Raw genomic sequence first — 144,179 nt, 5'->3', positions numbered from 1 at the left:
TCTAGTACTCAGGCCCCCTTTTGTGCATTCATATTGTAACTAGACCCCTGTATGCCCCCATACAGTAGTTAGGTCTCTCTGTCCTCCCATATAGTAGTTAGACCCTTCTGTTCCTCCATATATGGAAGGTGCTCTCTTTGCTCCCATATAATAGGTCCTATTTGTGCTCCCATAAAGAAGTTAGACCGCACTGTCTCAGTATAGTAGTTACACCCCTCTGTGTATCAATAAAGTGGTTAGGGCACCATGTAGGTAGTTTCACTTGTAGGTATCCTCCTGTAAGTAACTCTCTAGTAAAGAGCTCCCCAGTATGTAGGTTTCTCCTTATGGACATCCCCTCTAGGTAATCCCCTCTGCCAATTACCCTCATGGGACTGTATGTTAGGAGGGGAGTGGGGGTCATCCAGAGTCATATTGATCACTAGTTACATACTGCCTGCGACAAGTCATGTTTTAATTTTTTTTATTTTCACTGTGTGCTTGGTTTTTTTTTAGGATTTTTCACTCCACAGTGTCTGTGATGAAGCAGCATACAAGAAATCTGATAAATCTGCATGAGAAAAGATCAGAGTGAGGGGGAGTATGGTCTATACTGAGGACAGAATGTGGGAATAGGGTCTATACTGGGGGCAGGATGGGGGAGTAGGTTCTATATACATATAGCTATTATACACCTGCCACCACTAGGGGGTGCTCACTGCATCCTGCTCTACAGTCATGGCCAAAAGTTTTGAGAATGATACAAATATTAATTTTTACAAAGTCTACTGCTTCAGTTTTTAAAATGGCAATTTGCATATACTCCAGAATGTTATAAAGAGTGATCAGCTTAACAGCAATTACTTGCAAAGTTAATATTTGCCTAGAAAATGAACTTTATTTGCCAAAACACATTTCAACTAGAGACGAGCGAACCAGCCGGATTTCTGGTTCGTATGAATCAGAAATCTCGGCGGCTGACTCCTGCTGTCCGTTCCCTCCATGCAGCGGGTGGATACATCGTAACCAGAAATCCGGCGGGTTCGCTTATCTCTAATTTCAACATCATTGCAGCCCTGCCTTAAAAGGACCAGCTAACATCGTTTCAGTGATTGCTCCATTAACACAGGTGTTGGTGTTGATGAAGACAGGGCTGAAAATCAATTTGTCATGATTAAGTAAGAATGACACCACTGGACACTTTAAAAGGAGGCTGGTGCTTGGCATAATTGTTTCTCTTCTCTTAACCATGGTTCTCTTTAAAGAAACATGTGCAGTCATCATTGCACTGCACAAAAATGGCCTAACAGGGAAGAGTATCGCAGCTAGAAAGATTGCACCTCAGTCAACAATCTATCACATCATCGAGAATTTCAAGGAGAGAGGTTCCATCGTTGCCAAAAAAGCTCCAGGGCACCCAAGAAAGACGAGCAAGCGCCAGGACCGTCTCTTAAAAGTGTTTCAACTGTGGGATCGGGCTACCAGCAGTGCAGAGCTTGCTCAGGAATGGCAGCAGGCAGGTGTAACTGCATCTGCACGCACTGTGAGGCGGAGACTCTTGGAGCAAGGCCTGGTCTCAAGGAGGGCAGCAAAGAAGCCACTTATCTCCAGAAAAAACATCAGGGACAGACTGATGTTCTGCAAAAGGTACAGGGAGTGAACTGCTGAGGACTGGGGTAAAGTCATTTTATCTGATGAATCCCCTTTATGATTGTTTGGGACATTTGGAAAACAGCTCATTCAGAGAAGACGAGGTGAGCACTACCACCAGTCTTGTCTCATGCCAACTATAAAGCATCCTGAAAGCATTCATGTGTGGGGTTGCTTCTCAGCCAAGGGAATTGGCTCTCTCACAGTCTTGCCTAAAAACACAGCCATGAATAAAGAATGGTACCAGAATGTCCTCCAAGAGCAACTTCTCCCAACCGTCCAAGAGCAGTTTGGCGATCAACAAGGCCTTTTCCAGCATGATGGAGCACCCTGCCATAAAGCAAAGGTGATAACTAAATGGCTCAGGGAACAAAACATAGAGATTTTGGGTTTCATGGCCTGGAAACTCCCCAGATCTTAATCCAAATGATAACTTGGGGTCAATCATCAAGAGACGGGTGGACAAACAAAAAACAACTTCTGACAAAATGCAAGCATTGATTGTGTAAAAATGGACTGCTATCAGTGAGGATTTGGTCCAGAAGTTGATTGAGAGCATGCCAGGGAGAATTGCAGAGGTCCTAAGGAAGAACACTGCAAATATTGACTTGCTGCATTAACTCATTCAACTGGCAATATAAGCTTTTGTTACTCATAAAATGATTGCAATTATATTTCTCCCTGCATCTGATGAAGGGAGATGCAACTCCCGAAACGCGTAATTGCTTATTTTATGTACATTTTTACTAATTTTATCCAATAAATCAGCCATTTTATGTTTTATATTCTACTCGTTGTGAAGGAATTTTTGGCAGCGCCAGGATACCTACCAGGGTACTTTTTTCTTCTCTCTACTGCATGAAAGCACGGGTCCCGACACTGGGAGAGTCCCGTTTCCTGGATCCTTCAGTCGGCAGCCATCATCCGACACTACAAGTTACCCCATAGTGGGGTGATACGCACAAAGCCCAAGGGGCTAAAAGGTGATAGTCCACCTATACTTTTAATTCATACATTTTCATGTAACAGGATTACACGAGGTGCCATTCCTCCCGGCTCCTTTTTCCTTGTTTTATTCATACAGATCAGTAGGCACTGTAGAAATCACTGTGCAGTGAGCTCCCTTTAGTGGTCGTGCCATCAGGTAAACTATCACTCACTTGTTCCTCTTCCTCCTCAGACACTTGGGGATCCACTTGGGTATCTTTGTCTGCGCCTAAAGAAAAGAGGCAGATAGGATCAGCATCATGTTATGATCCCAGTACAGTCTATAGGGACATATACATTGAGAGGAGAGATGAATGCACAAAAAGTATGTGACCCCCTGGGCTTCTCCTGTAGTGTTTTATGTACTTACTGGGCCTCCTGGATCCCCACTGATTCCTCGGTTAAGGACTTCTTTTCTTGCTATATGTAGTGGCCTTTGTCCCTGCTCCGACTTTCATGGAATTTCCTGTGTATGAAAGAAAAGGACGGGCATAGATGAATAAATGGCCATGTCCGTTACAATCCAACCTAAAGTGATTGGTGGATCGCTTACCTCACCATGATCACTCAATGACATCTATCATGGCCTGATTCCATGTGGGACATATTGTAGTGCCGCTTTCCTGGCAGAAAGATGTCCATCTGTTACACAGGTATCGTAGCCTATCTTCTCTATCACTATAATAGAAAGCACAGAGATCAATGCCATCATTCTACTCGTACTATAATGTCTGTCTGTCTATAATGTCTGTACTCACCTCCTCCATCCTTCCTCTCTGTCCTTCCTCTGTCTCCAGCTTTGTCGTCCACACTTTGGATGCTCAATACCTTCATTGTTCTTATCCTATAAAAGAAAACACAATTCACATAACTGGAGCTGCCCCAAATGTGCCCATATACCATCTATATGGGCACGTGACTATGTGACTGGCGTCCCCGGGTGGTGATGATGACGTCATTCAGCAGTGTTACTTCTATGGTATACTTACAGAACTGGTCTCTTGGAGCATCGCACTTTCTCTTTCTATCTGTGGGGAGAAACAGGACGTATCCCGGTTAGGATTATTCTATGAAGAGTAGAGATCCAAACCCGAACTTTCGGCATTTGATTAGCTGCTGAAGTTGGATAAAGCCCTAAGGCTATGTGGAAATCATGGATATAGTCATTGGCTGTATCCATGTTTTCCAGACAACCTTAGAGCTTTATCCAAGTTCAGCAGCCACCGCTAATCAAATGCCAAACGTTCGGGTTCGGATCGACCCAAACCTGGTTCGCTCATCTCTAATGGAGAGTTGTCCATGGCAACCACAACACTTTATTTACTGTAAGCTTTATAAACCTATAAAATCAATGCCACCTATAATTAAAAAAAAACTTTACAGTGATATACGTACTTTTCATGTGTGTAGTCCCCCTCCACATCGCTCTTCATCTTTAGCACCTGATCCTTCTCCACATATCTTCTGCCTTCTCCTGTCTAATTATCCTGTGGTGAACTCACATTATCTGAGCACCAGGTGGAGCAAATCGGGAATCAGTTCTTTCAGTGCTCCCACACGTCTGCCAGCTCTGAAGTCCATACTGTCAAGATCAGTGGAACGGGAGACCACTGTGTCATGTGCTCGTCTATCCCTAAGGGCGTTGTCTAAGCGTATCCTCTGTTCTTCACGAGATACTCCTGATGGTGGAGACAGACTTTCCCAGATGATATGTCAGGTCCCTACCTCTTGAGACAAAGCACGTGATAGCTGGTTCGGGCAGACAAGATGGCATGGGAGGAAGCACCTGTGTTGCAAAACTGACAGTACAGACAAATATGTACACGCAAGACACACCGGATAAAAATACAGGTGACAGATGCTGGGGACGAAGACACAGGTGCTGGTCACACGGTGCAGTTCACACTAACTTGATGCAGGAACGATAGCAGGTGCAAACACAGGTTACGACAGGTTCACACTCAGGACAGAAACTGAGAGCCACTGGGAGAGTAGGTTCAGACAGCAGGAAGCAACAGGACACCACAGCGGGAACACTGTAAGAGGAGAGTTTTTGTGCAAGAAGCCTCCTTAACTACCCAAGCCACAGGTGCGGAATAATTAAGGCACTTTTTTTATGTGTTGTTTGTTCTGTGATTTTTAAAATAAACTTTTATTTTGTCAATTAACATCTGATGTTATTTTTGATCAATTGGGGTTCCCCATATGAGTTGTTTGGTGTAGTTTAATTAAAGAGGATGTACCACCTGGTACATCCTCTTTAACCTGAACCCACCTATCGAACGGCGCCAGAACTGGGAAGCAGGTGCTGCGGTCCGTTTTTCGGACTGAGGCCCCGTTCCCGAGCACGGCGCCGTGTAGGGACAGTTCTGCTTTATGGCACCACTGCTGCCAAGGGAGGGGATGTCTGGACCAGCTACCCTAAGTAAATGGTTAAAGCTACCCTTAGTTTCCTGGTTAAAGGGCCGTGATTTGCATCGGGCCTCCCCGATTTGTGTTTTTATTGTTTAAATAAAGCACAGCGTATGCTGCAATTTCCGCCAAAGATGCGTGTTTATTGTGTTTTGTGGAGTGTAAAATGGTATGGGTTTTTGTGAGAATGGGGTTAGCAGGTTCCCCCCTTATGTAATTCTCTCTACTCTAGTGATAAGATTGTGCTTTCTAATTTAGAACACCTACGGGCACTAACCACTCCCTCAACTGAGGAAACAGTGGGGATCCAGGAGGCCCAGTAAGTACGTAAAACACTGCAGGAGGAGCCCAGTGGGTCACATACTTTTTATGCATTTATCTCTTCCTCACTGAGACTCCTCTTAATGTATAGATCCCTATAGACTGATCTTGGGATCATCACATGATGCTGATCCTATCCAGATACTCCTGGATCCCCAAGTGTCTGAGGAGGAATAGAAACAAGTGAGTGATAGTTTACCTGATGTCACTACCACTAGAGGGAGCTCACTGCACAGGGATTTCTACAGCTTCTACTGATCTGTATAGTAGAGCAGTATGCAGTGAGTGCCCCATAGTGGTGGCCGGGATATAATAGCTATATATAGACCCTACTCCCCCATCCTGCCCCCAGTATATAATTCTTTATACTATAATGATAAGATTGTGTTTTCTAATTTAGAACACCTACAAGCACTCACCACCCTTCCTCCACCACCCTCCCCTCTTCATCCACTGTCGCCTCTCAATGTATAGACTCCTATAGACGCATCCTGGGATCATCAGGTGATGCTGATCCTATCTGTCCCTTTCTTTAGGCGCACATAGATATACTCCTGGATCCCCAAGTGTCTGACTAGGAAGAGAAACAAGTAAGTGATAGTTTACCTGATGTCGCTACCACTACCTCCTCCACCCCCCCCCCCACCTCATCCTACACCTCATTTATCACCACCATCCCCTACTCCTCAACACCCACTCCTCCAGCACCTCATCCACCACCTGCACACCCTCCTCCACCACCCCCTCCCCATCATCTCCTCCTCCTCCTACACCTCATCCACCCCTAGCACCTCCTCCTCCAGCACCTCATCCACCATCTCCTCCTCCAGCACCTCATCTACCACCACTTCCTCCTCCACCAACTCCTCCTCTCCCACTTCCTCCTTCACCACCTCCTCCTCTCCCACCTCACCCTCCACAACCACCACCTCCTCCTCCACGACGACCACCACCTCCTCCTCCACAACCACCACATCTTCCAGCACTACCCCCTCCTCCACCACCTCACCCATTACAACCACCAACTCACGCACCACCATGTCATCAACTACCATCACCACTACCTCCACCAACACCACCATCACCTCCTGCACCACTCTCACCAACACTCCTCCCACCACAAATTCCTCCATCACCATCAACCCCTTCCTTCATCAACACCATCACATCCTCCACCACCACCGCCATCTCCTCCTCCACCAACACCACCAACTCCGCCTCTGCTCCTCGCTTTTCTCTCTCCTACAAGTAAAGAAGAACAGTCAGGACTTACTCAATGAGCTTTATAGATGAAAAAATGAACATCAAACAGTAGTGAATATGGGAGCAATGGGAACTTTTAATGTATCGGACCTGTCCTTAACCCCTTAACGACCAAGGGCATAAATGTACACCCTTGCGTCGTTAAGGGCGTTCAGAGGGGGAGCGCGCAACGACCCCGCTCTGAACTGTCGCGATCCCGGGTGCTTTCTGTTTTTTTTAAAAGGTTTTAATTTTTTATAAGTCATCAAATAAAATAAAAGTTATACAAGTTACATATCGTTGTAATCGTAACGACTTGAGGAACATATATAACAAGTCAGTTTTACCCTATGGCAAACGTGTGTAGTCACGAAACCTCCCCAAATAAAAAAAAGTGTTGTTTTTTTTTTTCAATTTCACCACACATTTTATTTTTTTCTGGTTTCGCAGTGTACTTTATGCAAAAATTAAGCCTTTCGTTGCAAAATACAATTAGCGGTTCAAAAAATAAGGGGTCATGTGGGTCTGTAGGTGAAAAAATGCAAGTGCTATGGCCTTTTAAGCACAAGGAGGAAAAGATAAAAGCAAAAAAATGGAAATTGGCCCGGTCCTTAAGGGGTTATCCAGTGTTAGAAAAACATGGCCGCTTTCTTCCAGAGACAACACCACTCTTGTCTCAGGTTTAAGGGCAGGTTTTGCAGCTTGGTTCCATTGAAGTTAATAGATTAATTGCAAACCACATCCGAACTAGAGACAAGAGTGGTGCTGTCTCTTGAAGTGGCCATATTTTTCTAATGCTGGATAACCACTTTAAGGCTATGTTCTCACACTGTGAGAGACCGGCCGTTCCGTGACCACTGCAGTACCGGTGATCTTTTGGCCGCAGGGTTCTGATGCAGGCGCATTAGTGCGCCCCCACATCAGAACCTCCCACAGCCGGAGCCACTTGCTTCATTGTGTGAACTGACAGGGGTTTCCTACGGCCGCAATTCACTGTCAGTTCTTTGCGGAGCCGCACGGGATACGATGTCTATACGCTCCGGCCGGGATCCCATAGCAGAACAGGCTATGTTCAACTCCGCACAAAGTATGGCTGTTGTTGCCGATGCCCTGGTCTGGTATGTTGGTGTTATCCAGTCACAGTATGGTGGTATTGTTTAGGTCTGGTAGAGCGGTGGCATCTAGTCACAGTATGGTGGTATTGTTCAGGTCTGGTATGGTAAAGTTATACAGTCACAATATGGTGGTATTGTTCAGGTCTGTTATGTTGGTGTTATCCAGTCACAGTATGGTGGTATTGTTTAGGTCTGGTATAGCAGTGGCATCTAGTCACAGTATGGTGGTATTGTTCAGGTCTGGTATGGTAATGTTATACAGTCACAGTATGGCGGTATTGTTTAGGTCGGGTATGGTAGTATTACACAGTCACAGTATGGCGGTATTGGTCAGGTTTGGTATGGTAGTATTACACAGTCACAGTACGACGGTATTTTTCAGGTCTGGTATGGTAATGTTATACAGTCACAGTGTGGTGGTATTGGTCAGGTCTGGTAATGTTATACAGTCACAGTACGGCGGTATTGTTCCGGTCAGGTATGGTAATGTTATACAGTCACAGTATGGCGGTATTGTTCAGGTCGGGTATGGTAATATTACACAGTCACAGTACGGCGGTATTGTTCAGGTCAGGTATAGTAATGTTATATACAGTCACAGTAAGGCGGTATTGTTCAGGTCAGGTATAGTAATGTTATACAGTCACAGTATGGCGGTATTGTTCAGGTCTGGTATGGTATGGTAATGTTATACAGTCACAGTACGGCAGTATTGTTCAGGTCAGGTATAGTAATGTTATATACAGTCACAGTACGGCGGTATTGTTCAGGTCTGGTATGGTAATGTTATACAGTCACAGTATGGCGGTATTGTTCAGGTCTGGTATGACTGTGTGCTTTAAATGTGCATTGTTTGAAGTTGTTGCCTACCAATGCTGTGACGAGATTTGCTACAGACAATATGCAGATCATTTAGGGTACAAACCCACTTGACGTATTTGCTGCGTGAATCAGTCTTAAAAATAAGCAGGCAAAACGCAGGTTGGCTTTATACAATTGTTCTGCGTTAAAATACGCAATTGCGTATTTTTGAAGCGTGAAGCTACATGCGTTTTTCACACAGGTTGTTAACAACTGATGCTTTGCTAACAACAAGCTTCACGCTTCAAAAATACGCAATTGCGTATTTTAAAGCAGAAAAATCGTATAAAGCCAACCTGCGTTTTGCCTGCTTATTTTTAAGACTGATTCACGCAGCAAATACGTCAAGTGGGTTTGTACCCTTAATGTGCAAACTTGTATATATTTTAAGCAGTTAAAAACCATGTAAAAAAAATTGCAGACAATGCATGTGGCTGAAACCATGGGGAAGATTTACCAAAGGGGTGTAGAGTAGAAGTGACCCAGTCGCCCCTAGCAACCAATCAGATTCAACTTTTCATTATTCACAAACTCTTTGGAAAATGAAAGGTGGAATCTGATTGGTTGCTAGGGGCAATTGGGCCAATTCTACTTTACACCAGTTTGATAAATCTCCCCCCATGTGTCCATTTCTTTCCCAGTAGCATGGAGGGGTGGCCCCATTGGAAAGTTTGCTATGGGGCACCGCCATTTCTAGTTATGCCCCTGCCTGTAGGCATCAGGATAGAGGGGTAATCACATCATATATAATATAATATATACCTGTAGGGATCAGGATAGAGGGGTAATCCTATCATATATAATATATTATATGCCTGTAGGCATCAGGATAGAGGGGTAATCACATCATATATATTATAGTATATACCTGTAGGGATCAGGATAGAGGGGTAATCCTATCATATATAATATATTATATACCTGTAGGGATCAGGATAGAGGGGTAATCCTATCATATATGTGGCGGTGTTATCCAGTCACAGTGTGTCGGTATTGGTCAGGTCTGGTATGGCGGTGTTATCCAGTCACAGTATGGCGGTATTGGTCAGGTGTGGTATGGCAGTGTTATCCAGTCACAGTATGGCGGTATTGGTCAGGTGTGGTATGGCAGTGTTATCCAGTCACAGTGTGGCCGTATTGGTCAGGTGTGGTATGGCAGTGTTATCCAGTCACAGTGTGGCCGTATTGGTCAGGTCTGGTGTGGCGGTGTTAAATGTGACGTGTGGAGCTATTACCTACCAGTCCTGATGCTAATTGGTGAGTAAAGATGGGGCGTCCTCAGGTTTAGTGCTTAGGGCAGCAGCTGGTAATACTGCCCTGTATACCTGTATAGATGTAGTAGGGGGTCCTGTATACATGTACTGTATAGATGGAGTAGGGGGTCCTGTATATACATGTACTGTATAGATGGAGTAGGGGGTCCTGTATACATGTACTGTATAGATGGAGTAGGGGGTCTACCAGCTATTACTGTGGATGTTGTGAGGCAGCTTCCCTAGCAACCACAACTCCCTGTTAAAATGAAAGCAGTAATCCTATTGGTTGCTAAGACTCCCAACTGCCGTGTCTGCTGCAGCTAATTACACTCACCAGCCACTTTATTAGGTACACCATGCTAGTAACGGGTTGGACCCCCTTTTGCCTTCAGAACTGCCTCAATTCTTCGTGGCATAGATACAACAAGGTGCTGGAAGCATTCCTCAGAGATTTTGGTCCATATTGACATGATGGCATCACACAGTTGCCGCAGATTTGTCGGCTGCACATCCATGATGCGAATCTCCCGTTCCACCACATCCCAAAGATGCTCTATTGGATTGAGATCTGGTGACTGTGGAGGCCATTTGAGTACAGTGAACTCATTGTCATGTTCAAGCAGAAATCGAGACTCATCAGACCAGGCAACGTTTTTCCGAACTTCTACTGTCCAATTTCGATGAGCTTGTGCAAATTGTAGCCTCAGTTTCCTGTTCTTAGCTGAAAGGAGTGGCACCCGGTGTGGTCTTCTGCTGCTGTAGCCCATCTGCCTCAAAGTTCGACGTACTGTGCATTCAGGGATGCTCTTCTGCCTACCTTGGTTGTAACGGTTGGCTATTTGAGTCACTGTTGCCTTTCTATCAGCTCGAACCAATCTGCCCATTCTCCTCTGACCTCTGGCATCAACAAGGCATTTCCGCCCACAGAACTGCCGCTCACTGGATGTTTTTTATTTTTCGGACCATTCTCTGTAAACCCTAGAGATGGTTGTGCGTGAAAATCCCAGTAGATCAGCAGTTTCTGAAATACTCAGACCAGCCCTTCTGGCACCAACAACCATGCCACGTTCAAAGGCCCTCAAATCACCTTTCTTCCCCATACTGATGCTCGGTTTGAACTGCAGGAGATTGTCTTGACCATGTCTACATGCCTAAATGCACTGAGTTGCCGCCATGGGATTGGCTGATTAGAAATTAAGTGGTAACGTGCAGTTGGACAGGTGTACCTAATAAAGTGGCCAGTGAGTGTATATCTCCTGTGTGCAGTGAGGAGATTTTCCCATTCATCTCTATGGGGCGCTCTTTCCCCTCCCCCTCCCCTCCTGTACATCTGGCGGGGACGGGACCTTCGCTAAAACCTTCCCGGGCACCCAATGTACCTGTGTGCCAAATTTGGGGTCAAACGGTTCAGGCGTTTGGAAGTCTATTTGGGACAGATGGACAGACAGACAGACTTTCATTTTTATGATATAGATTATATGCCTGTAGGCATCAGGATAGAGGGGTAATCCTATCATATATAATATATTATATACCTGTAGGGAACAGGATATTCTAGCAGTAATTTCATCCTATTATTAGGCCTCGTTCACACGTACAAAACATTAACTGCAAAAAGTTCATGATGTGTATCAATCTAAAACATAACTTTTACTACTTATTTTAAAATTCATGGACATACACAACAAACATAGATTAAGAAACTCTGCCACATTACACTCAATGACCACAGATTTTTGATAATGCAGAGTAAGGATAGGGACAGTATGACTTACGGTTCTGAAGTTTTCAAGGTCAGCCGACCCCAAAATTAATGATGGTCTGGGAAACAAAAAAAATCCCACAGTGAGTCACATTGATTACTGTACCTCAAAAATTAAAAGAACCTTGATAGATGGGAAGATGCCCTAGTCAACCCTTAATATAGACCAGGCTCTCCCTAATCTGTCCCTGTCCCAAACCACAAGGCCATTAAAAAATCCTAATAGGGCTACATTGGATAGGGATCACATCACCGTATATTGATAAGCTGTGACCTCATCCAGAGCCCGTCTTACACCTCTACGCGTTTCCCTCCCCAGCAATTATATCTCAGAGAGTTCATCAGGAGGCTAATCAAAAGGATATAGGAAATACGTCCCTGGGTAAAGATACGGATAGCGATCCACACCGGGACCTGGCACCATAGATGGAAGGCAGCACCAGACTGAGTGAAAGAGTCTACTATTTATAGCAGTCCATATAGTTTGCATCACCTCCTCACCTGAATTACCGATACATATAGTAAACATAATTAGCATAAGACAGTCCATAATCAAACTACTCACATCAATACAGTGGCGGCTGCGATGGTATCCACCGCTGTTTGACACGTGCAAACAGTGCACGCTCAGTTTGTGTTCATTCAGAGCGCCGTCCGCGTCACTTCCGGTAAGTGACACGCATACCTCGCGTCACATCCGGTACCTGGAACGCACGGCACTCCTGGAATGCACGGCACCCATATTGCTACGTATGATGGAACGCATCACATACTATGCAGTGCGTCTGATACCTACAAGATTCAGCTCACTATATGGAATCATCGCTTTGCGTTCATCTTATTAACTAGTTTGAAACAAATATATTAAAGTGACTCTCAGCATAGATAGTCTTTAGATCAAACAAATTTCATACATAATAAATGAACAATTAAAATTAATCCATGATCATAATGGTCACTGAATCATATGGTGATGTCATAAAAACTATATTAATATAAGATCTATAACCGGCAATAAAAATCAAACCCAAATTAGGAGGTGTTCTCAAAAACAAACTCAATTAATACGTATTTAAAAGGCACAATACATAACACAATATAAAGCTCTACAATATTAAATTATTATAAACATAAGTACATTGGCGGCGGGTGATATTTAACGTTCCCCTATATCAATACTTCGCCACTTAGGAATGCTAGTTTCTCAAGATAGGACCTAAATAAAAACATTATAATTTAATGCTTCATTTAATCCCCGAGGGTATATGGGTGTCATCCCTTACTCAAAATGCCAGCGTTTACTTGGATCAGGTACTGAGGGAATTTGTTCTCTCTCTTCTATCCTATACGAGAGATACATCTGATCTGTTACGAAAATTAGAGGATATGACAATAGAAGGAGACGTGCTTTTGGCCTCCATTGATGTGGAGGCCCTATATAGTAGTATCCCCCATGATTGGGGTGAGAAAGCGGTACTCCATTTCCTTGATTCGCGTGGCATACAATGTAGGGCTCATAATCATTTTGTGATTGATTTGTTACATTTTGTTTTGCATCATAACTATTTTTTGTTTGACTCCCGTTTCTTCCACCAGCTCAGGGGCACCGCCATGGGCAGCCCATGTGCGCCCACCTATGCCAACTTGCTCCTGGGCTGGTGGAAGAAATTTTTGTTTTTGGGGATGGTCAGGATGCCTTGACCCAGAACATTTTGTATGTATATTGATGATATTTTTCTTCTGTGGAAGGGGGAGTCGGCTGACTTTCTAAGGTTCGTGAACCACTTACAAGATAACCCTATAGGTTTGTGATTTACCTGTGAGATACAATCAGAGACGTTGCCATTTCTTGATGTGTGTATACGTAAGAACTCACAAGGGGGCCTGGACACGACGATTTATTGTAAACCCACTTCCACGAACAATCTACTGAGATGGGAAAGCCATCACCCATATGCATTAAAACGGCGGATCCCAAAGGGCCAATACATCAGGGCCCGCAGAAGCTGTTCCCAGACTTCTGATTATTTTCTGCAGGCCAATGACTTGCGTGGTCGTTTTAGAGAAAGAGGCTACCCCGAGACGGCCTTGCGGGAAGCCCACAAGCATGCTCTGACCTGCAGAAGGACAGAATTATTGGTCACCAGGCAACAACCTAGGGATGAGTTGGTTAATCCCGTTATGAGAATAGTGGGAACATATGATGAAAGAGCCCAAGAGGTAACCGGGGTATTGAAAAAATACTGGCGGATATTACAACTAGATGAAGATGTAGGTGACGTAGTGGGGAATTTCCCAAAGGTCACCTATAGGAGAGGGAGGTCACTACGTGACCGACTGGTGCACAGCCATTTTGTACCCCCGAGACCACCGGATACTTGGTTAGACCGAAAACCGGTGGGTATGTACAGGTGTGGGAAAGACTGTGTAGCCTGTCCGTATATTGCAAAGGGTAAGACTGTTACTAGCCATACGACAGGAAAGACCTATGATATAAGAGATTTCGGGAATTGTGCAACAGCCGGAGTAGTATAGGTATGTACCTGTTCGTGCCCTCTTAACTACGTGGGCAAGACGAGACGCCAACTAAGACGTAGGATTGGTGACCATTTGGGTGACATTAGACATCGCAGAGACAAACCAATTGCTAGACATGTGTGGGAATACCACAATGGAGACCCAAAATCCTTAAAGTTTTCTATTTTGGAGTTAGTGAGACAGAGTGTACGGAGAGGTGACTGGGATCGAAGAATCTTACAAAAAGAAAGCCAGTGGATTTGATTTAAATCTATATACCCTCGGGGATTAAATGAAGCATTAAATTATAATGTTTTTATTTAGGTCCTATCTTGAAAAACTAGCATTCCTAAGTGGCGAAGTATTGATATAGGGGAACGTTAAATATCACCCGCCGCCAATGTACTTATGTTTATAATAATTTAATATTTTAGAGCTTTGTATTGTGTTATGTATTGTGCCTTTTAAATAGGTATTAATTGAGTTTGTTTTTGAGGACACCTCCTAATTTGGGTTTGATTTTTATTGCCGGTTATAGATCTTATATTAATATAGTTTTTATGACATCACCATATGATTCAGTGACCATTATGATCATGGATTAATTTTAATTGTTGATTTATTATGTATGAAATTTGTTTCATCTAAAGACTATCTATGCTGAGAGTCACTTTAATATATTTGTTTCAAACTAGTTAATAAGATGAACACAAAGCGATGATTCCATATAGTGAGCTGAATCTTGTAGGTATCAGACGCACTACATAGTATGTGATGCGTTTCATCATACGTAGCAATATGGGTGCCGTGCGTTCCAGGAGTGCCGTGCGTTCCAGGTACCGGATGTCACGCGAGGTATGCGTGTCACTTACCGGAAGTGACGCGGACGGCGCTCTGAATGAACACAAACTGAGTGTGCACTGTTTGCACGTGTCAAACAGCGGTGGATACCATCGCAGCCGCCACTGTATTGATGTGAGATTTGATTATGGACTGTCTTATGCTAATTATGTTTACTATATGTATCGGTAATTCAGGTGAGGAGGTGATGCAAACTATATGGACTGCTATAAATAGTAGACTCTTTCACTCAGTCTGGTGCTGCCTTCCATCTATGGTGCCAGGTCCCGGTGTGGATCGCTATCCGTATGTTTACCCAGGGACGTATTTCCTATATCCTTTTGATTAGCCTCCTGATGAACTCTCTGAGATATAATTGCTGGGGAGGGAAACGCGTAGAGGTGTAAGACGGGCTCTGGATGAGGTCACAGCTTATCAATATACGGTGATGTGATCCCTATCCAATGTAGCCCTATTAGGATTTTTTAATGTCCTTGTGTTTTGGGACAGGGACAGATTAGGGAGAGCCTGGTCTATATTGAGGGTTGACTAGGGCATCTTCCCATCTATCAAGGTTCTTTTAATTTTTGAGGTACAGTAATCAATGTGACTCACTGTGGGATTTTTTTGTTTCCCAGACCATCATTAATTTTGGGGTCGGCTGACCTTCAAAACTTCAGAGCCGTAAGTCATACTGTCCCTATCCTTACTCTGCATTATCAAAAATCTGTGGTCATTGAGTGTAATGTGGCAGAGTTTCTTAATCTATGTTTGTTGTGTATGTCCATGAATTTTAAAATAAGTAGTAAAAGTTATGTTTTAGATTGATACACACCATGAACTTTTTGCAGTTAATGTTTTGGACTTATAAGTGGTGAGATCCGACCATTACTTTTTTGCTGTGATCTCGTTCACACGTAGCAAAACTAGCGGAATTCAGCGGCGGACAACGGCGGAATGCTGTTAGCCTCCCTTATATAATGGAAGTCTATAGGAGGCGTGCGCTGCTGTTCTCACATCGTCTCTGCGCTGAAGCATGTACATGTTCATTCTTCAGCACGGGGAGCGCAGCAGTGCACGCCTCCCATAGACTCCCATTATGAGAGGGAGGCTAACGCCATTCCGCGGTTGTCCGCTAGTTTTGCTACGTGTGAATGTAAGAATTTTATCAATTGGTCAAACTAGGACCGATATTCTGTTAATACATGTCTACAGTCTTATTTCTAATTAGTAGAAAATATATAGAGAACAAGCTGTATGACTACACTTCTCAAGTGCAGAAGATTTATTACACAAAAATTATTATGTGACAAACACCATTACAGACATACAGAAACTATTTACAAGTATAGTTGCAAGATATGGCTACTATGTTCCTGCCTATGCTATTGTAAGAACCCCCTGGTATGGGCGTCCCCAAACTTGAGGTGCAGAGAACTGTCCCTGCACTCCAGCAATGTAATACATGAACATATATTGAGATACAACGTATATCTGTCTGATGAAGCTGGAAAGTTGCATATATTATAGTTTATGATAACGTATGTATCCACACAACAATATGCTATGGCAGAAACAAAGAAATATGCACTGACTGGCACTTGTGTCTATTGTCCCTTCGCCACTCTGTGCCAATGTTTATACGATTGAACCAGACCTAATAGTCATTAGTAGGTTTTAAATCAGAGGTCACACTTCTTCCAACGCGTTTCCCCCTGCTGTTGTAAATTAGGCGGGTTCATCAGGGAAATGTGTGGGTCCCATGTAGTGATGACTATATTGCTTGGTCGGTTGGAATATGATGTATAGCTTGATAGGAGGTACTCCTCACCGGTAGTGTCTAGTCTGCAGAGCCTTGAGGTCTAGGTAGATGGAGGGTGTTCTAAAAAGTTTGCACACCTAGATCCTGGTTAGTCTGGATAGTTTGCACACCTAGATCTCGGTTACTCTGGATATCTAGATTATGGTCCCCCGAGGTCTAGTTTGTGCCCCTCCTTATGATGCGTAGATTCAGATTGTGAGTTAATTCTTATGATATTTGTTGTACACAGGATGTCGGTGTCCGTGATGTCAGGAAAGCTGCGGTGCATGCGTCCATGATGTGGAAGGCTTCCACATCATGGATGCATGCACCGCGGCTTTCCTGACATCACGGACGCCGACATCCTGTGTACAACAAATATCATAAGAATTAACTCACAATCTGAATATGGAATATTCCGCCTAATTTACAACAGCAGGGGGAAACGCGTTGGAAGAAGTGTGACGTCTGATTTAAAACCTACTAATGACTATTAGGTCTGGTTCAGTCGTATAAACATTGGCACAGAGTGGCGAAGGGACAATAGACACAAGTGCCAGTCAGTGCATATTTCTTTGTTTCTGCCATAGCATGTTGTTGCGTGGATACATACGTTATCATAAACTATAATATATGCAACTTACCAGCTTCATCAGACATATATACGTTGTATCTCAATATATGTTCATGTATTACATTGCAGGAGTGCAGGGACAGTTCCCCTGCACCTGAAGTTTGGGGACGCCCATACCAGGGGGTTCTTACAATAGCATAGGCAGGAACATAGTAGCCATATCTTGCAACTATACTTGTAAATAGCTTCTGTATGTCTGTAATGGTGTTTGTCACATAATCATTTTTGTGTAATAAATCTTCTGCACTTGAGAAGTGTAGTCATACAGCTTGTTCTCTATATATTTTCTACGTGTGAACGTAGCCTTATAGAAGAAAAGGAAGGACACAGCAGACTTACCTCTACCAACCACTCCAGCCCTAAAGGGTAAATTCTAGAGCTCTGCAGCTGCTTATATACTGTGTGTGATGTCATCATGAGCAGTACAGGAGCCATGCGTGATGTCATCATGTGCAGGGGAGGGGCCACAATAACTTGTAAAGTAAAGCTGGCTCGGTTGCACCTAGCAACCAATTCAATTCCACCTTTCATTTTCCAAGAAATCTGTGAAAAATGAAGTTGAATCTGATTGGTTGCTAGGGGCAACTGAGCCAGCTCTACTTTAGAGCTGCTACTGAATTAAAAGGGATTTTATTTTCTTTCAAATTAACTGGTGTCATTATGGTATATAGATTCTAAAATCACTTCCAGTACTTATCAGCTGCTGTATGTCCTGCAGGAAGTGGTGTATTCTCTCCAGCCTGACACAGCGCTCTCTGCTGCCATCTCTGTCCATGTCAGGAACTGTCCAAAGCAGGAAAGGTTTCCTATGGGGAATTGATCCTGCTCTGGACAGTTCCTGACATGGACAGAGGTGGCAGCACAGAGCACTGTGTCAGACTGGAAAGAATACACCACTTCCTGCAGGACATACAGCAGCTGATAAGTACTGGAAGTGATTTTCAAATCTATATAACATTATGACACCAGTTAATTTAAAAGAAAATAAAATCCCTTTTAATTCAGTAGCAGCTCTAAAGTAGAGCTGGCTCAGTTGCCCCTAGCAACCAATCAGATTCAACTTCATTTTTCACAGATTTCTTGTGTGGTAGCGCCCTCTACAGGAACCCGCTGACTGCCAAAGAATCCAGCACACATCGAATTCCCTTTCCCTGAAGAAAAGATTATCATCAGGCTTTTCACTTCTAAAGACATAGCTTGAAAAACGCGTATCTTTACTGTAAAAGCTCTAAATAGAACCCTGTCGCTTTAAGAAGATGGAACGCACGTCGTGCGTCGCCGTGACACGCACGTAGAAGCTTTAGTGACGTTTACTTACGCAAATTCGTTCCGCGCCTTAGATTGACATTCCGAGGCTTCCGTTGGTCAGACATATTGTCCCTGAGGAGCCGGGAGAGGCCCTGACACACCGGGGGCAGCATGGGTGAGCTGTGGGGACGGGATAGTAGTGGGTGAATGGACACGTGACGGTGATATGATGGTATATAGTGTGGCACTTCCCGGGCTACATATCTCCGCTCGGGAAGGAGTCTCAGTGGGCCAGCATCTCTATGGTGGAGCTGGACGCTGCTTTCCTAGTACTCGGGCGTTCAGCTACGTCTGTATGTGCTGTACCGCTGCGTCTTATCCCTGGTGTGAATACCGTCTGAGGGGGCAGCTCCTGTCTGTGTGGGTCAGCTGAAATGTGAATCCTCCCTTATAGAGCTGAGAGCCCCCCATGGTACATTACAGGCCCTGGGCCACATACAGCTCTATAAATACTCTGCCATAGTGAACTGACCTAGTATTCTGTACAGCAGGGGGAGGGAACCTTGGCTCTCCAGCTGCTGCAAAACTACAACTCCCATAAAGCTTTGGCTGGCCAGGCATGATGGGAGTTGTAGTTTTGCAACAGCTGGAGAGCCAAGGTTCCCTCTCCCTGCTGTACACGGACAGGGATTGTACTGTACACAGGAGACTGTTAGAAACCTGTGATCCCTATCAGACAACTAACATTAGCTGCAGCCTACACTGTTGTAGCAACCTAGACTAGAGTTGTAGGGACGGTTGAGTGACAATAGATAAACTTATTTAAAGGAGAAGGCCGGCGAAAATCATTATTTAATTATTGTGTTGCCCCCCAAAAGTTATGCAAATCCCCAACATACACTTATTACGGGAAATGCTTATAAAGAGTTTTTTTCCCTGCACTTACTGCTGCATCAAGGCTTCACTTCCTGGATAAGATGGTGATGTCACGACCTGACTCCCAGAACTGTCCGGGCTGTGGCTGCTGGAGAGGATGATGGCAGAGGGATGCTCAGTGTTCCTCCAGCGCCCTGTGTTCCCCTGCCATGATCCTCTCCAGCAGCCACAGCCCGCACAGCTCTGGGAGTCGGGTCGTGACATCACTATGTTATCCAGGAAGTGAAGCCTTGATGCAGTAGTAAGTGCAGGGAGAAAAGCAATTTATATACATTTCCCGTAATAAGTGTATATTGGGGATTTGTATAACTTTTGGGGGGCAATACAATACTTTAATAAAAATTTTCATCGGACTTTTCCTTTAAAAGAGCTGTCCGTATCCGATAGGTCAGGGAGGTCACTACCTAAAGCAGTGGAATGGTGTTCTCTAGGGTTCGGCAAGCCCGTTCAGCTTTCAACATTTTTAAGTTTGTGGCTTAGTAGGTATAAATGTTTAAGGGTGCCTTAACAAACACAGATTTATCTGACAGATAATTGAAGCCAAAGCCAGGAACAGACTATAAACAGAGAACAGGTCATAAAGGAAAGACTGAGAGCACTCCTTTTTTCAAAACCATTCCTGGCTTTGGCTTTAATAATCTGTCAGATAATTTGCTCTGTGTAAAGGCAGCCTAAAGTCCCTATTACACGGGGCGATGCGGAGAGGAAGCGAGTGCCGTCCTGTCAGGTCAGCGCTCGCTTGCTCCTCGTTCCCCTGCCCCCCTCTGCTGGCGCTATTACACACGCCGACATAGAGCTAGAAGGAGCTGGTAAGAGAGGGGAGGGGGGGGGCGGCCTGGGCTATTATCAGCCCATAGAAGATAGTAGCACTCTGTTCCTATTGCACGGAGCGATGGCAGCAGATCGTTGGCGTTTCAGCATCTCGGCTGATCGTTGTCTTCTATTACACAAAACGATTATTGGCCGATAATTGCTTCATATAATAAGGTCTTATGAGGGGGCAGAATGGGAACATGATTGTTCATGGAATGAATGGAGTGCGGAACTTGTGCACGACGACTTCTCTGTGGAGCCGCTGATCATTTCAGTGTTTGGCGGTCCCATAGAGAATGAATGGCGAGGTGGCTGGGCACACACGGTGCACTACATTCACAACACAAGAGTCACTGAGATCAGTAAAAAAATTATTACAGAAACTGTTGGGGTTCTGTTGGTCGGACCCCCACCAATCAGCTTATTGTTGCCTATCTTATGGATAGGGGAAGACCTTTTAATGGAGACAGTGAAAGATTAAAATAACTCACACAGACTACACTGACACAGTCCTCACCGCAGCATTGCTGAGCACTGTGTGTGGTTAGTGGAGCAGCCCTAACCAGGAAGTGTCTGCTCAGTGCCTGCACACGTCAGTCGCTTCACCCAGCACTATGTGGGGACCGGACAGGTCGGCTTGTGCATGACCCTGCCCTGCTAGTGGAAGCTACCGCTCACAACTGAATGCCAAGGGGTTGCTTTAAAAAAAAAAAAAATCAGAATGCACTTTATTGAAACATTGTTCCCAGCAGGACAGTGTACATTCTTCTGGAGTGCATAGTCATGACATGTCACATTATCATCCAAGAATATCTAGTACATACATGCCACAAAGATTTATTATAGAAGGGATTGCTTTTACATACCAGTATTTCCTAAAGCCAAATAAAATAAGACCGGTGAATTAGTTGTGATTATATCTTGTGACAGTGGGAATTTTGTGGATTAAGAGTGTAGTTCAGCAAAAAAAAAAAAAATCCTCAAATCAACTGGTGGCAGAAAGTGCCAGAGATTTGTAATTTATAGTATTCTTTCCAGTCTGGAGAGCAGAAGAGGTTTTCTAGGGGGGGTTGCTACTGCTCTGGACAGTTCCTGGAGAGAGCACTGTGTCAGATTTGAAAGAATACAGTACTTCCTGCAGGACTTATAGCCGCTGATAAGTACTGGAAGACTTGATATTCTTTTAATAGAAGTGAATTACAAATTGATTTCAAAGATTTTTTTTTTTTTTTGCTGAACTACCCCTTTAATTCTCACCCATATTTGTATAGAATTTGTGTTATATATGTTTAGCAAAACGGCTAGCTATAAGTAACTGTGATTAAAAAATGGTTCATATGTAAAATAAATTGTATTGTAAAATGTTAATATATATGGCTTCTTTCTTCCAGATTCCATAGCGAGCCCCGGGAAGGACACTTGTCGCATGAAGAGCTACAAGAACAAGGCTCTAAACCCTGAGGAGATGCGCAGACGGCGTGAAGAGGAAGGGATCCAGCTCCGCAAGCAGAAGCGGGAACAGCAGGTTAGAAGTTTCCTGTATTTTCATTGTAAAATGTATTCTATATTTTTGATCTTGCATAGAGCTGTATGAAGTGTCCCCTTATTGAAGTAATTACTTCTGGTGCCAGAGGTTGGTCCTCCACCATGATTGACATTTATAGCCCATAAAAGCTACACTGTGTAACCTGTAACTGGAGCGCAGCCCCTATTCACTTGAACAGGATGCAGTTACAGTTCGTCACCGCTACACAGTGAACGGAGACGAACTCTGTGTAGTGCGGGCGCCAAACAGATGATTGGTGTCGGGTGTTTGCACCCCACCGATAAGTGCCTGATGTTATAGATTGCCTACAAGTGTACCTGTCATCACATGTAGAAAAAAAAAACCTCAGCAAACATAAAAAGGGTGTGTTCACATGTTCTCTGCAGACTGTCCGTAGTATGTCCTGCGGGGTAAATCTCGGAGCTCCTCTCTTCATGATTATATGCCGTCGGGAGCTCCGATACTATTTGCAAGTTCACACTGGTGTACTGACAGCCGCGCAAAGCCTCAACTTCAGTTTTCTAGTAAGTGAGACACCTAGTGGCCAGATGTATAGCATTGTATTTCATATAGTAAACAGGCAAACCTATAAAAAAGTAAATAGCAAATATGCAGCCTATGACCTCCCCTGCTTATTTATTAGACCCTTATGATCGGATATTGTAATCCTGTTCTGTAGAGAGGCCACCAATAAAAAAAAAAAATCTCTATGTTTGGAAGCCCATAGACAATAATTAAAGCAGTGGTTGATCACTTCATTCACCCAGAGGACATTTGATCTCCATTATTATCATCCGTGCCTGTGTGCGCGTGGGGGGCAGCTAATTATAAGGAATAAAGCAGATGTCTCACCTGAAGAAAACCTCATTTTAAGAAGTTGTCTAATCACATGAATTGTAGATCATGTAACTCATGGATGGGCTTGGTTTACCAGAATAGAAGCTGTTCTTACAGCGGCGCACTCGGGTAAAGTACCATCCCAAGTGCACCAACCAGGCTATCTAGCCCAAATAAAATGGTAACTATAAAAACAGAGCGCCATAGTAAAGGTAGCATATTCCTTTTTGTAATGTTGCCTCTTACCTATGTTGCCTATTACAGTGAAATCGGTGCATATGGCTATGCATAGTGTATGCATAGACGTAAAAACATCCAGTGACCGTGACCTAAAGAAACAAAGCTTTAATATAATAGTAATTTTTTTTTCTTCATGTAGCTTTTCAAGCGTCGTAATGTGGAACTGGTTTCTGAAGATGCATCCATGTTTGATGGGCCTGTGATGGACTCTTATGTCAGCTCTACCAATTCTGGGGTATGTTCAGTACAGGAGACCGTTCCTTATAAAATGCTGTGAAAGTAAATTAATCTTAAGCAAGTTAGGCTGGGTTCCCACTGTGTTTTTGCAATTCGTTTAATGCAAAAAAAAAAAGAAAGGGATCTTGATCTGTTTTTTCATTGACTTCCATTATGATAAACTGATTCAAACACATCAGTTTTTTTAGCATACACAAATCTGGTCAACCAGTTTTTTGTGTCCACTAAAAAAAAAAGGTTAATCTAGAAATTCTGCTTAGGCTGGGTTCACACTGTTTTTGCAATCCGTTTTTTGCAAAAAACCGATGCATTTGTGTGCATCCGTTTTGATCCGTTTTTCCATTGACTTCTATTATGAAAAAAAAAGTATCTGTTTTTTTTCTTTTTAATGGACACAAAAGTAGTGTCAACACAAATTTTGTGTCCGTTAAAAAAAACGGATCCGTTTTGATCAGTTTCTTTTATAATAGAAATCAATGGAAAAACGGATGCACACAAATGCATCCGTTTTTTTTCATCCGTTTGCAAACGGATGAAAGAAACGGATTGCAAAAACAGTGTGAACCCAGCCTAATCAGATTTCCAACACAGCTCTGCTACTTAACAACCTAAAATCCTGCAAGGCTGTTAGCCAGATAGTCTACATTTCTAGAATGTATTAGTTCAGCACCTGTTAAGTTGTTTTATACAGTAGTTTGTGTTGTCCATTGAATTTTATTCTGCTTCCTCATAGGATGGAGTGATTACCCGGGAAATGGTTGAACTACTGCTGTCCGATGACCCTGACATGCAGTTGGCTACAACTCAGAAATTTCGAAAGTTGCTATCTAAAGGTGTGAACACATTGGACTAGTTGTGAGATGCTTATGTTAATATATGTTAAATTAGAGATGAGCCAATTTACAGTAGGAACGAAGCCAAGCTCCTCATTGGGATCGCCCGGCAGCTTGTCAGGCTGCTGGCTTTGAAGTCTGTGCAGCTCAGGGTGCTGGGAAAAGGAAGTTTCCCAGGACTGGATCCAGCTTTTCATGGCATCCGCGGAGGAGGAGTGGCACAGACTTCAAAGCCAGCAGCCAGACAAGCTGCCGGCCAATCCTAATGAAGCAATTCACTTTGTTTCTACTGTAAATTTGCTCATTCCTAGGTATCAATAACTACAAAAAGGAAGTTTACCTATTCTTTTATCACTTTGTTGTAGAACCGAATCCCCCTATAGATGAAGTGATCAATGCCCCTGGGGTGGTAGAGCGATTTGTGGACTTCCTCAAAAGGAGTGACAACTATACATTACAGGTATGTGCATTAAGTAGAGACAAGCAGATTGTTAGATATTGAGCCACACAGAAGTATTAATTGTCATCTCGTGTAACAGTTTGAAGCGGCCTGGGCCTTGACGAACATCGCTTCGGGCACTTCACAACAGACAAAGATTGTGATAGAAGCAGGAGCTGTGCCAATCTTTATCCAGTTGCTAAACTCTGACTATGAGGACGTCCAGGAGCAGGTTTGGATAACATCTTTGTCTCTTCTCCTTGTTTTATGTCTCTCTTCTGGTGAGTTTTCCAGAAATAAGTGTAACTTACTGTGCGTTTCCACCACAGGCGGTGTGGGCCCTGGGCAATATCGCTGGTGACAGCTCAGTGTGCCGAGACTATGTGTTGAGCTGTGACATCCTGCCTCCACTTCTTAAGTAAGTACATTATACAGGTCAGTCAGGCTAAACTGAGTATATAAGATTGTGGTTACGTGATATATTTTACAATTTTTATGTCATTTATTACTCTAGTTTGCTCACCAAATCAAGCCGTCTTACTATGATCAGAAATGCTGTATGGGCCTTGTCTAACCTGTGTCGAGGAAAGAGCCCAGCTCCAGACTTTGATAAGGTTTTTATATATATTTTTTTGTATTGAGGACATATCCTGACACATCTCCCTGGAATTTTACTACATGTTTCATTCTGCTCATTCTAGGTGTCTCAGTGTCTTCCTGTATTATCACGTCTCGTGTTCACCAGTGACTCGGACTTATTGGCAGATGCTTGCTGGGCACTCTCATACCTTTCTGATGGTCCTAATGAGAAGATCCAAGCAGTGATTGATTCAGGTGTTTGCCGCAGGCTGGTGGAGCTCTTAATGTGAGTGTAGAATACTCTGTAGTAACACTTGGCTGTTGACTTAATATGCACAACATTTGCATCTGTGTTTAATACTGTGTTTATAAATACAGTTAAATATCTAGCATATAATATGAAGACTTCTGGCATAAGTTTTCTGGAATAAAAAGGCCCCTCCATTGATCAGCTGTTCAGCGCTCACACTACAGTGAGAACTGATCCAGAACCACACTCTGTGTACTGCAGCCTTGACCCCTGTTCTCTTCAATAGGGACTGAGGCTGCTATACCCTTGTGCCACCGCTACACCGCGTATAGAGCCAACTGCTTCTAGTTCTTTTTACACTGTAGTGTGGGTACTGAACAGCTGATTGGTGGCAATTGTTAATAGCCCATAGAGTGGATAAGCTAGCCGTTGTTTGATACTGGCATAAGGGTATGTTTACACTGAGCAAATACAGTGGAATTCCGCGGCGGAGAATCCAGATGAGAGGTTGCGCGCTACTCTGCTGCCGCCGCTCTCCGCCCAAAGAAGTGACATGTGACAGCTGCGGAAGAGCACGCGCTCTTCCATAGACAGGCTTTGGCACACTGAAAGTTCCGCCGTGGAATTCCACCTGTTTTACCCTTTGAACATACCCTAAAAGTGCGTTCACACCTACTGGATCCTCAGCGGATTTTATGCTGCAGATTCGCAGCGAGATCCAGTCCCATTCATTCCTATAGGGCACAAACTCGCAGCGGGGTTAACATCCCACTGTGAATATGTGCTTTAACCCCCCGCTGCCGAGAGCATACATTACCTGCTCGACGACGCGGCTGAATGTCGGGCTCCCGGCTCTGGTCCCGCTCAGCCAATCAGTGCTGCTGTACACTGATTGGCTGAGTAAGACCGGAGCCGGGAGCCTGACATGCAGCCATGTCACTGAGCAGGTAATGTATGCTCTCGGAGGTGGGCTGCGGGCGGTGGGGGGTTAAAGCACATACTCACAGCGAGATGTCAATCCCGCTGCGAGTATGTGTTCTATAGGAATGAATGGGACTGGATCTGCAGCGGATCTCGCTGCGAATCCGCAGCGTGAAATCCGCTGCAGATACGGTAGGTGTGAACGCAGCCTAAAAGTTTCCAGCTTTGATCTATGGTCTTCATTACCAATTGGAGAGTTGGTGAAAAATACAATTTTGGAAGACTTAGAGACTATGGGGGAGATTTATCAAAGGGTGTAAAATTTAGACTGGTGCAAACTACCCACAGCAACCAATCACAGCTCAGCTTTAGGCAGTGCTGAAAGGAAAGCTGAGCTGTGATTGGTTGCTGAGGGCAGCTTGCACCAGTCTAAATTTTACACCCTTTGATAAATCTCCCCCTATGGGTATATGTTGTCAGTGTTTTAGCTCCGTAAGAAAACACCTTTGTTCCTTGGTGTGAAGTGTCAGAGGCGTGTCTTAGGGTGGCCTATTAGTGCAGCACCTCTTTGATATTTACCCCCCACTTCTTCCCACCTACATGCATAGGGAATGGTGGGTGCCATACCAGCTTGGTATGAGGCTGTGATGTCAGTGTCTCACAGTGCATGTGCTGTACACAGCGCCAGCAAGACAGATACTAAATTGTGGCTGTGGTACTATGGCACAGGGGTGGCTTAGGCCATGCCTCTTTGACACTACCCACCATGAAGCTGACACAATTTATGAAGGTGGATGTGTACAACAGAGCTGACAGCTGCTTTCCCGTTTGGGGTGTGTGACAGATTTGCGTTAATCTAAATTGGTGCCTGTAATGTAATATTCATACTACAGGGGATATGGATGGCCACGTGAGCGATAATGGATCATTGCATAGGATTCAGCAGACTGGGCTTGTGGATGACAACCCCCTTAAAGGGTTTGTCTGGTCTCTCAAAAAGGATAAATGAAGGAAGGTGTAATATTGATGGGGTAGTCTGAGAATAGGCCTTCGATTTTTATACACTTCTTTTTCTTCGATACATGTATAGCAACTTTCCTTTTTCTATTTTTTTTTTCTATACCTAGGCACAATGATTACAAAGTAGCTTCCCCTGCACTGAGAGCCGTAGGAAACATCGTCACAGGAGATGACATCCAGACACAGGTGAGGAACACTACTCCACAACTTGCTAGCTAACAATGCACTTATTCTGGATAAAGGTCCTGTACAGGTTTTCCGCACCTAATAATGAAAACCTGTCCAAGTGTTCCATAACATCCATATGGGCATATATTATGCATGTTCTGGGCATACAGCGTATCTCACACTTCTTTCCTTACACTCCCTTTCATTGCAGTTGTTTTCCCCATATTATGATGCGGTAAACTCCAAAACAGTTAGGCACTACACTACTGTACTGAGTCAGTACAGTAACGTAGATCTTCAACTGTTCCCAAGCTCACTGTAAGAGCTCAAGAGTTCAGTCTGTGATATACAGTTGGCTTATGGAACCTATATCGCAATGTGTGAATGAAGCTTAACCCCTAGACGACTTAGGACGTACCGGTACGTCCTAAACAGGCAGGCACAATGAGCAGAGCGCCGATAACACTGATCAATGCTATGCCTATGGCATAGCAGTGATCAGAGATAAAAATCAAAGTAGTGTATGTAAAAGTCCCCCAAAGGGACTTAAAATGTGTGAGGAAAAAAAAGTTAAAATCACTATTACACTACCCCAAAGCCCCTCCCCCAATAAAAGTTGAAATCACCCCCCTTTCCCATTATATAAATAAAACATATAAAAATAAATAAACATATAATATACCGTAGCGTGCGTAATTGTCCAATCTATTAAAATATAACAAGCGTCATTGCGAGCGGCGAACGGCGTACACGAAAAGAGGGGTAAAAGGGCGCAGATTACCGATTTTGTTACATTATATATAAAAAAAAAATCTATAAAAAGTGATCAAAACGTCCGATCTTCACAAATATGGTATTAATAAAAACGAGAGATCATGGTGGAAAAAATGACACCCCATACAGCCCCGTAGGTGAAAAAGTAAAAGCGCTATAAGCATCACAATAGGCCCATTTTATTAATAATTAATTGCCAAAAAAAAGTAACATTAGAGAATCTGTGTAACCTGCATATGGTTGTGTTCTGACTGACCTATAGAATAATGGTATCATGTCGCTTTTACCATATAGTGCATTACGTAGACACAGGAACCCCCCAAAAGTTACAATATTGCATTCTTTTTTACGATTTCCCCAATTTATATTTCCATAAATAATATATTTGGGGTTCCGTCATACATGTTATGGTATAATGAAAGACGCCATTACAAAGTACAACTATTCCTGTAAAAAACAAGCCCTTACATGGCCCTGTAGGTAGAAAACTGAAAGTGCTAGAACTCTTAGGAAGGGGAGGAGGAAAAAACGAAAGCGCAAAGAACAAAATTTGCGCGGTCCACTGGGTCATTTAGAGCCTGGTCCTCAAAGGGTTGAAAGTGTCACTGTTTTTTTTTTTTATTGTGCAGAAATCAATAGTCCAGGCGATGTTAAGAAACTTTGTAAATGGGTTTATTAGGCAAATATGCCATTATCTGCATTTAAAAAAGACTTTCCCCAGGTCCCCCTCCCCCCCCTCTCTCATTCACTGCTCATTATCAGGAAATCACGTCTTATTTACATCAGTCGAGCCCTGTGTAACCTATGGAGAGGGGAGGAGGAAGGAGAGAGATTAGTTGCCAGCAGAGAACAAAGGATAACACAGCAGGACCTGTGTGAAAGCCAGTATTCAGAGGTCAGAGAGGTCAGTGTTGACTTCAGAGGAGATAGCCTGGTGATGTAGCTGTAAACTAACTCTTTGTTGTCCTGTTTTGGTGTCTCATCTCCCTCAACCCCTCCCCTTTCCATAAGAGAACCATGAAGACAGGGGGGAAAGCTTCAAACTGCTTTTTCATGATAAAATTGCATTTTTGGCTAATAAACCCAATTACAAAGTTTCTTAAAATCGCCTGTACTCTTGATTTCTGCAAAAAATTTAAACGACAGTGACACTTTAAGTCTCAAATTATCTACATACCCTAAAACACAGACCAATGGAATCTATCCACCTGCACATAATACATCATAGAGAGAGAGGTACAGGACACACACCATGTGTATGTGATTAGCATTTGGAGTCCCGTACCCAATGTTGCACAAGACTTTGGGGGTTTTATTTACACCTTGAAGTACAGATGGAGACCTGCAGTTTGCCACACTTAGGGTACAAACACACACACCGTATACGCAGCGTATTTACTGCTGCGATACGCAGCAGATACGCAGCAGATTAGATCTAAATAACTGAACACAGCATCAAATCTGCACCATCAGAGCTGCTGCAGATCTGCCGTGTATCTGCTGCGTATATGGTGTGTTTGTACCCTTAGAGTTACGGAACCAATTCCAAAATAGTATGCCAGTGATCTCCTTCAATGAGACCGATATGTGGTTTCCATTTTTCTTTACTAGATGGTGAGGGGGATTTTTTTCAAGACAATATCCAGAATGGATGTATAGAGAGTGGATATCACTACTGCAGAACCATCTACCTTGATGGTCCTTCCCTGTGACAGCCATGTCTCCCTCTTTTGTGGTTGCTATATCCAATCTGTGCAAGTGTTACGCCTACAAGTGTATCTTGACTAATAAGTTATTGTTTTTCCAGGTTATCTTAAACTGCTCCGCTCTTCCTTGTCTATTACATCTTTTGAGTAGTCCAAAGGAATCTATTCGCAAAGAGGCTTGCTGGACCATCTCTAATATCACTGCTGGGAATAGAGCTCAAATACAGGTAATGTGAGTATAAAATATTGTTTAAAGAGGTTCTCTGGGGTAATTTTTCCGGTCCAGCGCTGGGTCCCGGATCGCGCCGCCCTGTTCTCCCATTCGGCTGCCGCTTCCTGGTCCGAGCTGCGGCTTGAGACAAGACGTCTCAAGGCAGCTCAGCCATTTAGTGGCCAAGGGGGGACTCCGCTATGACCGTTAAATGGCTGAGCTGCCTTGAGACGTCACGGCCCGTCCGTGCAATAAAAATGACCCTAGCCCGGAATACCCCTTTAAGTTTAGGTGATTTTTACTAATGTCCCCCTTACTAATGTTTTTTCTTAAAAAAAAATGTCTAGTGTACAATAATTATGGGAAATGCACATATACTGCTATTTCCCTCAATTTAGTAGATCATGGAGTGTTTAAATTCTCTCAAGAACCGTGACGTCACGAATCAGGTGTAATTCCTATGGAGTGTCCAGCAGGTGGCGCACTATATGTAAAAGTCTATGGACTGTATTAAAGTATAAAGAAGAGTATATAATGTTATGTAAAAACAACACTTTATTAATGGACTATGTGTGTGAAATAATTTGGGGAGCAAAGACACTTGCTCCCCAAATGGAGGGCACCTAGTAAGGTGGGAGAGGTGTGCTGGTGCATCTTACTACCTCCTCCCTCCCTCCTTCCCTGCTTGCTGCAGTGGGACAGAAAGACACTACTACTGCTCCCATCTGCTCATAGTATGAGCAGATTATGGGAGAAGTAGTAACAGGGAGATCCCCAGCACCAAGCCCTATCTTCCCCCCCCCCCCCCCCCAGCCGAGAATTTGTCTAGCTTTTCAACAGTAATAACATATTAAATAATACTTTTGGCCAAACTTCTCCTTTTAAGGCATGTTACAATTTAACTAGGTAATCCTATTGTTCTGAAGGATAAAAGTCACTACCACTAAGGCAGTTTTTTCTTTCTAATGTAGAATTAATATATATACATTTTTGTTTCCAGGCCGTTGCTGATGCCAATATATTTCCAGTGTTGATTGAGATTTTACAAAAAGCTGAATTTCGCACACGAAAAGAAGCTGCATGGGCCATCACAAATGCCACATCTGGGGGTACCTCAGAGCAGATTAGGTAAAAATTGCTTAAAAAAAATAAATAAATAAAAATAAATATATATATTATTGCATAAAAACCATGTATTTATGTTTGATGATTAATGATTTATTATGTTCATATATCTAAGATACCTGGTGGACCTGGGCTGTATCAAACCACTGTGTGATCTACTAACTGTCATGGATTCAAAAATAGTGCAAGTAGCTCTGAACGGACTAGAAAATATCCTCCGACTTGGGGAACAAGATGCAAAGCAAGCGGGAGGTGGCATAAATCCTTACTGTGGACTGATTGAAGAGGCATATGGTGAGACTGACAATTTAGCTGTTTCCCCCCCCCCCCCCCCCCCCCCACCACTTTCTTGTATGCTTTACCATCTCGCCTGCAGTGGTGTACTGTAGAAGGGGACACCTAGTTGTCATTGTCAGCAGGGCTCTCAGTGATATATTAAGATTGATACGGCATAATAAGAGCATTATTCCCAAACTTTTTCTGGTTGACACATTTTCCGGATAAAAAGGAAAATGTATCACTCGATGCATATTTGTGTGAAGCACATTATTAACAGGCCTCTTAAAGGGGTTGTCCTTATTTCCTCCATTATAAAACTTCATTACGTGTGTGAGGTACTACTTGTTACACCACTCAGTGGAGGGACACAGGAAGACTAGAATGCAATGCACTCCTGGGAAATACAGATGCTACCATGTCGCCTGGAGATAGTAAAGAGATCAAAGCTGTAGAGAGGTGAATAAATAGGCTAAAAAGTGTGAAGGACACTGAAGAGCAGCTGATTTCACATGGATAGAATTGTGGACTTGATTTTTTTTTTATTTAACCATTTTGTGGGAATAAAGGAGTACTCAAAATTTTTCTTTCAAATCAACTGGTTTCAGAAAGTTTATATAGATTTATTTACTTCTATTTAAAAATCTCCAGTATTCCCATACTTATAAGCTGCTGTATGTCCTGCAGGAAGTGGTGTATTCTCTCCAGTCTGACACTCTCTGCTGACACCCCTGTCCATGTCAGGAACTGTCCAAAGCAGCAGCAAATCCTCATAGAAAACCTATCCTGCTCTGTCATCCATGTAGACAGTGTGAACATAGCCTACATGGATCGCTTCAAATGAATGGGTTTCGCAACTAACTGCCAACTGTGTACATTCCAAACATACTCCTACTATGGTCTCATCTATTCCCCCAGAACTCCATTAATTGAGTAATATTTTATGTAATCTGATAGGTGCGTGTTCTATGATTATTTATTGTCCTATTTAATCTGCATTTTGCTTTTCCCACTATAGGTTTGGATAAAATAGAGTTTCTGCAAAGCCACGAGAATCAGGAAATTTATCAGAAAGCTTTTGAGTTGATTGAACACTACTTTGGAGTGGAGGAAGATGACCCTCAGCTTGTCCCGTCGGTGGATGATTCCCAACAACAGTACATTTTCCAACAAACAGAAGCCCCAATGGAGGGATTTCAGCTGTGAGCCAGAGTTCTCGGGACACATGGAGAATCCCATCTCCACTATTCTGTTCAGGTTGTGGAGAGGGATGGTGGGGACGCCGCCATTCACACTGAAGTTATTCATGGTTTATTAGAGAAGTGTATCTCCCCCTCCTCCTAAACGTATGCTTTGTATAGGCAGAGAAAGCTGTGGTCTAACACCATGCTCAACCCTATGCTGCTTTTTTGCAAGGTCTGTATGTAAAGCACATACTTTCCTCTGCCGCTAAGCTTTCTCTGCTTCATAAGGTAAAGATATATATAAATATATATTTTTTTTCTTTTTGACTTAAAACGGACTTGCAGTATGTAAAACGCATCAGAGTTTAATGCGTTGAGCGACTGTTCCTTTTGTGCCGGGGGGTGGGGAGAGGAGCAGATTTAATTGTACATCTATTATTTTTTTTTTTCTTGTTTGATGAAAAATACAGTGCTATTTAAAGTTATAAAAACAAAAAGAATAAATAAGTGAAATGGCTAAAGGCAGTGGATAGTGGTGAGAAGACTGAAGCAGTCATTTACGCTACCTACATAGGTTTATTAGCAGTAACTGTGAGATTTTTGGGACATGGCTGTTACTACTTTGCTCCTTTGGACATTTTGTTTTATCGGGAGCTGCTTGCCTGATCTCTAACATTTGATTTTTTTTCTTGAATTGACGTTGGGCACTTAGCATCGGCGACACAAGCCCCTGAGTGCCTTATAGCATTACCTGCCTCTCAGAATATTTTAGGATCTTAAATTTTCCTAGCAAATAACATACGTTTATGCAAAACGTGTTGCATTCCAAGTGGATTTGGAGGCAACAGGTTTGCATTCAGGACCCGGTATTCTTGTAAAAGACAGAATAGCCACTCGGTATTTGCTCTTACTTGGTATCTGCACTTTGATAATACCAGTTCCTTGTGAATTATGGTCTGCACTTTCAGGAATACTAAGGAAGATTGAAGTATTGATATTTCTACCCTAAGAGTGTGCAGGCAACATTTATACAGTAAAAGGTGTGTAAATGGCAAGTGCTACCTTGTGGCCTCTGACACTCGTTGTACCTATGTGATAGGATGGCTTTGCAGTTACTGCATCTGGTTTGTACTTTCCCACCAGTATCACTAATAATCTCCCCTGGGTCATTCTCTTTAACAAATTGTGACTGTGGTTAACTGGTGTGAAATGCAGAATGGAATATATCTACTTGAATTAAACTAATACTTAGTTGGCTTTTAGTGCTTTTTTTTTTTTTTTAATTACAGGTCCCTAGGAATGGATACCTGTGGTCTTAAAGGGCATAACAGAGTGGTTTGTTCAGCCAATTCCTGCCTAAATGTCCTATTAGGCTTTGGCCCCAGAGTGACTATTAAACACTTAGTGGTCATGGTAAATTGTAAGTTGAAAAAAAAAAAAACCTTAAAGGGGAACTCTGGTGATTTTTTTTCCCTTTCAAATTAACCTGTCAGAAAGATAAATCGATTTTTAATTTACATCTATTTAAAGTGTCACTGTCGTTTAAATAGTTTTTGCAGAAATCAATAGTTCAGGCGATTTCAAAAAACTTTGTAATTGGATTTATTAGCCGAAAAATTGAGGCACCAAAACAGGACAGCAAAGAGTTAATTTACAGCTACATCACCGGGCTATCTCCTCTGAAGTCAGCACTGACCTCTCTGACCTCAGAATAGAGGCTTTCACACAGCTCCCACTGTGTAATCCTTTGTTCTCTGCTGGCGACTAATCTCCCTCCTCCCCTCCCCTCCCCTCTCCTCTCCATAGGTTACACGGGGCTTGACTGATGTAAAAGAGTCAAGATTTCCTGATATTGAGCAGTGAATGAGGAAGGGGAGGGGGGACCTGGGAAAAGTCTTTTTGAATGCAGATAATGGCATATTTGCCTAATAAACCCAAATACAAAGTTTATTAAAATCACCTGTACTATTAATTTCTGCAACAACCACAAAAAAGTTGACAGTGACACTTTAAAAATCTCAAGTCTTCCACTACTTATCAGCTGCTATATGTCCTGCAGGAAGTGGTGTATTTCCAGTATGACACAGTGATTTTTGCTGCCACCTCTGTCCAGATCAGGAGAGGTTTTCTATGGGAATTTGCTGCTGCTCTGGACAGGTCCTGACATGGACAGAGGTGGCAGCAGAGAGCACTGGAGACTGTGTCAGACTGGAAAGAGAACTCGACTTCCTGTAGGACATACAGCAGCTGATAAGTACTCGAAGACTGGAGATTTTTTTAAATAGACATAAATTACAACTTTATATAACTTCCTGACATCAGTTGATTTTAAGGGTGCGTTCACACGTACAGGATCTGCAGCAGATTTTGTTCGTGTGAGCGCACTCTAAAGAAGAAAATCTTCGCCATAGTTTCCTGTTTCCTCTGTCCCCACAATGTGTGTGGTATTACAACTCACATTCAGTTCTGGAAGAAAGCGGCCATGTTTTTCTCAGCCTGGACAACCCCCCCTTCTCTGTTTCCCTTTAGAGGTGACCTACACAGTCTCAAGAATTACACTCGTGCTAAATTATTTTACCTTTTTGACTGGCTTTTTCTGAGTAGAGGGCAAAGTAACCTGGAATTTACTAAAATTGGAATAAAAGTTGCCTAGCTTTGGGGCACGTTAAAGGGGATGTCCAACCTAAAATATGTATATATTATAAATCCAGTTCCAGATTATGGACGTGTTCACTGAAGGAAAACTCTTTGAGAGAAAAAAACAATATTACCTTATCTTTTAGAACTAATGTTTAGTATAGTGCTACTTCCGTATCCATCTCAGTGAATGCATATTGTTATGCTGCATTCACACATCCATAAAATCTGTCCACAAAGACCCCATACAAATGAATGGCCCCGTTCACAAGTCTGTACATGAGACGGGGTTGCAATTCATACCACATAGAAAACTGAAAAGTCCTAATACACACCGCAATTCCTTAATCACCATTCACTAATAAATGGGTCTGTGCATTGTGAACAGCTACAGATGCACATTGAAGGAGCTGTCCGTGGCTACGGACGTTTATTAGTGGGGATACAAAACATTATTCATGTGGGGCTGGATTATAAATTATATTTACTGTTGCAAGACCTCTGTCAGCAGGTTAGATGAATCTAAGTTGTTGATAGCCCCGGATTGTGCAGGAGATGCCAAAGATGAAGGTATGTATCTTACCTTCATTCTCCGTGCTGTTCTGTTGTAGTTAGTAGTGTGCTCCACGGTCTAGTAAAACAGTTTCGAGCACCGCTGGGAACACTGCCCCACTTTGCTCTTAGCTCTGGCCCGTTAACATGGGAGCGGTGCTCTTAACAGTGCCCCAGTGCTCCTAACGGTCCTGCCGGACCGTGGAGCAAACTACTAGTTGCACTGGAACGGCACCAAGAATGAAGATAAGAGACATTCCTTCTTCCTCTGTGATATTTCCCCTTTAAGAAAAAAAAATCCCCTAGTTTTTGGATACTACATCACCAGCAGGTCTGTATGCAGCTAAACTTTAGTGGCCCAGAACTGCACATATGACCCCCACCAGTCTATCAGTGTAATATAATGTACTTACCAAGAGCAGAGTCCTAGACTGCACCCCAGTTCCAGCACAGGCCCATTATGCTGAGGAGAGTGCACCTCGCTTAAATATATATATATATATATATATATATACAGTACACACGCACACACAATAAAGTGACGTCCTCAATACTGAACGTAACTTTGCCACATTTACCTGTTAAATGAAGGATGGGCTTTATTTTCTTGGTTAGGCTGGGTTCACACTGCATTTTTGCAATCCGTTTTAAAAAAACTGATGCATTTGTGTGCATCCGGTTTTCCATTGACTTCCATTGTAAAAAAAAACAGATCAAAACGGATCAGTTTTTTTTAACGGACACAAAAGTATTGTCAGCTACGTTTTTGTGTCCGTCAAAAAAAGGATCCGTTTTGATCCGTTTTTTTTACAATGGAAGTCAATGGAAAAACGGATCAAAGCGGATGCACACAAATGCATCAGTTTTTTGAAAAAAAACAGATTGCTAAAACGCAGTGTGAACCCAGCCTTATTTTTGCTACAATCCCTTCACAATGTATGGTAAATGAAGTTATGGAATTTGACCATTAGAAATTACAGTCAAAATATAAATAATGAATCCGGAATAATATATTCGTTATATTATGTTAACATCCCCCTGGGTGTCTCTGTAACCACTTCTTCAGTCACGTAAAGCTCACTTTAAGTGCCCTTCCTTTCATTATGTTGAATTTTTTTTAGCTGCAGTGTTTGTCAGTGGTCAGTATTAGGGTATATTCACACTGAGTAATATAGGCGAAGAGCTCTGCCGCAGAATCCGGCCTGCCTCATTGTCTCTAGGGATGGCTCGCGTGCCTCCGCTCCCGCCACTCTTCACTCAAAGAATTCACATGGAAGCGGAGCACAGGTGCGCAAGCTATCCCATAGAGACACTGTGTGACACTGAGGCAGGTGGAATTCCGAAGCGGAGAGGAATAGAGTATGTTGTGTACTTATCTGCATTCTGCTCATCAGGCTGTGGGATACATCCTTCTGTGTCGCTCCTCCCAAGGTGCTAGGAAAAGATGGATCTAGTCCTGGGAAACTTTCAGTCCATATAGCATATAACATAAAAAAAAACCAAACACTTGGTTCAGATTGGTGCATCTATGGCAGGGGTGGGGTGAGGAAACTCCGTTCCGCGCCGCCTGCCAGAGAAGTGCGCTGCAGAAGATGGCAGAGGGGGAGTGGAGTGTTTTTTTGTTTTTTTTTACTACAACTACAGCTATCAACACACCACAGGGCATTGGGGGGGAGGAGAACTACAGCTACCAGCAAACCACAGGGGATTGGGGGGGGAGAACTACAGCTATCAGCACACCACAGGGGATTAGGGGGGGGGGGAGAACTACAGCTATCAGCACACCACGGGGGATTGGTGGTGGTGGTGGGGGAAGAACTACAGCTATCAGCACACCACAGGGGATTGGGGGAGAGAACTACAGCTATCAGCACACCACAGGGGATTTGGGGGGGGGGGGGGGGTGAGAACTATAGCTATCAGCACACCACAGGGGATTGGGGGGGGGGGAGAGAACTACAGCTATCAGCACACCACAGGGGATTGGGGGGGGGGGGGGAGAGAACTACAGCTATCAGCACACCACAGGGGATTGGGGGGAGAGAACTACAGCTATCAGTACACCACAGGGGACGGGGAGGGGAGAGAGAACTACAGCTATCAGCACACCACAGGGGATTGGGAGGAAGAAAATTACAGCTATCAGCACACCACAGGGGATTTTGGGGGGGGGGGGGGGGGGGGTGAGAACTACAGCTATCAGCACACCACAGGGGATTGGGGGGGGGGGGGAGAGAACTACAGCTATCAGCACACCACAGGGGATTGGGGGGGGGGGGAGAGAACTACAGCTATCAGCACACCACAGGGGATGGGGGGGGGGGAGAACTACAGCTATCAGTACACCACAGGGGATGGGGGGGGGGGGGGGGAGAGAACTTCAGCTATCAGTACACCACAGGGGATTGGGGGGGTGGGGGGAGAACTTCGGCTATCAGCACACTACAGGGGATTGGGGGGAGGAGAACTACAGCTATCAGCACACCACAGGGGATTTGGAGGGGGGGGGAACTACAGCTATCAGCACACCACAGGGGATTGGGGGGGGGGGAGAGAACTACAGCTATCAGCACACCACAGGGGATGGGGGGGAGAGAACTTCAGCTATCAGTACACCACGGGGGGGGTGGGGGGAGAACTTCGGCTATCAGCACACTACAGGGGATTGGGGGGAGGAGAACTACAGCTATCAGCACACCACAGGGGATTGGGAGGGGGGGGGGAACTACAGCTATCAGCACACCACAGGGGATTGGGGGGGAGAGAACTACAGCTATCAGCACACCACAGGGCATTTTGGGGGGGGGGGGGAACTACAGCTATCAGCACAACACAGGGGATTGGGAGAGGGGGGGAGAGAACTACAGCTATCAGCACACCACAGGGGATTGGGGGGGGGCGGGAGAACTACAGCTATCAGCACACCACAGGGGATAGCTTCATGAGCACCACTAAAGCGTTAATTACAATGCTAGGGGCATTGGGGGCGCAAGTACTTTTCCTTTCCCCAGGTGCTGCTAACCCACACACAGTATAACATTAAGTGCGGACACAGCAGGAGCAGAAGATATTATTGCTATATGGAGGGCACAGGCAGGGACATTATTACTATATGGAGGCACAGCGGGAGACATTGGGACTTTATAACTGTTTGGGCGTACAACAGGGGAATCCTACATACATGGGCAACTCACATACAGTACTTACTCACTTTACTGGAAATCACACCAAAAAAGTGGAATTACTACTGTTTGAGACCTTATACTGTAGGTTGGAAAAAAGGTAAGGTAAAGTAAGTTGTTGAAAAAGTGCGGAGCCTAAGATGTTTGTCTGGCAGGTTCTGAAGAGACGAATTGTAGCTGGAAGAAATCATCATGGTGGTCTAGGCCAGATGGAGAGGAAAAGGAAAGTGACACCTCAGAGCAAAGAAGACATTATTCGGTAGGGGTGCCCCGGGGTAAAATAAAAAAAAATGTTAGACTATATTGTTCTAAGCCATAATCAGCAGTGAGCCATAACCCACACTGCTTCTCCCTAGCAAAATCTCCCCACATGTTCAAAAATCTGCCACCGGCCGTGCATCGCTACGTTTAAAGGGAACCAATCAGCCCGTTTGGGCTGATATGGTTCCCTTGAGCATTGTATAAAGCACCTGGAGCGGCCCCGGCACGTACCGGCCGCAGCAGGTGCGGGGAGCCGCCCACCATGACTACTTCCCCGCTCGTATCTAGTCACAAGCCGGGGAATAAACGTCATTTTCTCCGTTATAAAACACCTGCTGCGGCCGCGGCCGGTACGTGCCGGGACCGCTCCAGGTGCTTTATACAATGCTCAAGGGAACCATATCAGCCCAATGATAGGCTGATTGGTTCCCTTTAATAGTGATGTGCGACCGAAGGCTGATCCAGCCTTATAAAAGGCTCTGTAAGCGAGCGCCAATCTAGCAGAACGATGCTACTTACCCAGTTGGTAAGAAAACACATAAAGTGCTTGGTTCTCACATTGCATTATTATCACAAACACAATGTGAGAACACACCCTGATAGTCAGCCTTCCCCACTCCTATCTCTAGGGCCTGGCATCTTTCTCTGCACTGCAGCCTCTAGTGACCATCACATGCACAACAGAGGAGGATGCTGAGCCACACAGCCAGGAGTGAGGAGGGGTCTGTGCTAAGTTGCCTACAGTAAGCAGCCATCTGTATAGATTGCGGTATAGTTATTTTTTTATATATTTTTTTTTTTTTGGGGGGGGGGGGGGGAAGGAATGGGGGGCCCAAAAAAAAAATTGTCGCCCAGGGCCTCCACCAACCTTAATCCGGCCCTGGGTCCAGCACTATGCAGTAAGCATCTTGCGCTGTAAATGGAAACAGTGTTAGTTTCTTGCATGTTCTGCAGTGTCAGAACCCAGGGCTGAATACTTCATTTTTTAACTTTCCAGTGTTGGCTTAGAAGCTTTGCTAAATGCGACACATCCATTTAACGCTGCCTAAACCAAAGGCAGCATCAGTCGGGGACAGTCACTCTTTATAAAGGAATATATATGATTAGCTCTGAAATGCTGCAATATTTGACAGGCGTCATAATACTTGGGGGGTAATAGGTCTCCGAGTCATCTAGGAGGTCCCCAGCAGCCATTCCCTTCTGGTTTGATTGATGGATCTCTTTCTATAAGCAAATAGGAAGGATGCATTGGAAATCCAGGACACACACACACAAGCCTCAAAGGGGTTGCACAGGATTAAAAAAAACAAAAAAAACATTGCTGCTTTCTTCCAGAAACAGCACCACTATTCCCTTTTAGTTTGTGTGTGGTATTGCAGCTAAGTTTCACTGACAAGACTGCAACTAAGCCTGCATTCCCACGTTCCGTGATCCTGACGGATCATGGACGTGGAATGCATGTACCGGAGTCCCCCCGCGCCCGGACAGCATCTGTAATTATATGCTGGGAGCGGGGGAGACTGTATGAATACGGTCTCCCCCGCTCCCAGCATCTAATTACAGATGCTGTCCGGGCGCGGGGGGACTCCGGTACATGCATTCCACGTCCATGATCCGTCAGGATCACGGAACGTGGGAATGCAGCCTAAGGGTCCTATTACATGCAGCGATAATTGCCAGAATCAGGCCTATTATCGCTCCGTGTAATAGAGGCAAAGATCATCTGATGACGGTCATCGGCTGATCGTGTCTTTTAGTCCTGACCTCCAATCATCAGCCGCCAGGCATGCATTGCTACTTGTAAGGCTGACGATTGTGTAAAAAAAAAAAACAACCTCTTTTTTCATCGTCCTAGCGGCAGCACAGAAGGGATATTCAGGTCCTCCTGATTCCTCCATAGGACCGCCCACCTAGAAAAAAACTCAATTAGATACTTATGATTAGCACCTGTGAGCTGTATATCAACCCTATAAACATGCATTCAGATAACACCTCCTTGTGTTTTTTTCAGTCCTCATTCCTCATACAACACGCCGTCTCATGTTGTTTTTTTCCTGCCCACCTATGCAAGAGGTGAATCTTTTGGCCATGCGATGCCATGGCTACAACATGGTCGTTAGTGCCAGCGGGTGTTGCCCTGGCCAGACAGGGGACCGACAGTTGTTTAACTGTAGGAATTACTACCTTATAACATTAACCAGTGCGTTGGCCTGGTTGGTAGTTTTTCTCTGTTCCCTGAAGGTATTGTATACTATTAGTTACATTACATATTCCAGTGCGTAGTCCTGGACATATATGTTTAGTTACGGATGCTCTCCTACTTTCCGGGATTGAGTTAATCTATAGACAAGCGTATCTGTCTGATATAGTAACTATGTGCTGCCAGAATTACCTGTTCTTGGCGTGCGTTCCATGCTGGAGTACGGAGAACTTCCTGTCATCACCACTTCCGGTTCGGACCATCCAGCTGAGGCGTGGCCATGCACGATGACGCACTTCCGCCGGGGCTGGTCTCCATGCGTTCCAGGGTGAGTGGTTGGGTACTTCCGGCTGAGCGTATGCTCCAGACGCCGTGACGCACTTCCGGTTTGCGTACGGAGCATGCGCAGACTCAGGTAATACCATAAATACGCCAGCAAGATGGCGTGCAGCACCTCTGGAGTGCCAGGCAGCAGGGTCTCTAGCCCATTAAGGTATTTGGCAGTCTTGCCAGGGATAATTCTCTCCTATGCCATATCCTTAGCCCTTTTTATGCACAGATATTGTACCTCGTGTGAGCAACCGCTACCAGATGATTGCCAAGCTGATACCTGTGATTATTGTGTGGAACGTTTGCAGCGCCAGGCTCCAGCTTCTCATGAGCGCACTAGTCTTCGCAGAGAGCATAGTTCTGGTATAACACAGCGGAGCACGGATGAAGCTACTACATTTATTAAAGAGGCAAGAGAATTTTTCTCATGGTTCGAAGGACACTCACAAGAGGCTGGTCCATCATCTAAGGGCCCTATTCCACCAACAGATCTGACGACAGATTATCTGCCAAAGATTTGAAGCCAAACCCAGGAGTGGATTTGAAAAGAGGAGAAATCCAGTCTTTCCTTTATGACCTGTTCTCTGTTTATAGTCTGTTCCTGGGTTTGGCTTCAAATCTTTGGCAGATAATCTGTCGTCAGATCTGTTGGTGGAATAGGGCCTTTAGAGACCAAGATACCACCACCATGAGAATAGAGAAAGTTCTCCATCTTGCTCTTATTATTCTTCCTACACATCTGGTTCAGAATCTGAAAAGATTTCAGAAGATTTTTGTTTATTTAAAAAGGAACAGGCAGACAGATTGATCAGGAAAGTTAAAAGATGCATGGAGTCAGGTGAAGCTGAACCCTCTAATCTAGACAAGGAAGCTTTATTTTACTTTCCTAGAAAGAAATCATTAGTTCTACCCAGCCAGCAAGTGTTAAAATCAGTAATGCAGAAAGAGTGGAAGAGACCTGAAAAGCGAATTGATTTGGGAGCCAGGTTCAAGGCGGTCTATAAATTAGACCCAAAGGAAACGGAAGAGTGGGAGCTCCCTGGAAGGGTGGATGCACCCATTGCAAGTTTATCTAAGAGGTCTTTTTTCCCGGCTGATGAGACAGCCTTGTTAAAGGACTCAATGGATCGCAAGACAGATTCTCTACTTAAAAGAACCCACTTGAACCTAGCATCTCTGAGCAAGGCGGCGATATCTACAGTTCCAGTGTCCAGAGCTCTCAGAGTCTGGCTCAGCGATTTAGCGGAGGATATAAAGAACAATGTTTCCAGGGACCATCTCTTGGAGCAGGTATCTTCCTTAAAGTTAGCCGCAGATTATGTTTGCGATTTTCCACTGGATACTCTAAAAATTGCTTCTAAGAACATGGCTCTAGCAAATTCAGCAAGAAGGGCCATATGGCTGAAACCTTGGACTGGTGACGCTTCTTCAAAGAGTAACCTGTGTGCTCTGCCCTATGAACCAGGGGAACTAATTGGCTCCGAATTCAAAAAGATGCTAGAAGAAAAGAAACCTGACAAAGCTCTGTACATGCCTTCTTCCTTTAGAAACAAAGGGCGCAAGAATTTTCGTGGCCGAAATAACAGATATTCATTTAGAAGAAAACAGTCAGATAATAGGTCAGAAAGAAGATATGGAACCAGATACCAGGACAAGAATAAGAAAAAGCAGCCTGACACTTCCACACAAAAAACTGAGTTCTGACGCCAGGCCAAGTGTTACTGTCAGCGCACGTCTAAAAAAAATTTTTCACGAGTGGCAAGATGTTACCAGAGATACTTGGGTTCTTCAGATCATTCAAGAAGGGTACAAGTTGGAGTTTGCACATCATCCAAGGCAACGTTTTCTAATAAACAGGTCTGCCAGTGCAATAGTTTTGGAGTTGTTAACAGAGTTCCTGCGGAAAGAAGCCTTGGAACCCGTTCCATTACAAGAACAAGGTCAAGGTGTTTACTCAAAAGTATTTCCAGTACCCAAACCAGAACAGAGGTGGCGCCTAATTATAGATCTCTGGTTCCTGAACAAACATCTAACAAAAACAAGATTCAAGATGGACACTATGAAATCAGTCCTGCCATTAGTGCGCCCTCAAGAAGTCATGGCATCCTTGGATTTCAAGGATGCGTATCTCCACATACCCATCCACAAAGAATCCAGAAAGTACCTGAGAGTGGTGGTGTTGGTGGATCAGGAGGTACGCCATTATCAGTTCAAAGCACTGCCCTTCGGGTTGTCCCCAGCTCCACGAATCTTTACGAAAGTGGTCATCATCCTGGTCGCCGCATTAAGAATACAAGGCATTCGCATAGTTCCATACCTCGACGACTGGCTACTAATTGCAGACACTCCAGCCCAGTTAGCAGCTCATCTTCAGTCCACAATGAGTTTGCTCGAAAGAGTCGGGTTTATAATCAACCTTCAGAAATCAGAACTTACCCCAACAACCTCCATTACGTTCCTCGGTCTAATTATAGACTCTGCGCAGATGAAGATCTTTCATCCGCAGAAGAAGATTCTGCAAATACAGCAAACAGTATGGAACCTATATCACTCTCCTCGTCTTTCAATAAGAGCAGCCATGAGTCTGCTAGGTCTTCTAACAGCGACAATAGAGGCCGTTCCTTGGGCAAAAGCCCACATGAGAGACCTACAGAGAGAAATTCTGGGTCTGTGGGACGGCAGACCTCGATCGCTCAGCAGGAAGATTCTGGTATCTGCAACAACCAGACAAGATCTCCTCTGGTGGACGAGGGAAGAGAATCTGAAAGTAGGCAGATCCTTCAAGATACAGGATCAAGTTGTCATTACGATGGATGCCTCCAGCTGGGGATGGGGTGCCCACATGAACACCAAATGGGTTCAGAACAGGTGGTCACCAGCGTTGGCAAGAAACTCATCAAATTTTCGCGAACTCAAGGCCATTCAGCTAGCTCTACTACACTTCGAGCCGTTTCTCAAAGGGAGGTCCATTCTGATCCAGAAGGACAATGCAACCTCAGCATTTTACCTCAACAAACAAGGAGGTACCAGGAGTCCGAGTCTTCAGCTTCTGTGCAAACAGATCATGAGATGGGCCAAACCAGTAGTCCAGTCCCTAACCGCTGTACACATAAAAGGGTCTGTCAACAGCCAAGCGGATCTTCTGAGTCGCCAGGAATTACTCCCAGGAGAATGGGCTCTCAATGCGAAATACTTCCAACTTCTAGTGGACAGATGGGGCCGTCCTCACTTGGAGGCGACAGAGGAGAACAAGAAGCTGCCCCACTTTGGGTCCCTGAGGAGTTGCGATCATCCAGTAGTCCTGGACGCATTCACCATCTCTTGGCACGGCAGGTTCGTATACATCTTTCCACCACTTCCAGTGTTGCCCAGAGTTTTGATGAAAATGGAGGCGGAAACACCCAGAGCTATAGTGATAACCCCCTTCTGGCCCCGCAGGGCATGGTTTCCAGTATTATTTCGTCTTTCAAGAGGGATATACTGGAAGCTTCCACTCCATCCAGACCTTCCCGTACAGAAAGGATTTCTGCACCCCAATCTCGACAACCTACATCTCACGGCCTGGTTTCTGAATCCACCAGATTGAGCCAGCTGGGTCTTTCAAACGAGGTAATTTCTACCCTACTATCATCAAGAAGACCATCAACTAATTTTGTTTATTCCAAGTTATGGAAACGATTTCAAAGTTGGTTAGCTCAGTCGGAGCAGAACCTGTCCTTACCATCTGTCTTGCAGTTTCTCCAGGAAGGCTACCAGAAGGGTTTGAAACCTAATACTCTTCGTGTGCATTTAACAGCAATCAACGCGCATACCAACGGTCAATTCGCCAATCAACCTCTCCTAACAAGGTTCTTCAAGGCTCTAAGAAATCTGAGGCCTCAAATTCGACCTCCGGTAGCTTCATGGAATCTGTCTCCAGTGCTTAAGACCCTAACATCTGCTCCGTTTGAACCTATAGAAGAAATAGATCTAAAGTGGCTCACACTAAAGACACTCTTCTTAATAGCAATAACATCAGCTAAACGTCTGGGGGAACTTCAGGCACTATCCTCAAAGGAGCCCTATTTGAGAATCCTTCCTGATGGCGTCCGACTCAGAACTATGCCTTCTTTTCTACCAAAAGTGGCCTCTACGATGAATGTTAACCGAGAATCCTTCTTGCCAGTGTTCTTTCCAGATCCATCTTCTGAAGAAGAACAAAAATACCACATGCTGGATGTAAAAAGAACCATCTCCTGTTATCTAGCCCGAGTGCAAGACTTTCGCAAGGAGGAGAATTTGTTCATCTTGTTTACAGGACCAAGAAGAGGCTATAAAGCTTCAAAAGATACGTTGGCCCGTTGGATAAAGAATGAAGCCGTTGAAGCCTACAAAATTGATGGCAAAGAGCAACCCTATCCACTCAGAGCCCATTCAACACGCTCAACATCTACTTCTTGGGCTGAGAGAGAGCAGGTCCCACTTCAAGAAATTTGTAACGCTGCCTCGTGGACTTCCTCCTCTACGTTTATACGTCATTATAGGCTTGACATCCAGGCTAGAGATCCGGCCTTCAGCACGGGAGTATTGTCCGCTGTAAAGGAAAATTAATCCCTCCCTTATATGTCTTTGTTAAATCCCTTCTGTGCTGCCGCTAGGACGATGAAAAAAGTTAGAATTTATACTTACTGTAATTATACTTTTTTCGAGTCCGAAGGCAGCACATATACCCACCCAATAAATTAATTCTGCATTCATTTGGTCTGTTTATTACACAAGGAGGTGTTATCTGAATGCATGTTTATAGGGTTGATATACAGCTCACAGATGCTAATCATAAGTATCTAATTAAGTTTTTTTTCTAGGTGGGCGGTCCTATGGAGGAATCAGGAGGACCTGAATATCCCTTCTGTGCTGCCTTCGGACTCGAAAAAAGTATAATTACAGTAAGTATAAATTCTAACTATACATACCTCTTCAAGGTCCTGGAGTTCTGCCCTCTGCTGACTTCCCGGAGCCGCTGCTGTAGCTTCAGAGCAGCTCTCTGAACTGACAGGCTGCTCAGCCAATTACTGGCCGTGGTTGTCCCGGCCAGTGATTGGCTTAGCGGCCTGTCAGTTCAGAGATCTGCTCTGAAGCTGCAGCTGCGGCTCTGGGAAGTGAGCAGAAGGCAGGGGACGGAACCGTAGAGAGGTATGTATACAGTCAGTTTAAGGGCAAGGCCTGCACAGACATCATTAGTGATTAGCCTTTGCTAAAAAAAAATTATCAAACTGTTTAATAGGCTCAGTAAGAGAGTGCTGATCTAGCAGCTGTCTTTGAAAAAAAAGCTTTGTTTTTCTAATTCTGGATAACCTCGTTTAACCCCTTGCCCCAGGAAATGTTGTGGGCCTTAATGATGACGACGTAATTTTTTTTTGTTTTATTCCATGGTTGTCTCTATACAGTGTAACCTATTTATTTCTCCATCGTCAAAGCCGTATGATGGCTCACTTTTTGCAGAACAAGTTGTGCTTTTTGGAATACATATGGTTTTTTGAGTGTTTTGGTGCCATTTTGGAACACATATGGCATATGTTTTTTTTTACACTTTTTTTTTTTTTTTTTTTTTTGGGGGGGGGGGGGGGGGGGGTTGGGATAGATTAATAAAATACAGCAATCCTAGTCTCCCCATCACCTATCTGCAGTTCTGAACCTGGTATGGATCTGACAGATTCTCTTAAGGGTGCGTTCACATGTGCAGGATCCGCAGCAGATTTAAAGTTGCAGATTCGAAGCAAATCTGCTGCAGATCCTTTAGGTGTGAACGCACCCTTAAAGGTAATCTGTCAGCTGTATTTCAGGTTCCAAACAGCTGACACTTAGCTGTTATGTCAAGGAGGCAGATGGTGCTTTCAATCTGTGCTTTTATTATCCAGCTTTTGGACTGTTGATAGCTGTAACATCTCCTCACTCCTCTGCCGCTTCTGCCCACTCTGCGACATAATTGCCACATAAGTCCCTCCCCTTTCATGGCGTCATCAGAATGGGGTGAGCTAGAGGCCTAGGTGGGGTGTCCCCTCTGATCTGGCTGCCACAGAGGGGACAGGGCCTATACCTCTTGGTCGACCCATTTCAATGATGCCACTGAGGGGGCATGCCTAAGCTGTGATTATGTCATGGATGGGTAGGGGCCTGCGGTGGCAATATAGGCAGGGATATGGGACACAATAGCTGTGAAGCCCCGCCCAGATGGCACTGTCCACCAACAATTACATACATTTTTAGGGGAAAGACCACCCAGAAATGTTTCCCAGGACTGGATCCAGCTTTTTTTTCCACCACCCGGGGAGGAACGGCACAGATCAGCAGTGAGTTATAAGGCAGACGGCTGAAGAGTGGATTGCACAGATAAAGTAGTGCTTTATTATAACTACTGTAAATTCTCTAATAATCACTGAACCTAGAAAACAATGGTGGAATTGTTGACCATCCGTGTGGATCCATTGCAGTGCTGCTTCATCAGGGTCTCATTCTTTGGATTCTCCTTTCTGCATCAGCAGAAGTGTCTGAGCGACCAGGTTCTATCATTACTCCTAGATATATAGATCTATACTGAGTTACCAAGGACATGTACAATGGGTTTTTGAGAGTTATGTTTGTGTATTCATTTGTTATTTCTGTGTGTGAACATGTATATTTACCAGTCTGAATCTATAAGAGGGGTGTGCTCTGTGTCCGCACCCCCTTTATACACATACATCTACATTTCCACTGTGAGATATAATATGTACAGAGTCCTTATTGTTTGGGACTAGTCATAGCAGCGGCTCTCTTTGGATCATCTGGTTATGCATTCCACAGGTAATAACAATGGTTTTATTTGTATAGCGCACACTGATTCCGCAGCAATTTACATAGGTTTTGTGGGGGGGTTTTTGGAAAATTATTGCTCCCTGTCCCCATTAGGGACACTGTAAAATGTCTAACAATCAGAGCAATGTGTTAAGGCACTACAAGGACCTGCATCTCCGAAACAATAGCGTACAGATGGTAGATAGGTGAATGTCCACCTGTCTGCCTGTCCAGTGGCATGGGGTTATCAAAGTTAATTCCGGGTGTCTGCTGTGGTGTCTACTTAGCGTAAGAGACCTTGGTAGGAAACCAGGGTTGCCAGATCTTAAAAAATTGTTTGTACTCCTCATTACCAATATCCTTGCAGCCCTTGCTTAAACTGTATACATTACCTATCCAGGCTGCAGGGCTCCTCTTGCGGTCTACTTCTCCCCGGGTCCTGCGCGCTCCAGCTTCAGAGCGGCCTGCTCAGCCAATCACTGGCCTCGACCTGTGATTTGCTGAGCGGCCTGTCAGCTCAGACAGGATGAGGGAGGAGGAGTCCCATCCTCCGAAACGTCACGGCGGGAGGCTGTAATGTTTGGAGTGTGTAGCGAATATACATCAGCCTGTGAGCATTATACTGCGATACACCGTGCAATAAATGGCAACAAGATGAAATTTTGTGAGTATGTGTCTTTCTCTCAATAGAGTGACACATCATCGAGAAAGAAATTACTGCAAGTCGAGGTAATATCGCATAGTGTGTACAACTATTGATTGTGCCACACGGTTTTCTATATGATGGACTGTTGTTAGTTTGGATTCCCGGACTGTGTGGAGTAGGAGTTTTTTTCCCTATAAGTGCGGTGTTGATTGTTTTTTGAAACAGTAATATACGGCCCTGCTGCTACACACTGCTCTGCTGCATGCTATTTACATGTAGTCCCACAATACATACATCGCTTTACTGCATGCATGATGGATATGTAGCCCTGCAGTCACACACAAAGCTCTGCTGCATGCATGGTGGATATGTAGCCCTGCAGTCACATACACACAGAGCTCTGCTGCATGCATGGTGGATATGTAGCCCTGCAGCCACACACAGCTCTGCTGCATGCATGATGGATATGTAGCCCTGCAGCCACACACACAGCTCTGCTGCATGCATGATGGATATGTAGCCCTGCAGTCACACACAAATCTCTGGCTGGATGCATGATGGATATGTAGCCCTGCAGTCACACACACAGCTCTGCTGCATGCATGATGGATATGTAGCCCTGCAATCACACACACACACACACAGAGCTCTGCTGCATGCATGGTGGATATGTAGCCCTGCAGTCACACACAGTTCTGCTGCATGCATGATGGATATGTAGCCCTGCAGCCACACACACAGCTCTGCTGCATGCATGGTGGATATGTAGCCCTGCAGTCACATACACACAGAGCTCTGCTGCATGCATGGTGGATATGTAGCCCTGCAGCCACACACAGCTCTGCTGCATGCATGATGGATATGTAGCCCTGCAGCCACACACACAGCTCTGCTGCATGCATGATTGATATGTAGCCCTGCATCCACACACACAGCTCTGCTGCATGCATGATGGATATGTAGCCCTGCAGTCACACACAAATCTCTGGCTGGATGCATGATGGATATGTAGCCCTGCAGTCACACACACAGCTCTGCTGCATGCATGATGAATATGTAGCCCTGCAATCACACACACACACACACACAGCTCTGCTGCATGCATGGTGGATATGTAGCCCTGCAGTCACACAGTTCTGCTGCATGCATGATGGATATGTAGCCCTGTAGTCACATACACACAGAGCTCTGCTGCATGCATTGTGGATATGTAGCCCTGCAGTCACACACACACAGCTCTGCTGCATGCATGATGGATATGTAGCCCTGCAGTCACATACACACAGAACTCTGCTGCATGCATTGTGGATATGTAGCCCTGCAGTCACACACAGCTCTGCTGCATGCATGATGGATATGTTTCCCTGTAGTCACATACACACAGAGCTCTGCTGCATGCATGGTGGATATGTAGCCCTGCAGTGTCACACACACAGCTCTGCTGCATGCATGATGGATATGTATCCCTGCAGTCACATACACACACACACAGCTCTGCTGCATGCATGATGGATATGTATCCCTGCAGTCACATACACACACACACAGCTCTGCTGCATGCATGATGGATATGTATCCCTGCAGTCACATACACACACAGCTCTGCTGCATGCATGATGGATATGTATCCCTGCAGTCACATACACACACACAGCTTTGCTGCATGCATGATGGATATGTAGCCCTGCAGTCACACACACATAGAGCTCTGCTGCATGCATGGTGGATATGTAGCCCTGCAGTCACACACATCTATGGCTGGATGAACGTTACACAGTGCATGTCGCTTACAGACAGCTCTGCAGGATGCATGCACACCGTTCTGCCGGAGGTAATGTTCTCTGCAGTATACATCGACGACAACACACACACACACACACACACACACACACACCTCTGCTCCATCTGTTAATTATTACTAAGCAACCCTTAATGGCGCCATGACAGACACGTGGCTGGAGAGAGGAGCGAGGACTGCGCCATTAGTGCTGCTGACACGTTAGTGTATGTGTATGCCAGAACACCGCATCTACGAGCTGTGCCAAGTGCATTGCGCCCGGGCACCCACGTGATCGCTCTGCACCAATCCGATCCATCCCCACAGACTCCCGGACGCTACGGTGCCATATTCACCAGATCCTGACCCCTCCCACTCACGTGACCCGTCACATGGGCATGACGTCATCAAAGGTCCTTTAGCCCTACTCGACTCTACTTCCTAACGTCTCTTCTGTGGAGTCTCTTCACTTCCTTCTTCACAGCGCAGACAATGAAGGACCAGGAAATGCAAACTTGTACAACATCTGTACTTCCAGCCTCCCCCAACCCCAGCAGCCCTGCTGCCCCCCTGACCACCCCCGAAGGGCAAGATACAGCGGCCCCCGGCACTACTGCTAACCAAGGTGAGTGCCGGCGAAATGTCACTCATGCCCATCCTTAGAGGGGAACTCCATAGAAAACTCTGCTTCCAAAGGTCATTATTTCTTATGGAATTAGAGTTCCTACCTAATAATTGTTGCTAGGCTGTGGGCAGAGCCATGCCAGCAGTCAGGAGATGGGCATGTGTCACCCACCCTGCCCACACCTCCATTCTCTGTGCCAGGATGAGGTGATGTGTTTTCTGAGAGGGCGGGGAGCCCCCAGACCTGTTGTGCAGGGTTTTTATTATGAGTTTTTATGTGTGTGCGTCTTTTTAGGCTTCTAAACCTAAAATTGGATGAAATTCGTACTTTTCCTTAAAGTGTTTCTAAGTGTCTGACCGCATGCTACAAGAGGTTGTATAGTAATGATGGTTCCGGCCTGCTTGGAGGGTATCTGGCATTGTTATCTCCTGGCTTGAAGTTCTGGCCCGGTAGCCTGAAGTGAGCGGCTCATCTCTCCTCATTCCTTTCAGATGCAGTGTTGTCATGGAGACCACTAAATACAAAGATCCCGAGATAACTGCCGTCCAGGTAGGAGGTGGACTGTGTTATTGGTTTCCGTGACAACACTGCACCTGAGCCAGCGAGGACGGGGAAATTCTAATAGGCTTTGGGCCTTATTTAGTGAGCGATCACAGCGCAGCTTCAGGGTATACAGCTGCTCTGACCTCTTATTTGATGCCAAAGGCGGCAAAGATAATTTTCTTTTTAAAGGGGTTATCCGGCAAAAATTTTTACTTTCAGATCAACTGGTTTCAGAAAGTTATATAGATTTGTAATATACTTCTATTAAAAAATCTCCAGTCTTCCAGCACTCATCAGCTGCTGTATGTCCTGTAGGAAGTGGTGTATTCTTTTAAAGGGGTTATCCAGTGCTACAAAAACATGGACACTTTCTTTTAGAGATAGCACCACTCTTGTCTCCAGTTCAGGTGTGGTTTGCAATTAAGCTCCATTCACTTCAATGGAACTGAGCAGCAAAACCCCGCCCAAGCTGGAGACAAGAGTGGGGCTGTCTCTGGAATATAGTGGCCATGTTTTTGTAGTGTTGGATAACCCCTTTAAAGTGACTGTACCACCAGGCCCAGACTGAAGCACTGGAGGCGGGCCGACCCACCCTTAGTGGGAAGAAACCCCAGCCCCTCCATGACGTGACTCCATTAGAATCAATGGAACCCTATCATAGAGGGGCTAGGGTTTCCCCCTACTAAGGGTGGGTCGGCCCGCCTGCAGTGCTTCAGCCTGGGCCTGGTGGTACAGTCACTTTAAGTCTGACACAGTGCTCTCTGCTGCCATCTCTGTCCAGAGCAGTAGCAAATCCCCATAGAAACTCTCTCCTACTCTGGACAGTTCCTGTCATGGACAGAGGTGGCAGCAGAGAGCACTGTGTCCGACTGAAAAGAAAACATCACTTCCTGCGGGACATACAGCAGCTGATAAGTACTGGAAGACTTGAGATTTTTAAATAGAAGTAAATTTCAAATCTGTCTTTCTCAAACCAGTGGATTTGAAAGAAATAGATTTTCGTCAGAGTACCCCTTTAATGTTAACCGTTATGTGCCCCTTTAAAATCTGTCAGCTGTAATGCAGGTTCCAAATAGCTGACACAGTTAGATAGCTGTTAGGACACATGGTCCCTTTCATATATCTGTCTGTGCTTCCAGGATGTACAAAAATGCTTTAATCTCTGGTAAAGAGTCAAAGAGGCTTTCCTGAGCCCCTGAATAAGTGCAGGTTGGAATGTCTCCTCCCTCCCTGCCTGATGGATACCTGGAAGCAGGGTCAGGTATGGGAGGGGGAAGAGGTGTTACAGCTTGCTGCACTTCAGATGCTCACAAAAGCCTCTCTCAAGTATTTTTCAAAGGGGTTATCCAGCGCTACAAAAACATGGCCACTTTCTTCCAGCGACAGCACCGCTCTTGTCACCCGCTTGGATGGGGTTTTGCAACTTGGTTCCATTGAAGTGAATAGAGCTTTCAAATCAACTGGTGCCAGAGATTAGCAATTTACTTCTATTAAAAAATGTCTAGTCTTCCAGTACTTATCAGCTGCTGTATGTCCTACAGGAAGTGGTATTTTTTCCAGTCTGCATAGCAGGAGAAGTTTTCTATGGGGATTTGCTACTGCTCTGGGCAGTTTGTGACATGGACAGAGGTGGCAGCAGAGAGCACTGGAAAGAATACACCACTTCCTGCAGGACACACAGCAGCTAATCAGTACTGGAAGACTTGAGATCTTTTAATAGAAGTAAATTACAAATCTCTGGCGCTTTCTGGCAGCAGTTGATTTAAATTTTATTTTATTATTTTGCTGAACTACTCCTTTAATTGCAAATCCCATCTGAACTGGAGACAAGATTCGTGCTGTCTCTGGAAGAAAGTGGCCATGTTTTTGTAGTGCTGGATAACCCCTTTAAGTTCTGGAAGCACAGACTGATATATGAGATGCGGTGTGTCTCCTCGACCTAAAGGTGACAGCAGTTTGGAATGTGAATTACTGCTCTCAGCTAAGGCCCCATCCACATCATGTACTGGGGCTACATTGTTAGTGCATAGGGCATTCTAACATATACAGCAGCATACCTGTGGCCCAGCCATAGACCACACATAGACTAATAACTACATCTGGCTGAGTTTATGAATGTAGACACTTTAGTTTACAGAACCTAAAGCATAATAAACATAACATATGTTTGGGAAATAAAGCAAACCCAGTCAGTCACCGATAGCCCCAAGATGCGATACGTATGGGGTCAAAGCTGTGGATACAGTTGTACTGTTTACTCCCAGTGATAATGTGCCCTTACACCTATGTGACCTATGTCAGCCAATCACTGCCCTGAGTGGTGTAATGCTGTAGACTGTATAGATCAGTGACTGGCTGCAGAATGGTATATAGGCTGGAAACCATGTAAACACAGCCAGCAGGGAGAACTGAAGCATACAGTAATCAGGTGGCATAACATTTTTTATTTTAGTATAGTAATGTATGGCCAGCATATGCTCGCATGCTTTCATTTGTGCTGGTATTGGTGCTTATTGTGTTCTCTTTCCAGGTGCGGGAGTTGCTTGTGATGGCCCTCCTGCATGTGATGTCTCAGAAGAACTTAGCAGGCAGCTGGAGGATATATTGAATACATACTGTGTGGATGCCGGACAGGAAGGGGTGGCAGATTCTGAGGAGACTGACAAAGGACCTCCAGAGTCTGCTAGGAATGGAGACAGCGAGCCTGTGGTGCCAGAGGTTAATGGAGTGAAGGAGGTACTACGAGGAGCAGAAGATAACCGGACAATAAATGACACCGACAAGGATCAGAAGCGCGTGCAGGACAAGAAGAAAGCTAAGGGTCTGGGTGAGTACCAGCGGTCACATCCCAATAGCAAAGAGGGATCGGATCCCAACACCTAGTGGGAGGAAACTAACATGGTAGCAATAGCTAAAGGTATGGGCGATAGCTCCACATGTGTGAGAACCTACATAGTACCTCAGCCTACACTAACTTGGTATTCTCTACAACATGAAACAGTATTTTTGCACCTCAGCAGCAGGACCCCTCATCCTCTGGGCCCAGTATGCACACTATGGCTATGCGTCTTTTAGGTTCTGTACTTTGCTGGTGGCTAGAGAATGAATGGAAGGATGGGTCACATGCTGCACTGCGGACCCGGGGCAGCAATCTAGCAATCCCTGGCAGGACATGGAGGCTGGAAACACACACACACACACACACACACACACACACACACACACACACACACACACACTTACTTTCAGGGGCAAACCCCTTTAAGAGCTACAGACATGTCAATTCTTTGAGTGGAAAGGCGTGCAAGGCCTCCCATTGAAAGAGATAGCAGGCGGGATTCAGCACGGAGTCTGCATGCAGGCGGTCCAAGCAAAATCTCTGTGCCGATTCCGTTGAGTGAATGGGCCCTAAAAGGAATCCTGTAATACTCCATAGAAGCACAAAACTACCATTTGACACTCTGGGGGCTTTTTAGTAGGTAGAACTGGACCAACTGTTGTGACTGTAGTACGGCCCCATTACACATCGCAATTATTGGGCAAAGCGATCAGTTCTTGTGTAATGGGGCGAGGGATCAGTCAACAAATGAGCAAACTCTCACTCACTTAGTTGCTCCATTGGGTAAATGGTCCAGAGACCTATTCTGGTGCTTATGGTAAATGTGCCCTACTGGACTCTCCTTCAGCCCAGCTGAAGTATTTTCATGCATCTAGGTCTCTGTATTTCAGGAAAGGAGATCACCCTGCTAATGCAGACCTTAAACACACTAAGCACCCCAGAAGAAAAACTAGCTGCTCTTTGTAAGAAATATGCCGAACTGGTGAGTGAATCCTAAGAGTGCATTTTAATATTTCCACCATTGATATGATTCCACCTAATCTCTTTTCTCATGTTCTCAAAGCTGGAAGAACATAGAACCTCTCAAAAACAAATGAGAATCCTGCAGAAAAAGCAGACGCAGCTCATCCAGGAGAAGGACCAGCTCCGTAATGAACACAGCAAGGCCATTCTAGCTCGTAGTAAGCTTGAGAGTCTGTGTAGGGAGCTGCAAAGGCACAACCGGACCTTAAAGGCAAGTAGAGGGGCATAGGGGCTGTGATTGCAAGTAGCTTTGTTATATACATTTTTTTTTTTTAACATTTTCTATGTTTAAAGGGGTTATCCATCAAAAATCATTTTTTTTTCTAAATCAACTGGTGTCAGAAAGTTATATAGATTTGTAATGTACTCCTATTTAAAAAACTCAAGTCTTCCAGTACTTATCAGCTGCTGGATGTCCTGCAGGAAGTGGTGGTGTCTTTTCAGTGCCCCCTCTGTCCATGTCAGGAACTGTCCAGAGCAGTACAGGTTTTCTATGGCGATTTGCTACTGATCTGGACAGTTCCCATCTCGGACAGAGATGACAGCAGAGAGCACTGTGTCAGACTGGAAAGAATACACCACTGCAGGACATACAGCAGCTCATAAGTATGGGAATACTTTAGATTTTAAAATAGAAGTGCATTACAAATCTATATAACTTTCTGACACCAGTTGATTTGAAAGAAAAAGATTTTCGCTGCAGTACCCCTTTGAATCACCCTTAAACATGTGGCCACTAGGTGTCACCTTTTTTCTCAAAGTGCGGTCCATGCTCCCTCTTGCTGATATTTGGTGTTTTCTCTTTGCAAAAAAAAAAAAAAGAGACCAAACACAGGAAGTAACCCTTGCAGCCCCAGTCCTAAAGAAATGGGATGTGTGTGTTGTGCTAGTGTCAGCTGTATACCATTTTCTTCAGCTGTAAGCGGTTGTCCCTCTGGCATGGTGATTGCCTGGTATTACAGTGACATGCGTGCAGCTTGGGATGAGTGAGTGGCGTGTGCTAGTGTGACCTTTATACCGTATACCATTTTCAAGCTGTGAGCGACTGCTTGTTATGCGATTGTCCTTCTGGCTTGGCCAATGCGTCAGTGCCAGGTGTGTATGAATGGTCTTATTGGACAGAGACAAGTTGGCAAAATTTCTATTTTATTACAGTGGACATTTTACTTCTATGTAAGCAGAAATACACTTCCTATTAGGCCACAGCAGCTGTAGTGTTGTTGAACAACTACAAATCCTATCTTGCCCTGATATTTCTTGTCATTATGGGAGTAGTAGTTGTGCTATGCTTTACATCAGTGGTTATGGTACAGTCCTGGGGATATGGCTGCTGGTTTATTGTTTTAGATGGTAATTTGCTTTACTGAGGCAGAATTAGATCATGAAGGATGATTTTTTATTTAAAAAGTGCTAGACAGCTATGTAGGAACATTGACTGGGGATTTTATGCCAAGCCAAACAATCTCTTCAAAAAGAAAGACTTCCTATCTGCAGTCTGAGGAGCGTGCTCTCACCCAAGTGCACAAAAAGGTGCAGAGGTGCCACACACTAAAGTGCAGTCTATGGCAAGTCTCTCTAAAAAGAGATGGGCCCCCAACCAACCACATCCCCTCCTCCTCCGGGCCAGAAGGCACCTGCGAGGTTTCAGGACAAATATCCCCTCGATAGCCAAGCTGTTTGATGGCTGCCTATCTCCAGAAGGAGACCCAGTATTGCAGGGAGGCAAGAAACCTGGTGGCCACACGTGCCTCCCCTAGACCTCCAGGGGAACACCCAAAAGTGCAACCGCAACCTAAAAATCCTTGTGACAAAACACACGTGTAAAGTGAACACAGAGTGACATAAAAAATAAATTAAATAAATGTGCGCCGTGTAAAACAGCCTGGACATCCGGACGGATCTATAAAAATTCCTCATAGCTCTCAACAGCCGAAGTCCGTAAAGCTAGAGGTGAGTGCTCAAAGAGGTGATAGTGAAGCGCCATGCAAAGTGCTTTCGCTCAGTGGGAGCCCATCCTCACTGAGTTATGGCACCCTGGGGTCATCACTCCCAGGGCACTTCTAGCGCCTCGGCTCTCAACCTCTATGAAACCTCATGGCCAGATCCACTGGTCCTACAGCCAACCCCTCAACCTTTATTCCATCTGTGTAGTTCTCTGTTCCTGTAAAAACAGATATTACACTTGATCTTAGCCAAAAATCAGCTGTTACGGGGTTGTTACCCCTCTTCAGTGCAGAGCAGATTGCTTGGCTGGCTAGTGAGAGGCCTATCAACATGGGTTCATAGAATACTAACTCTCCTCGAGGAGAGTTCGTCATAAATTTGTACCTCTTGGACCCACGTCCATTGGCCTCTGACTAGCCAGCCAACACTCTAACCAATTGATAAATCTGGGTTATTGAGTGCATAGTTTTATAATCTGTGCTAGAGGTGTTGTACACATGAGGCAATAGGGGCACAGCTATACTGTGCAGCAGAGTTGTGCTGTTTCTGAAAGAGAGTGGCCATGATACTCTTAAGTCTGGATAACCTTTAATTTCAGACAAGTTCTAACTTTTGTGGTTTACTGCCGCAGGAGGAGGGTGTACAAAGAGCCCGTGAAGAAGAGGAGAAACGTAAAGAGGTGACGTCTCACTTCCAGTTGACACTGAATGACATCCAGACTCAAATGGAGCAACACAATGAGCGCAACACTAAGCTTCGCCAAGAGAATGTCGAACTCGCTGACAGGCTAAAGAAGCTGATAGAGCAGTATGAGCTGAGGGAGGAGGTGAGTAAGCTGCCCGAGAAGCATAAACACATGGAGGCTAATAGTCTACTGGTTTTAGCAGACTCAGCGGGTTGCTTCCAAAATGCTTAGATACTTTCTTGAAACAAAGTAAAATAAATGCTTACGTGAAAGGTATAAATAGCTGATGAGGTCAGACACTGTATGTTTTTATTACATCTTTTTTGTATCACTCTTTTGTGGTGGGGGGGGGGATAGAATGTGTGTGTTTAAAGGGGTTGTGCAGAGACCAATAAAACAAAACACAACAACTTTAGGCCATGTTCCCACTGCATAAGTTTCGTAACAATCACAGCCGTTGTAACAATGGCCGTCATTGCTACGGAACTTACGTAGTGCTGCCTTCTAAGGAATCCCAGCCGGAGTGTATACACATGGTATACACTCCGGCCGGGACCCCTAGTGGCACTGCAAGTAACTGATGTGCCAGTTTTCTTTGGCTGCTATTCATTGAATAGCGGCCGCAGAAAACCCGGTCAGTTCACGCTCCAGCCGCACGCTCCATTGTGAGCAGTGGGGAATTCTGAGCTCGTTTTAGAAGTAGCTGAAGCTGTGAGAGACCGGGTTACGTCACAGCAGGGGTAGGAGACAAGGTGTGTGTGTGTGTGTGTGTGTGTGTGTGTGTGTTTTGTTGTTTTCCCCTCCAGCAACATATAGAGTTCTCTGCATAAAGAAGTAGTAATATAATGAAATGTAATGATAATAAACTCCACAAATAACAAGTTTTCACAGGAGGGCAGTGTCTTTGGCTCATTCTCTTTGACATCTTCTCCCCCGTACAGCACATTGATAAGGTGTTCAAACATAAAGATCTGCAGCAGCAGCTGGTGGACGCTAAACTGCAGCAGGCTCAAGAAATGCTCAAGGAAGTGGAGGAGCGTCATCAGCGGGAAAAGGATTTTGTAAGTCGATTACTTCTTCTACTTATCTTGACTATTAGAAGTTTTTTTGCGATCTCTTATTTGCCCTCATCATGTGCAGCTTAAAGAAGCTGCATCCAGGCATTGTGCTATATCTACAATTTTTTTATTTCACCCAACTAAATGAATCTATAATTTTTTCCTACTTTTTTTTTTTTTTTTACCCTTTAATCCAACTAATATATATTTTTATACTGTAAGGGTGCGTTCACACTGAGGAATCTGTGCCGAAATTCTGAGTAGAATCCCAGTTGCGGACTCCACTCGGATTTCCATCTGCCTCAGCACCTCAATGTAAGGTATAGGGCGCCTCCACACTCCGCAGCTCTCAGCTCAAAGAATTGACATGTCCGCTCCGAATTTTTGATGTTCCTCAATGTGAACTGACCGTTAGTGCGTGATTGGTAGCAGAAAGTACAGGGATTGGTCATAACTAGTTGAGCTCTTCTTGACATACCTGCCATCACTGGTAATGCCCCTTTTCTCAGTCACTTAGCTTAAGTCGCCATTAATTAACTTTATTACTTGTGCTGTTCTAAAAAAAAAAACAGTTTTCTTTTTAGTGATATGTCCTGACAGGGTTCCCGAGGTGAAATGATTGTTTGTCTTGTAGGTGCATCTGTAACCAGGAGGGTGTATCATGGTCTACTGTTTCTTTAATCACATTTTAGTAAGCATAGACCAGCAAAAAAGTCACTGTGGTCAAAAGTCAAAGCTTGGTGTGAGGAACAGAAGAGAGCGTTTCGTACATTTGCATCAGGTTGTGACTTTCGACCACAGCTACTTTTCTCTGCAGACATTTTGCTGGTCAGAGATATGACCTTGACACATCCATTTGAAGGATGCGGTGGACGTTCCTACTAGATGTGCCCCAACAATCATTCCACTTTATAACTTTTAGGTCAGTCATATTACGCTCCTAAAACGAACTGTTTTTAGAATGGCATATTGATATAAAGTACATGACTGAGAAAAAAGGGACCACTGCCAGTGATGGTGAGTGCGTCAGGAACAGGTCACAAGTTATAGTTAGTTCAACCCATGTATACTGAGAGAGGATAAAGAAAATGCATGAAAATCCCAGAGCATCCAGTTGTGTGAGAGAAATGTGATATTTTATGAACCCCTTGTTATCATGTTTTTTTTTTTTATGTATAGCTCTTAAAGGAAGCTGTGGAATCCCAACGCATGTGTGAGCTGATGAAGCAGCAGGAGACCCACCTCAAGCAGCAGGTAGTCACTTCTTCCCTTCTACTCTTTGTGTAGTTCTAAGTACAATTGCATATATCTAAAATATCAATCACATGAGATAGGGACGGTTATTTCTTCTTCATATATGACCGGTTTGTGACTTAAGAAGGCTGCAAAGACCATCAATAATCACTGTGCTGCCTGCAGCCATATGTAAATGTAACTCCGTTTCCTTTTACTCTGCTTATTTCCTGCAGTTGGCCTTGTATACCGAGAAGTTTGAGGAGTTTCAAAACACTCTGTCTAAAAGCAATGAAGTCTTCACAACCTTCAAACAGGAAATGGAAAAGGTGAAAAATGATCCATATTATAGATGAGCGGATTTACAGTAATAACAGAGTGCATTGCTTTGTTATCTCTGCAATCCGTTCATCAGCCGCTGCCTTTTAACTCTGTGCTGCTCCTCCCTGGGTGCTGGAAAAGTTGGATCCATTCCTGGGAAACTGGGAGAAGTTTCCCGACACAGGATCCAGCTTTTCCAGATGCCAGTCGCCCGGCTTTTCTTTGTTATTACTATAAATTTCTCTTCTCATCTCTAATCTAAGGGCCTTATTCCACCAGACGATTATCGTTCGCATAATTAACGGTAAACGATCCAAACGACTGCTATTACAACAGACCTGAAATCGTTCACCCATTTACATGAAATGATAATCATTACTTATGACCGTTCTTGCGTACGTCTTGTCATCGCTATTGCGTTCGTCACTACTGCGAACGACTTCTTATTCAATGCGAACGATTTGCGAACGAGCAACGATAAAAATAGGTCCAGGTCTTATTAAACGATCAACGATTTCTCGTTGGGTCGTTAGTCGTTAACTGCTATTCAAACGAACGATTATCGTTTAGCTTCGAGCGATTTAACGATAATCTGAACGATAATCGTCCGGTGGAGTAGGGCCCTAAATCTCTAATCTATATCATTTAACATGCTTTAAAAAAAAAAAAACTCCCCTGCTGCCCCTCTCCCCTAATTACATCCAGGAATAGAAAAATCATACCATAGTTGCTTTCTAAACCTGTCCTCTGGTTGTATGTGATCGTACAACTCTGCTGCACTGAGCTGTAATACGACACACAAGATCGGGGGGTTTCTGATCAAAAGCAGCTATGTTTTACTAATTCTGGATAACCCCTTTAAAGGGAATGTGTCCCCTTGTGTCACCTTTATCACACTCTTTGACACTCTCTTTGGATACTGTTGGACTCTTCTAACTGACTGCTCTCTATGGTATCGCAGTGAAAGCTTTTTCTTAGTTTGTCCCTTTTGTTCTTTGACCTTCAGATGACCAAAAAAATCAAGAAGCTAGAGAAAGAGACAACCATGTACCGATCACGATGGGAGAGCAGTAATAAGGCGCTGCTTGTGATGGCTGAGGAGGTGAGACTTTACATAGAACAACGTACTATGAAGAGATAAGTCTCAGTCTAGTCTTGTACTAAGTGGCTCATCTACTTAAAATTTATTTAGGAAAATACTACTTTTTGTAGCCAACATTCTGTACAAAATTGCATTGAACAGTGGCCTTCTAGCTATTGGGTTGGCCTTTAAAAGGGTACTCCATGCTAGGGGGCTTTTCTGGCTATGGCCAGGAGGTGGATGAGGGCAATGACGTCCACTTACCTCCCCAGTTCCAGCGCTGGGTCCTGGATCACGCTACTCCGGTCTGCGCTGCCTGGCTGCTTTCTACCTGCTTCATGGTCTCTGACGTGGGCTTGAGACGTGACGTTTCAAGCCCGGACAGCCAGTCAGTGGCAGAGGTGGGGTTAGAGACCAGGAAGCGGCTGGGCAGCGTGGACCGGAGCAGCATGATCTGGGAACCGGGGAGGTAAATGGATGTCATTGGCTTCATCCAACTTCTCCCCGGCCATAGCCAGTAAAGCCCCCTAGCCTGAAATACCCCTTTAAAGGGCTTGTTTACCAAAATTTGTTTCTTTCAAATCAACTGGTGCCAGAGATTTGTAATTTACTTTAATTAAAAAAAACAAAAAACCTTGAGTCTTCCAGTACTTATCAGCTGCTGTATGTTCTACCTAGTGGTATCCTTTCCAGCCATAAGAGCAGGAGAGGTTTTCTATGGGGATTTGCTACTGCTCAGGACAGTTCCTGACATGGACAGAGGTGGCAGCAGAGAGCACTCTGTCAGAGTTGAGAGAATACACCATTTCCTGCAAGACATAAAGCAGCTGATAAGGACTGGAAGACTTAAGATTTTTTTAATAGAAGTAAATTACAAATCTCTTTCTACCTTTTAACATGATGGCATTTCATTCTTTATATATAAATTAGAGGTGATGGGTGTCTAGGCTAAAAAATGTTAGGTCGGAGTACTCCTTTAAACCTCCCTGCAAACATTTGACCTTCTGTCGGAGGTTTAAGTATGTACATCTCCCTGAAGTTTACAGTGGATAGATGTTTGAATGCAGTCTGCACTATTAATAATCTATAGCTAAAACAATATAAAAAAATCTTTTTTACATTTTTCCAGAAAACTCTTCGTGACCGAGAGCAAGAAGGTTTGCAGGCCAAGATCCAAAAACTAGAAAAGCTCTGCCGGGCACTACAGACAGAGCGTAATGATCTAAACAAGAAGGTGCAGGGTCTTAGCAGCCCTCCAGCCCCCTCCACAGAGACCACTACAGATGATTGTATGAGCTGCACAGCACCTGCCACCAGTGAGAATGTAGAACTGAGCAGCAGCGGGGTGTGCGGGCAGAATGCACTGCAAGTCATTGCACCAGCTCCTCTTCCAGCTGCCACCACTGAATAACCTAGATGGGAGTGAATGCTTCATATGTAATGTCCTCATTCCTTTTATAAAAATGGCTTCCACTTTTATACCCGCCTTACACAGTCACCCATTTTTCTTGCTTTTATGTTATTTTTTTTTGTTTGTTTTTACTTTAAAATACAGGTATAAAACCATCCTGTGAAACAGTCTGTGACAGTCTACTCTGGAGCCACAGTCATTCTGCAGGTTACCCATGTGCAGTATAGTTTATACTGTTGTCAGACAATATTTTGTTCTGATTCATTTTAAAGGAAATCATTTAATAAAAATACAGCATTCTACCTTTTAGTGTAATATATTTACATCCGATGGAGACTGGGGTGAAAGATCTCGGCCAGGACTTTGGTTTCCCATCTGTGATGCATGTGAATATGTGCATTGTCCATCATGCAAAATGAAAGAGTCCCTGGTCTTGGTGCTAAGGGTATATCCACACAGAGTAAATGCCGTGGATTCTGTCGCTCGCCCACTTGAAGTTCCGCCCACCACATAAGCTCCATTTTAAGCTCAGGCTTAAAATTAAAATGTCAATTCTTTGGGCAGACAGTGGAATCCGCCTGAACATAGAATGTGGGGTGGTGGTGGTGTGTGAGCGACGGAATCCGCACAGTTTTCAGTGACTTATACCCTAACTCTGGGATACTTGTGCATATATATATATATATATATATATATATATATATAATCTCTTTGTAGACAACCCTAACGTTCAGCTCAGTCCAGCAGAGAGAGGTTTAAATATGTTGCAGAGAAACATTGGAAAAGTTGTCAATGGCAGTTTCTGTAGTTTGAGGTCTAACCTAAGAGCTGTAATCCAGTTGCTGGACACAATGGGGGAGATTTATCAAACTGGTGTAAAGTAGAATTGGCCCAGTTGCCCCTAGCAACCAATCAGATTCCACCTTTCATTTTTCAAAGAGTCTGTGAGGAATGAAAGGTGGAATCTGATTGGTTGCTAGGGGCAACTGAGCCAGTTTCACTTTACACCAGTTTGATAAATCTCCCCTATGTATGTTTGCAGTATATTTTTCTTACTATAATACCTCTACTTTCTTACCACACAAGCGGAGCTCAGTAAATGTTGTAAACTATAAGTGAGAATACAGTCCTGGCCTCTAGATTGCATAGAAGTATTGCAGTTTGTAGTGTTTCCCAGTTAATGATCTGTTTTTGGTAATTTTTGTGAAAGTTATGGACAATACGTTCATTTGGCATGGTTCCGTTTTTTTCTTAAGGGGGTTGTGTAAGATTAGCTCAACCTCAAAGTGCAAAAAAACCCATCCAGTTCATATAGCTTACTCTTCTTTTTCTTTTTGTTAAAGTTCTGGAGCATCCCAGTTACTTCTGATAGCATGCCTATGTGGAATAAATATCGACTGTCCATTGTTTGTATTTATTGCCACCGCTCCGTCAATGACTATGCTCAACCTGTGACGTATCCTTCTCTTTGCATCTCTATATTTTGCAGCATTATCATTGCTGAATGTACTATCACAACAAGCTGCTGTAAGCGTTCCTATGTGTTTCCGCACATTCAATATATTCTGCTCAGTGTAGAATTCTTTATTATGCACACACAGGAAAGGTTTAGGGAACACAGCGGTTACTGTTGGCTTTTTTGTGTCATATTTAAAGACTACTGCACATGTCAGACGGCTTATTACAGAATATACTTGCTTTTCATGAATCAAAATGAGAGCTAAAACTTCTCTTTGGTAGTGCCTTGGAAAGATATTCCATATGTTATGTTGGTAAGGAGACAAGGCAAGTTCAATCCTATCTTTTAAGATACTATGATGAAAATGTATAGTAATCATTTACTTACAGACTGGTACTCCGGAGAAATAAATTGTTTTCAGATCAATTGGTGTCAGGAAGTTATACAGTTTTGTAATTTTACTTCTATTAAGTCATGGAAGACTTGACTTCTTTTTTTTTTTTTTTTTTTTAATCAGCTGCTGTCTGTTCTTCTGGAAGTCATGTATTCTTAACAGTCTGACAAAGTGCTCTCTGCTGCCACCTCCTTCTATAAGGATTTGATACTGCTTTGGACAGTTCCAGACATGGACAGAGGTGGCAGCTGAGAGCACTGTGTCAGACTGCAAAGAATACACCACTTCCTGTAGGACATACAGCAGTTGATAAGTATTGGAAGACTTGAGGGTTTTTTTGTTTGGTTTTTATAGTAATTACAAATCTTTATAACTTTATGAAACCAGTTCATATGAAAACAATTCCCTGGAGTTTCCCTTTAACCAGTATGTAATTGATTGAAATTGCTGCTACATTTCAGGGGTTCCTTTGTTGTCAATTAAAGACCATATTAAAAGCCTGCTCGGCTCAGCATCTGTACTGTAATCTGTAGAGGCTCAAGTGTGGTTGCATATGTACCCCAGCACTTAGGTACCAAAGAGATTGTCCTACTCTATGAGCTAGGCAAGCAGGCTGATCGTCATTGTTAAGACTGAAAATATAGAGTGTATTACTGAAAATGAATAAATAAATTGTGGCTTTCTATTCCATCAGTTTGTTTTCTTTATCTACAAACGTTTTATTAAAAGTACTGAAGACACTTGAGCCATGCCAAATATATTACAGTGGGCACTAAGCAAGGAAAGGCTGTGCTACCATGGCTGTTCCACCAGCACTAGTTTATATGCCGGCTTGATGTTCTTAGCTGCAATCATGTTCCGCAGAGCGACGGCAGCGGATCGCTGCCTTCACGGGCGTTTGTCTTTCGACATGGTTGAAAGACCAACGACGGCAACGATCAGCCAACATGAACAATGTTGGCTGATCGTTGCCTTCTATTCCAGGGGACGATTATCGGCCGATAATCGTTCCGTGGAATAGGGCCTTAAGGGTCCTATTACACAGAGCAATTTTTAACAATTAACGACTAACGATAAACGATTACAAACGAGATTTTCGTTAACCTGAAACCGTTCACCACATTAGGGTCTAGTTAAACAGAAAGATTATCTGCCAAAGATTTGAAGCTAAAGCCAGGAATGGATTTGAAAAGAGGAAAAATCTCAGGCTTTGCTTTATGACCTGATCTCTGTTTATAGTCTGTTTCTGGCTTTGGCTTTAAATCTTTGGTAGATAATCTGTCAGATGATCTTTCTGTATAAATGGACCCTTACACAGACCCTTACGATCGTTATTGCGATTGTTACTATGATCGTTTACTCCATCTGATCCAAGCAAAACAATAAACAATGTGCAATTACACTGAACGATTAGTGAAAAAATGCAGAACTACGAACAATTAGCGATGATTTTTGGTTCAGATCTAAACGATCAACGACCTACAAACGATTTTTCAATCATTGCCTGCAATTACACACATCGATTATTGTTTAAATTCGAACTATTTTTCACACAATAATTTTCCTGTGTAATAGGACCCTCAGGCCTCATCTACACGATCCGTGCCGCGATCCCCACCATCATACGCGCACCAAGGACACTTATTGATTTTTGGGTCTGGTCCTGTGGCATGGGGGTTGCAGGGCCGTTCCATGGCCTCCCTTCCCTGACTGTGCACGCCTGCGGGGGTGGTGGTCACTGACCGGCACAGTGTGGACTTAGTGTAGGGACCCATGTGTATCAGATACCTGCACGAGGTACATGGGGCAGTGTGGCTTGATCAATTCCCATACAGAATTCTGATGTTTTTTATGCAGCCGAGAGGTACTAGTATCAGCCATAGGTGTGAGCTGCAGCGCTCTCTTTCTTCCCTGAACTTGATTTAGGCTGCATTCACACGTCCCATAAAATTGTCCGGACAATTTTAGGAACCATTCAAATGAATGGATCCGCTGCCGCCCAACTGCAGAGATGACAGGAGTGCAGAAGACAACTACTCGCCTCCTTCCCCCTGTGCTGGCCAGCTCACATGATCGTGTGAATGGTTGCATTCATTTGAATGGCTACTAAAATTGTCTGTGGTTGCGGATCTGCGACCACGAACAGTTTTACGGCACATGTGAATGCAGCTTAAATCTCCAAGTGTCATGCTATAGCTGAAGTCCCCTTTGAAGGGAATATGTTCTAGCCCAGGGGTAAGGGAACCTTGGCTCTCCAGCTGTTACAAAGCTTTGGCTGTCCAAGCATGATGGGAGTTGTAGTTTTACAACAGCTGGAGAGCCAAGGTTCCCTACTGTTCTAGCCAATAGGCTTAAAATTAAACAAGAGCTTACTGTTCTGTACAGATCATTTTCCAGTATTCTCCTCCTTATCAACACACACAGGAGTACAGTGAAAAGTGACACCAGTATATAGCGCTGCGGAATCTGTTGGCGCTATACAAATAAATATTATTATAGCTAACAGCAGTAGGCTAGCTTTACATCTGCATTTGACTCAATTCCATTTCTCTAGTCTATTCGGTTTAGACAACAGATGAAAATAAACAGATGACTTTCAAACTTAAGTAAACTAAAAGCACTCCTGTTTACATTGTAATTATTGACGTCAAAAGAAAAAAAAGCGGATGTGCGCTCTCCTTTCGTGGTCTGTTTGGACAGAATAACGTGTTTTGTTTTTTATCTGTTCAAAAAAAAAAGTTTGAAGGCAAAAAAGTTTGAAGGCAACATTTTCTCTTCTAGACCCATATTGTCCCTACATAGACACCCCAACACAAGTCTGATGCATCCATAGTGATCACTACTAAGGGAGGATTTAGAGACCTGTTTAGTCTCAGGTAATGCGGTAATAGCCACCATTTGAGATGCTTTGGACCACTGATCATAAAGGCATCCAGTCTAGACAAAGAATACAAATATTCTATGCAGATGTAAAACAGATAAAAAATATACAGTATACAGATAAAGGAATAAATCAAGTAGCTTCTAAGGGGAGCCGGTAGGACCAACTTACAATAATGGTGGCTAGCCCTTAAGAGCAATATATACGACCACAACAAATTAGATGGGAAGATGGGATATAATAAAGTGCTGGGTTACAAGTACAAAAGCCAAATAACAAATACACATCATATAATGCATAATTAGTGTTCAGGGTTATGTTCGGGTTCAGCAATGTTCTCAGAACCAAAGCGCTTTGTGTTTGATTCCCCGTGGCTGCAGAAGTTGGATGCCGCCCTACGGCTGCCAGGAAAACATGGATAACGCCTAAGCTGTATCAAAGTTTTCCAGCGCTCCTTAGGGCATCATCTAACCTCTGCAGCCATGGGAGTTCTAGTGGTCAGTAAGGCTATGTTCACACAACGTATGAGACTGGCCGTTCTGTGAACCAGCCTGATCACGGAACGGCCGGTCTCTGCCCGGATCATCCCGGCTGGTACTGTAGTACCGGCCGGATGATCTTTCTGGCTGTAGTGTTCTGATGCGGGCGCATCACCTCGCCCCCGCATCAGAACTTGCCACTGAACACAATGAAGCAAGCACCCGGAGCCACTCGCTTCATTGTGTGAACTGACATGGGTTTCTACGGCCGCAATTCACTGAATGTCAGTTATTTGCGGGTCTGCATGGGATCCCGGCCGGAGCGCATACGATGCCGATGGCAACAACGGCCGTACTTTTACGTAGTGTGAACATAGCCTAAGGTTGTAGAGAGAGCCCGGTTTAATTATTTTTCCTTTATTTTATATAGCGACAACTAATCCTGCAGTGGTTTCCATAGGTTGTCACCGCTCCGATTGCTCCCTGTCCCCAGTGGGGCGCACAATGTAAATTCCAAAAGGAGTGTGGGAGGAAACACAGAGAAACGTGGGGAGAAGATACAAACTCCTTGGCTGCCCTTAGTGGGATGTGAACCCAGGCAACCGTGCTAACCACTGAACCGCCATGCTTTTTAGCATTGAGTTTCATGCTTCATAGGGTCTGGCATTAAGCTCTATCCAGGGAAAACTAATTTCCTAGGACAAAACCCTCTTTCTTCTATGTCATGGGGGGACGGGGTTTCCTCCCACTGATGGCGGGCCGGTCCCCCTCCAGTGCTTCACCCCTGGCCGTTGCCCAGAAATAGATCAGTGCCGTATGCAAGAAGCGGGTCGCGGTTCAAAAAAAAGGACTGTGGCATGGCATCCTTGCACCGCCACTGGTCTATCCGTGTAAAAATCAGAAAAGCGATGTACCGGTGGGACATTCACTTTAAATGTTTTTCTGGCAGAGTTGTAGCTTGGGCTGAATGGACAAGAACAGTGATAGACTTCAATTAGACAAGACGTCACCAGATATAAGTCACCGTCATCATTTGTATGGTCTGCAGAGAAAAAGTAGCACTGGTATCTACGATATAGGGTCCAAGTATAAGAGGATATTGTGTGTGTAAAGTGTAGGATTCCAGCAGTTTAGTAGCCTGTATGAACATCTGTGTATATACATACCCACACACACATCTATATATATTTATATCTGTACTAGTATAGCGGTGGGTAAGAAGAGGCGTACGAGAGCTGGGAGGGGGAGGAATATTGTATTTGGGAATGAGGCGTTACCTCAGGGATGCCCAGCAGTGTGAGAGGGAACGTGGATGATAGATGAAGAGGAGGGAGCATTGTGAGTGTTCATGAGCAGGGGACATTGGAGGAGGAGGAGGCGCAGATGCAGAGGAGGGACGAGGTGACAACAGAGAGCAGTGGTACTGGGATAATGGAGGCGTGATTAGTACACAAAGTACATAGAGATCAGTGTGAGGAGAAGGGATCATCCGGCTAACTTCCTCCGCCTCAGCTCTGGTTACTGCCAGGTAACATCCACTATCACTTGTTTGTGTCTTATAATAGCTGGGCATGTAGGGAGAACAACCGGCTTCATTATCTCCTAATGGGAACATGAAAGCCTCCTGTCTTCTCCTGCCATGTCTTCTTTATGCCTGTTATGTTGTGTCATGGAGACCCAAACCATCTGCTGCTTGTTTTGTTGTGTAGTAGCCACTCCCTGCATCCTGCCCTGTGGACCCATGTGCACATTGCTCTCATGACTCTGATATGGTGGATACAAATCTATGAGTATGAGGGGGGTTGGTGCGAGTATAGTATTTTATTCTAGTAATGGAACATGTCTATGGGATACGCTACATGTCGTATGCACAATGGCTATCAGGGACTCACAATCCTGGACTCTATAAGGTTCATGTCGGAATAATATTACACATGCACTTACTTTACTCTGTAAGTATTGGGGATCCTTTGTCCCAGCAGTTAGCAGGGTCTTAAGTTAATGGATCCTTCTATAAACTAAATGTTATCTTTCAAGCCCTTAAACTGTATTGGATTCAATATACAATTTTTTTTTTTTTAAATCATGAAATGGAACTTGCTGGCTTGCAGAAACAACCCTATTCAGATTAAATTTTTTGCAACAATATAAATTCGCCCTTTGTGCCCTGAAGTAGATCATTTGCATATGAATGCCTCAGAAACAAAAAAAAACAAAAAACAAAAATAGAGCTTGAAGCAGGAAGGTTTTCAGACAATGGGGCAAATCTCAGATCTCAGATGTCTTAAGAATTTTCTTTTTAAATTATTATTATTAAATTATTATCGGGCAAAAAATCATTATATCGTTCAAATTTAAATGATGATCACCATGAGTAATTGCAGGCAACCATCAAAAAATCGCTCATGTGATGTTGATCTGACCCTAAACTCATCGTTAATCGTTCATTTGTTCACTAATTGTTCAGTGTAATTCCACATTGTTCATTCTTTTGCTGGGATCACATGGACTGAACGATCGGAGTAGTAATGGTAACTAACAACTATCGTTCTGTGTAATACGGTGAACGATTTCAGGTTAACGATAAACAATCTTGTTTGCGATCGTTTATTATTAATCGTTAAAAATCGCTTTGACTAATAGGACCCTTATCTAAAACAGTCTGTCATCTGTCAAGAGAAAGTTACACTAAACACGGTGAACAACATCCTCGTGATGAGTTAAACTTGATGGTACTGCACACAAGATCAGGGACTGTTTACTCTGTGTGTTTAGTCAATAGCTCTGCACATCAACTTTACTGGGGGAGAGTAGAACACTCTGGTCTGTGAGATTAAACAATGGGGGGACTGGGTTAACAATCTATGGCCATACTGAAAATTCTAAAAAATAAAGTGGTAAATGTAGCTTTTCATGCATTCTTAGGAACGGGCTAGGGGTTTCCTGGAAGACAAGACAAGCTCTTGTATCTGCTGTATGGATAGTGTCATTTTAGAATTCCCCATAGAGAAGGGGTAGGGAATCTTGGCTCTCCAGCTGTTGCAAAACTACAACTCCCATCATACCTGGACAGCCAAAGCTTTAACTTTGGCTGTCCAGGCATGATGGGAGTTGTAGTTCTGCAACAGCTGGTGAGCCAAGGTTCCCTACCCCTGCCATAGAGAGTAAAATGCATAATTTTGAGAAGTCATCAGATTTTATTTTGAGCTTTCCCTGCCCATTAATTTATAGGGCACCCGTCCAACATATTAAATTGAAAACACAAATATGACTCCCTTTACAGCACACCCTAGATCAAATACAGATCACTCACCAGACACCTTAATCACACAGAAAACAGACCACCTAAGTAATACAAATCCATGACCAGTCCCTTTAAATACATACAGACCCCAGGCTTTCTAAGGGCCCTATTACACGGGACGATTATCGTGCGAAAAACTGTTAAACCGTTCGAATTTAAACAATAATCATTCTGTGTAATTGCAGGCAACGATCAAAAAATTGTTCGTATGACGATCATTGATTTATGCTGCGTTTACACGTAACGATTATTGGCCCGATCGTACGATTAGCGATGTCGGATTTAAGATTTTTTTTTTATAACGATCAGCGTTTAGACGGTACGATATATCGTACGAAAATTCGCACTGCGATCGTTTTGCGATCGTTTAAGCCTATCTCACACATTAGTTAAATCGGCGAACGACTGTTCACACGGAACGTTTTGCGAATTTTTTGCGTACGATGAACGACGATTTGCTGGCCTAATGAAAGATCACGATGTACGATTTATCGTGCGTCGTTCGATCGTTCGCTGCCTTTACACGTACGATTATCGTTCCAATTCGACCGTTATCGCGCAAATTTGAACGATAATCGTTACGTGTAAACGCAGCATTAGATCTGAACCTAAAATTATCGTTAATTGTTCGCTGTAATTCCACATTCGTTCGCTCAAGTTCCGCATTTTTTCACTAATCGTTCAGTGTAATAGCAAATTGCCCATTGTTTTTCTGGGATGAGAAGGAATAAACGATCATAATAACGATCGCAATAACAATCATAGTAACGATCGCAACTAACGATCATAGTAACGATTGTAACTAACGATTAATGTTCTGTTTAATATGGTGAATGATTTCAGTTTAATGCTGCGTTTACACGTAACGATTATCGTGTGAATTTGCGCGATAACGGTCGAATTTGAACGATAATCGTACATGTAAACGCAGCGAACGATCGAACGACGCACAATAAATCGTACATTTTGATCTTTCATCAGGTCATCAAATCGTCGTTCATCGTACGCAAAAAATTCGCAAATCGTTCCGTGTGAACAGTCGTTCGCCGATTTAACCAATGTGTGAGATAGGCTTAAACGATCGCAAAACGATCACAGTGCGAATTTTCGTACGATATATCGTACCATCTAAACGCTGATCGTTAGAAAAAAAAATCGTAAATCCGACATCGCTAATCGTACGATCGGGCCAATAATCGTTACGTGTAAACGCAGCATGATGATAAACAATCTTGTTTGCGATCGTTAATCGTAATGCTCCGTTTACACTAAACGATTATTGGCCCGATCGATAATTGGCCCGACTAACGATGCCGGAGTAACAATTTTTTTTCATAACGATCAGCGTTTAGACGGTACTATATATCGTACGGAAAATTCATTTTGCGATCGTTTTGCAATTGCTTAAGCCTATCTCGCACATAGGAAAAATTGGTGAACGACTGTTTACACGGAACGATCTGCGAATTTTTAGCAAACGACGATTTTAGAACATGTTGTAAGATCAAAATGAACGATTTCTCGTTCGTCGTTGGATCGTTCGCTGCGTTTACACGTACGATTATCGTTCGAATTCGATCGCTATCGTGCAATTTCGCACGATAATCGTTCCGTGTAAACGCAGCATTAGTCGCTAATCTTTAAAAATCGCTCAGTGTAATAGGACCCTAAAAAAAGGCCTCTGACCAGATCTTCTAAATACATACAAACCCCGTGACACATAAAAAGATCCTCCGATAAATATAGACCCCTGACCAGACCCTCTAAATGTATACAGACCCCCAAGCCACCTATAAAAGACCTCCTGACCAGGCCCTCTAATCACATTCAGACTCCAGACTTGATCCATCAAACTTCAGATCAGATCCCCCACCCCTCCTTTCCACTAATTTGCATTAGTTTTGTGTATTGAGTTTATACTGTAGGACAGGAGACGCCTCTCGATGTCTGACCAATGATATCACATTAAGGGTATAAACCCACACACCGTATATGCAGCGTATTTACTGCTGCGATACGCAGCAAACTCGCAGCAAACTCGCAGCAAACTCGCAGCAGATTAGATCTAAATAACTGAACACAGCATCAAATCTGTACCAACAAATCTGCTGCGTATTTGTTGCATATCTGCTGCGTATACGGTGTGTGGGTTTATACCCTAATAAATAGTTCCTAGTGTCACCATGAGCGCGGTGCTGAATGATGCCGGGATACTTTCTAATGTCACCAGACAAGAAGATCCGATAGCACTAAATCTTTCATCCATCAGATTATGTTAGCGAGAATGGAGCCTTCTTTACAGCAGTTTAGTTCAATACTCACATGCTCAGGTATATGAAGTAAATGCAAGTTGGAAATGTAGCCGACCAAAAGGAGAAAAAAAAATAGTCCGCAAGTAAAAATATATTTTATATAATTATAAAACAGTAGTCAAACCAATAAATGCAAGATCAAGGCATCAACAACAAAAAATAAGGGACTTATTTGTTACTAGTGCATTACTATACTGGAACATTCCCATAAATGCTAACTTACTGCAAGTGTCATTGTAAAAAGGGCATCCTTGCAACATTGTTCATAAAGATGAATTGACTTAAAGGGATATTACAATCTCAACTAATATAGTTAATAAACTTTTAGGACTCATCCAATTAAATATTTATGCAAATATGTTTATTTAGCCAACTTGTCTCTATCTCCTGATATGTTGCTCCTTTCCTCCCATTGTTGACAGCTTGTTGTTTATGGAACAGCACTCTGCTCTAAAAGCATTGATCTGGCAGGTGTAGATATATATCGCTATAGTATACATACTACACATATATACGGTTCAGGGAAGAAAAAGAGTGCTGCACCTCACACCTATGGCTGATACTAGTACCTCTCGGCTGCATAAAAAACATCAGAATTCTGTATGTGAATTGATCAAGCCACACTGCCCCATGTACCGCGTGCAGGTATCTGATACACATGGGTCCCTACACTAAGTCCACACTGTGCCGGTCAGCAACCACCACCCCCGCAGGCGTGCACAGTCAGGAAAGGGAGGCCATGGAACGGCCCTGCAACCCCCATGCCACAGGACCATACCCAAAAATGCCACACCAAAACCCAGCCAGCACCACCGGCGGAGGAAGCTGCCGCCAAACAGCACAAGTCTGGATAAGGTATTGCACTCACCATAGCTATCACAGATAGAATGGGACAGACAGGAGGGATTAAAACCATGAGCACTCAGGTGTCTCCTGCTAATTGCAGTCATGTGGGTCTCACCAGGAGTAGTGCAAAACATGGAGAAAAGAGAGAAACAAAATACGGTTCAGGGAAGAAAAAGAGTGCTGCACCTCACACCTATGGCTGATACTAGTACCTCTCGGCTGCATAAAAGACATCAGAATTCTGTATGTGAATTGATCAAGCCACACTGCCCCATGTACCTCGTACCCCCCCAGCGCGTCATCAGCTGCTCAGGCGCGATTGGCTGAGCACTGTTATGCTTGGCCAATCGCGGCTGAGCAGCTGATGATGCGCATGAAGAAGGGCTGGATCGGTCCGGCCGGTCTCCTGAATAATCTACATTATAACTGATCCTCCTCCGGATCGCGGCACGGAACCCCCCTAGCCGGAGCCACCCGGCATGGATCCCTCCTGGCAGCAGAGATGACAGGAGAGCATGATGTGCGCTCCTCTCATCGCATCTACTACTCACCTATTCCCCGTGCAGAGCGGCTACAAGGACTCACCAGAAGTGACCTGGACTACGATGCCAGGAGAAGAAGGCAGCTTAGTCCCAACCACTTCAGGTGAACATGACGCCGGTCAGCACGGGGGAGTAGGTGAGTAGTAGATGCAATGACAGGGGAGCACAGCATGCTCTCCTGTCATCTCTGCAGCCAGGCGGGAGGGGGGGTGATCCGTGCCGCGATTCGCACTAGGACATGTCCTATTGGCACCATATGGTCCATTTCCTGAACATATCTCCTTTCGGTACAGGACTCAAAACTGCATAGGGTAGTCATAGGGTAAATCAAAAAGTAAACAAGAGCCTTTATTCCACTTTGCTTGATGAAATAAAGGCTCTTTTTTTAAGTGATACTGTCAATCCCCACTCACTCACTTCATTTTATCGTTAATAGTGTCACCTAGGCGGAGCCTCACAGCATAGGTGACACTGTCCACAGATGAAATGAAGCAATTTTATAGCAGAAAGAAGACACAGGCAAGGGTTATACAGGTATATATCATATGTGCAGCATCTAAGCTTGTGGATAGCGCGGAGAACTGCACATAGAGTAAAGGGGGGGGGGGGGTTTGACAATATCACTTTAAGATACACTTTGGCGACAGGACACTTCTGCTTACTATCCCAAAGTGCTACGTATAATGATTTCCTGCCTACATTTGTGAAAATAAAGTAATCAGGACACTTATATCTTCAGAAATTTCCTTACTTTACTTTTTTTCTTTTTTTCTTTTTGCTTATGCGATATAACAAATCTTCTTATACAAAAATATAACAAAATAAATCACCACAGTGCGCAGGATTCAGGAGTTTCAGATGTTCATGCCAAATCTCTGGCCGGCTCCATTCCTCCTCTGAGACTCTCACTCTCTTCAGATAGTATGATGACGACTGAGCGTGCTGCTACGTTTCGGGGTCCGCCCCCTTTTTCAAGCATGCCTGCCTACATTTGACATGATTTCAGGTGAAAACTGAGGCAAACGCTACTGTTACTAGGGTCAGGTCAGTGACACTTATCTAACACAGTATAACAACATATAAGCCTTAAAGTGCACATAAAATTTTCATCAGGGATCATGCACTCTACTGTAACAAGACGCCAATGGACTGATATGGGCCCTGAATGTACTCAATATACTCCATCCCATGTAATGTTACAAAGGTTTTGTCCCCCAGAGGCGACTGACTGTGGTACATTGTCTACAGCTCTACTATATGGACCTTTAGGCTCTCCCTATGCTGTCATACATGGTCTGTAGTAGATCTGATCTGATGATCTGTATGAGGCATTTCTGTCAGCTGCAGCAGATTCCGCCACTCTCTTACCCTGCGCCTGTTTATAGCATACAGAGTCTTGCCTGTGAGAGTCATCATTTATATTTAAATAGGATAAACCTATTGCAATGTTTTATAGCCACAAACTCTTTGCTAGAGATATACGAGAGAAGTATCAGGTGTTTTTATGCCATCAGATTATTTGGATAGCCTCACAAGGGGAAGCAAAGGATCAGACAGGTACAGATCCAGATCCATCCTCTCACACTTTGGGGGACTTTCTAGGGGTTCACATAGTATATTGTTAGTGCCAAAATTATTGTGCAACCGGGCACGGTCACAGCCCAGGAAGAACACCGACTAGGGGGATGGATCGTGTGGGCGGCATGAACCTTGCAGTGCCACAGCCGATGGACCTAAGGGGTCACCCATGTGCACACATATAAACGAATACCAATTTATGGTGTTTTGGGGGACATACTGTGGTTAAAGCTCGCTGGGGGGGGGGGGGGGGGGGAATGTTGGGCGCTGGGATCTGCCACAGGAGATCATCCGGGGAGCCCATAGGAGAGAGCAGTGGTCTGTTCCCCTATTACACGAAGTGACAGCCAACGTTGAAAGACAAGGATTAGCTGGCATTGTGCATGTCGGCTGATCGTTGCCTTTTAACAGGAGCTATTACACCAAGCGATTATCAGCCGTAATGGCCAATAATCATCCAAATACGGTCGGTAATCGTTTGGTGTAATAGGGCCTTTAGCCTTTTAAACAACTGATGTTTAGACGAAGAGATGAATCATATAAAAATCTTACTTTGATCATTATCCCGATATTTTTTTTCTTTGAATTACTGTTTAGACAAACAGATCTGCAATGAACTACCAACGATAATTTTAGGTTGCTGTAACAGTAGCTGTATTTACACAGGCAGATAGTCGCTAAGTTTTGGCCATTATCGCAAGTTTTTGCCCGATAATCGTACTAACCACAGCTTACCAGGAACAAGACAAGACCCTGTGTGACCCATCCAAGTACTGTCTTTTGCCTATTACAGGGATGGGGAACCCTACAGCTGTTGCAAAACTACAATTCCTGTCATGCCTGGGCAGCCGAAGCGAAGGCCAAATACATCCCCACGTGCCTTGACCTGTGCCCTTATAATGGTCTAATCCATGTTATACACTTCAGCTGTTATGGCTGATGAGTATATATGTGCCCCCTGTGTGAAACAATATTAAAGTTGCTGCAGGGGAATGGACAGAGTGCTGTGGTTTCTCCTGGAGATATCAGCAAATGATCGGCAAGAGGAAAACTGTGAATTTAATCTGAAAAGCGTATATCTTCAAGATAATAGACACTGTCCACTTTTTATATTGCATCAGCCGCACACTAAACCTAAAAATACATGCAGACTCGTGCCACACAACAGAATTCATTGTTGGAACATTACAGTATTGGGCCCCAGGCAGTATTTAGACCATCTGTAAACTGGGACAATGCAGTCTATGGAAGCAATACTATGCTACAGACTAATGGAGCCATTTTAGTAGGTAACAAATAAAGCAATGTTTGTGATGACAATATTTATGATCCTGCTTGAGAAAGACTTTATCAAGTCAAAATGAAACTGTCATTTACAAGCGATTTTAAGAAACTCTGTTATAGGTTTTATTGAGGAAAAAAGCCTCTTTCTGTACTTAAAAAGCCAAAAAGCTGTTTTACCCCCCACCCCTGCTAATTTTCAGGCAAAGCTGTCTTCATTACCGAGGAGCCAAGTGAAGATGGGTTTGCTGAGTCTATTGTAACCTATGGAGGGGGGAGGTGGGAGGGGGAGGAGTGAGCAGGAAGAGCAGAGAAGCAGCCCAGTTTGGAGACTGCCTGGGCAGATAAAACACTTGATTAAGAGGTCAGAAAGGTCACTGCTTATGTGGGATCTTGGTGAGAGAAGATTGCAGAATGTAGTGTTTGGGAGGGCAGCCTTTTCTCCTCTCCATGCTCACTCACCCCCCTCAACCCCTCCCTACTCCATAGAGTATAATGGACTCAGAAATCCTGTTTCTTCTGAAGTAAGGGGGAAGGTTGGAAACTCTTTTGCTTATTAAAACCTATTACAGAGGCAGCCATCAGTCTTTGCAATATAAATGCATTCTAATAGATAGATTTAAAATATTTAAGGCTTGGAATCCCCAGTAATGTCTTGTGGATTTCTACTGTTTACAGTAAAGCACTTCGGAATGGCTGACTCACACTGCTACTCCTCATGTCTTTTAGTAACAGTCTATGCTAAGAGCAGGAATCAGTCCCATTCAGTTCTAGGATTTGTTTATTCTATCTAGCCTACTTGCTAATGTTGGAGAGAAGACGTCAGGGAGAACAGATGAGGGGAACAAACTATAAATGTTTTGCTCATGCCCTACCCATACACATAGGTCACAGTCCAACCTATTGAGATTAAATAATAAATGGTACAATTGATCCCTTTAGGCAGACCCCAAAATGAATACAACCCATGCAACAGACTCTTTACAGCTTGTAAAGAGATCCTAGGTCATAAACCACCTGTATGCAGACCCATAGCCAGAACTCATTTGATGGCCAGATCCCAGGACATCCCTGGTGCTACAGGGAGCACATGAGGTAGCCCGCCACAGCAGACTTCATCCCGGTGCCACTGAAACTGGCGAAGGTGGATGGGGGAGAATGGTTACATAAAAGCCAAGCACATCTCAGTCTTACAAAGTGCTCCCGTCTGGGAGTTGTTGGCAGCTCAGTGGAGACTTGGCAACTGCTTTAAGAATCCATGATCCCCCCCGAACAATTCCAGAGAGTTGGCAAGTATGATCTAAAAGTTGCTAAAGTTTTCAGTGGTTTCATCATATCAGATTTTGGTTTATAAATAATATAGTAATTAACTATCCTTTAATGTATAGCTTACCCTAATTTACGGCTTAGTACATTTTTATAGAGTACAATAAATGGAGGATAAAAGAAAAAAGAGGAGTCCAAAAGTATGTGTAACACAAACGCTTCCACCAGCTCCAGTGAGAAGAGCTTCTGCTCCTCCAAGTAAGAGCGCCACCTTCAGCCTGGGCCTCCCACAACCACCTTCACCAAAGCAAAGGAATAAGATCAAGAGGTAAATGCTGTATCCATAGCTTACAGGAAATGTGTATACAGTTACCAGTTTATTTTTAATTCTAGAAACAGAATATACAGACATATACAACTGTATGAAAAAAAGTGCAGTATATGTGTGTATATATATATATTTTTATATATATATATATATATATATATATATATATATCTGTATACACTAGACTTTTGATTAGAGTTTGGCTGCAGGATCGTCACATAATTTGGCTGCAGGATCGTTGTTATCACCAGTTCATTATATACATATGTAAGATTTTACCATTGTACTGTATATTTAGCCTAAGGGTCCTTTTACATGGCCTGATATGGGGCCGTGCAAGGACGCTACTGAGCACCAGTTAGCCAGATCACGGCACGATTAATCGCATGGCCAGGCTGCTCAAACAATCATTGTATCGTTAGTGTGACCATTTAAATATATTGCTGTTGGCACAGGGAGATGTGCGGCCAATAATTATAAATTTTACCACCCAACCAAAAGATGTGATCCGCCGATGAGCGTTTTCTCGTCCCTCGGCTGATCACTGACACTTATCGGACAATTACCGCCTGAAGGAGCGTTTCTAGCAACATTTTTCGCCAATAAGATCTCTTTTCTAACTTAAACTGGAAAAAAATAATCTGATTGGATGACGGACAATAAGAAGGTTTAGATTTATGTTGACAGAAACACAAAGGGGCAATATTTCGGTGATTTATCAAGAAGTCTTACAGTATGAAGCCGCCCTAGCCGCCCATAACAACCATTCACAGCTCAGCTTTCATTTTACCAGAGCTCAGTAAAACATGGAAGCCGAGCAGTGATTGGTTGTTATGGGCAACAAAGGACATTCCTACTGTAAGACTTCTTGATCAATGCCCCATACAGATCATTCTAAGGATATGGTCAGGCATCATGGATTTGTCACCGATTTCTAACGGTTCCCCAATCAGACGTTTTCTGGAACTGTCCTCCTTATTTTTTCAGTCTTTTACCATAATTCATAGCCTGCTGAAAGAAGAGGGGATTAAAGCGAATATACCACAAGATTTACTAAATAAAGATTACCATCTGATAGGTGCCACCGTGCTAAGTCTAGCGGTTCCATCTATTCCTCACATTGTCGCCCTGTTCCCAACATCTTCTCCAGTTTGTATATATGCAAATGTGCTAGTTTGGTGAACTGAAGGTGCACTGATATTTTCTCCCCTCTGTGACCCGTTGCCTTCAGAGTGATGTCTGTCCCCAGCCTGGCACATTATATAAACTGTAGGAGATCTCGGGAAATGGGTTGCGATATTAGGAATAGATGGCACAGCTAGAATCTGCACACTGGTGCCGATCAGATGATATGGAAATTTTTATTTAGTAAATCTTGTGGTACATTTGCTTTAAGCCTTTTGTAAGGATATAGTGGTTCAGATTTACGATGCACTAAAAATCCTGTAATGCTGCACTGGAAAACTCAGCGGGAATTTCATATATATCTTCTAAATTTTTATTTTTCATTATATTTCAATTTATTTAGTGGGTGATATTAGCATAAATGGAATTACTCTTTCTGTTTTAGGTGTATTAAGGAGCGTGCTCGGCCCACTGCTCCCTGCGAGGTGGTGACTCCTGGACCTAGTCTTCAGCACTCCTTCCTAACTGATGTATCCCATGTGTGTGAAATGGAAGGGGGTCTTCTGAGTCTTCTTAATGACTTTCACTCAGGAAAACTGCAAGCATTTGGTAATAGGAAAAAAGCAAATGTGTATACCTATAGTAAATCCCAACATAAATGTAAATCAAACACAACTAATGATTTAATGTGAACAGACTTATCGACACAATGTACTAGAGATAAAAAAAACACTTGTGGGTCAGCACATAAGTAGGGATCAATAATTATATATACACACTCACAGTAAGGGTATGTTCACACTGAGTAAAATAGGCGGAATTCCACGGCGGAACTCTCCGCCAAGGAATTCCTCCTGCCTCTTTGTGTTATAGCCGCCTATAGGAGCGCGGACGCTCCTCCGCTCCTTTATGCTCAAAGAAGCGACATGAGGTGGGCGGAATTACGCCTATTAACATGCCCTAACTCAGAGCCGCCCTAATGTAATGAGTAAAGCATGAAAGGAGATATACAATTCAGGTTCCAAAATTCAGGTGCTGACACTGTTAGATACCATTTTATATACTTTTTATATATCTGTGCCTCGAGAATGTATCAACATTTTTTCTTTTTCCTCTGGTATAAAGAGTAAAAGGGGCTTTCCTAATCTCCTGCACGGCCTCCTCTCTCCCCCTTCCTGCTTGAATGACACCCGGAATGAGTCTCAAGCAGGGTCAGGTATGGGAGTAAGGAGGTGTTACAGCTTGCTGCACTTTAGAAGCTCGGGAACGCCTCTTTGATTGTTTGTACTAAGAATAAAAGCATTTTTGTATGTTCTTGAGGCCGAGACTGATATATAAAAGGTATGATGTGTCCACTTAACCTAACAGCATCTAAGAGTGTCATCAGTTCAGAACATAAATTGAAGCTGACAGATTCCCTATAGACTCGATTCACACACATCGGATCCGCAGGGGATTGCACGTTGCAAATTCCCTCCCCCCGCCCCGCGCTGCCGCAGGCTGAATGTACCGCTCAGCCAATTAGTGCTATGCCTCGCTGCAGCCACTGTTTGGCTGAGCATGACATGCAGATGCCGGGAACCCCCAAAGCAAGCTGCAGCGTGGAGCAGGTAATGTACGCTCCGGCCAGCAGAGGGTTAAGGGGGCTGTCACTTACTCCAGGTGTAATGTCAATCCCGCTGCGAGTATGTAATCTCATTGAAAATGACAGACAAGGGAATCGCAGCGGATTTCGCTGTGGATCTGGTGTGTGTCAATCTAGTTTTAGGGTGGGTTGACACGTAACGGAATCACAGCAAAATCTGCTGCGATTCCCTTATGTGTGAAACTGACAGGAGGGGAATGGCTGCGGATTTTGCTGCGAATCGCAGCGTGAAATCTGCTGCGATTCCGTTACGTGTGATGGCACCCTTAAGTAAAGATGCCAAAAGGTGCTGTAACTACAACAAAAATGAAACATAGGAAACTGTAAATCATAAGCACTTTTATTAAAGCCAGATATGACAAAAGATGACCAATTGACCCTGACCTCTACCCCAGACCTCTTCATGAGTTTCACCCCACAGCTTCTTCATGGGGCTTTTCAAAGATGTACAAGTGGGAAAACAGTAAGAAACACCAGTGCAAAAACACATGACCAGCAAGCGTCACTATAATAAACACTATGCCTCTTGCACCTGTCTGCATGCTCCCAGTGCTGCCATGTAACACTATTAGTAGCAGTACGAATATCTGGCAATGACCACATTCCCCAAAGAGCGATGGTTACCACGGTTCCCTTAATCCTTCTCCGGTGTGTATTCACTAACAAAGCTATTCTCTGTGTGTCTAGTTTTTGATGCCAAGAAAGATGCCAAGACACTTAAAAGAGAACACACTAATGCCAAGCATGCATGCCTTAGTCATAATACAATGACAGTTTTGTCAGGACTGCTCCTTTAAAGTGGAATTCCTGTGAAGATTTTTTTTTTAAATCAATTGTTATTAGAAAGTTATACAAATTTGTAAATTACTTTTATTTAAAAAATCAGCCTTCCAGTACTTATCAGCTGCTGTATGTCCTGCAGGAAATGGTGTTTTCTTTTCAGTCTGACACAGTGCTCTCTGCTGCCTCCTATGTCCGTGACAGGAGCTATCCAGAGCAGGAGAGGTTTTCTATGGGGATTTGCTATTGTTCTGGACAGTTCCTGTCATGGACAGAGGTCTATTTATATTCCTCTAATGTATCCAGTTAATTGTTGCATTAAGCTTTTCCCATCATCATCATCATCTATTTTCTGCAGGACGGGTTTGCTCTTTTGAGCAACTGGAAAAAGTGAGAGAGATGCAAGAACAATTAGCTCGTCTCCACTTCAGCCTGGATGTGTGTGCAGAGGAAATGAGAGACGAGACGCACGCAGAGAGGAACCTGGAGCAGTTATTAAATAATGTAAGACTGCCAGCCATCTATTAGGAGACAGTAATGCAGGAGCCTGATCGCTGGATGTTATGGGACAATCAAAGATTGTGGGAAAGCTTAAAGGGGTATTCTCATCTCAACTAAGATAGGTATAACCTAGACAACAAGCTATCAAAAAGGAGAAAAAGAGCAGCATATCAGGAGAAGGAGGCAAGTTTGCTAAATGAATGACAAGTCCAACAAGTTTAGATATATTTGTCGAGATGAGTATACCGCTTTAACCACTTGCCTATTCTGTGCCGACTTGGATTGCCAGACCTGCCTTGGGGCTGTCTGCCTACGATTCCCATCTAATCCCTGGTACTGTGATTTCTCAGCCTGTTCCCCAGTCCCTTGCACCGACTCTGTATGGTCCTTGGGGACCAGCTCCTCCAGGGACTATACTTGTGGAAGCGACCTTGTGTCCCCTAGCTACAGAAGACCAGCTTCCACATCCTGGGGCCTAATAAGGGTGAAGACCACCTATTGGGCATTTAGACTATGCTGCCTGGTGTGGCCCAAAGCTCAACTTAAGTAGCCCAGTGGGTCCACAGTTCAAATAGGAGTCGTAGAACATGACTGGGGATATATACCAGGCCAGAAATCTCTCCAGAAGTAAATACCCTCTCTAAAGCTGCTGTATTTAGTTGGGTAACTTTAGACACTGGGGCAACAATTACAGTGTTAGAACACTAGATGACCACAGAAAGGTACCATAGATTATTAAACATTTATTGCCCTCGCTGCTAGCTCCTCTCCTCATATTGATGACTCTACACTTGTCTTACAGGACCCCCAATCGGGCTGATATGGTTCCCTGAACTGCTGCATACAGCTCCTGCAGCAGCCGCGGCACGCACCAGCCGCAGCTGCAGCAGGAGCTGTATACCCGAAAAAAAAGGACTTTAATCCCTTGGGCACGTAACAGGCAGCAGCAGGGAAGTAGTCATCTTGGCGTCTCCCTGCCCGTATCTAGTCAGCGTGCTCGGAGGGATGATTGACAGGCAGAGAGGCCAGTAATGGACCTCTCTGCCTGTCATTCATTCTCTCCTTTTTTTCGGGTATACACTCCTGCTGCAGCTGCGGCCGGTATGTGCCACGGCTGCTGCAGGAGCTGTATACAGCAGTTCAGGGAACCATATCAGCCCGATTGGGCTGATTGGTTCCCTTTAAGTCACCTTTAAAAGGCTTAGGACACTTGCACTGATTTTTCTTTATTATCCACACATGGGCCATACAGTCTGATTCAGGTGGACATGCAGTGAATTCCTCAGGTTAGGGTGTGTTCACACTGAGGAAAAGAGGTGGAAATTACAAGCTGAGTCCGCCACGGACTCTGCTTGGAATTCCGCCTGCCTCCATGTCTCAATGTTAAGTATAGGGCGCCTCTGCTCTCCGCTAAAAGAGAGCTGTGCGGAGCGGAGGCGCCCTATACTTAACATTTAGACATGGAGGCAGGCGAATTCCAAGCGGAGTCCTATAGTGGAGAGCGGAGGCGCCCTAAACTTAACATTGAGACACTGAGGCAAGTGTAATGCCACTCGGAATTTCTGCCTCTTTTCATCAGTGTGAATGCACCCTCAGGGCCCTTGCGCACTCTGGAAATCCAACTGATAACTTGCCGCAGATTCCGTCGCTCCCCCTGCCTCGGCTTGAAGTTCTGCCGGTCCCATAGTCTCCATTCTATGGTCAGGCGGATTACACCATCCATGTGATTTCCATGGTGTGCAAGGGCCCATAGTCAGCAGCCTTGCTAAATGCAGTATGTATATGCTGCATGCAGCCTTAGGTTATCCGGGCAGCTGTTTTGCAACGGCTGGAGAACCAGCTGGGTTGGAGAACACTGGTATACAGGGCTCGGAGCTGGTATGTCAATCCCTGTGTGTATCTATAGCAGGGGGAGGGGGGAGCCAGTCGCTTTGACTCTTCAGGCAAGGACAGAAACATGATTTAATAAATTATGAAAAGGCCAAGCAGCTTTAAAACAATGCTGCTTGTTTTAGTGCCCCATTATAAGTCAGCCCTTGTCTGTAGCTCCTAGCATACAGATGGGTATATCACCCAGCTTAGAGGAAGCACAGCCAAGGTTGCAATCTTTTCCACTCACTAGCTACAAAGACTGACGGCCCTTTTAGTTATCCGGTGAATCAGTGGTTCTAAAAATGCTCCTTAGCTGATGAATGACACATTGGCGTTTGCTGTACATCACCCTATGTAAGCAGGAGATGGGAGGCCCATAATAATGAATTTAAAGGGACATGATCCAGTGATGGCTTGGGCAGCCCTGCCAGATGGTTGAACAATCCTTGTGTAAATGAACGCTGATCACAGGTATCAGTCAGCTATGTAGAAAGGCCCATAGAGGGAACACTGGACTCCAGTCCTTACAGTTGTATCTTTATCCTCTCAATGAATTATTAAATCCTTTGTAAGATTCATTGGAGACTGCACGGTTATTTACGGTATAAGGAAAAGCCCTTGTACTCTATTCGATGGCTCTGTGGTTTCGGAGATAAACCACATAATAGTTATAGGAGGTTCTGTCTCTGCCTTCAGCGGAAATGCTTGCTTCTTGCTTCTGATGAATTGCTTTACAACTCCTGCCACGAAAAAATACATCCCAAACTATTGTTATATTGGTTGTTTTCATGCTGTATATACTGTATACTGCATTTTGAACTGAGGTGTATAACACACACTGAATTTCTATTTCAGCTTGAAGAACTGAGCAACTCCATGTATCCTTTTTAGTAAAACACGCTTAATGGTCGCTGTCATTTCAACCCCCCCCCCCCAACTAGGTGTCCCCCTTCCCTGCAATCTGCTGTTCACTGCCTGTTAGGGAAAACCTTTAGCTTGCTTTACTGCTGCTGGTAATTCAAATTCTGCTCACACTGTGCAAAGCCAGTGCATCAGTATCCCCCCACCCCCCACATGCCATCTATCATAGTGTACTGTACAAATCAACAGTCCAGCACAGTGCCAACCTGTTCTGTGCACTGTGTCACCAGCGCCATATGATTGCATAGCAGAGATGTGCTGTGATTGGCTAGAGATGTAAGGGAGGAAGTCCAGTCTATGTACTACTAGCAAACAGCCAAGCCCTCTTGTTGTCTGAAAAAACAGCTGTGCACCATGGAGGGGGCTCTTAGCGGCTCAATAACAGCAGTGAGAGCACTAAAATAACCTTGCTATCACTTTGAAGAGTTTTCAGATCTAACTTCCTATTTAATAGTAGCGACACATGAAGAAGTGTGTGGGATGCAAAAAGTAACAAAAATGGAGTGAGTGGCCATGCATATATTATATGTATGACTGCTCACTACGGTTCAGCAGCAGAGAGATCAATAGACTAATGTCTTTGCTCCTGTACGCATATTCCATGGTGTGCTATGCTAATAGCTTAACACACAATGGAATATGTGTACAGAAGCACACTCCAGTGTAATGCCAGACTCCCCCCTTCTGCACTCCCCACCTGAACCAGGAAGTATCTAGGGGGACAAAGCAGTGTGGGAGCGATTGGTAAGGTGAGTAGTGTGTTTGTTTTTTACTTTGCTGAAGAAATGTATTGAGGAGATAGGGTACACAGGAGGCGGGATTATGACTGCATGAGGACAAAGGAGGGGGGATTATGACTACATGCTGGACTCTGTACAGTGATTTTTATTCAATAGCAGTACTGGTAGTATTGTTCAGTCATTAAGCAGTGGTAGTGTGTTCACAATGTGGCGGTATTATTTCTCCCTTGTGTAGTGGTAATGTTAGGGATAATATTTAGTCACTATGGGATGGTGATATGTGGTCCTTGTGTGGCTGTATTATTGGGAGCAGTATGATTAGAGATGAGCGAACCTGGAGCATGCTCGAGTCAATCCAAACCTGATCGTTCGGCATTTGATTAGCGGTGGCTGCTGAAGTTGCATAAAGCCCTTAGGCTATGTGGAAAACATGGATATAGTCATTGGCTGTATCCATGTTTTCCAGACAACCTTAGAGCTTTATCCAACTTTAGCAGCCCCCGCTAATCAAATACCGAACGTTCGGGTTCGGATCGACTCGAGCATGCTCCAGGTTAGCTCATCTCTAAGTATGATGGTAATATGTATGGTGATTTTCTGCATTTAAAACCTCCTTACTTTTGATTTTTAGAAGGAAGGGCGCTATATCAGTTCTCGCCTCAGACAGCAGAGAAGCTAGAATCGGCCCTGAGTCCAGACTATTTAAAACAGGCATCTGCCTATTACAGATGCCTGAGATTGTTTATACTTGGACATCATTAGGCTTTGGATTGTATTTAGACCTACCTCTTTGACTGCTGATCTTGTACTTTGTGATCCTTTACTGATACGTGACCATCCTTTTTTTGTCCCTGGACTGTACCGATCACCCATTCCCTGCTGATTCTATTACTATGTGACCTCCAGGTACCCGTCTCTTTCCCTTTCTTTGTTCAAATTCTTCCCTGTCATGTGGTACAGAAAAAAAGGCTGCATCAATATGATTTCCTTTAATAATCATAGAGTCATTTCATTCCTGGCATCATCCTTGGCAAGTCATTTGGGAGGAGCATTTTTAGTGCAATGGATGATCTACTGGCTGATAACAGTGAGAACAAGAAAGTTCCATAAACAACATAACAGCAGTGTTCACTGACCCGGTTAGTGTTAGGGTCCTATTAGACGGCCCGATCATAAAGTGTAAATGAGCACTCATCTGCTAGATCGGCGCTTGTTTACTGAGCAATTACAGGGGCCGACTATTGGGCAGCAAGGACTGCACAGACTCCGTTAGCGATGTCAACGCAGCCCTTGCCCTTAGTGTAAAATAATAAAGTATTTACTCGTTCCTAGGTGTCCTTGGGCCTTCACTGGTCTCTGCAGCTCTGTCTTCTGTTCCCTTCTCTGCACTCGTAGGCCGCTTAGCCAATCACTGGCCGCAGTCCTGTCTCAGACAGTGATTGGCTGGGCGGCCTGTCAGTGCAGAGACCGGACCAGACAGGAACAGAAGACAGTTCCAAGTATAATTTCTGGGTACACCCCTGCTGATAATGAATTACTCTTTAGATACAACAACCTCGCTAGGTATCATAAAAGGTTTTAACAAGAGGAAAATTTACCCAAAACCAGAACTGCTCATTTATTTTTCCTCCTCTTCCAATAATTCTTTACAAGCAATGCATAAGATATAGAGCAACAAGATAATTTCAAATGAACAGCACTTTTTTGGGCTGGTGTTTTGAAACCCTTCTATGTAATATTTGTATAGATATACAGTACATCTAATTACTGTACACAAAAATGTGGAGGAGAGTGCCATCTGGTGGTCAATTTGCAGACTTTCAGCTAGTATATTCCCTTAGAACTCATTGTCAAGAAACACTTTGTGACAACATATAAATTCATCTTTCTTATTACTGAGAAGCTGCAATGCAGACAGATGTGATTAAGAAATATTTTTCCGCTTATGATATAGTCACATTCCTTTAAACAGTGTTCTGAGTAAAACACCATGCGATTTTTTTTTAAAGGGGTAGTTCAGCAAAAAAAAAAAATCAGGTGTTGCCAGAGATGTGCAATTTAATTCTATTAAAAAATCTCAAGTACTTCCAATACTTATCAGCTGCTGTATGTCCTGCAGTAAGTGTTGTATTCTTTCTAGTTTTCCTGCAGGACATACAGCAGCTGATAAGTACCAGAAGACTGGAGATTTTTTAATAGAAGTAAATTACAAATTTTTTGCACTTTCTGGCATCAGTTTTTTTTTTTTTTTTTTTGCTGAACTACACCTTTAACTCTAACTTAATTTTTTTTCAAGATACTGGGTATGGGATCTTTGAATAACTTTTCTTATACATCCTTAATGCTAATAACTTAGACAAAAGCTAAATCTGGCAGAAAATCAGGATGCTCCGCCGTCTCCTAATGAAGATACTGCAGAGAATACCAACTAGAAAACAATGGATATAAACGCAACAAAGATGTAGGCCAGCAACACAAAGTATGGTAAAAAGCAAGACTTCCCACATAGGAGTACCAAAGGGTCCTTGCTCCTTTATGAAGCCATATAGAAGCTCAAAGGTGAATGAGGAGAACGAGGAATAAGCAACAGCTTGCTGTGTTACAGGAGTTACAAGCACAATACAGGAAATGCATGGATTTAGGTTCCAACATATATAGTTGGCAACAAGCAATGTAGACAATTTTGCAATTTAATGGGACTATAAGAAATAATTTTTCTTTAGTCTATGAGGTAAAAATGTTTTAATGTATATAAAATAGGAATAAACTCATGACTTCCTAATAAACTGGCTTAATGCATAAGGAGTAGATGGCTCATTTATTTTACTACAAAGGTATTGCAATCCAGCAAAGTGATGGCATATCTCTAGGAAGGAGATACTGCTTAAGGTGTTACTAACCCTTTCAAGCAAAAGTCAGTACATTTACTGACCTGCTTCAGATGCTCGCTGTTTAGAAAAACAGTGACCGGGAGCCGCAACTAAACTTTCAGCTGATAGCTGACAGTTTAGTGTAACTGCCACTGGACCCCCAAAGGGGATCCAGCATCGGCAATTGCTGGCTTTGGTGGATCAGTAACGGTAATTGGTTTTGTAAAAAACACATAGGATTACATTGGAATCTCTGGAAAGAAAATGCAGATTTTAACTTTTCCCTCTTACTTTGCAGTTATTCGTGTGAAATGCAGGAAGGGTTAAATAACTGAATGAATGTAAATTTAAATGCTTGAAAGAGTGAAGATTTCAAAATGGGTTGAATAGTGGGGGGATTTAGTATACAGGCCTCTAAAATATACTCCAAAACTGAACTGGTGCCTAAAGAATTTCTGAGTTTGAAATTTTCACGAACATTTTGAAAATTGCTACTAAACATTTACGGCCTCTAACATCCTAAATAAGTAAAAGCATGTTCACCAAATGCTTTTAAAATAAAGTAGACATGTTATAGATATGAATTAATAAATAATGAATGTAGTATTACTATTTTCCTTATTGGCAGAGACTTTCAAATGTAGAGAATGCGCTTTTTTTTACATTTTTAACAACATTTTGGAGTTATTCACAAAAAAATTCTAAAGCTATCAACTCAAATTTACCACTAACATAAAGTAGAATATGTAACAAAAAAACAATCTTGGAATCAGAAGGATTGGTAAAAGCATTCCCAAGTTATTGATGAATAAAGTGACACAGGTCATATTCATAAAATTTGCCTTGGTCCTGAAAGGGCTAAAAAACTAACTTTTGACATGTTACACAGACATACCATAAAGCAGGGATTGGGAACCTTAGGCCCTCCAGCTGTTGCAAAACTACAATTCCCATCATGCTTGGACAATAGGGTCGAAATGTTGCCACTGTGTATGATGCTTGAATAAACCTTAAAGTGTCACTGTCGTTAAAATTTTTATTGCAGAAATCAATAGTACGGGCGATTTTAAGAAACTTTGTAATTGGGTTTATTAGCCGAAAAATGAATTTTTATCATGAAAAAGCAGTTTGAAGCTCTCCCCCCTGTCTTCATGGTTTTCCTATGGAGAGAGAAAGTAAAAGCAGCAACACAGGACAACGAAGAGTTAATTTACATTCACATGGGTGGGCTCTCTCCTCTGACAGTCACCACTGACCTCTCTGACCTCTAATTAGGGCTCTGAATAGCTCTCCCACTGAGCAATCCTTTGTTCTTGGCTCTCCGCTGCCCACTAATCTCACTCCTTCCCCCTCCCCCCTCCCCTCTCCATAGACCAGACAGATCCGACTGATGAAAACAGTCGAGATTTCCTGATTCTGAGCAATGGATGACAGAAAGGAGAGGAGGGGGGGGGACCTGGGAAAAGGCTTTTTACATGCAGATAATGGCAGATTTGGCTAATAAACCCAATTACAAAGTTTCTTAAATACCGCCTGCACTATTGATTTCTGCAAAAAAAAAAAAAAAAAAAAATTAACGACAGTGACTCTTTAACCCCTTAGTGACCGCCTATACGGCTTTTACGGCAGTCACTAAGGGTCCTTATTCTGCTGCCATCAGCTTTTTACGGCGATGGCAGAGAATAAGGCTGCGGGGCCGGGACAGCCCCCATCCCCCCAGCTACCGGAGGTAGCTGAGGGGTTGGGGCAGTGTGTGGGGTCCGTGCCCCCCCCCTTAACCGTCGATCGCCGCTATTAACATTATAGCGGCAGCCGTCGGTAAAGGGGATTACCGGTGCCGCCGCCGCCTTTCATCTCCCCCTGCAGTGAATCTACGGCGGCGGGAGATGAAATAAGTGTCCCCCAGACCTCAGATCAGCCCCCCCCTAGTAGGGCGATCACTAACCCCCCTCCCCCGGCGGCCATCATTTCCAAGATGGCCGCCGCCATCGCTGTGAACCGACTAATGTCTGTTCACAGCGATGGAAAAGTTAAAATGAATGAAAGCCCCATGCTCTCCGCCACGGGAGGTAGCGGAGAGCATGGGGCAGTCATCAGGACCCCCCCTATGGGGTCCCGGTACAAGCGATCAGCGGTATATACTATATACCGCTGATCGCTTGTACCATGTGCTCCCGGCACTTTTTATCCCCTGTCACCATGAATGATTGGTGACAGGGGATAAAAAGTGATGTCCCCCCACCCCCCAAGTCGCCTCCCACCCCCCCTGTCACCCCCGTCCCCCAGTCACCCCCCCTAACCCTTATACGTTACCTGATCCTGGAGCTCCTTCCTCTTCGGCGTCCTGGCTGGTTATGAAGTGCGCATGCGCTCCACAACCAGCCAACTCTGAAAATTTAAAGTGACATAGACCAATTTGGTCTCTGTCACTGAACTATGATTACTGTGATAGAAAATATCACAGTAATCATAGTAATACAGTGAAAATGAATGTGTAAAGTACAAAAAGTGACAAACATACAAAAAAATAAAACACACTTTTTATTATAGTAATAATTGCAGTTTACTCCCAGATTACCCGTAACCACCGCACGTTGCCCATAACCACTCCAAATTGCCAGTGACCCCCTCCAGATTGCCCGTAACCACCCCAAATTACATGTACCCACCCCAGATTACCTATAAGCAGTAATCAGTTTATCAGTAACAATCCCAGATTGTCTGTAACCCTTACAGGTTGCACTTAACCCCCCCAGGTTCCCCGTAATCACGCCAGATTACATGTAACCGCCCAGATTGCACGTAACCACTGCACGTTGCCTCTGACCACCCCACGATGCCTCTGACCACCGCACGTTGCCTCTGACCACCCCACGATGCCTCTGACCACCACACGTCGCCTCTGACAACGCCACGTCGCATCTGACCACCACACGTCGCCTCGGTGCCCATGCCAGATTACAGGTACCCACCCCAGATTGCCTATAAGAACTTCAGTTTATCCGTAACCACCCCACATTGCCCGTAACCACCCCACGTTGCCCGTAACCACCCCAGATTGTCTGTAAGCCCTGCAGGTTGCCCGTAACCACCCCACGTTGCCCGTATCCACCCCAGATTGTCTGTAAGCCCTGCAGGTTGCCCGTAACCACCCCACGTTGCCCGTATCCACCCCAGATTGTCTGTAAGCACTGCAGGTTGCCTGTAACCACCCCACGTTGCCCGTAACCACCCCAGATTGTCTGTAAGCACTGCAGGTTGCCCGTAACCACCCCACGTTGCCCGTAACCACCCCAGATTGTCTGTAAGCACAGCAGGTTGCCCGTAACCAGCCCACGTTGCCCGTATCCACCCCAGATTGTCTGTAAGCACTGCAAGTTGCCCGTAACCACCCCACGTTGCCCGTAACCACCCCAGATTGTCTGTAAGCACAGCAGGTTGCCCGTAACCAGCCCACGTTGCCCGTAACCACCCCAGATTGTCTGTAAGCACAGCAGGTTGCCCGTAACCAGCCCACGTTGCCCGTAACCACCCCACGTTGCCTGTAACCACCCCACGTTGCCTGTAACCACCCCACGTTGCCGGAACCACAGCAGGTTGCCCGTGACCACAGCAGGTTGCCCGTGACCACAGCAGGTTGCCCGTGACCACCACACGTTGCCCATAACCACCACACGTTGCCCGTAACCACCCCACGTTGCCTGTAACCACCCCAGGTTGCCGTAACCACAGCAGGTTGCCCGTGACCACCCCATGTTGTCCATAACCACCCCAGATTACCTGTAACCACCTCAGGTCGCCCATAACCACCCCAGACTGTCCGTAACCACCCCACATTACCTGTAATCTCATTTTTTTTATTTTATTTTAGTAACTGCGCTATTCTAATAACCATTACTAGCTGCGGTTTTGCTCCAGTAAATTGGCGCTCCTTCCCTTCTGAGCCCTGCTGTGTGCCCATACAGTGGTTTATGCCCACATATGGGGTACCGTTTTACTCAGAAGAACCTGCGTTACAGATATTTGGGTACGTTTTCTCTCCTGTTCCTTGTCAAATTGAGAAATTTCAAACTAAACCAACATATTATTGGAAAAATTCGAGTTTTTCATTTTTACTGGCCAATTTCGAATACTTTCCTCTAATACCTGTGGGGTAAAAATGGTCACCACACCCCAAGATGAACTCTTTGAGGGGTGCACTTTCCAAAATGGGGTGACTTATTGGGAGATTTTACTCTGCGGACACTACAGGGGCTCTGCAAACGCACCTGGCGCTCAGAAACTTCTTCAGAAAAATCTGCACTGAAAATGCTAATTGGCGCTCCTTCCCTTCTGAGCCCGGTTGTGTGCCCATGCAGTGGTTTATGCCCACATATGGGGTACCGTTCTACTCAGGAGAACCTGTTTTACATATATTGGGGTGACATTTCTCTCCTGTTCCTCGTGAAATTGAGAAATTTCAAACTAAAGGAACATATTATTGGAAAAATTCGAGTTTTTCATTTTTACTGTCTAATTTTGAATACTTTCCTCTAATACCTGTGGGGTCAAAATGGTCACCTCACACCAAGATTAATTCTTTGAGGGGTCCACTTTCCAAAATGGGGTGACTTATGGCGAGATTTTACTCTGATGGCACTACAGGAGCACTGCAAACGCACCTGGCGCTCGGAAACTTCTTCAGCAAAATCTGCATTGAAAAAGCTAATTGGCGCTCCTTCCCTTCTGAGCCCTCCTGTGTGCCCATGCAGTGGTTTACGCCCACATATGGGGTACCATTGTACTCAGGAGAACCTGCGTTACAAAATTTGGGGTACTTTTTTCCTCTTGTTCCTCGTGAAATTGATAAATTTCAAACTAAACTAACATATTATTGGAAGAATTCGAGTTTTTCATTTTTACTGTCTTCTTTTGAATACTTTCCTGTAATACCTGTGGGGTCAAAATGGTCACCACACACCAAGATGAATTCTTTGAGGGGTGCACTTTCCAAAATGGGGTGACTTATGGGGGGTTTTCTCTCTGCTGACACTACAGGGGCACTGCAAACGCACCTGGCGCTCAGAAACTTCTTCAGCAAAATTTGCATTGGAAAAGCTAATTGGCGCTCCTTCCCTTCTGAGCCCCGCTGTGTGCCCATACAGTGGTTTATGCCGTAGTACTCAAGAGAACCTGCATTACAAATTTTGGGGTGCTTTTTCTCTCATGTTCCTTTTGAAAATGAGAAACTTTAATCTAAACGTATATATTATTGGAAAATTTTAATTTTCCATTTTTTTACTGCCTAATTGTAAATACTTTCCTCCAGCCCCTGTAGGGTTAAAATGCTTATTATACCCCTAGATTAATTCTTTAAGGTGTGTAGTTTCCAAAATGGGGTCACTTATGGGGGTTTTCAGGATACCAGACTTCTAAATCCATTTAAAAAAAGAACTGGTCCCTAAAAAAATCAGTTTTGGAAACTTTCACGAAAATGTGATAATTTGCTGATCAATTTCTAAGCCCCGTAACACCCTAAAAAAGTAAAATATGTTTACCAAATTATGCCAGAATAAAGAAGACATATTGGTAATGTGACTTAGTAACTAATTTATGCGCTACGATGTTCTTTTTTTAGAAGCAGAGAATTTCAAAGTTCATAAAATACAATTTTTTTTAATTTTTCATGATATTTTGATGTTTTTCACAAAAAACACACAAAGTAGTGACCAAATTTTGCCACTAACATAAAGTGCCATATGTGATGAAAAAACAATCTCAGAATCGCTAGCATACGTTAAAGCATCACTGAGCTATACGAGCATAAAGTGAGACAGGCCAGATTTTGAAAAATTAGCCTGGTCATTAAGGCCCAAACTAGCTGCAGCACGAAGGGGTTAACATCATCTTCACTATTGGATGCTGCCGGATATGTCAAACATTTTGATTGGTTGGACCCTGAATGTTTAGATCCCCACTAATACCTATCCCCATATCAATAACGGTAACTGCTGCATCCCTCTCACTGGTTTTCTCCATGTGGGAGACTAGCTAAATAGAGATGGGCAAATAGTGTAAAACAGCAGAGATGGTGACAAAGAAATAATTTCTTCTCGTGAAGCAAAAATAAAAAATTACGCCTTCACATACCGGTATAAATTCCCTTGGTATACAGGGGACTTCCTATGAGTCTTCTGACATAACATCGGGCATCCACATGTGTTACATCATACAAGTGTGTTTTAGGGCCCTATTCCACCGGACGATTATCGTTTGCATAATCGTTAACGATTAACGATCTCAAACGACCTCTATTGCGAAAGACCTGAAAACGTTCACTCATTTCCATGGAACGATAATCGTTACTTATAATCGTAATTGCGATCGTTTTTTCTTCGCTATTTATTTGCTATTGCGTTCGTATCTATTGCGAACGACCGAACGATGTCTTATTCAATGCGAACGATTTGTGAACATTTTGCGAACGAGCAACGATAAAAATAGGTCCAGATCTTATAAAGCGATCAACGATTTCTCGTTCGGTCGTTAAGCGTTAACTGCATTTCAACCGAACGATTATCGCTTAGATTCGAACGATTTTACGATAATCTGAACGATAATCGTCCGGTGGAATAGGGCCCTTAGAGTACAAGAGGCTAGTAAATATCAGTCTCACAAACTCCAATATCCAGTTGTGTTTCCTCCCTGTGCAGACTGTGTGCCTCCTTTATAAGCCCAGTAATGATCGGCCTCTTGACCTCGTCTGACCAACCTGCCCGTCATTCCATAAAGATCTAGGCCCGCAAACAGACGTTACAAAAAGTCCCTTAACAGGTATACTTTTCTAGGGACTTCAGTTACTTCTGGATTTCTCATATCTCACCTAGCTTTTCCTGGATGAGATTTGCACTTCCTGAAACCTAATTTGTAGATATGATAGGTATATTGAGAAATGTAGGGATCTCGGCCACTATGCCAGTCACTGTCTCACATCCTGCACAGCAGTGCTCCTGACCACCCACTCAGCAAACATTAAGCTGGGCGGCACCTCTAGTGCTGGGTACCTTTCATTCCTATGATCGGAGAAGTTACTAAAGGTCAGAAAATGATGGCGTATCCTCATAAATCAGCTGCGCAGTTATGCTCAGCCAATCGCGGCTGAACAGCTGATGACGTGCCAGAGGGGGGCCGGCATGAGGGACGGCTGGCTTCCTGAAGATGACATGTCATTGTCCCAAGATGGCAGCCGGGGTTCACAGTAATGCAGTGAGTATAATGCACCACACTTCCTGGGTGGGGGGGAAAACACAGGGAAATGGCCATTCACTTAATAACACACAATACAAAGTTGTATAACTTAGTAAAGTGTGTTATTTAGTGAATAAATGTGTAGCACCGCACTACCCCTTTAAACAAAGGCAACAGTAATGGTGAACTGAGTGATGTATTACTTCCATCACTCTGTCCAGCTGTTCTGCTGATATACAGGAGAATGGACTGCAACACTCCCTCTGCCCTCCGGGTTCAGTGGAAGCTGTCTTCCTATACATAGTGTATATACACAGTATATGCAGATAACTGCCAACTAGCGGCCAGTGGGCAGAGGAAGCTGATGCTCATGAACATCCAGGACTGCTGAGCAGACATACATAATGGAGTCCTTGGTATTCAGGAGTAGTGATAAACGAACTGGTTGAACTCGAACAGTCAGCATTTGACTCTGGGTGGCTGGAGGAGTTGGAAGCCGTCCAAGGGAGTTCACTTATCAATATTCAGGGGGATATCATAAAAACCAGTTGCACAGAACAAGTTATACATCATTCTATTCAGGTTCTCTATCACTAGTTTGGCCGCGTTTCTCCGCCCGTGCCATGGACACCATTCTATGGCCGTCCTATGAAAGAACTGACATGTCAATTCTTTTGGTGGACGGCAGAATCCACCCGGCCATAGAATGGTGTCTATGACATGGGTGTCTATGGCGCTAGCGGGGGCCGTAAGTGGGTACGAGCGACGGAATCAGCCGGAACTTATCCATGCGGATTCCATAGTGTGAACCCACCCTTAGATAGGAAGGCATATACCTACAGACAGTCTCTTTAAAGTAGAATCAAAAACCACTTGGTCCTATGGCAAGGCAGTGCGGCCAGAGATCCCCCTGCGTATTATAACCATTAGGCGCCTTTCTCAGGGTCAATAAACTAACTTGGTTTAAAGTGTCACTGTCGTTAATTTTTTTTTGCAGAAATCAATAGTCCAGGCGATTTTAAGAAACTTTGTAATTGGGTTTATTAGGCAAATATCTCCTTTCTGTCATCAACTGCTCAGAATCAGGAAATCTTGACTCTTTTTCATCAGTCGGATCCTGTCTGAGCTATGGAGAGGGGAGGGGGGAGGGGGAAGGAGCGAGATTAGTTGCCAGCAGAGAGCAGAGAACAAAGGATTAGCGGGGGAGCTATCCAGAGTGCTATTCAGACAGGTCAGTGCTGATGTCAGAGGAAAGAGCCTGGTGATGTAGCTGTAAATTAACTCTTTGTTGTCCTGTTTTGGTGCCTCATCTCCCTCCACCCCTCACCTCTCCATAGGAAAACCATGAAGACATGGGGAGAGCTTCAAACTGCTTTTTCATGATAAAAATTCATTTTTCGGCTAATAAACCCAATTACAAAGTTTCTTAAAATCGCCTGGACTTTTGATTTCAGCAAAAATATTTTTTAACGACACTGACACTTTAAAAGCTCCCTGTACTGAGTGGGAGAGGGGCATGGTCTGCATAGCGGGGTCTCCAGCACTGTACTCTGACCCAGGAAGACATGGCAAATCCACTTCAGGCTGGGGCTTGTATCAGGGGACAGGACTGTGGAGGTAATCTCTCCATAGCTGTAACCCATCTCTCCCCGGAAAGAGAGCGCTGCATTTATGTGCCCACATCTGCCCTGCTCATACCTTCATGCTCCCTGCAGTCTCTGTCAGTCCTTGTGCTTCCCATCCTTTCCATTCCTGCTATAATGTGCCTGCACTTACACTCAGCTATACACACTGCTAGGGATGGTCCGAACCGAGTTCGGTTCAGGTTCGTACGAACCCGAACTCTCGGTAATGATTCCCGCTGTCTGCCCGCTCTGTGCAGTGGGCGGATCCAGCGGGAGGACCGCCTGGAAAACTGGGATACAGCCATAGCCATAGGCTGTATCCCAGTTTTACAGGCGGTCCTCCCCCTGTATCCACCCGCTCCACGGAGTGGCCAGACAGCAGGAATCTGATGCAGAGCGTTCGGGTTCATACAAACCCAAACCTCGGAGGGTTCGGACCATCCCTACACACTGCTGCTATAATGTGCCTGCACTTACACTCAGCTATACACACTGCTGCTTTAATGTACCTGCACTTACACACAGTTATACACACTGGTGCTATAATGTGCCTGCACTTACACTCAGCTATACACACTGCTGCTATAATGTGCCTGCACTCACACTCAGCTATACACACTGCTGCTATAATGTGCCTGCACTCACACTCAGCCATTCACACTGCTGTATAGAGAAGTTTCTGTCACTGTCCTCCTGCACAGCTCTGTGATTCTCCCTTCCTGATTGGTCCATGCTGAACACACACCCCTTCCCCATTGCTGTCATTTGACCACACAGACCTCTGGCAGCAGCCCTGCTTCTCTATTCTAGCCTGTTGTACTACGCTACTACATTATGGGGATCTGCAGTTCCATCCTGTATCTACAAACTGCTGCTGTGCTTTTAGGTTTATGCCCTTACTATATATTATACTCCACATGCTGATTGCTATACTGTACAGTAACTTATAATATCACATATTCAGCTGTTTCTCATTGATTGTTTCATCTGTTTTACATGTTATTCAGAATAATACATAATTATTTTGGGGTGTGGAACCAATTGTCTGCATTTCTATGATTTCTTATAGGAAAATTTGCTTTGGTTTAAGAGTGGATTTGGATTACAAGCACGGTCCCGGAACGAATTATACTCATAATCCAAGGCATCACTGTATCTCATGAGATATGACAAATCAACACATATTAATAATAAGATACCTGTCAGCTGTAGAAGGGGCGATGATGGCGTTGGAGGTGAGCGTGTATACAAAAGCGTAATAACTGTCATTGCAGCAAGACGTAAGTGCCCAGGGATAGCTGCATAGTGAGAAATAAGGGAGAATATAATAAAGTATCAAAAACAATGCCCACCACTCACAGAGACAATGCCAAATATACATGGCTGTAATAAGGCCATTATACTGATGCAGGCCCCAGCCACCTCTCTGAGACCTATGGCCAAGCTGGGTGTTATACCCATGTGACACCAGCAGGGGTCTCCTGCGCACGGCTGTGTGGCTTTTGTGGACTGCACATAGAGGGCCCATAGACTACAGTGGGTCCTCACGTGTGCAAAAGTGTGTCACTGTCTGTGACGTCCGCGGTGCTGCACTACACGAGGCTCAGAGCGGATAGTGGGCGTTGGTTTCACGCAAGGGGGCGGAGCTTGCGGTTGGTGTTGACGCGATGTTTCTGTCCCGCCCCCTAGCGCCAGGAATGAACTTCCGCGTCGAGCGCCTTGTGACGTCATCAGGAAGCGCCGGCAAGCTGTTGCTAAGGTGACAGCGGTTGAAAGATGGAGGCGGAAGAAGCGGCCGCGAGAGTCTTGCAGGTAAAGCTACAGGGAATGGATCTGACATTATAGGATTACCATATGTCCTGAACTAGGAAAGAATAGAGTTTATAAAGATGAGCCCATTATAAAGAGTGACAGAAGGGGGTGAGTATGGCGGATGTGTGGTGGGACGTGGACTACACACAGGAAACAGATGTAGTTTCTGATCTGATGTCACATATTACAGTCATTCATAGACATCCACTTTATAAAGAAGCTGCGCCCATGTAATGTAAGTATATGGACATATTATCAGGGTTTATCCTAGTGAGACAACTCTTTTAGGGTGCGTTCACATGGACAGGATCTGCAGCAGATTTGATGGCGCAGATTTGAAGTTGCAGATTTAAAGCAAATCAGCTGCAGATCCTGGACATGTGAATGTGCCATTAAAGTGGCTGTACCACCAGGCCCAGGCTGAAGCACTGGAGGCGGCCGACCCACCCTTAGTGGGAAGAAATCCCAGCCCCTCCATGACGTGACTCCATTAGAATCAATGGAACCCTATCATAGAGGGGCTGGGGTTTCCCCCTACTAAAGGTGGGTCGGCCGCCTCCAGTGCTTCAGCCTGGGCCTGGTGGTACAGCCACTTTAAAGGGAAACTATCAGCAGGTTAGATGAATCCGACTAGCTGATAGCTCCCTGTGAGACACCCCCCCCCTGTTGATAGTTTCCCTTTAAATCTTTCCCAACCTATATATGTGTTGCGTGGACCTAACCCTAGGTGCGTCCCTGCTGTAGTCACTGCGAGCCGAGAACTCAGGGAGGTTGAGAGGAGGAGCAAGGAGACAACTCAGCTTGCTGCACTTTAGGAGCTTGGAAAAGCTTCTGACAGCTGTTAGGTCAAGGAGACACATGGTACCTGACAGATCCACTTTAATCCCTAGCCATGCCTGCTCAAGAACACTGAACCTCTTTGCCGTGCTGATTAGTGGAGGCCGACGGAGTTACTGCACAAGAGCAACATTTTAGCTTGTCCATTAGTAAACATCACTCTGTAAGCTGTCTTTGGCCTATGTGCCCAAATTGCTGACACTTTCTGGTTTCCATCAGGCACACATCCGTGGTTTTCTGCTGCGTCAGAAGCTACAGAAGGTGCGTCAGGAATATATAGAGGTCGTGCGAGAGATAGAGGGAGAAGTTGACCTGTGCCCAGGAAAATGGCTCCTATCCATCCCACAATTCATTGCATTGGTGAGTGTTATTTTTTTTTCTAGTTAAACTTATAATTGCATTATAATGCATGCAATAATGCATTATAATTGCATTATTTAGTTTCATCTCTTCTTCTCCTTTTCTGACTGCAGGATAGGATTCAAGTCACCAGACCAGGCAAACCTGAATATAATGGCTATTCCCATTCCAAGCTTTCGGCCTCTGCTGAGCACAGAGAAAGAACTCTGAACGTAACTTCAGGAGGAAATGAAACTCCTAGCTCTTTGCTGCTGAAGAAAACTGAAGCAAATATACCTTGGGTAGTTAGAGAAAGAGACGTACAGACTCCAGAAAAGCAGTGTTCTGATCGACAGAAAACAAACAATGACCTGATCGAGATCCAAGGCCAAGAAACGGAAACGTGTATTATAAGGAGATCCAGAGTAGAAAGAGAAGGCTGCTTTCAAGATACTATCCCAGTGAAAGACAGTGGCATTGTATTGACTGATGCCCCAGTAAGAGGGTCCAGCGATATAAAGACTAATGTTCCAGTAAAAGATACCAGCCGTATACAGACTGATGCTCCAGTAAGAGATGCCAACCATATACAGACTGATACCCCAGTAAGAGACGCCAGCCATATACAGACTGATGCCCCAGTAAGAGATGCCAGCCATATACAGACTGATGCCCCAGTAAGAGATGCCAGCCATTTACAGACTGATGCTCCAGTAAGAGAGGCCAGCCATATACAGACTGATGCCCCAGATGAGGTGGTTACAAGAAGAGATAATTCAATATGGTGTGAAGAAAATGTTAATATAGGTGAGGAAGAATTACATTTTAGCCTATGTATATACTATGGAGGAAATGGAGGTTGTAGTGCTGCGCACTTCCACTGGCTTTAACTCCTGATCACTGTGGGTCTTAGGACTGAAACCTGGTGTGATCTAAACTTTTAACATGTTTGGGCTCCTGAAGTTCAGGAAGCTGGAATGCCTGATTGCTCCCCTCCCATTACTATTTTTGTCTGATTAACAGCTGGAAACTGGTCAGGGTCTGGTATGGAAGTGGGAGCAAAGAGGAACTTTAGCACTTAAAGGGAACCTGTCACCGTGAAAATGCTACTTAAGCTATTGGCATCATGTTATTGAGCAGTAGGAACTGAGCAGATTGATATATATCTCTATAGGAAAAGATTCTGTATGACTAGTAATTTATTGATTACTGATGTTTCTAGGCTAAAGAGTCCAGTCCATTGAGTGACACCGCCCACTGGACTCCTTAACACAGAATGAGCAGGGATTTCAATCAACAAGTTACAAGTTATATATCTTTGTGGGAAAAGATTCTGTATATCAATCTGCTCAGCTCTTTCTGCTCTATAACATGATGCTTGTAGCTTAGACAGCATTGTCTTAGTGACAGGTTCCCTTTAAACAAATCAGGAGCTTGGGGAAGACTCTTTGACACTTTGCACAGGAGAATAAAAGTTGTGGAATCACAGCAGGATAAATGAAAGGTACCATTTTTCTCTCCTTGCTCTAACATTGTAAACAGTGTGGAGTGTGAATTGTAGCTGACAGAATCGCTTTAAATGCTGCTATAGTTCGAATATAGCCAGGGGTGGGTCAAGACATTTGCATCCTCACAATTTATTTTTTTTACGCCACGATATTCAGAGCAAGCAATTTCACCCAATATTTCTGTTAGCTTAAAACAAGTTTGGATGAAGGGGAAAAAAAACTATTTTAAAACACAGATCTTCACAGGTATATTTAAAAGTACATATACCGATCTATAAACACACAATGCCACTATGCCCCATATGTTTTTATAGTTTGGACTGCTTTAGACTCATCATTTATACTAGGGAAGGCAGGGGCATTATAGATTATTGTGCGTAGCATTTGTTTGACAGCTTATCTTTTTTTTTTTTTTTTTTTTTTTTTTATATGTTGTACTTACTCCTAGAACTCACCATGAAGACTGCGAGTGAGCTAAGAAAGCACAGAAGTCATTTGGCTATGGAGATCTTTTGGGTGCAACAAGCAATTGCTAGTAGAAAGAATGTAAGTCCACCAAGTTAATTAGTTAATTGGAATAATGCTTACAGTAAGGGTATGTTCATCTGCTTAATATAAACCTCATGGACAAACCACCCTTCCAAACAGCTTGCCAATCAGTGTAGTTGTTACAAAACAAGAGGGGGGGTTTGAGTTCCCATTGACTTTAATGGGGAGTCCTGTAAATGGCATGAAAAAAAAAAACACAACGTTGTTTTTTCAGAGTGGATTCACCAGACAGCTAACATTAAAATCAAAAAACGGCATAAAAAAATGCTTTTACTGTAAAAATACACTGTATTCATTTACAAGATGTTTAGGAGGCTTTTTTTTTTTTTTTTTTTATTTATTTATTATTACTAACCATGTGAACGTTGCTTGTGTCTATCTAGCAGGACTGTGGAATCAGTAAGCCAAAGTTCTGACTCAAATCTTATACACATAATATCGATGGCTTAAAGGGGCACTCCCTTGTTCCCATCTGGCCGGGGAGGAGGTGGCTGAGGGCAACGACATCCCCTCCCCGGTTCCAGTGGCGGGTCCCGTATTTGCGACGCTCCGGTCCCCGCTGCCCGGCCGCTTTCTGGTCTCTGACGCGGGCTTGAGACGTGACGTTTAAAGTGACACTGTCACCTCCTTTTTGCATTCTGACATCTCTACACAGGTGTAAAGGGTAAATTTAGCGTTTTTCATACCTTATTTTATATCATACATCATGGTGCTTGTTCAAGTAAAAAGTCATCTTTTATCAACTGCAGATTGTGTTAAGTGGGCGGAGCCTCGTGACACTTAGCCCTGCCCACAACACCACAGTTGGACCCGCCCCCTCACCGCCCATTGGAGCAGATTGGCCGAAAGGTCTAGACCCCACCCCCTTTACGTCAGCCAACCAACGGGCGTCAAGGGGGGGCCACCGGTGCCGTTGTGGGTGGCATGTTAAAAATGTCAGTGGCCCTCATTTCTCACATACTGATGAATTACATTGATGTGCCCTGTGTGCATTTAACGCCTCCAGTTTTGCACAACCCAGAAACTACATCTGATGTATTAGAACAGAATTCGGCATGAGGTGCAATATCCTATGCTGATACTGATAAACTCTGTTACACTGACTTAAATGATCTATTCTTAAAGTATTACTGGACCTGGCTTTCCCTCAGCACTAATTCTATTACTATTGTATTCTATTCGGCCTCTCCTGATTATGTACAGTACAGTAACAGCTCTTCTTTTCTCCACAGTATCTTATGGTAAGACAGAGGTTGGGAACCTGTGATTGATTCTCATGATTCTGAAGTCGCCTGGCAGCGGGATCCTTCACCGTACCAGGACTTACACTTCAGTACAGTAGTTACAGCACATTTGGTGGAGAATCGGACGTAACTGTCTTCACTGAATTGATCAGGATTATGAGCTTTTTCTGTGAAAATATAATAAGGGACATTCTACAATATTTAATAACGGTTGTAATGTATAAAATAATAAAGCATTTTAATTGTGTATATCTGAGTAGTTTATTTGCTGTGTATAAGGCCCTGGTAACACCACACTTTTGGCATATGTCAGATATATATCAATGTCATTATGCCAGTCTGAAGGTATATCTAATGGTAAGTTTGGTGCGGGACGAGGTCATGTCTTTTGTGCACATCAGGTGAGATATATTTTGAGGTTTTGAAAATGTATATGTAAAAAAACCCCCCCCAAAAAACAGCATATGTTTGGATCTAAAAAAAAAAACAAACAAATACAAACTTTATGGCATCCATTTTTTTTTCCTTGTCTGAACTAAGGCACAAACACATAGGGGGACATTTATCAAGGGGTTTGCGCCTAATTTTTTGTAAATAATTGCATTTTTTACCCATTTTTGGTCTAAGTTCTATTTATGAACCAGTATTCGACAGGTGAATATTTTCAGATGCGACATTTTTTTAATCTGCCTGTTTTAAGTATTCACCCAACAGTTCGCATAATCCGGGATTAGCTCCCAATTTATCATTTGTGACTTTTTAAAAAGTCGCATAAAACAGGCGCAAGCTTACGTCTGGTCAGAACCAGGTGAATAAAACTGCGCAATTTTTTCATGGTTGCGCCTTTTTATTTAGATGCATTTACTATGGCAGTGCTACATGTTAATGAATCAGTCACAAGATAGTAGAACAAAATACACACCAATCCCCATTAGAATAGTTGCACTTATTAGACTCCTTAGTAAATGTCCCACAATGTGTTGTCTGAACTAATGGAGCGTTTACACAGGCAGATTTATCTGACAAATTTTGGAAGCCAAAACCAGGAATGGATTTGAAAAGAGGAGAAATCTCAGTCTTTCCTTTATGACCCCTTCCCTGTTTATGGTCTGTTCCTGGCTTTGGCTTCAAAAATCTGTCAGATAAATCTGTCTGTGTAAACGCACCATAAGACACAACGCAATGGGGGGGCAACCCTCTGACAACACCAATGCTGCCAAACCAAGCTCCCTGTTTTTTTTTTTGTTTTTTTTAATAGAATTACACTGTGACTAGGACGTGCCTGAATAAGACCTGTGTTCTCTAAAGACTTTCCAGCTCATTCAGCATTTTTTGTGGCTGTCTGAGGCGGTCGAACCTGAGCTATTTTATGCAATTTGTGTGACTCCCAATGCTTTTAAATGGCCGTTGTGTAAATAGTGTAGTACCACAGGCTATGCTGTTTACACCCATCAACATCAAATGGCGTAAGACGTCCAGCTTGGCTGCTTCCAGCTTCCCAACTATTTCTGGCAGCTGCATTTAGCACAGGGAGCCCACAATCTCTTCCTGAGGTGATATCCGCACACCTTGGGGACACTTGTGGCATATGTAAATATGTGGTTTTTGCAGAAAAACACTGCAGACGGATGTTAGCGAGAAGTCATACACTCTACCTACTATGTTTTTTTTCCTATGTGTGTGGGTTTATTTTTGTTTTTTTCCCCCCTACAAACACTTGAATCACAACCTGTAATAGGAAAGTGCAACACTAAGGCCCCCTGCGCACGTCCATGGCCATTTTTACGTTCAGGAAACACTGATCAGGAAGCGTTTCCTGGCTGTAAAAATGGAGGAGGAAAGAAAAAAATAAAATCATACTCACCTGTTGGAGGCTGCAGTGGTGACCTCTTCTGGCACTGCACGCGCATGGGTGACGTTGCTTGTGCGCAACAATACTGGAGGGAGGTATAATGCTGCCTCCAACTACAAAAGTGATTGGTAGGGTGAGGAGCTAATGGCTCCTTGCCCTATCTTAGGGTCCATTTACACAGAACGATTATCTGACAAAGATTTGAAGCCAAAGCCAGAAATGGATTTGAAAAGAGGAGAAATCTCAGGCTTTCCTTTATGATCTGATCTCTGTTTATAGTCTGTTTCTGGCTTTGGCTTCAAATCTTTGGCAGATAATCTGTCAGATAATCTTTCTGTGTAAATGGTCCCAAACACAGTGCCACATTTAAAGAGGTTGTCCAGGGAAACATAACTTGTCCCCTAATGCACAGGATAGGGGACAAGTAAGAGAACACAGAGGGGCCCGACCTCTTACCCCACCGCCCACCACTGATGTCTATATCTGGCCCTGGCTGCTTTGTTATGAATACACATGCCGTACCTGGGGCTCTATTCAAAACAAAGAAGTCTGGGGCCCGGTAGAGATGTCAGACCCCCCCATACTTGTCCTGTGGATAGAGGTCAAGTTAATTTTCACTGGACAACCTCTTTAACTGTACATTCCTGATTAGGAGCGCATACAGTTAAAAGGCCGGCGGTACTTGCCCGTGTGGTTGGTGCTGGCCCAGGCTGCCATAAAATGCATCCAGAATTCCAGACTCAGAGTATGTGTACACTGAGTAATTTTGACGGAAAGTCTGTTGCGGAATTTTCAGCTCGCGCCCACTCACAGACTGCAGCGGGCGCACGCGTCTCCGCCCGTGTCATAGACTCCGTTCTATGCACGGGCGGATTCTTTCACCCATCCAAAGAATGATCAAGTTCATTCTTTGGACGGATGAAAGAATCCGCCCGTGCATAAAATGGAATCTATGACACAGGCGGAGATGTGCCTACCCACCGCAGTCCGCGAGGATTCGGCGATGGACTTTCCTTCAAAATTACTCATTGTGCACATACCCAAATTCTTTATGTGCATCTGGAGCTGTTCAGAATTCTGGATGCTCAGACATGTCTAATGTTTTCTGGAGCTATTTTCCAGTACAAGCACCCTTCGGCAAAAATCCTGAAGGGTATCCGTGCCCGGTAGAACTCTATGGTATGAAATTTTTATCTAGATTTCCTGATAAGAACTCTAGATACATTTACTGGACTGTGAAAGGGGCCCAATACACAATAAAAAACGCACATAATAAAATACACCATTTTGGGAAAAAGAAACAAAAAAAACCCCATAAAATTCAATAGATTTTGTGTTTGAGAGCATTTCAAATGCATCAGAGTCAATGATGCTTATCCTGAGCATATTCCAAGATGCTGATGAGCCCAAGTGAATGGGACGGCTATATAATAGCCAAAAGAGTCAAATATGTAATAGAGACGCTTGCAACTTCCGCCCTCTAATTTTAGGTATATTTTTCTTCTACACGTACTCTTAAAAAATGGTTCTGACTTTTTGTGTCCTGTCCTGTAGTAACGCCAGGCTAAGAGCTGTGTATAAGAGGCGTGGTTGCTGTAACCGAGCACCCTCCTCTCCTCCTCTCCAACACTTATAACCAGTTATTGTCACCAGGCAACAGCAAAGAGTCGCAGCAACTGAATGACAGACAAGAGCGTTCAGATCAGTGTGTCTCCTTTGTGCACGAATAACACTATCAGATATTGCCTGTCACTTGGCAGTGTAATGAGAGCATTTGAGGTTTTTTATGTTTATTTTCTCCTTTTTTGTCTTTTATACATTTTTTAATAATTCTTTTTAAAAAATGAGTTCCCCTTCGGGGGTACAGCAGGCTCCGCATGCCAAAAATGTACTTGTGTTTCGAAATGGAGACCTTTTCCACCACGGTCGTCGCATGGTTGTAAACGAGAAGCAATTTCTAACCTTTGAAGCTTTCTTAAATGAGGTGACTACCTGCGTACAAGCCCCGACCGCCGTACGAAACATCTACACCCCGCGCAATGGCCATCGTGTGACACAGCTAGGTGAACTACTTAATAGGGGTCAATATGTAGCTGCAGGGACGGAGAAGTTCCGAAAACTTGAGTAAGTATAAACGTTTACATTATATGTTGTGTATAGCGGTCTTTTTTAGTGAAATAACGACATTTTCATTTAAAATAACGACCCTTGTTTTCAGTCTTCAATGATTTCCATTGAAGTCTATAGAAACAATGGCCGTTGGTTCCTACTATTCACATGGGCTGTCAAATTAATGTTTGTGTCATTAGTTCGCGGACGTTATTTTACGCTGTTCGCTCATAGATTTTTTTTGTTCCTTTTACCATCTATTTAATTAAATTCATTGGACCTTTTAAAATTAGACACACCCAGAAGGGCCATCATCAACCCTGAGCTAGTACCAGCGGCCGTCATTGTAATGACTGCCTCCAAAGTACGTAAAACAACGGTCCTTATTTAATACTCAAAACATCAACCGTTATTTTGAGGATCAAAATTGAAAGTTGAAAATTGTGTGAACATGGCCTCAATCTTTTTTGAGTTTTTTTTTTTTGCTTATACTTTACATACAGTAAATGGGACATAGTCTAATTTATGCCACTATTCTAATATTAGTATTTTCTTCCAATATCTTGATATGACTGATTTATTAAAATGTAGCACTGCTATAGTGAATGTATCTAAGTACAAAAGTTGCAAACATATTCACCTGGTACTGACCAGACGTAGTCCTGCACCTGTTTGTGCGACTTTTTAAAAAGTCATAAATGATAAATTGGGAGCTAATCCCGAATTATGCAAACTTTTGGGTGAATACTCAAAACAGGCAGATTAAAAAAAGTTGCATCTAAAAAATATTCAACTGTCGAATACTGGTTCATAAATAGAACTTAGACCAAAAATGGGTGAAAAATCCAATTAGTCACCTAAAAATAGGCGCAAAGCTCTAGATAAATTTCCCCCTAAGGCTAGGTGCACACTATGTTTTTGCAATTCGTTTTTTCCATCCGTTGGAAAAACGTATGCGTTTGTGTGCATCTGTTTTGATCCATTTGATTAAAACGAATCCGTTTTTTTTTTACATACACAAAAATGTAGTCCACTTCATTTTCTTTTATAATGGAAGTCAATGAACGGATGAAAAAACGGATGAAAAAAAACGTAGTGTGAACCCAGCTTAAAGGGGTTATGCAGCGCTACAAAAACATGGCCACTTTCCCCCTACTGTTGTCTCCAGTTTGGGTGGGGTTTTGAAACTCAGTTCCATTGAAGTAAATGGAGCATAATTGCAAACCGCAGCTGAACTGGAGACAACAGTAGGGGGAAAAGTGGCCATGTTTTTGTAGCGCTGGATAACCCCTTTAAGTGTACAGTAACCTCTTATATATATTCTAAGGCATGCCTGTTGAAAACTCACCATCAGGTTTTCCATTGACAAGCATATAATATATTTTCATGTCTGAATTACAGACAGCTGTCAATTGTGTCATCAGACACTCAGTGTCAGATGGGACTTGCGTCCATAATATGGATGCTAAAATACATGGAATACATTCGTCTGATGCTCCCCGCCTCAGGATCAGGCCTTGTACAATTGTGTCTAAATAAACTTGTCCTTAGACTTTAAGGCTATGTTCACATGTAGTATGAAACCGGCCGTTCAGTGACCCAGCTGGGTCACGGAACAGATAATTTTATAAAAGATCATTCTGTCCGGTACTGCAGTACCGGACAGATGATCTCTAGCGCCGCTGAGTTCTGATGCGGGCACATCCCTGCGTGTCTGCATCAGAACTCCCCACAGCACACAATGGAGCGTGCGGCCAGAGCACAATGTAGGTACAACGGCACAACATGCGGCCTGCAGCACAAGGTAGATAGCGTACCAATCACGGCCGTTGCAACAACAGACGTGATTAGTACGGAACTTACGTTGTGTGAACATGGCCTAAAATAGCATTGGTTTTCCATTACATTTATATACAGATGAGGTTTACGATCACCACGTTTATTAAAACAATTCCCTAGTCTTAGATCACTAAGTAGCACCTCTATATTTGAAGAATGTAAAAAGTCGGAATATTATCAGACATGATTTATTTCCACTTCATCACAGTGACTCAGAAGTACATACACATGGTTAGAATTTGGTAGCATTGGCTTTAAATTGACCGGCTTGGGTCAAACATTTTGGGGCTTTCCACGAGCTTCTCATAGTATTCTCATGGGATTGAGGTCAGGGCTCTGTGATGGCCACTCCATTACCTTCTTTGCCACAACTTTGGAAGTATTTTTTGTATAATCGTTTATTAGAAAGATCTATTTGCACGTAAGCTTTAAAATGTCACTGTCATTAGAACTTTCAAAATCTAAATCAACAGTAGATGTGATATAAAGCAAGTTTGCAATATACATTCATAATTTTGTTGTTATTATCATGCTGTAAAACAAAGCTGTACTTACCAGAAATCCAGGTCCAGTCTCCTGAAGGCAGATTTTCTGATTTGTGCTGGTTGAAAAACAAACAGATAAAACACATGATTTCCGGGCAATACAAAGAGTCACTGCTCCACGTGTCCATTAATCACAAGACTGCCTTCTCTCTGTGAGCGCTCAGATGGCCTGAGATACACAGGACTTCCTGTTTTCTGACTGTTTCCCGTTTTTTTTTTTCTTTATTTAGAAAAAAAGAGTCAGAAAACAGGAAGTGCCATGTTTTCCATCATAACTAAAAAAAATAAATAATGAATGTAAATTGCAAACTTGCTTTATATTACATCTACTGCTAATTTAGATTTTGAAAGTTATAACTACAAGTACAATTTAAAGAACGTTTCAGGCAAAATATTTTCAGCCTGGCTATGATATACATTTCCTGGACGTCCTACAGCAGCACACACTACAGTATGGGATTTATTTTCTTCCCATACTCAGGGCCGATTCTGGGGTCTCTGCCGCCTGAGGCAAACCTCAGGCGGCCGCCCCCTGAGTGATGGCCGGCATCGCGCACCCGCACCCCCCCCCCCCCCCCCCACACACACAACCAGCCGCTCACCTGTCCCACGCCGCAGCCGGCCCGCGCTCTCCGCTGTCTCCACATCCCGTCAGGTTCCGCAACGTCACCCTGCAGCTGTCACGGACCTCCAGGCTGTGGTGAGTGAGTGGGGTGATCGGGTCGCCCGGGGTGGCCCCGCGCAACCCGATCACCCCAGCACGTCCCCCACCGACCCCGGACACTCACCACAGCCTGGAGGTCGATGACAGCTGCAGGGTGACGTCGCGGGACCTGACGGGATGTGGAGACAGCGGAGAGCGCAGGTGACGGGACAGGTGAGCGGCCACTGTCATTTTTGTTAAGTGATACTTAACAAAAATGACAGTAGGGGGGACATAATGCCGCCCCCCTGCCGGACCGCAAAATCTGCCGCCTGAGGCAGAAAGCTCATTCTGCCTCATGGCAGAAGCGGGCCTGCCCATACTGTAGTTTGTGCTGCCTATGGACGCCAGGAAATGAAAATTTCAGGTTAGTAAATTTTAGTCTTTCCTGGACGTCCTACTGCAGCACAAACTACAGTATGGGAAGAAACTAAATCCCATAGTGTAGTTTGTGCTGCCGTAGGATGCCAGAAAATGAAAATTTCAGGTTAGTAAATTTTAGTCTATCTGGCATCTCACAGACATGGGGAAAGGGAGAATCGAGTAGTCTCAGGTGCTGTTGGTAAGGAGTAGAACCAGAACGACTGAAAAATAAAACCATCCAGGCAGAAAAGCAGTGGTTTGGCCATTATAGGCGGTATGTTATAGCCAGGCAGGATTTGCTTAAAGCAACCCTTCAAATTCCTTGTTGATGGCTTGAGATGTTGTTTCACTATTGCCACATAGTTCTCCTTCTTTACATTGTAAAGTGCACCAGTCACTTTTGCAGCAAATCACGCCCACATGATGCTGCCACCTTCATGCTTCATGGTTGAGATCGCCTTCTTCGGCTTGCAAGCCTTTCCCTTTTTCCTTCATACATTACGACATTAGTCATTATGGCTAAAAAAAATCTATTTTTTGCAGGTTCTTGTTGGTTCAATATTTAAGAATTTAAAGCCCTACTTTTAATTTTGCCCAGGGTCACACTTTGTCTAAAACCAGCCATGAACATGTGGATATGACTGGAGCTTCCCTGCCTAAAATTAGTTGGCACGTACTCTAAAAAAAAAAAAATTACAGTGGCAGAAATTGCTTATAGCGTTACTGCTGGCAATGATAAAAGGTATCAGAGTGCCCATGCAGACCCCTGTCCAATACCAAAATGGTCTACAATGGGTATGTAAGTATCAGAACTAGTACAAGGAGCAATGAAAGAAGGTGTCCTGGTGTGATATATCAGACTGGTATCCACAGTATCTTCTTAACCAACATCCTAGGCACTTTTCCAGCTCCCCCCACAATCACTCGTGACTTCTAAGCCACAAGCAGCTACAAACTCACATGACACACATACTGTACATCAAAAGAGAAGTCCCACGAAATTCCAAAAAGAGAGTAGGGCAGGGAGGTGTGGGAAAATAATAAAGTCAATTCACCTGTCCCCTTGCCTCTTTAGCGCTGATCCTAGGTCTCGCTAATGGCCGCCGGATGTCATTTTGGGCTGGAAACTGGGTACGCCTATGTACATCCAGCTGCAGTCAGTGGGAATCGTGAGCGATGCTACAGAGACACGGGGATGGATGATTTTACTTTATTTATAGGCTGCATCCATGTTTTTCCGGACTTCCGAGGGCTGCATTCAACTTCAGCAACCATCGGTATTCAAATTCTGCATGAACCCAAGTGCTCGAAGTTTGTTCAACTGTAGGGCCTAAGTGTACAACAGTTCCCCCAGTAAATCTGACCCAATGTTGCAGACCAAGTATACCCCTTATGGCCCCTTTATTGACTTAGCCTCCTGTCCATGCTGTGAAGAGAAGAACCTACACAATATCACAATATTAGGCACATGGTTTTAATCACTGCATGGTGTATAGTATTATGTATTAATGTATTATGGTATTGCTGATGTTGACCATATGGTGAAGGGTTTTGAACAAATTACCCTGTATATCTAACTTGGTGTATTTCATATATTATAATAGTTACCTTCACACTGAGGTTAAGCCGCCTGTAACCACACAAGTCAGAGACATCCAACAGGTAACATTATCTTATTCTTTAACTGTTCTGTGTTCTTGATTTATTGATGTTCACACTTAAAGGGGTATTCCGCTCAAATGTTACTTTTCATATGTTGCTTTCCATGGTGAAACTAACAATGCATTCTATACTCAGTTTTGAGCTTTCTGCTGAAGACACAAAAACCTGAGTATGAGCTTTTCTCTCCGTCTCCCCCTTCTCTCTCCTCCCTTCCGAGATGGCTGATGTAAACAAGTCCCTAGCAGGCTTTTTCTGCACCTTTGTAAGCACAGTGAGTTCATTAGTAAATTTACTCTACCAGCATTACAAAGAAGCTACAAAATTTCAGATACAGCCTGCCAGGGACTTGTTTACATGAGTCATCTCAGAAGGGGAGGGGGAGATGGAGAGAAAAGCTCTCAAACAGTCACAAACTCAGTCAGCAGAAAGCAGCAGCTCAGAATTGGGAAAAGGAGACTGAATAGATAATAAGTATGGAATGAATTGTTACCCTCCCTATGGGCAGCAACATATGAAAAGTTATGTTTGAGTGGAATACCCCTTCAAGTTCAGAAATGATCATAACAAATTTTGACGCAAAAATGGGTTGTTTTTCTGTAGAACGCAATGCATATACAATTCTGCAGTGTTCCTATGGTGAAATGTAGGCATTTGTTTCCTGTTTGTGATTTTTTTCTGTGTACATTACAATTTCACTTCAAATAAAGAAGGGAACATATACGTTCTCTGAAAGGGCCATCCTTGCCTCTACCTGACTGAAGGCCTAGCCAACCAACAAATACTAAATGATGCATGGTTTTTGTATATCAAAATCAGACAATTTGTATAAAATGGTCCGAAATCAATCAAAGTCATAATAGCCGTGCATCACAAAAACTGCTAAATGTTTGTTATTCGTTGGCGAAAATACTTTGGTGCCAAACTAGTTAAAAACAGGAAACGGGGAAAACCAGTAATGTATTTTATCCCCTCAGCTGTTTTTGATAAAGAGACTTAGGGGGAGATTTATCAAACATGGTGTAAAGTGAAACTGGCTCAGTTGCCCCTAGCAACCAATCAGATTCCACCTTTCATTTTGCAAAGAGTCTGTGAGGAATGAAAGGTGGAATCTGATTGGTTGCTAGGGGCAACTGAGCCAGTTTCACTTTACACCATGTTTGATAAATCTTCCCCTTAGGGTTTATGAAAATCATGCTTTTTCATTATATATTAAAAAGTTACGGAACATCTAAATGACTTTTCCATTTTTTTAAATCTCCACTTGCTCCCAATGAATGTAAACATTCAGGCCCCCTTCACACGTCAGGAACATCTATCCAGATTTCTATTGGACATGGGCACCCTTTAGGATTTTTCCTGTTTTTGACTGGAATTCCATCACGGTTGCCCCATAGAAGTCTACGGGAGTTTCTGGAATTAGGGATGCTTTCCTGATGTGCGTCCGTAAAACATCTGGAATTACAGACACTACAATATACAGTGGTACCTCGGTTCTCAAACTGTATTTTCACATGAAAGTTTGCTTTTGGTTCTCAAACTCTTGCTCGGTTCTCAAACACTTTTCGGCCCCCAGTCTTAAAGTACTCCGTATCTGAGCGTTTTTGTGAGGATGGATGGTGGGTTGTACCTGGTGAGTTTAGCACTGGTGAGGCTTCACATACAGTACAGTACTGTATAAGACTGCTGGAGTGCATATACAATACAGTAGTAGTACAGTCAGTGCACCACCATCTCCCATCCCGTACAGTGCTGTATAAGATTGCTGGAGTGTATATACAGTACAGTAGTAGTACAGTCAGTGCACCACCGTCTCCCATACATTACAGAGCTGGCATGGGGGGGGCACTCTGCAGTAATAGATGAGTGAGGAGTCGGTGACTACTGTACTATAATTGCTAGTTTTGTTGAACATTTCTTGTGTATAATGTCCTGTACAGTATAGTGCTGCTCTGTAATGTCCTGTACAGTACATAGTGCTGCTCTGTAATGTCCTGTACAGTATAGTGCTGCTCTGTAATGTCCTGTACAGTACATAGTGCTGCTCTGTAATGTCCTGTACAGTATATAGAGCTGCTCTCTAATGTACTGTACAGTATATAGTGCTGTTCTGTAATGTCCTGTACAGTATATAGTGCTGCTCTCTAATGTACTGTACAGTATATAGTGCTGCTCTGTTATGTCCTGTACAGTATAGTGCTGTTCTGTAATGTACTGTACAGTATATAGTGCTGCTCTGTAATGTCCTGTACAGTATAGCGCTGCTCTGTAATGTCCTGTACAGTATATAGTGCTGCTCTGTAATGTACTGTACAGTATAGTCAGGCTCTGTAATGTCCTGTACAGTATATAGTGCTGTTATGTAATGTATTGTACAGTATATAGTGCTGTAATGTATTGCACAGTATATAGTGCTGTTATGTAATGTATTGTACAGTATATAGTGCTGCTCTGTAAAGTCCTGTACACTATAGTGCTGCTCTGTAATGTACTGTAGTGATTACACTGGGCACTTTTTAATGTAATAAATGAGTATTGTAGGTAATTATTGGTGGGTGTTGGAACCAATTAAACACATTTTAATTATTTCCTATGGGAAGAAACTGCTCGGTTCTCAAACTGCCTACTGGAATCAATTAAGTTTGAGAACCAATTAAGTTTTTACCTGATTAGGAAATTCGGAAAGCATTCCTGATGGTTTCCTGATCGTAAATACAGACTATTGTCAGGAAACACTGATGGTTTCCTGAAGCCTCCTGAATTCCTTTTTCTGACAGTAGAAACTGGCAAGGACGTGTAAAAGGTGATCATTGTTTAAATTCAGAGGCTTGAAGGGAGGTGCCCAGGTACCCAATTATCACCTCTTCCTAGAATGCTTGGAGTGGAGGCCCATATGGTCCCAGTTAGACTCAACTCCATATTGGCCTCTATGGTTTTGGAATGGGATGTCCAACAACTTCAATAAGGTGTGATGGTCAAGTGGCCACTTACTCCTGACCAGGTTTCACATAAGTTAGTTCACCATTGTGTCTCCTGTTGTCAGAAACACTTAGACTTTCAATGGCCAGGACAAGATTCCCAGCATATTCCACTTTCTCGAATACTTCCTTCATACATGACCCCACTACCCTTTTTTCGAGCTGTTCTCGGTGTGCATACCAGCATCGGGCTTCCTCTGCTTTGATGAGTCAAAAGTCCAGAAGGGAGAGGTGTGTGAGCTGGGTCGGCAGGAAGGGTGTTTAACCGGTGTCATGGTGTTCAGGGGTGAATGCATGCAGCGTCCAGGAAGGGCCTGTACAAAATATACTTAAATGTAATTACTGTTGGCAGCGCCTTATTCCCACCCTAATCTTTGTTTCTCCAGTTCTCTCGCAAGTTAAAAGTCACAGGTCGCTGGAGGGAGGAATCTCACCTTCCTTGTATCATTCAGTGAGTACATTCAAAAACTTTACGCAGTAATGCTTGACATATTTTAAACTGTTTACATTGAATGTGTAGTCTGATCTGTTAGGGTATGTCATGGTGTGCACAGATATCGAGCAGACTGACATACAGTTCTTTGGATTCAGTATGACTTACTAGCTTATTCTAGCTATCTCTGTACGCATGCCTATTCAGGTTAGCCTGTCAGGGAAGTAAGACCGTTCTAAGGAATCAAGTACACAGTCTGCAGAGACATGTCAGAAGTTTTCATGGGTCAGGGTCTAAGTGTTCAGTCCCGACTCCATGACATGTCAAAAGTTTTCCCAAAGGACAGTGACACTTTAAGGGTAGCTTCACACGTACCGACTCGCAGCGCAGCGGTAATAACGCTGCTAGTCGGCTAGGTCCTGGCAGATCACTTTCTGAACGACTGCTGCGTGTATGTAATTCTGCCGGCCGCTTAACCCCTTCAGCTGCCGCCCGGCTCCCGCTCCGCTACCGCTCTGTATACATTACCTGTCCTCGCTGCACGGGGTCCCGGCGTACTGCTCTCCCGCCAATCAGTGGCTGTGGCAGGGCAACATACTGTTTGGCCGGGCGGGAGAGCAGTACGCCGGGACCCGTGCAGCGAGGACAGGTAATGTATACAGAGCGGGAGCCGGGCGGCAACAGAAGGGGTTAAGCGGCCGGCATAATTCCATACATGGGGGGTTATTGATGCCAGACACCACGATGGGCAAGCGTCTTTATTCTAAGTATTTGCGGGTATGGGCTGACATTGTTCTTAGCCATCCGAGGCTGTGTGGATATACTACATGGGTAGTTGTATATTGACTTAGACGTTTACATGGTATAGTGGTATATAATAGGACTTTGTTAGACCAAGGTGTTCTGGTCGTCACTTACTGCTGGATTCCCTTTTGCACTAAAAAGATCTTTTAATTGATTTTTAATCATGTCCAATAAAAATTATTATATTTAAAATTTAGCTTTGTGTGGTGTAATCATAATTACATACATGCAGCAGTTGTTCAGACCCCTGCGTGTATGTAATGACAGTGATCTGCCAGGACCTAGCCGACTCGCAGCGTTATTAATGCTGCGAGTCGGTACGTGTGAAGCTACCCTAAGGGACATTCCAGTAGACATCTAGACAATGTATGATGTGTAATTGGCATGTAATAGATGCTACAGTATGTCACAGGTGCGGTATACAAAAAAAAATATGTATATATGTATGCATATACATTATGCAAACTGGCACAAGAAAGAATTAGCACGTGTTTGGAAGACGATGCTGTCTACAATCTCTTTTCTCTCTCTCTTTATATATATATATATATATATATATATATATATATATATATTAATTTGCTTACTACAAAGAATCAAAGAATTTAATCCTCAATTAAGAATTTTCCAAAATGTTATATAATCAGTTGTGCAGAAAATACTGGTATAGATGATGGCCAACCATGTAGACCAATATACCACATTTTATGCATTTACTCCTAGCTTTCAATGGCTATAATCAGTAAAAGGAACAAAACAATGGCTTTTTCCTTTAAAGGCCATGTTGCAACAACGGCCGCTGTTTATTAACAATGTACAATTACATATACAGGCTGTAATCACTACGGCCAGTGTTCTCTGCGGCTGCACAAAAAAAATTGACAGGTTTATTTTGACAGGTCACACAGGGATTTCAGTGCCGCAGTCCTTTTTTTTAAAAAAACACTGCCCGGTTCTCACACTTGGTGCGGTTTTTTTCTTGAGCACCGGCCTGGCTTAGAGCACTCGGGGCAGATCCACTGCCCCCCAGTTTGACGAAATCTCCTCAATGGAGTAGCGTCACAGAGGGGAGGGGATATAGTGACACTGGGGGCGGGTGCCCAACTCCAGTTTGCCAAGACAGGCCGGTGCTCAGGAAAAGACCAACTGGGAGAACTGGGCAGCATTTAAAAAAAAAAGGACTGTGCCATCAGAATTTTTTACTAGCTTAATTATCCTATAGAACCAGATATCCATCTTTTTTTCTGATCTCTAAGTTCTACATATAAAACAATGACCTCTATTGTATAGATTTTCTACAGCTAAGTTTTCATTGTTACTAGTTTTCAATATTTCTTATTTAAATATTTATCTCTTTAAATTTGCCCTGTCTTTACCAATAAATAATGTTAAATCAGCCGGGGAGGTGAAAAACTATATCTTTGCAATTTACTCTACTTAGTTTTTTGACCGTTTTTCTATATGAAATACAGTGCTATATAATCAGCCACTAGGTGTCGCACTTTCTAGAGAGCTGCAGTCGAGGCTCCATCACTAAGGCCATTTGGTCTTTAGTAAGAACAAAAAAAGAGACAAAATGCAGTAAGTGATGTCAGATGAGTAAGCGTGATCATACAGCCTGCCCACCAGCTCAGAGTGAAAAACAGAAGCATGAGCAGCACAATGGGGCACTTAATGGATTGGATGGATGAAGCTGCAAAATTAAGATCAAAATAAGTTCAGCATACATAATGCAAGAATTAACTATGTATATGTATACACATATATTTAAACTTTAAACTTCTACCTTCATCATAAAAGTACCCTTGTCCAGATGCATCCAAGTTGATATTGTATTATGCTTATTAGAATCTTTTGTCTGCCAATGTATTAATCCACGTATTCCTACTTTTGCCAGTGTTTTTCGCAATGGAGATCTCATGACCCCACCTCTTCGAGTCCTTATACCTCCAAGTGTCTTGAAGGAGTGGGAACTGGTCCTAACCCTGCTTACTGAAAAGGCCAACTTGTACAATGGAGCTGTAAGAAAGTAAGTGAAGGTTTTAGGCATGAGAAAGCATAGTACCTTACTTACCAATGTGCAATGCACTAATACTCGGCTTCTTCAGGGTATGCACTTTAGATGGAGTTTCTATCTCGTGTGGAGCTGAGCTGGTCTCTGGAGAGTATTATGTTGCTGTTGGATCTGAGAAATATAAATGTCTTCCATATGAAGAACTTCTAAGTCCACCAGGAGGAAACAAGTACAGACACTAAACTATCTTATTACTATTAGCTTTTACCTTTATTCTGAATATGTACTTTTCACTTGCCATGTCCTGTTTGGTTTAGGAATCGCCCTGGTGTAAAGCGCAGGAATCCTAAAGTTGCGGTAAGCAGGAGATGCTTTATGTCAGCACAATATTGTTATAGACACATGTAAAAGAACCTTTTACATAGACTGACTGCAAAGGTCCCCAACTTCTCCTGAGAGTCACCATTGTCACTGACAGATAATAGCATGCTACATGGAATACAAGCTTTATGCACGTGTCCTATTCTGACCGATAGGACGCAAACATGACCCTCACATGGGAATGGTTGCCTCAGCATAGTCACCTAGCCAGGAGCTGCAGTGCCTCTCCACACCTTAAGTTAGATCAGACGAAAGGGAGAGGTGCTCTATCACCCCTCTAAGTTTTACTATAGGAATATTTTTCACATCAAGGTAAAAACTAGAGATCAGTCGGACCCGAGCATGCTCAAGTCTGATCGTTCGGCATTTGAATACCGGTGGCTGAAGAAGTTGGATGGAGCCCTAGAGAGTACTGGAAAACATGGATACAGCCATAGGCCATAGGCTGTATCTATGTTTTCCCAGACTGCCTAGGGCTGCATCCAACTTCTTCAGCCACCTGTATTTAAATACCAGATGATCGGACTAAAGCATGATAGATTTGCGATCATCTCTAGTGAAAAACTATCCTTCTACATAAGCATGGCTCCTCACCAACCCTTTTTTTTTACCTTCTCTCCTCTATGTGCTTGTGATTTGCCCTTACCTGACACTTTACACAACCTTACCTATAGCTAAGATGTGCTAACCGTGAAGCCTATAGCAGGGAGTAAGGAGGCCGCCTTAAAGGGAACCAATCACTGGAAAAAAGCATATAGAGCTTTTGAAATGTGCTGTTAGAGCACACAGCACACTTGCCACACGTGTTTCCATAGCCTCCGTGCCTTCCCCGTGTAAGCCGCAAAGTAACTTTATAAAACTGGCGCCCTGTATGCTAATTACCTGAGGTAGTCACCTGGGCGGTGTTCGGCTAGCAGGTAGTCACGGTTCCCTGGGCGTTCTTCCGCTGTAATCACGCCCCTCTGGGCGTGATTCAAATGGCAGAGTGGCTGTGGCGTCACTCGGGAGCGCGCCGTGCCCAACGTCGGCGCGCTTACGTACTGATGCCGGACGCCGCCGCACATGCGCAGTGCAGCCGCTTCCATTCCGGTTGGACTGCGCCTGTGAAGAATAGCCTCGAACTCCGGCTAACAGGCTATTCGAGGCTATTCTGCACAGGCGCAGTACCGCCGGAATGGAAGCGGCTGCACTGCGCATGTGCGTCGGCGTCCGGCATCAGAATGTCACAGCTACTCGGCCATTTGAATCACGCCCAGAGGGGCGTGATTACAGCGGTAGAACGCCCAGGGGACCGTGACTACCTGCTAGCCGAAAACTGCCCAGGTGACTACCTCAGGTAATTAGCATACAGGGTGCCAGTTTTATATAAATTTTATTAAATTTTCAGAATTTTTTGCATACAGACATACAAACACCCTATCTCTCAAAACAATAGAGAGAGGGAAATAACATAAAGTGAGATATCATATTCGAAGTACAGGCAGAAATACATGATGAGGAGACAGAGGTATCTGGCATGTCACAGGATAACACAAAGCAACTAAATTCACATTCGTGTCTGGGCACAATAATCTTCCAAATCTTGACAATATCACACTTGGTTCGAGAGATTCCCCCCCCCCCCCCTCGCCTCCCTTGTCCCATCACCCACCCTTCTTCTGGAACACAAGGACATCTAAGGAGATACATTGCGATCAGGTCTTCCTAGAAGTGGCTGCTAGACACGCAGGCACCCCAGAGTTCCTGCCAGATCATGCCGACAGTACCACTCGGTAAGTCTAAAAGGGTACATTATGTCATGTATCTCCTGAGCTGTGTGATGGGATTCCAAAAAGGAACGCCAACGATCAAAAAACCCCTTAATCCCTGAATGCTTGTGTCTTTCAGCATAAACTCTATCTATGCCAAAGAGTCTTTTTAGCTGAGATATTACCATAGAGACATCTGGAGTCTTACCTGAGAGCCACTCCTGGAACAAACACCTCAATGCTACATGTATGACTATATGTACTACGTCAGGTATCTTTACCACTGTGTCTTCCTCCGGGGGTCTTAATTGATGGAAGAGAAAGGCCTGGGGGGAGTGTGATATCTCTATCTCCCAGTGCGATTGAACATAGGCAGCTATGGCCCTCCAGTATGCTTGGGTGTGCGTGCAGCTCCACACCCCGTGCCACAGGTTAGTGAGAGGCTGGTCACATTTTGGGCAGGCTGTGATTCTGTCAGGAAATTGCGGAGAGGGGAGTATGTTAAAACCATAGAGTGCATTATGTGCCAATTTAAAATAAGTTTCTCTCCATCTTTCGTTTATTATGCATTTTCTGACCTTTTGCCACCCTTGCAAGATTTGTTCCTGGATTTGTTGATCAGACGTCCATCTAACCCAGGACGGAAACAGGGCTGTCTTGTCAATTTTTAGGAAAGAATCTCTAAGGGCATTATACAATACTGAGATGGAAGTCTTTCCAGGAGCGGCTCCCATGATACCATCCAGAGTATGGCTTTGAGCCTCGTCCCCCAAATTCCGCAATCTGGTAGAGCAGAAGGCATACACCTGCTGGACATAGAGGAAGTGAGACCGAGGAAGATCAAATTTGGACAGGATTTCCGATGGGGTAAACCATTGCCTACCCTCAGGATTAATCAAATGGCCCGCCTGGGTGACTCCCCTGGTCATCCATTGCACCGCCCATCCTGGGGAGCTTCCCCAAGGAGGTTCTGGATGTCCAAAGAGAGGCATCCTTTTGGACAAGAGAAAAGGAAGTTTAAATATCTTTCGTATCTCCCTCCACGCCATCACTGTATCTTTCAGAACGGTAAAGCTCTTAAGTTGCGTCGGCATTCGGGAGTGGGAGGTGTGGAGAAGTGCTACCGGGTTCCACGGCTGAAGAAGTGCTGACTCAAGAGGGAAGTTAGAATGATAGGAGGAGCCATGTAGCCAGTCAATAACGTGACGGAGAAGACAGACTATATTGTATCCCCTAACATTTGGGAAGTTGAGTCCCCCATCCAATTTGCTCAGGGCCAGTTTCTGAAAGGCAATTCTTGGGCGCTTACCCGCCCATATGAATTTGGAGAAAGACTGGCGAAGTTTATTTATGTCAGTGTGTTTTATAAGCAGGGGTAGAGTTTGAAGTGGGTACAACAACCGCGCAAAACTGACCATCTTTACCAGGTGACAGCGCCCCATAAAGGTGACCGGTAGCTGTGCCCACTTACGCAGTTCCGCATAGATTTTATTCAATAATGGGGGGTAATTTAAGGAGTACAAAGAATCCGGCGTTTTCCCCACCTTGATCCCTAGATAAGTTATATGTGTCTTAGCTACTTGTACAGAAGATGGCCTATTTACACGCACCCAAGGAGGGGGAGACGGGCCCAGAGGGAGGAGCTCACTCTTAGTAAAATTTATTTTATATCCTGAAAGTTTACCATAGTCAGTCAGGAAAGAAAATAATGCGGGCAGGCTGATATGGGGGTTATTAAGAAAAATTAGGAGATCGTCCGCAAAGAGGGTTGTTTTAACTGTTCTGTCACCCACCTGAATACCCTCAAACATGTCTGATGTTTCCAGGTATTTGGCTAGAGGCTCTATGGTCAAGTCAAACAATAAAGGGGAGAGCGGGCATCCCTGTCGGGTGCCCCTTCCTAATGGGATTGGGGCTGATAAGAGCCCTGGAGTATGGACCCTCGCTATCGGAGCAGTGTACAGGCCCCCCAAAAATGTCTGAAAGCGCCCTCCAATGGAGAATTTGTCCAACACCGCCCACAGCCAATCCCAGCGAACATTGTCGAACGCTTTCTCCGCGTCTAGAGATAATAAAGCAGGGTTGTCATTTGGCTGAGGGCGGTGTCGGATCCTGTCCAAGACCACCAGCACTTTTCTAATATTAGTGACTGCCGACCTATTTCTAATAAAACCCACCTGCGCCTCCCCCACCAGGTCAGGCATGTAAGTGGCTAGTCTGTCCGCCAGTATTTTGGTCAGTAATTTAATGTCATGATTTATTAGCGAGATTGGGCGGTATGATCCCGGGTCTGTGGGGTCTTTACCCGGCTTAGGGAGAACTTTTATGTACGCCATTTTTGCTCCTGCCGGGACGCTGCCCGTGGTGAACATAGAATTAAAATGTGTAGTGAGACTAGGTGCTATCTGATCTGTTAGTGTTTTAAAAAATTCCCCTGTGAACCCGTCAGGTCCGGGAGCCTTGCCATTTGAGGAGGCCTTTATAGCCCCACGTACTTCCTCCTCAGTGATTTCTGCGTTTAGCACCTCCTGTTGCTCCACAGAGAGGGAGGGAAGTGATAAATCCGCTAGGAAAGTGGGCAAGGTACCCGTCTCTGAAGGGGGAGTGGAGTAGAGTGACGTGTAATAATCCCCCAGAATTTTATTTATTTGGGTCGGGGCAGTGTGCAGGGTCCCCTGTTGGTCTCTCAGTGCTAGTACATGGGCCGGGGGGTGTCTACCTTTTGCTAGTCTAGCCAAGAGTTTGCCCGCCTTATTACCGTGGCAGAAAAATTCCACCTCGCCTTGGGAACGATACATCCTATCCCTCCTGTCTAGCCATAACTCGTAGTCAGCCTTTGCTACCTGCCAGGCCTCCCTGTTGGAGTCAGAGGAGTCCCCCAGGAAGGCCGTGTAAGCGCCTCTAAGGTGATCACTCGCCTTTTTGTATTGGGCGGCGGTTTTTTTTTTCATTGAGGTGACATGAGCTATCAATTTACCCCTGAGGACGACCTTACCAGTTTCCCAGAATAGTTGAGGAGTGGATTTGTGTTCCGCGTTATAATAGTCGAACTCAGTCCACCACCCCCTCAGAAGCTCAACAAATGTTTCATCCTCCGTCATAAAGGAGGGAAACCGCCAGATAAACTCGTTACCCGTCAGGCAGGATGGGAATAGGGTCAATACAACCGGTGAATGGTCCGTGATAACTAGGTCCCCATGCTTTACCGATTCTACCCTACGGCTGAGTATTGGGTTAGTCAAAATGTAGTCTATTCTAGACCAGGATTGGTGGGGGTGGGAGAAGTGGGTGAAATCCCTGTCAGCTGGATGCGTGAGGCGCCATGCGTCCTCCAGACCCGTCTGTTCCAGGAAACCCGGTAGCACCTTGTCTCTAGACCGGTATGGCGTAGGGTTAGGGTTTGCTGAGGGCCCCTTCCTATCCTCCTTTGGATCGAGGACCGTGTTAAAATCCCCTCCCACTACTTTCCTTTGTGTGGCATCTGAATTTAGACTATCTGCTAGTCCTGCAAAAAAAGTTGTGTTGTCCCCATTGGGGGCGTATATGTTAAAAATGCTATATTGGTCCCCTTGGTGGTCTATGATCAGGTGCGAGACCCTTCCTTCGGCATCATGTGTGTGAGATACTAGTTTAAATTGGAAGGACCTATGAATCAGCGTAATAACTCCCGCCTTACCATTCACTGACGGGGACCCATAGACGCTGCCAACCCAGAATCGTTGCATTCTATTCATGTCCTCCGCCTCTAGGTGGGTTTCCTGCATCATTACTATGTCGGGACGATGTTTCTTCAGAAAGCGGAGTAGTTGCACTCGTTTATTGGGTGATCTTAGCCCTTTAACGTTCCATGTTATGAGTCTAACCATGACGAGTCGAGACAAAGATAGAATGCAAGGATAAATTGTAGTAAGAAGACCGCCTTAGATAGAGTGTTTTCAGCAATGAATACCCTATAACCACAGACCTGAGCTCATGTTTGAATTTCCCCCTCCCCTCTCCCCCCGATAGCATGGAAAGAGAGAAAAAAACAATAAACCATGTGACCCCTCTGCCATACACCATCTGCCTCCTGCATAAATCTCGGTATACATAAAAACAGCAACAAAACATAACCAAACAAAAGTGATTTATCATCTCGTGAGAGGGCCTGATAGCATGAGACTGCCTCTCCATCCTCGAGTATGAGACTTCTCTTTTTTCAGCCATGCAACGGGCTCCCGTGGGGGCGCCACTACATGGGTATACAAAAAGTCACGCCCCGAGGATCAAGACATCAGCAGGACCATAGCTATGTAAGGAAGAAAAATGTTAAAAGATAAAAGATAACTATAACAATCTAAGCAGGTGTGTGCAAGATACTTGCTACTGTCCCTCAAGCAGCAGGGTTACAGCCTCGCCATCAACCATCTCAGTCAGGGGAGGGAGACCTGGAGTGACTTCTGGCGCGTCTGGTGCGTCGCATGCGCCTGCGCTGCTCCTTGGACGAAGACTGTTCCGGACGGGAGACTGTACTCTGGGCGGGGCGGCCCTGTGACCGTTGGCTGGACGGCTGTGATCCACAGAAGGGCTCATTTCTCCTGAAAGCTTCTTCCGCCAACTTAGGTGACTTGTAGGTGGACATTGAGCCATCGTTATGAAAAATGCGCAAGGTGGCCGGATATTGCAGCTGGAACTTCTTTTTCGCCTTGAATAAAGCTGTACAAACGTTGCTGAAAGCTCTGCGCCGTTTTGTGACTTCTGCAGAGTAGTCCTCAAAGATCATGAGGCGCATGCCCTGTACCTCCAGGGGCTGAGACCTCTTCCTGTATGCTCGCAGGATAGCCGTTTTATCGTTGAAGTCTAACAGCCGAAATATAACTGGACGAGGTCTTGCTGTCATCAAGTCCCGCACATTCTCGCGGATGCTGGGGGGCATGCCCAATCTGTGCACCCTTTCAATCCTACACGCATGGGGCAGGTCAAGGGCCCTTGGTATGTCCCGCTCACAGAATGCTTGCAGGTCAGCTGTGCCAATTTTCTCCGGTATCCCTATGATGCGCAAATTGTTCCTTCTGGAACGATTTTCCAAGTCATCTATTTTGTCCTCCATAACCTCAGAGACATCGTATAACTGGCGTACACGAGAACGAAGGAAGTCGTTTTCATCTTCTAGAGCAGAAACACGCTGTTCCACCACCTCAATTCTGGTGGCGTGTTCAGTGACTTCCTTGCGTATCTGTGACAGAGAGGTTTTAAAAGCATCCTCTATTATTCTCTGCATATTCGGGAGTATGTGCTGTGTAACTGCTGCTGCCAATAGCTTATAGTCAATTGCGGGTGATAGTCCTCCCTGTGAGCAGGCATAGTTAGTCAGGCTGTCAGCACTGCCTGTTTCCCCAGTATATTCCAGCAGCTGAGCCTGGGCATAGCTCTGTGACATAGTTCCCTGTATTGGGGTCTGGGATGAAAATGCAGGACTGTCTGGGGGAGCGTGTTTCTGGCAGGGACCCCCTGGCATTGTCTTTGTAGGCTGAGACTCTCCCATAGAGAGCACATGGTTACCGGTTCTGGGTCCTGTGTCCCCCTCCTCTGTGCCGGTTCGCTGCAGATCCCGGCTGGCGTCCCTTAAACACACTCCTCCTGTGCTGTTGGGAGGATGTGCCGGCCCCGCCGAGCCGTTAGACTGCTGCCGCTGCCCCGGTTCTGGGTCTCGCCAGCCTTCACTTGCCTGCTGGGGGCCTCCTGTGGCAGTGCTCTCCTCCTCCTGCGCCATCTTGGATTCGTCTGCCGCCATGTGGCCCGGCGTCTGGGGCTGCTTCTGGGTGCTACGGAGCAGGTATCGCTCCATCTGCTGATCCTCCTGCTGATCGCCTGCTGTCTCGTCTCCCCGGGCTGGTCTGTCGCCGTCTGCGGCAGTTTTGTAAGGTACCGTGCCGCCTCACACCGGGAGCTCCTCTGGCGTGCGTCCTTACATGACCGCGCCGGAACCGGAAGTCGGGTGCCAGTTTTATAAAGTTAGTTTGCGGCTTACACGGGAAAGGCACGGAGGCTATGGAAACACGTGTGGCAAGTGTGCTGTGTGCTCTAACAGCACATTTCAAAAGCTCTATATGCGTTTTTCCGGTGATTGGTTTCCTTTAATACAACCAAGTGAAGAGTCAGTTACCTAATGCTGTGTTCTAGGGGACAGCCCATGAGCCATATGCTAGGAACTTTGCTGGATCACTCGCATACACCCGTTTTGTAGTTGTTTCTGATGCAACACAAAAAAGTTTAAAAAGCAGAAGACAAGGAGCTCTCTGCTTCGCTGCTCCTGCATCGTTAACCCCTGATTTTAAAGCTTGCAGCCATAAGAACAGAGGTCAGGGGTTATCAGCAGTAAAGCAGAGATCTCCTTGTCTTCTGCTGATTAACCCCTTTTTTTTGTGTTGCATTAGAAACCACTACAAAATGGGGCAGTATATGCAAGTTATCCAGCAAAGTTCTTAACATATGGCTCGTGGGCTGTCTCCTAGACCACAGCATTAGGGATATTTATGTATTTCTGCTTTTTAACCCTTTTTTTTGTATTGCAGCATGTAAGTGAATTTTGGTTCACTTACACACTGCAGTACACAAGAGGTTAAGCAAAAGGACACAGGACGGCTCTTCCCTGTGCATCCCCAAGCCCCCCTCCAGCATGGGCCCCATAGCATCTGTCTGGCCTGCCTCTATGGTAGCTACGCTACTGGTAACCCAAAATTTTTTGCATACACCAATTTAATATTATGAGCCATTATTAAAATGATTTATCTTTTTATTCAAAAAGGAAGGTAAGGTCTATAGAATATCACAAGATGGAGTTAGCGACTCTGCTCTTAACAGCTCTCCAACCCAGGAAGACAGTCGTAGGATCTATTCCACAGGTGCAGCACCTGATGGGGAAAGTTCTGTTTTCCATGCGAAACCAGTAAGGGTTCATCCGAGAAGAAAACAAAAGGCTACTGAAGAGGAAGAAACCAAGGGTACTTTTATGTGAAACTCATTTATTTTTTATTTTTTTAAAGAGTTAGTAAAATCATTAGTATATACCTGCACTAATACAAATTCTTTCTAATAAAAGAAGGTGGAGTATTTAAAGTCAAAGAAAAACGACATGAATTAGAGGGAGCTCAAGAAGTAAAGGAGGATGCCTATACAAGAGTAGAGGTTCCTATAGATCAGGTATAATCACATATATTATTTATTACTATAAAGGTAATGTGTATTCCTTGACAAACAGTCGATCTGTAATGGGTTAACACAATGCATGTCCCTTTGTTCTTGTGTAAAGTTAAAAACACTTCCCTCCTGAACCTAATTTAGCCCTTCAATATGTTTAAAGGGAATCTGTTACTAGGTTTATGCCAACTTAAATGAGGGCAGCATAAACTAGTGATATAAATGCTGAACAGATCGTTGTATTACTTACATCACTCTGTTCGGCCGTTCTCCTAATATGCGGCAGAATAGGATTCTTGCCACACCCCTTCCCCCACCCTGCTGTTGCTGATTGACAGTTGACTGCCTATACACAGCATGGATAGATAACTGCCAATCAGCAGCTGGTGGGCAGATTTTTCTACTTCCCATGAATATCCAGGACTACTAGGCTCATGCACATAAAGGAGAGGACTACTTATTGTCCATGTTATTCAGGAGGATATCTCTGGATTAGTTGCACAGAGCAATCTAAGTGATACATCATTCTGTTCAGCTCTGTCACTAATTTATGCTACATTTAGATAGGGCTGCATAAACCTGCTGACAGAGTCTCTTTAAAGGTTTCGTTCATGTTATCCCTTTCTTCCAGACTATACAGATTTAGATTTTTAAGTCTTTCCTGATTTGCCCTCAGGAAAGCCATGCTAGTTTGGTTCCATCAAGTTGTTGAATTTTAGGTGATCAAATATCTTCTTTTCTTAGAAGGGTTTCCATTGCTTTTACTACTACAAATGTCAAGCTAACTGGAAGTTACTGGGCTCTTCTCTACTACCCTTCTTGTGAATGAGTACAACTTTGGCTGTTCTCCAATCATCAGGAACATCTCCTGTTAGGAGGGATCGGTTGTACAGATTCATCAGGAGGCAGCAATCACAGATTGGAGTTCTTTAAGAACTCTGGGGGGGAGACTCCATCTGGGTCTGAACCCTTACAACTGGAGGCTATGTCCAATCATTGTGATTGTGAAGGCCTCCTTCTAAAAATACTGAGGAGAAGCAGCTATTTGGATCGTCAGTGACCGCCTTATCTCCATCAATAAATGTATTCTCCCCATTGGTTATTTTAGTAATGCTGCCGTTTTTATTCTTCTTCCTGTCACTAATATACCTGAAGGAGGTTTTATTGACCTCCCTAACAGATTTTTGGCCAAATTTGTATTTTTACAAATCCAACACTGGTTGACACATAAGGATTGTTCACAGTCACTTTGTTTGTCAAATCATAAACAATATCAAATTAAGTGTCTTTGGGGTACAGGTGCCATATTGGCCTTCCTGGTAGTCTTTTTCCTTTCCATCTCCCAATGATGACATTTTGAAACAACGTTTTATAAAATTACCCCACAGTCCAACATTTTATAGTGTTCCAAATGTGCGTACTTCCTCACATTTTCAAAATGTGGGGCATATTCATCAATGTGTGCCCCTGGTGTATGCCACGGAAAGTAAGTCTTCCGTGGAGTAAGGCAGCCGTATCCCCCACTCGTGTGGCGTGGCCTCCTCCCACACCGGACTTGCTCGCAGCCATAAATCATTATAGAAATCTACACCTGCTGGAAGGGCCGGCCGGGTTTGCTACAAGGCGTGTGCCTCTTAGTTAATCTGGCAGAGAAAAAGGGCGCGGGACTTCATAAATGTCCCCTTGCGTGTTAAACTTTTCTTTTAAGGATGTGCAGGTGCAATAGAACTTGGGCACTACTGAACTGGAGTACCATCCTACCCGTTAGTTCTGTTAAATACATTTGTAGGGATGGTCTCTGTTCCCCCATATAGTAGTTAGGCCCCACTTTACCTGTTTACAGCTATGGCTGTATCCATGTTTTCCAGCCATTTTCCAGGTGGTCCTCGGCTGTATCTACTCTTTTCACATAGCCGCCAGTCTGCGGGATTAAAACACTGATCAGTTTTGCTTTGTACGAAGCAAAACTAAGCTGATTCGCTCATCTCTATTAGCAAACTCTTCCAAAGACAGCATTCCCCATTATGGGTATCTCCTCCCCCAGTAGTCAGCATGCCCCCCTCTGTAATTGGGGGGAAAAGCCATACTCACTTCCTGCAGTACAAGCCTGAGCCTGACTGAGTGCAGTTTTCTATAACTCCTCGCTCTGCTCCTTGTACAGGGTTACCATGTCAGAGAACAACCCTTTGCCTAATAAAAGATAAAGAAAAACGGGGGAGGAAAACTGTTTGCACGTATGTTGTAAACTAAAACTAAAACTGGAATATGCCTTACAAGGTTTCTACCAGTCCTTAAGTTTATTTTCTTAAACCAGACTCTAATGTCCTTATCAAAAAAAGACAATTATCCCACCACCTGCCACCAATTCTTTTACACCCTGGCCCTTCCCTAGCATGTGACCATTGTCTGGCTATAAAGGAGCACTCCGCTTCAATACTTTCACACACACCTATTGCAATAAGCCCAAATAAATTACGTGTACCCCCAAACCACTCACACACAAATGCTGCCACTACCTGTCACCTAAGGCAGACAGGATGCTACAGCTCCCACATGCACGAGTTCTCGCACTCTGCAGCACTAACACGGTAATCGGCACAAGCTACAAGTCTACAGGAAGGCTGAGGTTCTCTAGGGCTGCAAGCTACAAGTCTACAGGAAGGCTGAGGTTCTCTAGGGCTGCAAGCTACAAGTCTACAGGAAGGCTGAGGTTCTCTAGGGCTGCAAGCTACAAGTCTACAGGTAGGCTGAGGTTCTCTAGGGCTGCAAGCTACAACTCTACAGGTAGGCTGAGGTTCTCTAGGGCTGCAAGCTACAACTCTACAGGAAGGCTGAGGTTCTCTAGGGCTGCAAGGCTTTAGGCAACTGTCATTTCCAGTAACTTAAAGGGGTAGTGCGGCGCTCAGAAATTATTCACAGAATAACACACATTACAAAGTTATACAACTTTGTAATGTATGTTATGTCTGTGAATCGCCCCGTTCCCTGTGTCCCCCCACCCCCACCCGTGTACCCGGAAGTGTGGTGCATTATACATTACCTGATCCGTGTCGAGGGCCGTCCGCCATCTTGTGCCAAACGTCATCTTCGGACGGACGGCCGAGTTGCTGCCGCCCGTCCCCCCTCCACCGCGTCACAACTGTGCTCAGCCGCTATTGGCTGAGCACAGTTATGCTCAGCCAATCGCGGCTGATGACGCGGCCGCGTCATCAGCTGCTCAGCCGCGATTGGCTGAGCACAGTTATGCTCAGCCAATCGATCTGAGCATCGGATGACGCTGCAGAGGGCGGACGGCATTCGGAACAGTCGGAGCTGTTCGCCGTCCGCCCAAAGAAGACGTCGCTGAATGAAGATAGAAGACTGGTGTCGGCACGTGACAGGTATGTATAGCGCACCACACTTCCGGGTACATGGGTGGGGGTGGTGGGACACGGGGAAGGGGGCCATTCACAGACATAACATACATTACAAAGTTGTATAACTTTGTAATGTGTGTTATTCTGTGAATAATTTCTGAGTGCCGCACTACCCCTTTAACACATCCTGACACTAACAAAAAGTACCGCAGCACACTGCAAATGCTACCGTAAATGCAAAATAGGAATGCTTTGTAGATTGCAATCCTGCTATACTAAATGCAATGCGCTGTTATACTTTTCATGTTTGCTTCTGTATTTCTGCTATGGCAGTGCGCACCTGTGCAGTTAGTATTACTGGATGTGCTGGCCAATTTTTTTCATTTTTCTTTGTTATATGTGGGGGCAGTGGTTGCCTTCATCTTGGGTCATGCACCCAACCCATCGCCTTGGGTGAGTTATCCTGGTAATAGCTGGATCCTATATGCCTAGAATTCATGGCTTATTGCTAGCTCAGGAGAAGCATGCTTATAATGTTGGGTCCATCCTGCTGAGGTTGTTCTGTGATGGTACACACATCAAATGGTATGATAACATGGAATTACAGTTTTTCAGTATATAAGATAATGTTACAGTAGTACTTCCAGGCATAAAAAGCACAAAAGTGTGCACAAACTTGCTGGGACAACAATAAATGCAAATGCTATAGGAACACTGATTAGGTCATATCCATGTTTTCCAGGTCTCTGTAGGGCTGCATCCAACTTCTTCAGCCACCAGTAATCAAATGCCAAGAGTTTGGGTTCGTACGAACCTGAGCATGCTCGAAGTTCGCTCGTCTCTATCTGTTACCAGTAAGGGCCCTAATGCAAGGAGCGATAATCAGCTGAATCAGGCCGATTATCAACCTGTGTAATAGAGAGAATGATCAGCTGATGAAACGATCATCACTGATCGTTTCTTTAGGTTCAGACCTAAAATTGCTGGGCGCGCATCACTACGTGCAATAGCGATACACGGCTGACGATTGTAGTATAAAATAATAAAGAGTTAACTTACCTTACCACGTTCCCCAGTGTCTGCAGCTCTGCCTTCTGTTCTGGTCTCTGCACTGAGAGGCCGCGGCCACTAAGCCAATCACTGGCAAGGACGCCGGGAACGCTTGAGGACACCAGGGAACATGGTAAGGTAAGTTAATACTTTATTATTTTACACTAAAGTGAAGGGTTGCACAAACATCACTAACGATGTCCGTGCAGCCCTTGCTGCTCAATAGTTAGCCCGGCGCTTGTTTCCAGTTTATGATCGGGCTGTCTAATAGGACCCCTTAAATCATACATTTTATTCTTTAATACTTTAAAGCAAAGGTGGCCTTAAGATTGTATGATTTGAATTATTAGTCAGGACCCTCATCTATGAGTCAGAGGACGTGGCGTGTTCATGTACTACAATGATATCCTGGTGGTTTCAATGGGCACTATGTAATGCAAAGGAACAGCCGTCTGATTATAGTCATTGTATAGTTGCTAAAGATAAACACTTCTAACAAAAAATGGATTTCCAGACTTTTAAATTTAATCTTCAAATTACATGGTATTACTTTTCTAAAGATGTAATTGTTATGTAAAATTATAACATTAAAAAAAATTCTGATTTTTGCCTACAGAGGAAAGCAGAGATTGTGCCAGAGGATGTTCAGATAAAAAAAGGAGCCCAGACTAAAAAGGTATGTACACCAAGGGGGAGATTTATTAAACATGGTGTAAAGTGAAACTGGCTCAGTTGCCCCTAGCAACCAATCAGATTCCACCTTTCATTTTCCAAAGAGTCTGTGAGGAATGAAAGGTGGAATCTTATTGGTTGCTAAGGGCAACTGAGCCAGTTTCACTTTACATCATGTTTGATAAATCTCCCACCAAGTATATACTAGAGACCTGTGAATTCATAGTGACCTACATGCACAACTTATGTTTTGTTCTTCTATTCTTTAAGCAGTAAAGTCTCAAGACCATTCACTGTCCTCACCATACGGAAACAAAGATACACCATGAACATGTAATGGATGCGGCCTACAAGTGCAGTTCACTAATATATACTTTTTAGATAATCTTACTCTTTATATGTTTTTCCCATGAGGACTCAAACTCTTATTTTCATATATCTCTCCTATATTCCCCGGTCAGGTATGGCAGAAATCTCAACATCTTCCTTTACATTAAAATTAAATTGTACCGTACTATGTATAATAAAACGTAATGGCACTCGATGCTGAAACACAATAAGACAAGAAGTTGAAAACTTTCTTCAGGCATTGTTAGTTGGCTGTGTATTCTGTATTCTATATAGATATGATAGCTGGATAAAGTCAAGGACACGCTCTCAGAAAGTCCTGCAGATGACATTTTTGGAGTTTGTGCTGTATGGGAGTTGGGACGATTCCCTTCGCTTAACCCAGCCATTTGTTTTTGTTCCTAGATAGTTGAAACGTCATTTTAAGAGTGAAAAACCAATGTTTCTGAGAGGCAGCTGAGTAGGTGTTCCTGTGCAGGTGGTGCTCGCCGTCTGTTAAGTTACAGTACCAGTATGCCCTAATGCCGAGTGGTTTACCCACAACGGTTTAATATTACACCCAGGTGTTCAGAGCTAACCTCAGCTAAGACTTATAAAGCCTTTATTGTTCCTAGTTATAAAGGGGTGATTAACTATTTTGCGTATACTATATATTACAGATAGTCCCTTTTAGAGATGAGCGCTACTCAAGCATGCTCGAGTCTGGCTGATGAAATTGGATGCAGCCCTATGGAGTCTGGGAAAACATGGATGTGGTCTATAGATGCATCCATGTTTTCCCAGACTCCCTTGGGCTGCATCCAACTTCTATAACCACTGGTAACCAAATGCCGCCAGCTTGGGTTTGGACGAATCTTATGCTCATCTCTAAGGACAACACATTCTTACCTAAGCAGTGCTTGGAGTTTGTCAGTTTGTCAATGAGATTGAGATCTAGGAGGTTTCCTGGCCATGGACCCAAGATTTTAAAGATTTGAACATGCTCGAGTTGTGCTCATCTCTAGTCTTTTCTTATACTGGACCTGTACCACATTTGGTTCTGACACTCATAACAGGAGCGGCGGCGGCAGCCCGCCACAATATCCTATGGGCTGCCCGGACGATCAGCTGCTTCTTTCTGCTAAAGACACAGAAAACTGTGTGAGCTGTTCCCTCTGTCTCTCCTCTCAACCCCTCCCTTCCGAGATGGATCATGTAAACAAGTCCCCATCTGCAACTTTGTAGCAACTTTGCAATCCTGGGAGGAATAATTAGTAAATTCATTAGCAACTTAACCTCAGATTAACCCTCCCGACATTACAAAGAAGCTTCAAAGTTGCAGATAAAGCCTGCCAGGGTCTTGTTTACATCATCCCTGGTGGAAGGGAGGGGAGGAGGGGAAGATGGTGAAAAAAAGCTCACACAGTTTTTTCTTTCTTCAGCAGAAAGCAGCAGTTCCTTGTCTTCAGTGTAGCATTAGTTTTAGATTCCTAAAATATTACACCCCAAAACACTAATTTTAGAGTGTTAGGGAATAACGTCTTCAGATAGGAAAACCCTTTTAAAGGGGTTATTCAGCGCTCAGACTTTTTGCTGCCATATAAGAATACATTATTAAACATGTTATGCTTACCTCTCCGCACTACCTTGGTGTCTCAATCCGGTCGCCAGTGTCCCCCACTGTCCGTAGCCGCGTTAGTTCCGAGACAAGCTCGTCTCAAGAGTGACAGCTCATTCAGCCAATCATTGGCCACAGCGCTGTCCCATCTCTGTCAGTGATTGGCTGAGCAGCCTCTCACCTCCAAGTGTATCTCGGAAGTGACAGCGGGGGACACCGGGGGAGCGTGGAGAGGTAAGCATAACGTTTGTTTTCTTATATGGCTGCAACACATTAAAATGTGTGAGCTCTGGATAACCCCTTTAAATCTTCATTCACATCACAAAGCATGCAGCAGGCCAAATATAACCTTACCCTGGGGTTCACCATTTAAGGCATCTTCCAAGGCATAATTATCCCGTCTGATTCAGGTAAACTTTTTTTAATGCTTCCCTGTGCTACCATTTATTAGAATTGCTTGCAATCCTTTTTGAATACATCATTTACATGGATGTTTCTGGTAATCAGATATTACTGGATCTAAAACTCAGAGTGTGCCAGGTCATGTCGTGCCGGCCTTTCCTGATTACATTAAACAAGCCTTGTTCGCTGGCCGCTGCTGGCATGAAGCAGGAACAGGTTGTGAAGTGGGTGTGCACTCTGTCTCGCTTTCCTAATCGCTTCCTTGTCTCTTGCTCTTTTGCACACAAGCTTTCTGGCATGTGGCTTGTTGTAGAATTCCAGCTGGCAGGAAATAAAGAGTTCTGGGAGCACGTTGTTGAAATACATGCATTGGCCATTTAAACATCAGATGCCAAATGCAAGCCAGGGCTTGTAGAATTCTATTATACATTTCTATGTCACAATCGTGTTGTTTGTGTAAGACAGACTCTATTTAAAGCTTCAACAAGTGAAAACACTAGAGATGAGCGCAACTGGAGCATGTTCGAGTCGGATCGTTCGGCATTTAAATACCAGTGGCTGAAGTTGTTGGATACAGCCCTAGGGAGTCCTGGAAAACATGGATACAGCTTATGGCCTTATCCGTGTTTGCCAGGATTCCCTAGGGGCTTCATCCAACTTCATCTGGTAACCACATACTGCATGTTTGGTTTGGACGAATCCGAGCGTGCTTGATGTTCTCTCGTTTTTAAAAGGGTTATCCAGTGCTACAAAAACATTGCCACTTTTCCCCGTCTTGTCTCTAGATTGGGTGGAGTTTCAAACTCAGTTCCATTGAATTAAATGGAGCTTAAAGGGGTACTCCAGCGAAAAGCTTTTTCCCAGTAATTGAAACACATTACAAAGTTATATAACTGTAATATGCTCCAATCACCTATCTGCCCCCCTTCCCTGTCTTTTCCCCTCAACCCCCCACCAGTAAGTGAATTAAACTTATTCTTACCGAATGACTGTTGACCGCAGGCTGCTCTGTGGGAGCCATTTTGTGACAATGACATCATCAAGAGGGAAGTGGGTCTAAGCCCTGTTAGGCCAGCCTCCCTTTGTCAGATGACACAGGTTGTTCTGCTCTAATTGAATGAGCAAGATGTAAGACATCTAACAGTTCTACAGAGTCAGTTAGACAACACAGGAGACAAAGTGCATCATGGGAAAGTCCAAACCAGGAAGTGAAGAAAAAATGAAGACACCAACTGGTGCTTCAGGGACCTGCAAACATCGGGTAATTCAAACCGAGACATACTCAGGAGGGATAGTAAATGGGTAAACTATGTTTATAATTGATTGTGGGTTTTTTTTTTTTTTTTTTTTTAGCGCCGGAGTACCTCTTTAATTGCAAACCACAACTGAACAGGAGACAAGAGAGGGGAAAAAGTGGCCATGTTTTTGTAGCACTGGATAACCCTTTAATGAGGATCCATTCTTACCTAACCAGTGCTTGGAGTTTGTCACAATTTATCTGTTGTTTGTTCTTCTTTTTGAGGATTTACCACAGGTTCTCAATGAGACTGAGATTTAGGGAGTTTCATGGACCCAAGATTTCAATGAATTCTTCTCCAAGCCGCCTAGTTATTACATTTACCTTGTAACATGGTGTTTTATTGTGCTGAAAAAAAGCATTGTATATCACCAAATTGCTTCTGGATTGTTGGGAGAAGATGCTCTTGGAGGATGTTCGGATACCATTCTGTATTCATAGCCAGTGAGTGAGCCCACTGCCTGGGATGGAAAGTAACCTAAATAGTCTCAGGATGCTATACTGGCATCACACAGGACTTGTAGCAATCCAGACAATTGTTCTTCCAAATGAAGGGGAATTCATCAGAGAAAATAAGGGTCCATTTACACAGGAAGATTATCTGACACATTATCTGCCAAAGATTTGAAGACAAAGCCAGGAACAGACTATAAACAGAGATCAGGTCATAAAGGAAAGGCTGAGCTTAAACTGGCTTCAGTAGTAGTGGTTATTATCAAAATGACCTCCACCTCTTGGAATGAAGCGACGGATGTGGTTTCCACTTTCCACTGATAAATCCTGGCTTGTGACCTTATAGTTACATAGCTATGTTCACACTACGTGAACACCCGGCCGTTCCGTGACCCCGGCCAGGTCACGGAATGGCCAGTCTCAGCCCGGATCATCCCAGCCGGTACTTAAGCACCGGCCGGGTGATCTTTCCGGCCGAGGACCTCTGATGTGGGTGCATCAGCGTGCCCCCGCATCAGAGCTTCCCATAGCCCACAGTGAAGCAAGCGGCCGGAGCCGCTTGCTTCACTGTGTGAACTGACAGGTCTTTCTGCGGCCGGAATTCACTGAATTCCAGCCACAGAAAACTGACATGTCAGTTTTTACCGGCGCCCCATGGGATCCCGGCCGGAGCGCATACGATGTCTGTACGCTACGGCAGGGATCCCATTGAAAATAAGGCTATGTTCCACACCTCAAAACTACGGCCGTAGCTTTACGTACTGTGAACATAGCCTTCAAAAGGGTGAAAAAAGAAAAGAGTCCATCGAGTTCAACCTATAACCTACTGTGTTGATCCAGAGAAAGGCTCAAGCCCTCACGATTTGAATGCCAATTAACCCATCACAGGGAGATAAATTAATTCTCAATTCCAATGTGGGGTTCAGAGGTCATTGCTCAAAACAAATGGTGAAGAAGAAAAGAGTATATAAGATTGGGTACAGGTAAGTGAAGAACGTTCCATTGGTATAAAAAAAAGAGTTCAGCATCCCAGCCCCCGGGCACTCTGCACACAACAGGTGTGAAGAGAAACGAAGTTAGTGGTCCAGTGTCAGAAAGCCATGTACAGACTATATACACTTCTCAACAATGAAACTGCAACACCAAGAAAAGTTAATAAATGATCAATCGTAACACACAGAAATACACACACGTTCACGCCTTAGCACTCTATTAATGGCTGTCTGCTGAACGTTCTGCCACACTTCACCACTAGAGATGAGCGAATCCGAGCATGCGGCGTTTGATAACCGCTGGTTAAAGAAGTGTTTTCCAGGACTCTCCAGGACTGCATCCAATGTCTTCATCCACCAGTAATCAAATGTTGCACGCTCGGGTACAGACATCTCTATTTACCGCGCAATTCATCAAGATTCACTGCTGGCAGCTCCCTCTGCAAACTCCATTCAGTGTGTAGTGCGAGCGGCGAACAGCTAATTGGTGTGGATGTCAGGACCTCACTGACTAGTCCTTTTTGGAAGAAAAAACCCAATGGCCGTTGTTCACACACTGTATTGAACAATGGCCGTTGCTCCCCTACAAATAATTGACTTGTCGGTTATTTGCGGCCGCTAATACAAGAACAACGGCCATTGTTCCCGCTCGTTTCACACAATCTATGGCCGTTCTGACAGCTGTACATTGCATGGACTGCAATGGTTAATTGGATTGCAGGCACACTGAAATGTGCCCGCAAAATTCTATTTCCCAAAGCCTCCTGAAAGGCTTCCTGATCAGTATTTCCTGACCCTAAAAACAGTCACACATGTGTGCATGGGACCTAAGCCGCAAGTTTGGTGCCTTTTGTGAAGTATCCCAGTGCGTACTGGTACAGGTCCCATTCAACAACCCAAACACAGCCAATTAGTGATCATATCTGACTGGACTGCAGAGTGTTACACATCACTCTTTTCAGTCAGAGCCAAAAGTTGTATAGATCTGACCCAAACTTATGGTGCCTTTACACAGAGGGATTTATCTGACAGATTTTGGAAGCCAAAGCCATGAATGGATTTGAAAAGAGGAGAAATCTCAGTCTTTCCTTTATGACCTGTTCCGTTTGGGTCACTGAATTGAATGGGACCTGTGACGTAATGATATTTCGATCCTGTAATTTCCATAATCCCATTACTGTTCCTTCTTGGTATTGCAAATTCAAGTTTTTTTCAACCCCTTAAGAACCTGTGACGTACCAGTACGCCAATAGGTCCTAAGAAGCAAGCTCAGGAGCTGATAGCAGCCGACTACTCACTGTTAATGACTGACCGCCGGTATTGTGCAGCCGCCCACCATTAACCTTTGCAATGCCATGATGGCGGCATTTAAATGTCAGTGACAGGAGTTGCGCCAGTCACTATCCGATTGGGACCTCTGCAGTGTGACTGCGAGGGTTCAGATGGTTTCAGCTGAGTGCCGGAGGTCTCTTACCTTCCTCCGTGCAGTCAGCAAAGCGATCATTGCATAGAGTTTGCCACAGGCAGGTTTAATGTAATGATCGCAGATAATGCTACGTTTACATGGAACGATAATTCGCCCGATCGTACGATTAACAATGTTGGAGTAACGTTTTTTTTTTTTAATAACGATCAGCGTTTACACGGTACGATATATCGTACAGAAATTTGTTTTGCGATCGCTTAAAGCCTATCTAACACATTGTTTAAATCGGTGAACGACTTCACATCGAACGATCTGCGAATTTTTTGCTAACGATCAACGACGATTTGAGAACCTGTTGAAAGATCAATCGTTGATCGTTCGCTGCGTTTACACGTACGATTATTGTTCGAATTCTACCGTTATCGTGCGAATTCGCACGATAATCGTTCCGTGTAAACGGAGCATAACATGAATCAATAATATGTTATGGCATAGCATTGATCAGTGTATGTAATATACTAAATCAATGCAATAGTCCCCTATGAGTCAAATAAAAAATGTAAAAAGTTTTAAAAACATGACATAGCACCTCCCCAATAAAAGTTGAAATCATCCAAATTTCCCACTTTATATATACACTTAACCCCTAGACGACCCAGGGCGTATAGTTACGCCATGGAAGTCTGTCCCCAGACGACCTAGGGCGTAACTGTACGCCCTGGGTGTTTCTCCCGCTATGAAGCGTGCTCCGGAGCGGAGCGCGCTTCATAGCAGGTGGGGGCCGGCTGCAATCAGCAGCTGGGACCCCACCGGTAATGACACGCTGCAGCGATCGCGCTGCCGCGTGTCATTAACTCCTTAAACGCCGCGATCGCGGCGCGACCGCGGCGTTTAAGTGTAAGTGACAGGGGGAGTCCCCTGTCACTTACCGATCGGGACCCCCGCAGTGTGACTGCGGGGGTCCCGATCGGTAAAACGGGCCGCCGGAGGTCTCTTACCTGCCTCCGTGCGGTCCGATCGGCGATCTGCTACACTGAGCCTGCACAGGCAGGCTCAATGAGCAGATCGCCGATAACACTGATCAATGCTATGCCTATGGCATAGCATTCATCAGTGTAGAAATCAAACTAATCTATGTAAAAGTCCCCCAAAGGGACTTCAAATGTGTAAAAAAAAAAAGTTAAAAACACTAACACACTACCCCAAAACCCCTCCCCCAATAAAAGTTGAAATCACCCCCCTTTCCCATTATATAAATAAAACATATAAAAATAAATAAATAGATAAACATATAATATACCGTAGCGTGCGTAATTGTCCGATCTATTAAAATATAACAAGCGTCATTGCGAAAGGTAAACGGCGTACACGAAAAGAGGGAAAAAAGTGCGCGGATTACCGATTTTATGTTACATTATATATATAAAAAAATTAATAAAAAGTGATCAAAACGTCCGATCTTCACAAATATGGTATTAATAAAAACTAGAGATCATGGCGGAAAAAATGACACCCCATACAGCCCCGTAGGTGAAAAAATAAAACCGTTATAAGCGTCACAATAGTCCCATTTTATTTATAATTAATTGCCAAAAAAAAGGATTTCATTTAAAAAAAATATATAACATTAGAGAATCAGTGTAAACCTGCATGTGGTTGTGTTCGGACTGACCTATAGAGTAATGGTATCATGTCGCTTTTACCATATAGTGCATTACGTAGACACAGGAACCCCCCAAACGTAACCATATTGCATTCTTTTTTGCGATTTCACCAATTTATATCTTCATAAATAATATATTTGGAATTCCATCATACATGTTATGGTAAAAT

At 44.0% G+C, this 144,179-nt stretch overlaps 5 protein-coding genes and 3 long non-coding RNA genes across 11 annotated transcripts; 5 read left to right on the top strand and 3 right to left on the bottom strand.

Moving 5' to 3' along the window:
* Positions 1-2,765: 2,765 nt before the first annotated feature.
* LOC138793829 (uncharacterized) lies at positions 2,766-3,290 on the bottom strand. The gene is made up of 3 exons (XR_011363362.1): positions 3,170-3,290; positions 2,987-3,082; positions 2,766-2,845 (listed from the first exon to the last, which is right to left on the bottom strand). It is a non-coding gene; the product is annotated as an uncharacterized lncRNA (long non-coding RNA).
* Positions 3,291-18,723: 15,433 nt separating this feature from the next.
* On the top strand, positions 18,724-33,982 carry KPNA6 (karyopherin subunit alpha 6). Its single transcript, XM_069972529.1, has 14 exons — positions 18,724-18,800; positions 21,766-21,899; positions 23,137-23,232; positions 23,968-24,067; positions 24,433-24,527; positions 24,607-24,738; positions 24,836-24,924; positions 25,021-25,120; positions 25,208-25,371; positions 27,384-27,462; positions 30,026-30,151; positions 31,136-31,263; positions 31,376-31,554; positions 32,555-33,982. The coding sequence occupies exons 1-14, from the start codon at positions 18,797-18,799 to the stop codon at positions 32,740-32,742; spliced, it is 1,614 nt and encodes a 537-aa protein (XP_069828630.1). The 5' UTR covers positions 18,724-18,796; the 3' UTR covers positions 32,743-33,982.
* Positions 33,983-51,503: 17,521 nt separating this feature from the next.
* Positions 51,504-64,183, top strand: TXLNA (taxilin alpha). The gene is made up of 10 exons (XM_069972528.1): positions 51,504-51,743; positions 54,817-55,113; positions 56,016-56,107; positions 56,189-56,359; positions 58,724-58,918; positions 59,719-59,838; positions 61,015-61,089; positions 61,305-61,397; positions 62,396-62,491; positions 63,600-64,183. Exons 1-10 carry the CDS (start codon positions 51,611-51,613, stop codon positions 63,879-63,881), a joined length of 1,554 nt encoding a protein of 517 aa, XP_069828629.1. The 5' UTR covers positions 51,504-51,610; the 3' UTR covers positions 63,882-64,183.
* Positions 64,184-70,409: 6,226 nt separating this feature from the next.
* On the top strand, positions 70,410-90,922 carry CCDC28B (coiled-coil domain containing 28B). The gene is made up of 6 exons (XM_069971336.1): positions 70,410-70,622; positions 80,381-80,551; positions 82,122-82,285; positions 84,460-84,605; positions 87,330-87,352; positions 90,492-90,922. Exons 2-6 carry the CDS (start codon positions 80,391-80,393, stop codon positions 90,565-90,567), a joined length of 570 nt encoding a protein of 189 aa, XP_069827437.1. The 5' UTR covers positions 70,410-70,622; positions 80,381-80,390; the 3' UTR covers positions 90,568-90,922.
* Positions 86,070-101,577, bottom strand: LOC138793059 (uncharacterized). Of its 2 annotated transcripts, XR_011363207.1 has the most exons (4): positions 101,406-101,577; positions 101,057-101,155; positions 88,922-89,079; positions 86,070-87,214 (listed from the first exon to the last, which is right to left on the bottom strand). It is a non-coding gene; the product is annotated as an uncharacterized lncRNA (long non-coding RNA). The 2 variants fall into 2 exon arrangements; XR_011363206.1 differs by having other exon boundaries at positions 101,057-101,574.
* Positions 101,547-106,375, top strand: IQCC (IQ motif containing C). Its single transcript, XM_069971335.1, has 5 exons — positions 101,547-101,669; positions 102,726-102,866; positions 102,980-103,652; positions 104,802-104,899; positions 106,135-106,375. The coding sequence occupies exons 1-5, from the start codon at positions 101,634-101,636 to the stop codon at positions 106,171-106,173; spliced, it is 987 nt and encodes a 328-aa protein (XP_069827436.1). The 5' UTR covers positions 101,547-101,633; the 3' UTR covers positions 106,174-106,375.
* Positions 106,376-109,656: 3,281 nt separating this feature from the next.
* On the top strand, positions 109,657-136,451 carry DCDC2B (doublecortin domain containing 2B). Of its 3 annotated transcripts, none has more exons than XM_069971329.1 (10): positions 109,657-110,122; positions 115,162-115,219; positions 118,581-118,645; positions 121,329-121,460; positions 121,540-121,674; positions 121,763-121,802; positions 130,362-130,557; positions 130,656-130,756; positions 135,776-135,835; positions 136,102-136,451. In XM_069971329.1, the coding sequence occupies exons 1-10, from the start codon at positions 109,842-109,844 to the stop codon at positions 136,105-136,107; spliced, it is 1,074 nt and encodes a 357-aa protein (XP_069827430.1). In that variant the 5' UTR covers positions 109,657-109,841; the 3' UTR covers positions 136,108-136,451. The 3 variants fall into 3 exon arrangements, with proteins under 3 accessions (XP_069827430.1, XP_069827431.1, XP_069827432.1); XM_069971330.1 differs by having other exon boundaries at positions 136,105-136,449; XM_069971331.1 differs by lacking the exons at positions 109,657-110,122; positions 115,162-115,219 and adding an exon at positions 116,396-116,849 and having other exon boundaries at positions 136,102-136,447.
* Positions 118,328-131,052, bottom strand: LOC138793056 (uncharacterized). The gene is made up of 4 exons (XR_011363205.1): positions 131,004-131,052; positions 121,714-121,791; positions 121,506-121,616; positions 118,328-118,508 (listed from the first exon to the last, which is right to left on the bottom strand). It is a non-coding gene; the product is annotated as an uncharacterized lncRNA (long non-coding RNA).
* Positions 136,452-144,179: the final 7,728 nt, after the last annotated feature.

The sequence above is a fragment of the Dendropsophus ebraccatus genome, chromosome 5 (genome assembly GCF_027789765.1).
Source record: "Dendropsophus ebraccatus isolate aDenEbr1 chromosome 5, aDenEbr1.pat, whole genome shotgun sequence".
NCBI classification, from domain to species: Eukaryota; Metazoa; Chordata; class Amphibia; order Anura; family Hylidae; genus Dendropsophus; species Dendropsophus ebraccatus.
Note: the sequence above shows the minus strand (reverse complement) of the source record. Positions and strands in the feature narration are given on the sequence as shown.

Bases quoted from the DNA above. Each gene is read 5' to 3' on its own strand.
- IQCC (XM_069971335.1), top strand. From the start codon at position 101,634: ATGGAGGCGGAAGAAGCGGCCGCGAGAGTCTTGCAG. The intron at 101,670-102,725 runs GTAAAGCTACAG...GGTTTCCATCAG, and splicing joins CGGCCGCGAGAGTCTTGCAG to GCACACATCCGTGGTTTTCT. The intron at 104,900-106,134 runs GTAAGTCCACCA...TTTTCTCCACAG, and splicing joins CAATTGCTAGTAGAAAGAAT to TATCTTATGGTAAGACAGAG.
- KPNA6 (XM_069972529.1), top strand. The intron at 23,233-23,967 runs GTATGTTCAGTA...GCTTCCTCATAG, and splicing joins TCAGCTCTACCAATTCTGGG to GATGGAGTGATTACCCGGGA. The intron at 24,739-24,835 runs GTTTGGATAACA...TTTCCACCACAG, and splicing joins ATGAGGACGTCCAGGAGCAG to GCGGTGTGGGCCCTGGGCAA.
- TXLNA (XM_069972528.1), top strand. From the start codon at position 51,611: ATGAAGGACCAGGAAATGCAAACTTGTACAACATCTGTACTTCCAGCC. The intron at 58,919-59,718 runs GTGAGTAAGCTG...TCCCCCGTACAG, and splicing joins AGTATGAGCTGAGGGAGGAG to CACATTGATAAGGTGTTCAA. The intron at 61,090-61,304 runs GTAGTCACTTCT...TATTTCCTGCAG, and splicing joins AGACCCACCTCAAGCAGCAG to TTGGCCTTGTATACCGAGAA.
- CCDC28B (XM_069971336.1), top strand. From the start codon at position 80,391: ATGGAGGATAAAAGAAAAAAGAGGAGTCCAAAAGTATGTGTAACACAA. The intron at 84,606-87,329 runs GTAAGACTGCCA...TTTCTATTTCAG, and splicing joins TGGAGCAGTTATTAAATAAT to CTTGAAGAACTGAGCAACTC. The intron at 87,353-90,491 runs GTATCCTTTTTA...CTAATAACTTAG, and splicing joins GAAGAACTGAGCAACTCCAT to ACAAAAGCTAAATCTGGCAG.
- DCDC2B (XM_069971329.1), top strand. From the start codon at position 109,842: ATGAGTTCCCCTTCGGGGGTACAGCAGGCTCCGCATGCCAAAAATGTA. The intron at 121,461-121,539 runs GTAAGTGAAGGT...CGGCTTCTTCAG, and splicing joins TACAATGGAGCTGTAAGAAA to GGTATGCACTTTAGATGGAG. The intron at 121,803-130,361 runs GTAAGCAGGAGA...TTATTCAAAAAG, and splicing joins GCAGGAATCCTAAAGTTGCG to GAAGGTAAGGTCTATAGAAT.